General features: G+C 36.6%; 2 protein-coding genes across 2 annotated transcripts; both read right to left on the minus strand.

Annotated features, from left to right (window-relative positions):
- Positions 1–20468: 20468 nt before the first annotated feature.
- Positions 20469–60700, minus strand: COPB1 (COPI coat complex subunit beta 1). The gene is made up of 22 exons (XM_045557583.1): positions 60597–60700; positions 59719–59868; positions 53285–53514; positions 52704–52873; positions 50770–50884; positions 48207–48299; positions 46102–46239; positions 43298–43417; positions 41761–41868; positions 41531–41677; positions 40650–40795; positions 39001–39097; positions 37650–37810; positions 36650–36770; positions 28833–29060; positions 28492–28671; positions 25735–25879; positions 24605–24724; positions 23199–23344; positions 22515–22604; positions 21275–21430; positions 20469–20859 (listed from the first exon to the last, which is right to left on the minus strand). Exons 2-22 carry the CDS (start codon positions 59807–59809, stop codon positions 20800–20802), a joined length of 2862 nt encoding a protein of 953 aa, XP_045413539.1. The 5' UTR covers positions 59810–59868; positions 60597–60700; the 3' UTR covers positions 20469–20799.
- A 3949-nt stretch (positions 60701–64649) lies between these two features.
- Positions 64650–77487, minus strand: PSMA1 (proteasome 20S subunit alpha 1). The gene is made up of 10 exons (XM_045557584.1): positions 77294–77487; positions 75253–75297; positions 74403–74504; positions 74179–74282; positions 71551–71639; positions 70776–70846; positions 70532–70661; positions 69277–69356; positions 66692–66802; positions 64650–65022 (listed from the first exon to the last, which is right to left on the minus strand). Exons 1-10 carry the CDS (start codon positions 77294–77296, stop codon positions 64966–64968), a joined length of 792 nt encoding a protein of 263 aa, XP_045413540.1. The 5' UTR covers positions 77297–77487; the 3' UTR covers positions 64650–64965.
- Between the last annotated feature and the right edge of the window lie 27703 nt (positions 77488–105190).

Consider the following 105190-nt stretch of genomic DNA (forward strand, 5'->3'; position numbering starts at 1 on the left):
TGGAGGAGAGAACTTCACAAAAGAAAAATATAAAGCATAGCAGTATATGGTCTGATAGAGGCTCTTTGGCATGCAGGACAGTGGCTAACTCAGCAGGCAAACCAGAGCTTCCTGCCATTTACAGATGGCATGAAGATAGGAGTATGCCAAAAACTGAGAAGAGCTCTTGATTGAGAAGAGAAACCACAACGTAGAACCCACAGAGCCATTGCCTTACTGTCATTCAAGCTTAAAGGAGACAAACCTACATACAGGGTTTAGCATAGTGATAGTGAGAACTTCCTTGTGTGTATCAACAGCCTGGAGATGAAATTTCCAAGAAGGCATAAAATAGAGACTGCACATTGGTTTTATTTTTTAAATTATAAAATACATGCTTATTGTAAAAAAAAAATGTATACAGTACAGAAGATGGTAAATACAAACCTTCTCCCTGCCAATCCCACTCTTCAGAGATACATAACGTGAACAGTTTCTTGTATTGCTTCTATACACTTTCGCTTTATTTAATGTTTCTCTAATTAACATATATACAGATTTTTTAACAGAAAGTCATATAACCTACAAAGCTCATAACAAAAAACAATAATCCCTTGCCCTGCCTCTCCTTCCCCATTCTCCCAAGTTACTTTCCTCAAAGGGCACCATGTTAGACTCTTTTAGCTGTTTCTTCTGGCACTTAGAGATCTGCTTTTCCTAAATAATATGCTGTTAATGCTACTTTTTGATTAATCAATTTCAGACATAGTATAGTGACTTCTTTTTATGGTAGATCAGGATTTAGCTCTCTGGCACTCCCATCCCTCTGCTGCTTCTCCCCTCGCTTCTGCTCCCTTCTGCTTCTTCTCCCCAATAGAATATTATAATTTTTGACTAAACCAGTATTCAGTGTTCATGTTATTATATCTATGCAAATACTATTTACACATATTTATTTGTTATACTATTATAAGTATACCAAAATTATATTTCTTTTCCTACTTTTGCTTTTCCTAAAGTTAGTAATTGCCTTGGTTTTTCACCTGCTTAATTTTCTTTGAAATTATTACCTGTAGCTAATTCTTCTGATACCTTGCAATAATCGTTTACTACAGTTTTTCTCATGGTCAGTTACATCAGGTAATCTGTCAGTTCTAATTTTTCTCTTGAAGACACCACCTCCAGAGACCTTCATTTTCTTTTCTGAATTGTTTGCACTCCAGCCTTCCTGCTCAGCTGTCTTCCTGGCACTTTTCTTCCCTGTCATCCTGGGAATTCTTTTTTGCTTTTATCTGAGTTAGAGTCCCTGTTGCCTAGAATTTGTATCTTCCTGTTTCTCAGTTTTACCCTTTGGGATATCACATATTCCAGTAGCTTTGTCAGTTTTAACCTGACAATAGTCCTCAGTGCACCACACTTGGATCACTTTACTTTTATCAGGCCTGATTATACTCTACATCTGGTGCAAAGCTGTGATTCTAGGATCCTTGGATCTCTACTCATTGTCATTCTTCAGATGCTCTTTATCTCTTTCCTTGTTGGATCTTCTGTTTTCTTGGTTCTCTACCATATTTTGCTGAGAACAGGTAAATTTTAGACATTGCATGTCTCAAAATTTCTTCATTCTATCTTCACAACTGTTTATAGTTTGGCAAGATATATCATTCTTAAAAACTATTTGCCTACAGAAATTTTAAGACATTGCTTCAATCCCTTCTTGCTTCCAATGTTGTTGTTAAGAATCCTGAAGACATTCTGATTCCTGATTATATATAAACTATTGTTTCTTTATGAAAGATTTTAGACTCTTCTCACTGCCCTTGGTACTCTGAAATTACACAATGGTGTTCTGATTTCACCAAGTGCCAAGGTATGTATTTATTTTCATTCAACGTGCTGGGCACTCTGGGCCCTTTCAGTCTGAAAAAAATTTGACCTTCAGTGCTGGGAAATTTTCTTGAATTATTTCTTTGATGATTTCCTTGCCTCAGTTTCTCCTGTCCTTTCTGAAATTCTTATCATTTGGGTGCTGGAACTAGGGACTGGTCCTTCAATTTTCATATCTTTTCTCTTCCAACTTTCATCTCTTTGAATTTCCCCCATACTTTCTGGGAGATCTCCTTAACTTTAATTTCCAACCTTCCCATTGAGTTTTTCATTTCTGCTATGATGATTTTAACATCCAAGGGCCCTCTTTTGTTCTCAAAATGTTCCTTTATTTAAAAAATAGCACCAAAATATCTTCTCTTATCTCTTTGAGCATATCAATGATGGTGATTTAGAATTTTTCTTGCATTATCTTCGTTTCCTCCAAGTTACTTGTATCTGCTTTTTTCTTTGTTTTGGTCTTTATTTTTCGTATTAGAGGTTTTACTCAGAAGTTTATTAATCTTCAACTATCTGCTCTTGTTTAAGAAGGGATATCAAAAAATCGATTGAAATCTTTGAGCAAGTAGGTAAGGCTTGTTGATTTGGCTATTCATGATGGGATGATCTGACTAGGCCATTGTCAGGGAACCCCCAATGTCAGCATGTTCTATTTGTTTCCAATTTGACTGAACAGATCCTCCAGAAAATGTTTTAATTATCTGTCTGGAAGATAAATGCCTGGATGCTTGCATACTGGGAACCAGGAAGGGAGGAAGAGCTGGGAGGTCTCTGCATTCATCCTCAGTAGATGTACACTTACTACTCCACAACTGTGCCTGGTAGCCCTTACTCTAGGGACATTTTTTATTTCTTTAATGTTTCCCAGAATATAAACCTTCAATCTTCTGCTGGAATGGGGTAGTAGGAACAGTTACTCAGGGGAATAAAGCAGGGAGGAGACTCTTATAATCTGTTTCTTAGCAGTGTTTAAAAGATTTTCCTAAATTTAGTTCTCACTTCCTTTGTCCTCAGTTCCTGGGCTTTTCTAGGATTCTGTAGTATAGATCAGGCTGGTTTTCTGCTTTTCCCTCTCCATGTATATGACTCAATTTCTTGGATCTGCTAAGTCAGTTACTATTTGTCCATCTGCTGTCCAGATTCCAAAATTTTATTGCTACTGCTTTTTTTCCTTTTCTCCCTGTCCTTGTGGATCTCTGTTTCTCTAAGTCACTTCACTATGGTTTTAATGGGCTTTCAGGAGGGAGAAAAACAAGATGTGTGCATTCAATTCACCATCTTTAACTGAAAGCTCTTGAGCACTTTATATATATATGTTAATTCATGGATACAACTCTGAAGGTTGGGATTATTGTTCCCATTTTATATGTTAGAGGGGAAGTAACTTATCCAAGATCACAAAGCCTGTACAAATTTAGGTGTGTCTGAACACTTTCTATTTCTCTACAAAAATACACATCACAAGTTGCAAACTGGGCCGGGCATGGTAGCTCACGCCTGTAATCCTAGCACTCTGGGAGGCCGAGGCAGGAGTATAGCTCGAGGTCAGGAGTTCAAGACCAGCCTGAGTAAGCCCTGTCTCTACTAAAAAATAGAAAGAAATTAACCAGACAACTAAAAAATATATAGAAAAAATTAGCTGGGCATGGTGGTACATGCCTGTAGTCCCAGCTACTCGGGAGGCTAAAGCTGGAGGATCGCTTGAGCCCAGGAGTTTGAGTTTGCTGTGAGCTAGGCTGACGCCAAGGCACTCTAGCCCGTGCAACAGAGTGAGACTCTGTCTCAAAAAAAAAAAAAGAAGTTGCAAACTGGAAACCTGCAAGCAGACACAGTCTATAGAGATTTTTGTTTGGCCTCCAGAGGGTTTTTTGACTCAAGAAATTTCACATAAAAATCAAGTGTTTGGCTTTCCTTGAAAAATCCAAAGATCTGGCAGCCCTGGACTTGCATTCTTACAGGACAAAATCAGTTGGAATGGAGTTGCCTCTGCTCCCTTTAAATATATAAGACCCCCTTTCTAGTTTGCCACTATCCCCAGCATGTCGTATGGTCTTACACCTGCCTGCAACACTGTCATCTATCTGGTCCCTGTTTTCATTTGCTCAGGATAAAAATTTTTAATTAAGAAAATGATTCTTACTATATAAACCATTCCAGACCTTGCTTTTTTGACTTAATTGTAGTAAGCACCTATTGAGTTTATCTGCCTCTCTTAATGTGCAAATGGATCAGATATATAAGCAAAGCCCTCCTGTATTAGGCTGTGCTATCTTGTCCATTTCCCCTCACCCAGAGATGACTGATCCAGGAGCGGGCCTCTAAACCAAGCCATGCCAATGAAATACTCTCTCCTGGGAATTTGAAACTTAGAATATAGAGGCTCTGAAGCTAGGAGTCACTGGAGTTGAATCCTATTAACAGCACCATTCTAGAGAGAAGTCCTGCAAGCTCTTACTACCAGAGTCCCTAGAGTTGTCCTCATTCCTTCCCTACCAAGTCTTGGTTATTCAATAATTCATTAGATTCTATGAACTACCCCAGTATCCTTTCAGTAAATTCTTTACACTCACACTTTTTTCCTTTGCTTAAGCCAGAGTTGTGTGTTATTTCTTGTGAACCCTCTTCCCCCTTTCCCTTTCACCACAATTTAAGAACATTTTCATCATTCCAAAAAGAAAAATTATACCCATTAATAGTGACTTCCTATTTCCCCTCAACACCCCCAGTCCTAGGCAACCACTGGTCTAATTTCTGCCTCTATAGATCTGCCTATTCTGGACCTTTCATATAAATGGACTCACACGATATGTGGTCTTTTGTGAATAACTTCTTTCACTTAGCATAATATTTTCAAGGTTCATCCAACTTGTACCATGCTTCAGGAATTCCTTTCTTTTTATTGCCAAATAATATTCCATTGTATGGATATCCACATTTTGTTTATCCGTGTTGATGGACATTTAGGTTGTTTTGCTTTTTGGGTATTATGAATATCTCTATGAACACTCATGTACCAGTTTTTGTGTGCATGTGTTTTCATTTCTCTTGGCTTTATACCTAGGAGTAGAATCACTGGGTCATACGGTGACTCTATGTTTAACTTTTTGAGCAACTGCCAGACTGTTGTCCAAAGCAGCAACACCATTTTATAGTCCTACCATCAATGTATGAGGGTTCCAGTTTCTCCACATCCTCATCCACACCTGTTGAACACAGCTGTCTTTTTGATTATAGTCATCATAGTGGGTGTGAAGTGGTATCTCACTGTGGTTTTAATTCGCATTTCCCTCATGTCTAATGCATCTTTTCATGAGCTTACTGGCCATTTGTGTATCTGTTTTGGATAAATGTCTTTTCAGATCCTTTGCTGATTTTTTAATTGGGTTGTCTTTTCATTATTGAGTTGTAAGAGTTCTTCATTTATCCTGGATACAAGTCCCTCATTAGATACATGATTTGCAAATATTTTCTTGCATTCTGTGGCTTGCCTTTTCACTTTCTTACTTTCTTGGTGGTGACATTTGAAGTGTAAAAGTTGTTATGATGAAATCCAATTTATCTATTTTTTGTGACCATTAATATTTTTATGTAAACTCCTCTAAATATCTTCTGTGTATTTTAACAAATATAAGATGATGTAAGTATATCTCATTGCTTTATTTAATTAAACTGTGAACAATTTTCATGACTGTACATTATCATTATTGTCTTCATAGAGTATATTGCATAAATTTGTCATAATCTGTTTAAGTGGTCACCTAGAGATGGACATTTAGTTTATTCCCAATATTTTGCTATTATAAGCATCCTTATACAAGCATTTTTGCTGACATCTAAATTATTTGACAGGAGAAACCAGGACTGAGGCATGTGACAGATGCAGGGAACAGTATGAGGAAAGTCAGAGGAGGAAGGGCTCGTCAAGCCCATATTGCGTAAAATGTAAGCTGTGTAAAAAATAGTAAGAGATAAACCTGGAAAGATAGGTGGTGGCTAAATTGAGGAGGGCCTCAAATGTCAGTTTAATAAGCTTAGATTTGAAAGTTATATAAGTCCTTTAAGAGGGGGCTCAATTTGATAAAAACCATCCAATTCCTCTTTGAGAAAAAGTTCTGTTTACCTCCAAAACCCATGTTTTAAAGAAGTAGGAAAAAAAATCAAGAGAGGCTAATGTCATAGCAGCAAAAGGAGGAAGAAACATCAAGAAGAGACTAGCCAACTGGGTACAGAAAAATAAAAATTGTAGTTGATTTAATAAATTAATACCAATGGAGAGGAAGAAACTGAAGGCTAAATATTATGTCAGAAATTACGTTATTCTTTTTTTAAAAAAAGTGCATGGGAGGCAAGGAAGTAGCGACAACAAATATATTAGTTAGGCTAGGCTATGTTGCAGTGACAACTCCCAAATTTCAGTGACTTAATACAACAAAAGTTTGTTTCTTTCTTATATTCTATGTGTTATGGGAGGTTGGACAGAACTACTCTATGGAGTCACTGAGGAGCTCAGAGTGATGGAGGTTCCTTTATCTTGAAGTTACAACTTCTGGAAGACAAAACTCCCTTCACAATTAGTTCAGCAAGTGAAGAGATCACGGGAGGGTCACATGCCAGCTATTCTGTGCTTTGGTCCAGGGTGAGATACTAGTCACCTATGCCTGCCTAACTGCAAAGTCCTGGGAAACGTGGGGAGCAGATAGAATATCTGGTGAGCACCAACCACTACCTCTGACATAGGGAAAGCAGACTATATAAAATTTGTTATAAAGGGAAGGAGAGAGAAGGTAGTAGCTAGGGTGACAGGAGGTGAATGGATTTTGATTTTTGTTTTTCTAATTTGAATAGAATTGAGTGTGTTTAGAGGAGAGGGAATGGTTCAACAATGGAGCGTGGTGTTGGTCTTGGAGAAAGTGGAAGGAAGAATGGTGAGCCTTAGAAAGGAGATCTGACCCTGTTTCTCTGAGACTGGCAGGCAGGAAGTGAGGGAAGCATAGTTAGCTAAGTTTGTGGTTGTGAAGACAGGAAATTCAAGAAGTTTACACCTGATATTTTTAATTTCCTAAGAAGTAGGAAGCAAGTCGATTGCCAAAAGTGGTAGTAGCAGTGGTGTGGTGGGGAAGGAACCAGAAGTCGGTTATGGGCCTTCAGGAGTTTGGTGAAGATTCTCAAATCTATCTCCACTAAGCCATAAGCCTTCAAATGGACAACTACAATAGCTTCTTATTTGGTTTACTTATCTCCATTAAACCTTTTAACGCACTACAAACGTGATGACCTTTTTTAAAAGACAGGGCATATCAGATCATGCCATCATCTGCATAAAACCTTACACTTGTTCAAAATCCTGAAAATGACCCAAAGATCTGGTTCACGTTGTCTTCTCAACCCTGCCCTCAACCATTCATGTACTCTCACGTGGTCCCTTTTCATTTCCTTCCTCCTTTATGCCTCAAGGCCTTCACAGATACTCTTCCCTCCACCTGGAGAGCCCTTCCATTCCACCCCCACTCCCTTCCCTTAGGCCTCAGATTAAATGTTAGTTTCTCAGAGAGGCCTTCCCTGACCCTTCAGACTAGGTTAGGTCTTCCTATTGTATGCTCTTGGAGTTTTTTCCTTGGTCATGCTTCACAATTGTTAATTATAGTTGATGCTTGAACATGGATTTGAACTAGACGGGTCCATTTATACATGGATTTTCTTCCATCTCTGCCACCCCTGAGAGAGCAAGACCAACCTCTCCTCTTCCTCTCCCTCCTCAGCCCACTCAGTGTGAAGTCAGTGAGGATGAAGACCTTTGTGACAATCCACTTCCACTTAATGAATAGTAAATGTATTTTCTCTTCCTTATAATTTTCTTAATAACATTTTTTCTTTAGCTTACTTTATTGTAAGAATATAGTCTATAATACATATAACACACAAAATATGTTTTAATCAACTGTTTATGTTATCAGTAAGGTCAACAGTAGGGTATTAGTAATTAAGTTTTTGCAGAGTCATGTTATACAAATGTATGGGTCAGCACCCCTAACTCCCATGTTGTACAAAAGTCAACTGTATATGTTTGTATATAGTGGACAAGGACTTTCTCCTCCACTAGACCCTAAGTCTATGAAGGTAGGCACTGTGTCTATCTGTTTTGTCTACTGTTACGTGTTTAACATGTAGCACATTGCCTGGCATGTAACAGATGACAAATAAATACTTGTCAAATGAATAAATTATTAACTAATCCATACCTAGTATGAAGAGATGACCAGAGCTGCAATACCTATGATAGCCCAGTTGAGGATAGAGACCATAGAATTGCTGCAGAGTCAATTTGCACAGTTATACTCAGCAACCCAAGTATGGGGGTGGAGAAGGCAGATAGTTGGACTGATGCAAAGTTGAGACATTTCAGAATGAGTGTGGCAGAAAGACAATAATGCTGGCCTTCATGCTCCACTATAATAAGGTCTAGGCAGAAAAGGGGAGGAAGGGAAATATTGAGGGGCGTGATAGACTTGGGAGAAAACAGTGAGGCCAAAGACCTGGTAGTCTCCAGGATATCAAGGAACATGAATGGTGGGAGTAAAAGAATAGGAGAGCTAGGGAGCCAGGAGGTGACAGACAGTAAGAGATTTAGTATACCAGACCTTAAGGTCTCTAAGGTGGAGCAGGGCCAGGTCTTAAGAAGGTCCAGGATATAACTAGGAAAAGAATGGGTGGGGTGACTGTGAGGTGGGGGTTACTGTTGCCTACAATAAGGACTTAAGAGAGTAGGATGTTAAGTGGCTCCACATGGTGAAGTTACCTGGGTGACAGCAAGATCTTAAGTGGAAAAGACTGTGTCCCAGGTACCAAAATCTTTAGAGACTGAGGTGGTCAGAAGATGACCCCTGCAAAGACAGCAGAGAGGATGGTATGAGCCTCAAACACAGGCCCTCCCATCATTCCTTTCATTCTTGGATCAGTCATTCAAAAATCAAAGTCCCAGGACAGACAGTCCAATGGGCTGAGCTGGATGGCGTAAGCCTCAAAGGAGAAGTAAATTTTGCATGTGGTAGTAGTGTAGTGGTAGGTTAGTCAGTGGAGAATGACAAGACTGCCAGTGGAGCCTGCAATGGTATATGGAACATGTAAAAATAGGCAGCTTCTAGTCAAGAAACTGGAAAAAGATAACAAGGGAGGTGTGGCCTCCCGTGGAAGGAGCCAAGTTTCCATTAAGTAGGAGGTAGAGAAAATATTCCTCCATGAACTTAAACAAAGTTTGTAGAAGGGATGTTTGTCTATCTGCTTATTTTTCGATGGATCAAGGATTGTTCTAGCAGTAAAAGTAATAACATGTAACAGAGAAAGGATAGGCCCTGGCCAGAGGTCAGGGTTCGATTTCTAGCTCTATCACTTACTAGCTAAGCAAATTTAGCCAATTACTTCACTTCATTGAGCTCAGTTTTCCCTTCTGTGAAATAATAAAATAGTAATTGGGTTACCATGAGGATCAAATGAGACAATGGGTGCAAAACTGCATTAAAGTGCTGTCCACATGTGTTGTTGTTAGTATTATTGCACGGTGAGTTCATGGTAGCATTTGAACCAAAGTTCTTAATTCCTGACCCTCAGTTTAGAACAGTCCTGGGAGGAAGGTAGGGCAAATACTAGCTCCCTTTTATAGGTGGGGAAACAAAGATAGGTTCATTTATTAAAGAAACATTCACTGAGTGTTACCCTTTTATCAGTAACTGAGCAGAACAAGGGGACAGTATAATGAATCAAACATAATCCATAACTCTGGAGTTCACAGTCCAGTGGAGAGACAAAGTAACATGCTAAGTTGTGCTACGTGGTATACTGATGGAACAGAGGGCTGTGTGAACACAGAAAAAGGACAATTCAGAGCCTAAGAAAATTTAGCATGGAAATTCCATGTGAGCTGGGCCATGAAGATTAAGCCAGAGAAGGGAGAGGTATTCCATTCCCAGTAGTTAGTGATGGAGACACAATTAGAAGCCAGGGCCACAGACTTGCAGTTAGCTGCTGCTTCCCCAGTGCTCTTTGGCCAAAAGGAAAAGAAGCATCTTTGATCCTGCATGGGAGCTTATTCTCTTTGCTTTTGCTGCTGCTGCTGTGGGAACACCATCACTCTTGCTTAGTCTCTTTGGAATTTGCTGTCAACAGCTTACTGTCAGGGTACAAATGCACAGCTCAGATCCCCCAGATATAAGGCATCATGCTTCAGTTCCTGCCTCTAGTCTCTTCCCAATTATCTGATTATGCTTGTTACTGGCTGGCTGCCATGCCTTATCTGGAAATCAGTGAGAGGCTGGGGGGTCAACTGTGAGCAGCTCTCCCAGGAAACCAGCAGGGTTTTAAGGGAATTGTGACTTGTCACACATACCGTGATTGTTCTACACCTGGATGAGGATGCTGGAAGAATGAGGGTGCTAATGCCACACAGTTTCCTTGGAGAAAAATCATATCTTATCTGGTTCCTTTCTTCTTCAACCTCTTAGGTTCACAAACTCTGGCTGTTCCCTTCATACTTTTCCAAAGGGCACTGGTGGAGACCCAGTAACCAACCTCATTCCTAAGAACTTGGTCACCCAGGGCTAGGCCCTTATTCCTATTTAATACCCAACAATAATAATAGCCATGGTATATCCATTTTATAAATGAAGAAACTGAACTTCAGAGAGGGTAATAGGTGAGTGGCTCAGGGTGGGGGGCCTTCGTGGAGGGGCACCAGGACATGAGACAGGAATAGCCTACGGCAAGGGAAGGACTGCCTGTCTGTGTCTGGCTGCACAGCATCCATTTTCCCCTAATAGTGCCCTCATTTCTGTATACATGATGTGCAGTCTTGCTGGCAGTGGACATCCAGATGCCTATCGTCTGCTGTGATTATGGAAAGGCTACAGAGTTCTGACCTGTAAAGTTAAGGGAAATAGCAGAAGTTATCTCCCTGCTGAGACTAGCAGAGTGCCCGTAGCCTGTACTACACGCTTAGCAAATGTCATTTCTGCTCAGCATTCTCTGTTACTTACTGTGTGGCATTAGGCAAGTCAATTAACATTTTCTTTGCCTCAGAAATGATGTGTGTAAAATTACCAGCATTCCTAATATGCATCAAGTGCTTAGTGGTAACTGCTATGATTGTCATAATTATTCTTTTGTCCCCCAAACAGTGAATGGTTTGAATCAATTGTGGTGTATCATCAGCATGACAGAAACTATTTAAAGTAATGTGGAAGCAGACATTGACTTATTGAAATAGAACTGGTTTATATTATTGAATATAAAGGTCATATTATGATCGTACTTTGATTAAAATATGTACATAAATGAATATATGCCTGAAATGGTATATCTCAAAATATTAACCATATTTATGATTTGTAATTTTATTTTTGCTTTTCTTCATTTTCTATCTTCAGTGAACAGACATTACTTAGTAGTTACTAATTTTTAAGTTAAAAATGGCCATCACTTAGTGGAGAACCAAGGCTTGATTTCAGCTAGGGGCAAATTAAGGGAGTAGGACAAGGCAGCCGGGTTCCATGCAATAGGGATAAAGTCAGAACAGCAGGTCACATCAGACTTCTGGATGGCACACTTTTGGTTTAAGGGGAAGTCCTAGGCAGTGGCTACATACAGAATCCAACCCTCCAGGGGAGGTGGGGGTCCAGAGCTCAGAGAATAACTTTTATCTGTCCCCTGCCTACCTTTCCTACTGCATTTTCTACCTCTTTATTCCTGTCATAAAAAAGAAAAAAAAAAAATCCCAGCGATTCTATTCCTCAAATATGCCAAACTCATTTTCACCTCAGGTCCTGATAACTGCCTTCTGTCCTGACAACCTTTTCTAAGTTACCCTTCCTATCTACGAGCCACTGTCTACACCATTAGCCTATTTATTTCCTTCCTAGCACTCATCTACTCTGAAAATATCTTATTTGGTGGTTGTCACAAGAATGTAAGCTCATGAGTGCAAAGATTTTTTTTCTTTTTTTAAAATTTTTCTTTTCTTTTATAATCATATAATTTCTTTCTATTTTTAGTAGAGATGGAGTCTCGCTCTTGCTCAGGCTGGTCTCAAACTCCTGACCTCGAGCAATCCTCCCGCCTCGGCCTTCCAGAGTGCTAGGATTACAGGCGTGAGCCACCTCGCCCAGCCCCAAATATTTTGTCTTATTCATCATATACATACTGTGACATGAATAGTGCTTGCATAAAGTAGGAGCTCAATTAAAAACATCAAATTAATGCAAAATCAGGCAATAAAAATCTTAAGCAGGGAAATTGAGGCAGAAATCTAACTATGCTATTGAGACCCAGGAGTGTGGAGGATTGGCAATTACGAGTTCACCTTTTGGGGTTGGATTCCAAGTCAGGAACATAAGAAAATAAGTAACATTTCAACAGTCTTTTTCCTTTCCAAAAAGCAGTTATCACATCCAAAAAAATGGTGATAACATTTTCAGAGGAATATGACACAGTCTATATGTATGAGCTTATTGGAAGTCTGGGCTAAATGAGTAACTTCCTGAATGATGTGAAAAGTGATGAGGCTTGTGGCAGTCTGGAAAAACTTGACACAAATTGTGCATTAAAGCAATTCCATGGAATGTTTTAAAGTTAAATGGCCAGTCAATCTAAAAGATTTTGGCTTGAAGTTATTAACAGTTGAGTACTTCTTATACATAGCAAAATCCCTGGCATAACTCACTTTTTCTGAGACACAAGGAAGCAGATAACTCTAAAAGTTCTATGCCAAACCTTCTATAAACAAGTAGGAAAAATGAAGGGGACAGGGAAGAGGGAACAATTGAGACTAACTTTTATTCAACACCTTTTACATCGCACATACTAACAAGCCATGCCTTTCTCATTTAATAACCCCATAAGGCAGACATTATTTATTTCCATTTTTCAGACCAAAAAAATAAGGCTGAAACAGATTGACTTGCCCAAGATCACAGTTAATAAATTACAGAGGAAAATCTAATTCCAGGTTTACTTGACTCTAGAGCCTGCACCCTTTCTCTCTATCACATTTGCCTCCTGGCATTCCTGGAAATTCCCTTGATGATATGTATTGCTCATCCTTAAAAAAAAAAAAAAATAAGGCAATGATATGGCCTAAAAAGGAAGCAGGAAGTAATAAGAAAAACTAAGTAACCCACAAACTATTAGATTAAATCACATAAAATTGCAAATATCTGACATTTTAACACATAGAAGAGGCAATTTCATAGTCTTCAACCTCATGGTATTAGTTCTGTGGACTAATGTTGTCACTATGACAACACTATTAATAACTACACCATTGGCCATTTGTACACACCTTTGTAGATTACATTTCATTGTCATTTCAGTAAGCCTTTAAGACAGGAAGGGGTTTTATCTATGAGGAAGGTAGATGTGGAAGCCCTACCCATTTATCAGAGCAGCATTTGCCTTTAGAGAAACCTGTAACGTTTTAAAAGGTTCCTACCTGTTCCCCACTCCCTGCCCTTACATGTCCCATTTTCCACATCATGTTCTATCAAAATCACTCTGGACTTTGACTTCTACAATAGGCTCCTAACTGGTCTCCCACACTTCTCTAAAGGTTTTTTCTAAATGTAAATGTATTGCTTATCTGCTTTATAATCCTTAGTAATTCTTCACTCCCAGCAAGATAAAGTTCAAATGCCTCAGCCTGTCTTTCACACTCTGACCCTGGGTTTCCCTGGGCTTCCGTCTCTAGCCTCATTGGCTGTCACTGCATCCCAACAAATCCTGTGTTGAGTAGAACCCACCTCTCTGTTCCATGTACCTCTCTGACTGGAATGGCTTTACCACCCCTTTTCCCCATCCTTTATCTAACATGAGCGGCAAATTTATAATTTTCAAGGTTTAGACAAGTGTCATCTCTTTAAGAAACCATGCCTGACTTTCTTCTGATAGCCACCAGTTTTCTGTGCTCACACAGCAGTTGATACATTTTTCTATTTTAAGACTTAGTTAGAGGCCGGCGCGGTGGCTCACGCCTGTAATCCTAGCACTCTGGGAGGCCGAGGCGGGTGGATCACTCGAGGTCAGGAGTTCAAGACCAGCCTTCAGCAAGAGCGAGACCCCGTCTCTACTAAAAAAAAATAGAAAGAAAATTATCTAGCCAACTAAAATATATATAGAAAAAATTAGCCGGGCATGGTGGCGCATGCCTGTAGTCCCAGCTACTCGGGAGGCTGAGGCAGTAGGATCCCTTAAGCCCAGGAGTGCTGTGAGCTAGGCTGACGCCACGGCACTCACTCTAGCCAGGGCAACAAAGCAACACTCTGTCTCAAAAAAAAAAAAAAAAGAGTTAGGCCGGGCGCGGTGGCTCACATCTGTAATCCTAGCACTCTGGAAGGCCGAGGCGGGTGGATTGCTCAAGGTCAGGAGTTTGAGACCAGCCTGAGCAAGAGCGAGACCCCATCTCTACTAAAAAAATAGAAAGAAATTATCTGGCCAACTAAAATATCTATAGAAAAATAGCCGGGCATGGTGGCGCATGCCTGTAGTCCCAGCTACTCGGGAGTAGGATCCCTTAAGCCCAGGAGTGCTGTGAGCTAGGCTGACGCCACGGCACTCACTCTAGCCAGGGCAACAAAGTGACACTCTGTCTCAAAAAAAAAAAAAAACAAAAAACAAAGACTTAGTTAAATTAGTGCCCTTATTAGATGTTTCTGTGCCCTTAAAATTTTCACTAGGGCTATATCTTACTCTTAGTAACTTCAGGACCTAAGTGTAGCATACAGCAGGTATCATCAGAACACAAGATTCCTACTAAGTCCCCATCTTACACATTAGGTTGGGGAATGAGGGAAAAATCTTATAGGTTGAATGTCAGAGACCAAGGCACACTTTTTCTAGGGCTTTTCCAGAGTTCTTTACATTGAAGGGATAAGCCCAGGACTACCTCAACTCCGATTTATACTTCCATTACGAAGGCTTATTTCATAAGAGTAAATAGTGCCCATGAGCACATGATCTATATGAATTATGCATGAGAACATTTGGACTTTTTAAGTTATATTTCACACAAACATCTAGGCCAGTGGTAAAACACCTAGAAATCAAGCTGTCCTTTGCTATCACCATGAAATACTGACATATTTCATTCAGTTTGATGAACAAGGAATAATTTACTAGCAGAAAATATATGTATGCAATAGAAAAACCACCAGGAGCACACATGGCCACAAAGACAAACTGTTAGACCAAGGACATTCAGCTAGCCAAATATTCCCACAATGCTTCTTTGGTACTTTTAAAATTAGGTAGCAGGTATTGAAGTGTTAAAAACATTTATAGAGAAGAAACATAAAATTGACAAAATTCATTCTACCAAATTGTGTTTTTTTGGACTTGGGAAAAATACCACCACTATCCAATTTTAGCTATGGGAACACATTGGTCTAGCTTGTAGAATACTAGCATTCTAGCAGAGAGGGTATGAAAACCACACTCTTAGCCTGATAGAAAACAGTCATACCTTTACTCAAAGCAAGAAATCACTTAAAAAAAAAAAGTATGACCTTAAACAACTTTGTAGAAATATAAAATTTTGATTACAATTTCTTAAATTCACTTTTTTGTTGTTGGGCTTTAAGAAATGGTTAACAGAGGTCAGTAATTTTCCCAGACTCCTTGAGCCAGATGGGCATCTTCCCCACACCCTGGCTGGTGAAACTGTGTGGTAGGAGTCAGTCCCCACCCTCTTACAAGGGAACGCAGTGCTTACTCACAAGGGGATGTCAGCTCTTGGGTGTCCAGAAAAGGCTGAGGTTTCAGCTGTTTTGAAGCCCAAGAGATCAAGATCACAGATCTAAAAATCCTAAGAGCTGGAATCAGGGACTCCAGCCAATAAAATATCTTAGTCACACCCAGTAATAGGGTGAGTATGATGGGTGGAGTAGAAAGCATTTATTTCAAGATGTACTAGTGTTATAATTGATGTGATGCTTAAATTTTCTATTTACTTGGAGAGACAAGCAATACATCTGTAACATATCTTGACTTATCTTAATGTAGGAGACATACATTCTTACAGAGTGTTCTTTTTTCTCACCTAACATTATTTCATAGGCACATGCCCACAGTGTGATTTAGTCTACAACTCTGTCATCTTCATAGCTACATGCTTCATTCACTTGGTCACTCAACAAATATTCATTGAGCATCTACTATCTACTAGGTACTGTGGTACACATTGTAGACATGTGACACCATTTGCTTGTCAATACTCATTTTGGGGCATCTTGATAATTTTTAATTTTTATCATTAAAAATATTAAAATCTTTGGACTTGTTCTTTTTTCAGTATGTCTCTTAAAAATAGTATTAGCAGGGAAGAGTCTGACCAGTGGAAGGATTGTATGGTTACTATTGTATGTGGTCAAGATTAAAGCACAGGCTTTAATTTTAAAATTATACGTGAAATTTACAGTTAGGTTATTGCAGTAGATCAGGTTAAAGAAGAGTGTAAACTGGGTCAATGGCACTGGGAGTGGGGAAAAAAAGATTAGAAAAATACTGAGGAAGGGAGAACAGGGGACTTGGTATCTGATGAAACAGGGCTAAGGGTAGATAGAGTTAAGGATGACCTCTAGGTTTCTAGCATAAATGGCCAGAGAACACAGTAGAGGAACAAGTTTAGAGAGTAAGGCAAATTCCACTCATAATGTTGATTTTGAGGTGCCTGTGGGTAACATCCAGGTAGAGATATCCCAATTGATTATAAAGTTTGTTGAAGAGGTAGCTGTAAAAACACGAGGCTTTTTAGTATGGATTTTCTTTTTTTTTTAGCAACAAACCCAGGAGGTCAGCTAACTGAATTATTTCATTCATTTCATTTCATAAGGAGACAGGCCCAGACAGATATATCTATTTTCAGAAAGCTACTTAGAGAATTGGGAATAGATTTAGGAGGACTCATTCAGAGCTGTTTCAGTCCATCATGCTGCATTCCATTCGTGTATCTTGTTGGTTTTACAGTTATTCTAGAATGCACAGTGTAAAATTTTCTCACAATCATACAATTATATATGGAGCCCCAGATAAAAGGCACAAATCCCACTTGCATTCTTTTGTCACCATACAACTGACTTCTCAATCAAAGAGATCCTGCCATTGCTAGATGGAGAAAATAAAGAGGAAGTGGTCAGATTATTAGAATGACTTTTGATCACAGTGAGCAACCCTAAATATCACATTGTTACTATAACCTAGCTACACATATCTTTGTGCTCAGTTTTGAAAGAACCAGTCATTTGACTGTCATCCTGAAAGCAAATAAAGCTAGTATGTTCATCATAGACAATATATCACATGAAGAACATGGGTTGTGACAATCATGTTTAGCTAAGGTAACAACAGTTAATAGGAAAAAGCACCAAGAGCTTACTAAAAAATTACACAAGTATTTACAAAGTCAAGGGCCAATGACACTTTAATTAAAGAATTCTCAAGAAATGAAGTGTCTTTTAAGTAAGTTACTAGTGTTAAGAATAAAAACATTCAAGTAGAGTATAAAATGAAGACCTAAATTCTGAGGGAGGTATAAAGAAAGTGAGACTAGGTTTCAGTCTTCTCTGCAAGGTAAGGAAGGTGCATGGGGGAAGAAATGGAATGAACACTTACAGATGAGGATCTATGTGCCAAATATTCATAATAAATACATTGTATCATTTCATTTTCATTATCAACTCTATAAAGTAGACATTATAAGCACCTTCCAAATGAGGAAACCGAGGGACAAAGAGATTCAGGCAGTGGTGCCAATGTGTGACTAGTTGCAAGGGCTTTAGTGTCAGGTATGCTGACATTATATCTAAGTTCATCCCTTACTATTAAGCCTTGAACAAGTAACTTAAGACTGTAAACATCATCTGTAAATGATGGCATTAGTAGTGTTTGCCTAAGAAGGTCATTGTGAGCACTGTATGTGTCATGGAAAAGCACTCAGTGTTATGCCTGGCACAAGTTAGCTATTTACCATTGTCTGAGACCATACAGCAAGTAAGTAGCAGATACAATCCTACATTTTCCTAATTCTAATCTGAATTTCTGCACTGTACCTGGCTACTTCTTTGGGGTCCTGAGATCCTGAGGGTAGAAAATGGAGCTCAGGGAGGGGGACAGATAACATTGATAGTGTACTAAGAATCTGGGAGACAGAAGTAAGGCAGCAAGCTGCCATGCCTAACCCTGCTTTGAGGACACATTCAGAACTGTTAAGACAAAAGACAAACTATAATTTTAAACTCAATCTTGATTTAAGAGAAAGACTATAAATTATTAGCTGACTAGACCATTCATCAATGTGGAAGGCACAAGTCACCAGTAAAACTACTTACTTTATTCAATACAGAGCACAGATATTTCACGTTTGATATTGAGTTTCTATAGACACTATTATATATTTTGGTTCTCTTACCTTTTCAGATATCCTGAGTTTTTTCTCCTATATCATTTCTAAATCATGTAGAAAAGTTTCTGACAGGTAGCAAAATATCACTATCTTGACATCTGAAATTGTTTTTATTAGAAGAAAAAGCAAGATAATTATTCTAGTAGCAAGGTAAGTAAACTTAATATATCTATCTGACAACTGTTTAACTTTCTTCTCTTTATTTATGAATTACCTTGCTAATAGAAACATTACCTTGCTTTTTCTTCTTATAAAAACTTTAAATGCCAACCACTTCTAATCGCAAAATGAAAATAACTGCATAGAGCTCCCTCTAGTGTCATGACATTAGTGAAATATAAGGGCCATTTAATTCTCTCACAAGATTTACAGGTTTATTCATTCAATATATTATTATATTGATGTTATATTATATTGGTGTTAGATAATGTATGTTTATTCTCTTATCAGACATCATAGTCCTAATTATATGGTGTCTTCTAATGTGAGCAGCTACTACTTTTGAATGTCTATCCAAATAGGGCATAGCGTAAACAGCTTCTCTAAACAATGTGCTGCTATCCAATTCAGTTCACATGTACGTTATATGCATAAAGCTGATGAAATGCTAATGAAGTAAACAGCTTAATGTATCTGACAACTGTTTTAACTTCTCTTTCTTCTCTTTACTTATGAATTTAAGAAAATGGCAATGTAAGGAGATCTGATTCTAACAACAATGGCCTGAATACGTTAGGCAGGCAACTTTCTGAGTATCAATAGAGATATACATACATTCCAGGACATACAGAGGCATGATTCCTTAAAATTTTAAATGTGATACTGGAAGACTGTGATTACAAGACTTATATCAGTAAAATGCTAAGTCACTTTTCCTGTCCTATATATTGACAATAGGTGTTCCATGAAAAAAGGAATCCTGGCCAAGATTAGGATATGCTGGGTTAAACCAAACTAATCTGACATCTCAGAATCTTTAGTATGCTAATGTGCATTGTGAATATCCCAGTACAGGACAGTATGCAGCTTTTTCCAAACTTACTTTAGTATAGAATACTTTTTCTCTCAGAATATCTAATGACATTTAAGGAAGCTAATGTTTAACAGAACAGAGTTTGGAAAATGATCTAATCCAAATAAAGTTGCAACTGCTTGCATCACAGATCTCTACCCCCTCACTCATATCATCAAACTAACCCCTTTCCTGCATTCCCAATTCCCATTTGGTAGCCACTGGCTTTGCTTTGAGATCTTCGTGCTGTGGAATTTCAAGTGCTCTGTAATCTTCCGGGCTTTTTTAAAAAAAGCAAGTGGCTTCAAAGTTTATGACATCATACAAAGTCATACCAATCTCCTTACACCCCAAACAAATCATTCCATTCTCACTGAAATAGGAGATGTGCTTTCACTCTTTCACAGACCTTACCTATGGACTCGCAGGGAATGTAGCCTGAAGCCTTGGTGGAAGACAAAGTGTAAGAGTTTAAGTTTAGACTTGGCTCAATCATCCTTAGTGAAGGCAAGGGCCAAAAGGATAACACAATCAGACTTTGGGAAACTTAGCTCAGAAATGCATTTGGAATTATATTAGGAGGTAATGGTGCCCAGCCCTAGTGTAAAGTGAGGAAAAGGGGTAAGTGAGACATGGAGGCAATATAGATAAATAGGACAGCTTTTTAAATCCTCTATAGTTGAATCCTCCCAGTACCAGCTTCAGTAATTGGCTAGAACCAATTTAATTCCTGCCAAACCTAAAACACCCAAAGCTATCTATGAATGATTAAAAAATCTATTTTGGATTATCTACTTTCATTATGATTCAGGATAATGAAGACAGTATGTCTACTTCAGTCAGGGTTCAGTCATAATACTCCTTTAAACTGAAAATAGATCTGTTTTCTCAAGTTATTCTGGTATCATCTCCCTGGGGCTAAATTTCAGAGACAATCCCTTCAGAACACGATAAGGAATTTTTAGAGATAGTAACATTGGAATATTAAATAAGTAAAAAACAATAATCAAGTAAATCAAGGCCTGTCTTATTTTGTATCATTGAGTTTATAAATTCTCTTAATAAAGGTGCACATATTTATAACTCAAAGAGTAATTTATATTTAAAATAGAAATCTATAACCCAACAAAAAGAAATCCATTACTACATAACTAAAATTATGTAATTATTCATTTATTTATAAAATAACAAAAATTTACGAATAGATCTGTTTATTGTACTGTGAAAATGATCTTGGTACATGTGAGAAACATTATATACTTCGAGGACAGCGTTCAGAACTGTTAAAGACAAAAGACAAACTGTAATTTTAAACTTAATCTTGATTTAAGGGAAAGGCTATAAATTATTGGCTGGAATGCATTCAGCATGAACTCAAATTCTATATAACATATAAGCATGAAAGAGTACAAAAGATGTTGGAGTCCAATAAGCCCATACCTAAATTTCAACTGTAAAGCTTCAAGGACTTTTTGTTTATTCTTTATATACTAGTTTTCTTCTGTGACAAGTTTATTTTATCTCCAAGACTTAAGGCCATTCCCTGTGAAGAAGAAAGAAGATGTTTATAATTACTGAAACTATGTGTGACCAGTAGGTTTTTCAATTAATTAAGTCCCAATTCAATGACACCACACCAACAAAACCAAAGACGTATAAAACAGACTCACTAAAACTTAGTCACTAGATTTGTTATCTCGGTTTTCAAAAAATTCCAGAGAACCCATTTCACAAACACCCCACAAGATTCAATCTGGTTTTAAGAAAATATTTCAGAATGACGGGCCCAAAAGGTGAGCAATTTTAACGAAGCAACAGTTACATTTCTATTCAGAGAATACTATCATATGTATATGTATCTGATGCTCAAAAGGCACTACCTATAGAAATAAGAAAGAAAGAAATTCTTTCTCCCTTTGTTCAGTCCAGAAATACGCTCAAAGAAAAAGAACTGTTACCTGACTCTTCGCACGAATTCTTATGTGGCCAGTAACAGCGGCATCTGGTCCCTGGTGAATTGGCTTCTCAATGCTGACATTTGCAAGTGCATCTTCTCCAAATATGGAACGAGCATAAAGGTTGGCTGCCATAAAGCCACAGTAACCAGAAAGGGCCTGGAAGGAATTTTTGACAAATTCAACACTTTACTAGAGAACAACATATAGGCAAAACCAAACAGCATAGGTGAATTATCACTTAAAATACTACTTATTTGGTAGTGGTTACATGACTATATAAATTTATCAAAACTCATAGAACTATACATGTAAAAAGTCTGAATTTTTCTGTATAGTACTTTATAACTCAATAAACCTGATATTAAAGAACTAGCACATATTCCAATTTGTATTTATTTATTCTATTTACTTCTTGACTACCTCCTACACAAGAACAGAAACTCCATGAAGGAAGAGATTATTTTTGTTGGACTCAGTATATTTGTTGAATAAACTAATACATAAGTTAAATCTACTTGTCTGGCAGCAGACATTCTTATATTGATAAAAGAAATTTGATTCATTACAGAAGTTTTATAAAGAAAAAAATTTCTGGCCGGGCGCAGTGGCTAACGCCTGTAATCCTAGCGCTTTGGGAGGCTGAGGCGGGAAGATCACTTGGCCTCAGGGGTTTGAGGCTGCAGTGAACTACGATGATGCCACTGCACTCTACCTGGGGCAACAGAGCGAGACTGTCTCAAAAATAAATAAATACATAAATAAATAAATTAATTTAAAAGAATTCCTTAGAGCTCCAGCTTCAAATTTCTTTCTTTCTACTTTTTTTCTCCATATATACACAAACACAGCAGGAAGTCATAGTATACTAACAATTTTGTATTTGAGCAGATATATTCTGACTTATAATCAGAGACGACAGAAGATGTCATGGACATTTTCTAATCCAGTATCACAAATATTTTGGAATAAGCCTCTAGCTGAAAGGAGAAAAAGACTGAAAGAAACGCAAAAACTATTCAATTGGGTCACTGTACTAGGAACAAGTAGGATGGTACATTCTAATAGTAAGAGGTAAGCAGACTAATACATTCTATGGAATATCTTCTTTCAGCTACACTAGAATGACACAGCTTTTCCCATGTTGAATAACAACAAAAATATGATAAAAGAAATACAGAAAAGCCAGGAATCTACTATACTACTCTCTATCAGATTTAAGAATTTTTCAGTCAAACTTTACCTTCTCTGGAGTGAGGCATTTCATGTTGGTTGATTTTAATATGTGCTGTAAATAGTCATTTAAATCAATCATATTGGTGTTAACTGTTACCTGTAGAGAGGGAGAAAAAAAGTCAAAGATATCATAAATCTTACAAAGAGAAAGTTGTAAATCACTAGTATTTCACATTTGACCTCCTTCCAACATTTAGGTGGCAGACTAGGCAACAAGAAAGTAAATAACATCTTCTACAAAATCCAACAAGCTGCAGGTTGGTATCAGTACTTTCAGATACAGACAACTTCACAGAAGATTAACATGAAGCATATAGAATATTTCTAATAAAAATCAAAGCTCAAAGGAACAAACTTCCTCAGCAGGGCATGGATTTTGCAAAGCCTCTTTTGGATACTAGATTCAATGGTAAATTATCGTTCATATATAGAAGGGATGGAATATTGTCTACAATGTCTTAATCAATCAGATTAATTATACAATGGCTACTCTAATCAATTTACAACAGCACATTACCAGACTATTTGCATGATTTTCAGTTAAGGCTAATTTGCAAGAACAGATACTGAAATACTGTTCACTTTTCATGTCTGATACTTTTTTAATGGGATTAATTTTATCAAAGAATTCTTTAACACTGGCCCAAAGGAAGAAAGATAAAGAGTACAAGAAAATATCCTAAAGACTAACTTTGTTTTCCCATTCAAATTCAGCCCACATCTGACGGAATTCAGCATCAGTGCAAGTTGCAGGCTGGATATAGTCCATGATGTCAATGTGGATATCACTGAGGACCACACAATTTCTGTCACTTGCTGCTCCAGAGACATCATAAACTGAAATATACATATACAAAATATACATATATTATGTCTCTCGTAAATTTGTTCTTTTCCTCTATATTTCCTATTTTGGTGATTAATATAAACAACAACCCAATTAACCCAATCCAGAAATCCAAGGGTTACTCTAGCCACGTCCTCTTCAATCAGTAACCATATCCTTAACATCTATTATATCCACCCCTTCTCTCTACTCCAACCACGACCGCACTGGCTCCAGCCCTCTATCTTCTCTCACTTGGGCTTCTCCTATAGCCTACTAGTTAATCTTCCTACTTCTTCCAATCAATCTTCTATAGTGCTTTCACAGAAATATTTAATCATGTAACTCATTTATAATTCCTCCATGTTTTCCCTTTCCACAGATAAAAGTCTGAAATGTTAGCATGAAAAGTAAAATATGGCTCCTACTAACCTTCCTAACTTCATTTTTCTCCTACCACCACCCTCCAACCCACTCTAAACTCCAAGTATGTCCAACTACTTGTATTTGTTTCAACTGTCTACTTGTCTATCATTAGAATACTTAACATATCTTTTAAAACCCTACTCAAACATTATTAACTCCTCCATGAAGCCTTTCCTAACCTTATCCCCCAATTCCTCACTGCTCTGAGAATGGACCAAATTCCTTCATGGACTCTCACCTTACCCAGTATGTTTTTTTCATGGCTTTTACCATTATGTATTGCTCATATCTGTTTTACGTATCTGATTTCCCTTACTGGACTCTAAGTTATCTCTTGTTCCTCACCACTGTAGCCCTATCTCTATGACACAAATTGCTATAAAATATGCTTATTGACTAAATGCCTCTATACAAGCTAATCTTTAGGTTTGAAATACCCTTGTGTGTCTGGCAATAAATGCCTATATGAAGTTTTCAGATTCAGTTCAAATGTTCTCTGTCAATATACTCTCTTCCTCTATAAAGCCTTCTACACTATGGGAATTTTTTTCCTTATCTCAAAGTGTACAGTATATAAACTAAACCTTATCACATTGTACTGTAATTATTTATTTCCTTATCTATTTCTTCCATTTGCCTGACAGTTTCTTGAGGACAATGACCCCCATATGGATCAGTTCTGTATATCCAGAACATAGTACCATGCTTGGTACCAAAAAAAGTGCTCCATAAATGTTGAATGAATGGATTTAGGTCCTGTCCTCAAACAATGTCCATAGCTACTCCCCATAGAAATTCTTTAATAAAAACACCCAAACATCACATGCCATAACATACTACCTTACCTATATTACCAAAAATTATTCCATTTTCTGTTGATGCTACTTTGACATTAGCTTTAATATTTGCAAAATCATGAGGAGCAAGAGTCAAAGGAGATGGCTTTTCCACAAGCTTCAGATCCCCTGAAAAAAAAAAAAAAAACAATTTGGGCATGGTTAAAAATACATATATTAACCATAAAATCTTAAAATGTATGCAGCTTAATAGTTTCTAGGAAAATAAGGAACACGAGAAGAGTATGATTCAAATATTATGGGGGTAAAGAAATCATTTAACGCTCTTATTATTCACATCAACAAGCACATTTTCTTTTAAAAGGTAATAGGCATCTCAGAATAATTTTATATTTAATTTGTGTATGTGTGAGGGGAAGGCAGTACTTTGAGGCTACCATTTTATTTCAATGAATGAATATAAACTTCTCAAAAAGCTTAGTTCTTAAACTATATACTCCATTACAAAGAAAGAAAATAATCTGCAAAAAGACTTGTAAATTCTTAAGACACATAGTTCTTTATATAGCCATCAAGCCATGCTTAAGAAGACAAGGCAAAATTATGTCTTCCCTTGATATCTTGAAGTCCCTTAACTCTTACTTAAGCCACATGAAATTTGATGGGGGCACTGTATTGTTCCTATATACAATTTACATTTTCCAACTTCAAAACCAGACGTGGAAGTGGTTAGAGTTGGACTCATGTGTCTTTATTAAGAAGAAAAAAGACATCTCCAGTTGTTAAATGTGATGATACATTACTTTGGCCACACATGGCCAAAGATTCAGGAAATACCTAGTTTGTACTTAGGCAATTAAAAATTTCACTAAGTGAGCTACGTGGTAAATCTGTAACTTAAACTGCTCTTATTATATCTAGAAAAACTGACATTTGCTAGATCAAACCATTGAATGAATCCATCTGAATGTGCCCAGAGCATAAGAAGGTCACTATGACAGATGTTCAGAAAACTAGAATTGAAGGAGACTAAATATTAAATATAAAACTAAGCTTTGATTCAAAATGTCAAAAAGGGCTCAAAAGAATTCTTGTATTGAAACGTGTACCTCCTTTAATAATCTGTCATAAATATCAGCTGTGTAATAATATCTTTCCTTTATGGTAAATTTCCTCACCTAGAGTAGCTAACTCTAATGTGCAGTTCTGCAAAGTATCACTGGTTTGGTTCACAACAAGTACATCCAGGACAATATCATACTGGTTGACATGAACATAAGCTTCTGCATATACAGGATCTGAGAAACCTGTCAACTGGGTGACCTGTCAAAACAAAAATAAAGACATATCAAATGACTGACATGATTTAACCAAACATGCTAGTTAAATGATTAAGTCTGGTAGGCTAACAGACATGTTTAGATTAGAAAAGTCATTTTGAGATAGGTACAATAAAATTGTTTTGTAATGCAGAAATGGACATTAAAACTGAGACATTGGAAATAATATAGAGTTAAAAAAAAAAGTTATTCAAACAACACTGAATTTAAAACTCTAGGGGGACCAAGGCAGGAGGATTTCTTGAGGCCAGGAGTTCAAGACCAGCCTGGGCCACACAGCAAGACCCCCATCTCTACTGAACATTTTAAAAAATTACCTAGGTATGGTGGCATGTGCCTATAGTCCTAGCTACTTGGGAGCCTGAGGCAGGAGGACTGCTTGAGCCCAGGACTTCGAGGTTACTGTGAGCTATGATTGCACCACTGTATTCTAGCCTGGGTGACAGAGCAAGACCCTGTCTCTTAAATGAATGAATAAATGAATGATGATGATGACATCCAGGTATCTATTTGCTTTTAAGTTCAGTAGCTCAGTATAAGGTATGTTATATATGTTGATTTTAAGCTTAAGTAGTTTAATAGTAGAAAGATGTTAAATATGTTTAGCAAATACATTAAACATTACCCTAATTTAGCAAGTAGAATACATTTGGATACATTTTCAGTTAAATCCCTAAGTATGTAAACTTACTATTTGCTCTCCAAAACTCAGGATCCAAATAAAAACTTGATCATGTGGTAGTCCCTGCTGCTCAAGCTCAGGAACCAAATAGATCATATAGCAAGAAATGCTTGAAATCCCACAAAGGTAAGATTTTAAATGCTCCCCCCAAATTTAAAAACATCCAAAGTATAGCACTTTAAAAATATAATATTGTCATCAAAAGCATAGGCAACAAAAGAAAAAACTGAATAACTGGACTACATTAAAATCAAAAGTTTTTGATTTCAATCAAAGGACATTTATCAACAGTGAAAAGGCAACCCACAGAATGGGAAAAATATTTACAAATCATGTACCTAATAAGGGAGTTAATATTCAGGATATCAAGAACTCCTAACATTCAAACAAACAAACAAAAAAAACAATTAAAAAATGGGCAAAGGACTTGAAAAGACATTTCTGCAAAGAAGACATATAAATAGCCAATAAACACATGAAAAGACATTCAACATTACTAACATTAGGGAAATGCAAATCAAAACCACAACGAGATACTATTTCACACACCCATTAGGATGACTACTATGAAAAAAACAGAAAATAACAACTGTTGACAAGGATATGGAGAAATTGGAACCCTTGTCCACTGCTGGTGAGAATGTCAAACAGTGTAGCCACTATAGAAAACAATATGAAGGTTCCTCAAAAAAATTAAAAGTAGACTTATCATAGGACCCAGCAATTCTGCTTTTGGTATATACTCAAAAGAACTGAAAGCAGGGACTTGAACAGATATTTGTACATCCATGTTCATAGCAGCATTATTCATAATAACCAAAAGGTGAAAGGATAAATGGATCAACACAATGTGGTATATGATTACAATGGAATATTATTTAGCCTTAAAAAGAAAGGCAGTTCCGACACACGGTACAACATGGATGAACCTTGAAAATACTATACTAAGTGAAAAAAGCCAGTTACAAAAGGACAAATACTGTATGATCCCACTTATAAGAGATAGAGTGGTCAAAATCATAGAGACAGAAAGTAGAATAGTGATTGACAGGCGCTGGGGGAAGTGGGAATGGGAGTTACTGCTTAATGGGTATAGAGTTTCAGTTTTGCAAGGTAAAAAAAGTCCTGGAGATGGTTGCACAATAATGTAAATTTAATTAATGTCAAAGAACTGTACACTTAAAAATGGTTAAAATGATAAATCCTATGTAATTTTGACCACGATTCAGAAAGATAAATTAGAAAAATTTATAAATGTAATATATTCATTCTCAATTTTAAGGGAGAGAAATTGTTTTAGTAGTTCCAATATTGCTACTATCTTATCTTGAACAACAAAATCAATGTGAGACTGTTTACTCATCTAATCAATGAGGGATTACACCAGATCACTGCTTTTAAAATTTATATATTTGAAAAAGTAGAATTGTTTTCCCAATAAAATCCTATATGGAACTCAATACATTAAGTCTATAATAGTGGAGTTGCTTTGTTTAAAAGTAGCAGGGAACAAGAGAAGCTGAGGTCAAGGTATGGGAAAAGGCCAGAGCCCTGGCTGTTCAGCTTCCCTTTAAAAATCTTAATTTAAGGGGTAGGAAAAAAAAGAAAAAAAAAAAAATCTTAATTAACCTCTAAGGATCCCTACCCCCTTTATTTTTCAGTCTATGATTCCACACACAACGGGATCAAGCTATAAAGTCATTTAATGGATTTACAGTACTACATAGATGTAAAGTACTTCAACAGCTTGAGTTTAAATCGAGGTTTAATGGGTCAATCATAGTGACCTGATGAAAACTGATGTTATATAACTAGTCATTTTGCTTTTAAAAAACAGGACCAGCAAATTCCTGATTACTATTTTCTTAAACAGCTAATTTAAATAATTTACAGTGTAGCCGACATTTTGTTACCTTGTTAAGTTTAGATGCTAGGGGATCTGCTGCCTCTTTCCTCTGTGTGTTACCCATTGCTGCCAGCAAACTCAGCTGAAACTGATCTTCTTTGCAGTTCATTTCATTCTTAGCAGTTAGTTGCATGAAAGAAATGGGGTCATCAGGCTGTACTGTCACATTCCTCTTTTCAGATTCTTTCTGTGTTGAGAAAACAAAACTTAAGTCTCTCTTTAATACGGACAGAAAGATAGCTTTTTATAGGCCTTTAATAGGGATTGCTCTCACATATGAAACTGAAAAATCAACAAGATAAAAAAAACCCACAAAACACTTTTATAGCCTCATCATATATACCTCACCTTTTGGGATAATTTCTCTTCTTCGAGTTTAGCAGATAACATGTGAGAAAGGGACTGTCTGCACTCCTTGTTGAAAATATCATTCATTAAAGGTGAACATTCAGATAAGACCTTGAGGCACAGGGAAATTCGATCTACATCATCATCAGTAATTGGCTTCTTAGGAAGAGAGGATTTTCCCAAATGAAGGATAGTAGCCATGAGCAACATAGCCTCAGCAACAAACGACTAGAAAAGTAGAGAAATGAGTTATTTATATTGCCATGATTCTCCAACTGCAATAATGTTCCTTTACTATAACTCACAATCCAAGAAATATACCCAACTTTTTACTTCACCTGAATAAGATTTCAAATCCTTTAGATTTTATCTCCAAAATATCTCTTTTGCAACCTCTCCTTCCTTTCTAAGACTTAAGACCTCCTTAACCCTCAACTAGAAGATAGCAATGGCTTTTTAACTGTTTTCCCTTGCTCTAGTCTTTCCCTCTAACTCCTCACATGCTAATGCTATCCTTTTTACTCCCTACTACAGACAAGTTAAAAAGATTGATACTTTACCAACTGTTAACATTTGCCATATTTGCTTTCCTATTCTCCTATATATGTACTTATTTTTGGCTGAACATATGAAAGTAAGAGTCCTCACCTCATAAATACTTCAGCATTCATCTCCTAAGACTCAGGACAGATTCTCATAAAACCACAATATCATTTTCTTACCTGAGAAATTAACAATTCCACAATATATCTACTATATTCTGAATTCAAATAAATCTTCCTAAATTGTCTCAAAATGTTTTAATTTTATTTTTTAAATCCAGGATCAGCTCCACACATTTCATTTGGCTATTGTTCTCTTTAGTCTCTTTTAATCTAGACCAGTTCCCTGCCTTTTTGTTTTTAATCACATTGGCTTTTTAAAAGAACCCAGGCCAGTTGTTTTATTTCTTTTTTTCCCCTTTCTTTTTTTTTTAAAACTCACTGAGCTAGACAGTTGTTTTATAGAATATCCTACACTTCTGACTAGAATATTAGATCAGTAATTTTTGTATTTCTAATTGTAATACAGCAGGAAGTTCATGTCAGGTTGTTCCTAATGATGCTTATGCTAAGTGTGATCACCTACTGCTATTATCTTAATTTTTATACTCCATCAATCATTTCACTCTCCCTGTAAATACCTATAATGATTTCCCCTCAGCCTCTATACTGAAGTCCATATTACTTAGCCTGCTATTCAAAATCTTCCACAAGTGAATTCCAACTTACTTTTTTGGTCTCACGTAGCAATATCCTGACACATATGCTCTATGCCCTTGCCAAAATGCCTTTGGCTGAGTACTGATCTGCACACATGCATGAAAAACTACTGAAGGGCTGGGGAAGTACCAATAGTAAAAGTAAGTGTAATAATCCTCCAAGCTTGGATATTGTTGCCAGAAGGAGAGGAACGAGGAGGAGACAGAAAAATATATCTGAAGAAATAATGGCTGAAAAATTTCCAAATTGATGGAAATTATAAACCCACAGACACAAAAAGCTCAATAAACCACAAGCAAAGGAAACATGAAGAAAACCACACCAAGGCATATCCTAATCAAAATGCTGAAACTCAGTGGAAAGGAGAAAATCTAAAACCAATCAGAGAAAAAAAGAACACATTCCACACAGAGGCACAAGAATGACAGACTTCTCATCAGAAAGCCAGAAGACAATGAATGGAGCTGTATCTCTACAGTACTGAAAGAAAAATATCTGTTAACTTAGAATTATATACCCACAAAGATATCTTTCAAAAGTGTAGGAAAAATAAAGACTTTCCAGACAAAAATCAAGAGAATTCATTGCCAACAAATCTACAAGAAAAGTTAAAGCAAATTCTTTAGGCAAAATATACCAGAGACAAAGTAAGTTCTACACAAAGAAATACAGAGTGCTGAAAATGGCATAAATGAAGGGCTGCCAGTGAGGTAATCAACAGCCAAACGTCCTCCTTTGTATCAAACACAGCAAACTTTTTCAACTAGGTATGTTATGAGAAATCTGGCTCTTTCCAACAGATAACAGTAAATAATCTCCCAACTACCAGAAGTGAAGCAACTGCTCCATGAGAGGAAATCAAATTGGACTTTGAGACGAAAAATGCTAGAGACTTTTAAAAAGCATAATTCAAAGAAGATTACACTTTGACCAGACCTGAATGAATAAATAATGGTCCACAAAGAGTTACAAAATAAATTACTACTCATAAATCAAAATCAATTGATAAGAGATAATATATGTTACCTGACTCTCTAAATTTCACTTATGGCTTTTTTTAATGACAGAGCTAAAAAAAAAAAAAAAAAAAAAGCCTTTGAAAATCCCTAATCTAACATCAAAGTGCCTAACTATGAGAATGGTAAATGAACCATGGACTATTATGCAGCTATCAAATATTATGATTATGACTAAGAAGGGTTTATAGTAACATAGCAAATATTAAGTGAAACTGCACTATTGTAAAACATAAAATGATCACTACTAAGGAAAAAAGTGTTTCACAGATAAAAGCAAACTTAAAACTTTTTAAGGGAAGGAAAGATTTCTGTTATTATATCTGATAATATGATTCTTTCTTTGATGTTTCTAACTCCACCACAATAATAACAAGATTTGTACTTCAGTGCTGTAAACATTATGCGGTTTTTTGGTTCATAGTTTTTATATCACTCCTTATTTATTTTAGTAATATCAGAAATGAAATGAAGAAAAATAAAATAATTAGCTGGGTGTGGTGGCACACGCCTGTAGTCCCAGCTATGTGGGAGGCTGAGGCAGGAGGATCACTTGAGCCCAAGAGCTAGAGGTTTGCAGTGAGCTATGATGATGCCACTGTACTCTACGTACTCCAGCCTGAGTGACAGAGTAAGACCCTGTCTCAAATAAATAAATAAAATAAAATAAAAACATTCAAAATTCTAGGATGTAGAGATTTTTTAAAATGAAGGCAAAAAAAGACTTTCACGCAAATGAAAGCTGAGAGAATTCTTTACCAGCAAACCTGCATTATAAGAATGATCAAGTTGTTTAGGCAGAAAGAAAATATCAGATGGAAATGTGAGGTGTGCAGGGGAGGAATGGTGCCACGGCCAGGGGCAGGCACCATGACTCTTGTGAGGACCTAGCACTCTTTGGCAGGTCAGACCTACGCAGGGCCCCTCAACCAGCCAGAACTGTAGCAGGAGGAGGAAATCCATCCATCTAGCAGGTGGCAGATGTCCTGCAGTACCTCCAGAAGGTCTCTGGAGACATCTTTAGCAGGTCCTGTCTCTGGACAGAAGCAACCTAAAACGAAGCTTCATATCCTTCCTGGGTGCCCACCCCATGCCTCACATGGGGACCTTTTCTCCCATTCAGTGTGAAGTATTTGCCTGATTCAGGTTCCTCTCAGGGTCTAAGTCACCCCACCACCACCCCTGGCTGGATGTCAGACCTGGAGTCTCTTTCTCCCTCACCATGCCATCTCCTCTTGACCTGTACCAGTTGGAAGTCTGCCTCTCGTGGAAGCCCTCCCCAACCACCAGGGGCTGGGGGGAGTGGGGGAGGCACTGCCGCCAGTTGGACTTGGTGTAAATACCATATCCTCTTGACTTTTATGCCTCTTCCCTGCCCACTGACACCTCAATCTGCCCTAAACCTGTCCAGAATGTCGCTGTAACCAATGGACGACACACTGAGGGCCTCAGGGCTCACTATGGAGCAGAACACCCCAGCTCAAATCTGGTTCCCCCATTTGCCTGCTCTGTACTTGGGCAAGTTACTTAACTTCTCTAAATCTCGATGCTCTCATTTGCAAAACTGCTGTGATAATAACGGTATTTTCCTCATAGGCTTGTTGTAAAGATTAAATGAATTAAACATGCAAATGAATTAAATAGAGCCACTTAGTGAGCATTCGGAAAAAAAATCTGAATTTATACAAAGAAATGAAGAGCATCGTAAGTCGTAAGTATGCAGGTAAATATAAGACTTTTTCTCATGCAAGAAAACTTTAAAAGATAATCAACTATAATAGATGAATGGATAAATAAAATACACATACACACATATATGTACAATGGAATATTATTTACCCTTAAAAGCAATTAAATCCTGACATATAAAACATAGATGAACCTTGATGAAGGTGTGCTAAGTGAAATAAGTCAGACACGAAAGGATCAATATTGTATAATTCTACTTATATCAAGTACTGAGAATAGGCAAATCCATACAGACAGAAAGTGTAAAACAGGTTACCAGAGGCTGTGAGGAGGAAGGAATATGGAGTTATTGTTTATTTGGTACAAAATTTCAGTTTGAGATGATGAAAAAGCACTGGAGATGAATGGCAGTGATGGCTGCACACAGTGTGAATGTAATTAATGCCATGGAACTGTACTCTTAAAAATGATTAAAATGATAAATTTTGTTATGTATATTTTACCACAATAAAAAACTTTTTAAAACACCCAGGAAGGTATTGAATTTTGCCCTGCTCCCAACTCTCAACTTCTTACACCTGGCTAAGCATGTCTCCTCCCCACCTCAGTCAAAACACTAAAAAAGATAAGAAACCAAAAAAAAGCTAAGAAAGAAAAGGAAAATGACTATTTAAAACAAAAATAACAAAAATGTACCATAGGGCTTATATTATAACATGACATGTAGATGTAAACATGACAACAACAGCACAAAAGATGGAGTGGGGGTTGGAGAGAACGGAAATACAATTGTCCCCCCATGGGATGGTTCCAGGACCCCCCTTGGATACCCAAATCCATGGATGCTCAACTCCTTTATATAAAATGGCACAGTATATACATATAACCTACATACACCTTCCCATATGCTTTAAATCATCCCTAGATTACTTATAATATCTAATGGCAGATATAGGCATACCCCCGAAGACATTGTGAGTTAGGTTCTAGGGCACTGCAATAAAGCAAATATTCCAATAACGTGAGTCACACGAATTTTTTTGGTTTCCTGGTGCTTATAAAAGCTACAGTTACACTATACTGCAGTCTATTAAGTGTTCAATAACATTGTCTAAAAAAACAATGTACATGCCTTTATTATAATAAGAAACACTTTATTGCTTAAAAATGCTAACTGTCATCTGAGCCTTCAGCAAGTTGTAATCTTTTTGGTGGCAGAGAGCCTTGCCTCCATGCTGATGGCTGCTGACTGATCGGGGTGGTGGTTGCTGAAGGCTTGGGCTGTGGCAATTTCGGAAAACAACAATGAAGTCTGCCACATCAAATGATTCTTCCTTACATGAAAGATTTCACTGTAGCATGCAATGCTGTTTAATAGCATTTTACCCACAGTAGAACTTCTTTCAAAATTGGAGTCAACCCTCCCAAACCTGGCTGCTGCTTTATTGACTATGTTTATGAAATATTTCAAATCCTGGAGATATCATTTCAACAAGGTTCACAGCATCTTCACCAGGAGTAGATTTCATCTCAAGAAACTACTTTCTCTGCTCACCCATAAGAAGCAACTCCTCCTCTGTTCAAGTTTTATCATGGGATTGTAGCATTCAGTCACACCTTCAGGATCCACTTCTAATTCTAGTGCTCTTGCTAGTTCTTCCACATTTGCAGTTACTTCCTCCACCTAAGTCTTAAACCCCTCAAAGTCATCCATAAGGGTTAGAATCAACTTCTTCCAAACTCTTGTTAATGTTAACATTTTGACCTTCTACCATGAATGACAAATATTCTTAATGGCATCTAGAATCTCTTCCAGAGGGTTTTCAATTTACTTTGCCCAGATCTTCAAGGAATCACTGACCATGACAGTTACAGCCTTATGAAATGTACTTCTGAAACAGTGAGTCTTGAAAGTTGAAATCACTTCTTGATCCATGGACTGCAGAATGGATGCTGCGTGAGCAGGCATGAAAACAATATTAATCTCCTTGTACATCTTCCTCAGAGCTGTTGGGTGACCAGGTGCATTGCCAATGACCAGTGATATTTTGAAAGGAAACTTTTTTTATGAGTAGTAAGTCTCAACAGTGGGCTTAAAATATTTGGTAAACCATACTACAAATAAATGTGCTGTCATCTAGACTTTTCTTGTTCCATTTCCAGAGCATAGGTAAAGTAGATCTAGCAAAATCCTTAAGGAGCCTGGGATTTTCAGAATGGGAGATGAGCATTGGCTTCAGCTTAAAAGTCACCAGCTACATTAGACCCTAGCAAGAGAGTCAGCCTGCTCTTTGAAGCCAGGCACTGACTTCTCTTTCTAGCTATGAAAATCCTACGTGGCATCATCTTCCAATAGAAGGCTATTTTGTCTCCATTGAAAACCTGTTATTTAGTGTAACCACCTTCATCAATTATCTTAGCTAGATCTTCTGGATAACTTGCTGTAGCTTCTCCATCAGCACCTCCCTGCTTCACCTTGCACCTTCAGGTTACAAAGATGGCTTCTTTCCTTAAACATCATGAACTAACCTCTACTAGTTTCAAACTTTTCTTCTGCAGCTTCCTCACCTCTCTTAGCATTCATAAAATTAAAGAGAATTACGGACTGGCTCTGGATTAGGCTTTGGTTTAAGGGAATGTTATAGCTGGTTTCATCTTCTATCCACATCACTAAAACATTCTCCGTTATGAGCAGTAAGGCTATTTTGCTTTCTTATCATTTGTTCCCTGGAGTGGCACTTTCAATTTCCTTCAAGAACTTTTCCTCTGCATTCACAACTTGGCTAACCATTTGGCACAACAGGCTAGCTTTTGGCCTATCTCGGCTTTTGACCTGTCTACCTCACTAAGCCTTAGTCATTTCTAGCTTTTGATTTAAAGTGAAAGATTTGCAACTCCTCCTTTCACTAGAACATTTAGAGGCCACTGCAGGATTATTAATTGGCCCAATTTCAATACTGTTGTTTCTCAGGGAATAAGGAGGCCCGAGGAGAGGGAGAGAGACAGGGGAACAGCCAGTTGGTGGGGTGGTCAGAACACAGACATTTATTGCTTAAGTTTACCGTCTTATATGGACACAGTTCATTGCTGTGCCCCAAAACAATCACAAGAGTAACATCAAGGATTACTGATCATAGATCACCACAACAGATATAATAATGAGGAAAAAGTTTAAAATATTTCAAGAATTACCAATATCTGACATAGAGACAGGAAGTGAGTACATGCTGATGCAAAAACAGTGCAGACAGACTTGCAGACTTTACAAATTAAAGGTTGTCACAAACCTTCAATTTGTGAAAAATGCAATATCTGCGAAGTGCAGTAAAACAAGGTATGCCTCTAAACACTATGTAAATAGTTGCTATACTGTATTGTTTTTTAATTTGTATTATTTTTTAGTGTTGTTTGTTATTTATTTTTTAATATTTTCAATCCATAGTTGGTTGAATGAGCATACAGTCAGAATGGTCAGAAACTATGATGAAGGTATGAGCTATAAATAGGAATAATTTAAGAGAGATTCTGGGATAAAGCAGACAACGACTGACTGGATGAAGATGCTGGAGAGAGAAGGGCATTTTCCTCACTGGTCCTTGACTAATCTTTGCAAACAGAATGGACTTCATAAGCCCTTATATTCCTCCACTGGACCAATCACATGATATTATTGTATTACTTTGTGAATTTTATAGTAATATTATATTACTGTATCCATTTCCCCTATTAAACCATAAGCTCCTTCATGACAGGAACTTTAGCATTACCTTTTGTGTCCCTTACCATTCAATGCACAAAGTGGCCACTCAATATTTAATTGTTGGATACATGTAGAAAAAAATGAACTTACATTTTGCTTTTTCTTCTCCTGAACCAAAGCTATGTAGCGCAATGCAATCTTGGTCAGAGTTGTGGCAAGGGAGGCAGCAACAAAGAAATCTCCATCCAGAAGGAATCCTCTCAGGGGAGGTCTGCAAAGCAATCAAGGAAAAGGAAAACCCACCAACTTCTTAAACACACAGCTTTTGGAGAAGTGATTCAAAAAAGCCTATTAAATACTTTTACTGACCCCCATCAGTCATGACGACTTCAGTTAGCTCCCTCTTTAGCTCTCAGAAGGAAAAAGGAAAATAAAAAGAATACAAGACTTAAAACTTATCTTCAAATAATGTAAGAGCCAACTGAATATGGAAAGAGAAGATAATTAAGAGTGTATGTATTGGAGCTAATGGGCTACACTCAAATTACAACTTATCTATTCATGTATTAGGTAAGTTATAAACCTCTCTAAGTCTTAAATTTCTCTTCTGTAAAATGGAGATACTATATTCTATCTCAAAGGGCTATAGTTGTCAAAACTATATGAAACAAATTACTTAGCACAATGCCTAGTATACAGTAAGTATTCAATAAAGTTTTAGGGTTAAATTTCATCATCTTCACCATAAAAATGGAGAGCAAATAAAGGAAGAAAATCAAAATTTTAATCCAACAATTAGAAATTTAAAAATTTCAAAATATGTTTCTAGATGCTAATAGCCAACAAAACTCAAATATCATCAGTTACTTACACTTAGCATTTTGTATGTGAGTAAAATAATTTTAGTTTAAACAGAACACAATTATTTTGATGAAAATAGTTGGAAGGGACAGAGCATTGAAACCATCAATGTAATTTCTGAGGGGAAACACTTAAACATCTTTCTCCTTTCAAGTACCTTAAATGACAAAGATTTTCATTTTGGTCACAAAAGCAAACTGATAAGTGAAAAGAAGTCATTTGACTGTTTTATACACATGAGTAATAATAAAAGCAATAGAGCTGGCAGAGGACAGGTGCCATAAATTACCTGTCTTCCTCTTTCTTGGTAGGTCTAGAACTGCTAAGGGCACTCTGAGTTGCATAGGTACCCATTTCAGTAACCAATTTCTGAACTGGCCCCACAGTTATTTCTTCTTCAGGTTTTAATTCACCAGCTTCTTTCTTTATTTCTGACTCTACAATTGGAATCTAAAAGTCAATTGGAAACATCAATTTAGTAATAATATCAATAGCAAGCAAAATTATATTTAAATATTCGATCATATATTCAATCTATAAAGAAGGCATTTCCTTGATGGGATTTTTGGAACCTGGAACTCTGCTTTCAATTTTCTTTCCTTCCCAGGATAATATAGTGGGAAGAACAGGGATTCTGGAGTTGGATGTTCTTGGGTTTGAATTCTTACTCCACCATTTATTAGTTGTATGGTTCTGGGCAAGTTAATTAAACCACTTTCAGCTGCAGTTTCTTAATCTGTTAAATGGAAGTCTTAATTCTTTCCACACAGGTTACTTACTAGAAAAATAAACAGGATAGTGTCTAACATACAGTAGATGTTCACCAAGCCTTATTCCTCTTCTCCATCCCTTCCCTTGAAGTATTAACCTGAAACAGCACTCATCCTTCTAAAATGAAATAAATCTGACTTATTTAAAATAACTTCATCAACTGCCTTTTGAATTAACCAAATGGCTACTATGTATTTATTCCTTTATACCAGTCTATCATCTAATTTAAGAGCTGTAAGAGTTTTTAATCATTACCTATTTCAATTCCTTTATTCCTCTATAGTTGAAAATACTGATACTCAGTCAGGTTAAGGAACTTATATTCAAGGTCCCAGAACTAATTATTGGCAGAGCCAAGACTAGAACCCAGGTCTCCTGACAAGTAGTCCAATGTACTTTCTTCTCTTTTTTTAACTAATCAGCCAAATTTAAGATTCATGTACTTTCTATTCTACCATAATGTCATTTGGATGAAGAATACTGCCAGTTTTAGTACATAAATATTCTAAAGTCAGACTTCTTCCGAGACATTCTTCCTTTAGAATACATAGGCTAAAGCAGAATTTTACATGCTTTCTTTTTTTTTCAAGCACAGAATATTTTGTTCAAACAAAATCTTACCCAGAAGGGTAAATAATATAAATAAAACAAGAGGCGTTATGGCTCAACAGGGGGTGGGGGAGGGGGCTCCCCTAATTTTCCACAGCTCCTGAGTCTTAATTATCTGGGTAATTAAAATATACTTTTCAGTGTTCTTTAGCCCAGACACTACTAAATAAAAACACAAAAGCAAATCACGACTTAAAAGTCAGATTTTGCTAATGTAAAAAACCACCATATAAACTAGGATTTACTAAAGTAAAACATACCTCCCCAAGGGACCTGCGGACTTCAGTCATCACACTCTGAATGTCTTCCTTGGTACTACAGTATTCTCCCAGGATCCATAATGCTCCTCGGTAAATTCTAGGACAAGAATACAATGAACAGGTATCACACGATGGGGGGAAAATAAAGAATACAAGATCTGAATCATGAACCTGGCAAATCTTGAAGCAGAGATCTTTCTTTGTGAATTTATGCTCAAGAAAGAAAACAAGATTCTGAAGTTCTACAGGACTGTGGATAACCATTTCAGAAAGAATATATCAAACACTAAGTTTTGATTCTCTCCAGAGATCACAAGGATTAAAATGAAAATAATTGTTCTTCTTCTTATTATTAGGAAGATTCTAAAACTGGTAAACCCAGGAATGGTAAAAATAAAATACCATATGTTTCCCAGAAAAGTATTCATTTAGTGTAGAGGTAAGGTAAATTTGGATTTATCACTTACTACTATGAAATAATTATTTTAATGTAAAAATTTATTTTTTTGGTAGTCATTGAAAAGAAGAGGCAAGGTGCTGAACTTAGAACAACGGATACAGACGTGCAAGGTCTCAGTAAAACAAAAAACAACTTAAATTTTTATTCTTTACTTCCATTTAAATAAAGAAAGCAACAATTCTCTAGTTTAAAATGTTAAACTGAAGGGCGGGTGTGGTGGCTCACGCCTGTAATCCTAGCACTCTGGAAGGCCGAGTGGATCGTTTGAGTTCAGGAGTTCGAGACCACCCTGAGCAAGAGTGAGACACTGTCTCTACTAAAAAAAAAAAATAGAAAGAAATTAGCTGGACAACTAAAAATATATAGAAAAAAATTAGCTGGGCTTGGTGGCACATGTCTGTAGTCCCAGCTACTCGGGAGGCTGAGGCAGTAGGATCACTTGAGCCCAGGAGTTTGAGGTTGCTGTGAGCTAGGCTGACACCACGGCACTCTAGCCCAGGCAACAGAGTGAGACTCTGTCTCAAAAAAAAAAAAAAAAAATTATCGAAATTGAACCTCTAAAAGATAATGGCTATCAAAAAACCAAATCCTTGATATATAATTTTTTTCCTCACATAAGAAGCAAATCTTGCTTAGTTCCATAAATATCAATATATTTTCACACCATATAAACAATTTTATAGGGTCCTTTCCTTCCTATCTAAGCAGACACACTGCAAGTCTATTATAGTCTATCCATCAGCTGCTTTAAATGAAGCAAAATTTGAATGCAACAATCCTTTCTTATTAGCAAAGGCTCTCTGAAGGGAAACATGTTAGATCTAGGTTGTGTTTTCAACTTTTCACTTCAATAAATGTGAAAGGGAGATGTAAATAATAATGACATCCACAAAGTGATGCCATTTAAAAATATGCTCTTTAGTCATTTTAAGATTCACAATGTTTTAGAGGAAATCAGACTAGAGAAATCTACCCAAACCTCTACTAAAAATTTTTTTCTGCCCACAGATTATGGATTAGCTGAGTGTGGGCGTGCGGTGATGTTTGTTGTCATGCTTGATTTGTCTTATTTTGGCTTGTCTTAAGTCATTTCTTCATTATATTAGTATTTTCTACCAACTGATCCTTTAAAGATAGAAACCGATAAAATGTTTACTTGACCTTATATTCAAATGTATTTTAAACCTACTTGACAGATTTAATGGCATGAAAGACTTCAAGCATCTTCTCAACAATAAGCATTCTCAGGTTATCAAAGCGCTGAATGGCTTCACGAACAAATTCCAAGACATCGGCAGCTGCTGCTTCATTATTGTCACTGAGAAATTCCATTAACTTATGGAAAAAAAAGAGAAATAGAACTAACAATTACATAATTTTCAGAAAAAAGTTATCTAAGACAAGAAATAAATATATTTATAAAGAATGTAATTCTTAATAATTTTCAAGTACATAAAAAATGTAATTGAGAGATTTAAGTACTATTACGTAAACAGTCACAATGGCTTTTCCCTTTATTATAAAACTCACTATAAGAGAGAAGCTAGAGATCCAAAACTCAAAATAAATTCATTGGATACTCCTAAGTTATAACTAAAAGCAAAATCATTTTAGAGAAAATCAGAGCTCAAAGGCAAACTTCAAATTATAATAACATAACTCATTTATCTGATAGTGAAAGCAAAATATTCTAGGTTTGTGAATTTTTCCTACGATTCCTTTAACTTTAAGAGCTAAAACTATCTGAAATAAATTATCTACTTACCTTACTGAATGATATATATAGACAACATAATTTTATGTTAGATAATTGTAACAAACATCAATTAATAATATGCACAGCTATTTTTTGTCACTATGTTTTTTTTTGTTGCTTTGATTAAGATATAAGAGAAAGAAGTCAGAGTCTTTAGTCTTCTGAGCTTAGGGATGGAAATAAAGATCCCTCTGACCATGAGATTTAGTGGTTCTAGACAGTTCAGATTTCTGGAGTTTAACTGTTAAATAACTAGAATTAAAAAAAAAATTCTTTTAAAGAATTTCAAAATTAAAGTCATCAGAATTACATACCACAGGAATAACATTTGCAGCCATATCCGGAAATCGGACAGAACAGGAATGCAATGTTCGCACAAGGAGTTGTCTGTATTTGTCAGTATCTTCATGCTCAGACACATTATTTGTTTTTATCACTTCCTTCTTCAGGACAATAACCAGCTATAGAACAAAGTAAAAATAAGTGAGAATTACATCATATTTGGCCTCACAGCTTACAAAGTGCTGTCAGAGTTTTGTTTTACCTCTTCAACATTCCTAGAAGAGACAAGATCCAGTGCTAACTGCAGAGTTTTCTTGCGTACTTCTAAGTCTGGTGTGCTCAATACTCTTAGGATGTCCATAACCAGATCCTAAAAAAGAACAAAAAAATCAAGAATTAACAATAATCTTTCTGGTCATAAGAAGAAAATCTTTACTTCAAAATGGCAGGCTCTGTCCATTATCATCTTAACAATAAAATCATTAGTGGTAGAATGACGAGATATTTTGGGTCTCCTGATACCATGCAATATGAAGTAATATATATGACATAACATATATGACACATTTAAACTGAAAATGTTTATTTTCACTCTATTGCGCTTTAGATCCAACTTACAGTTCATAGAAAATAACAGCAATCCCCAGAACTAAATGACACCACAAGAAAGTAACAACACATTCAGGAGAGACATTTTACAGGGCAATGGATCTAGTCTCTTCGACAAGTCAGTGTCATGAAAAAAAATACTGTTCAAAATTAAGAGATGAAAAGGACGTAACAACTAGATATAATGTATGGTCAAGAACTAGACAAACCAAACAAAAAGGGTGTTTTTGCGATAACTGGGAAAATCTGAATCTGGACTTGGTATTAGATAATACTAAGAAATTATTAATAATTCTGTTAAGTGTGATAATATTTGGCTATGTAGGAAAAAGTAATATTCCAAAAATGCATACTTTAAAAAATCTACAGCAGTTAAACGTTTTAAAATATAATAAAACTCTAATTTATAAATGATTTTATTTCTTTAAAACTTTGTTTTTCAAAAATTCCAAACTAATAAAAAAGTTCTACGAGTGAACTCTGTATACCTACATTAACCAATTGTTAATATTTTGCCACATTTGCTTTATCATGCTCTACTGCTAAACATTTTAGTGTACATCTCCCAAGGATAAAGATAACTCTCACAGCAACACCCAGACCTTTCCCAGACATGATAATAATAATCACATTAAAATTATCAAATTCAGAGAATATTGATCAATGCTATTAATAACTAACATACAGACTATATTCACATTTCCCAAACTGTCCCAATAATGACTTTTATAGCAATTTGTTGTTGTTGTTGATCTGATCTAAGATCAGCATTGCATTTAGCTGTCATGGGGCTTTATTTTTATAATCATCATCATTCTCATGGCTTAAATAGGTATGCTGATAATTTTCTAGAATCTGATCATTTTTTATTCTACATCAATTGGTATAATTATTTTCTATGAAATGTAAATTATATTCAAATTAAAATGAATACATCACTATTGCTAATAGTATAGTACAAATATAAAAGATACAAGAGAGAATATTAATTAATTTTAGAAATTTTTTTTTTTACAGCAAACATAATACCCGAAAAGGGTATGGTGATTCAAGTATTACACTTTAAAGAACCAAATTTAAATTGCCAAGTCTGACTCCAGTATTTAAGTTAACCAAATGGCAAGGCTTGGGAATAATCTAAATTTGAAAAATATTTTATTTAGGATCTCTCTCTTTCAGATAACACTCACCTGTAGTACTCGTTCATGGGCAGGATGCTCTTTTAATTCTATCAAGCGATCCAAAACTATGAGCTTTACATTATTGTCACTCTCCTTAATAATTAAATCAATGTAACACTGAGCAGCAGCCTATATAAAAAAAGGAATACATTTTTAGAAGTCATTCATCTATTATAAACTTAGAATCTGAAAATAAGAAAAAAAATTCCCCACGAAGCCAAAATATACTCCTTAATCCCTGCTCTAGAGGTTATGCATTTTGTTCAGAGGAAATGTGTCCCTCTATTCCCTAAATATTAACAAACCTTGTTATTTTTCAAGCTTACAAAAGATTAGAAGCATTACAAATTAAAAGAATGGAAAGGGGCTGCTACAGACAAAAATACTTATTAACAGCCAAAAATTAAGGTTTGAAACTAAAGAGCAAGGCAGAAAAAAGCAGGTAGAGGATCCCCAAAAATATAGCTATTAAGTCTTTTCTGCTTAAGGGCAAAATCTAACTCATTGCATTACACTATAGAAAAAACAAGACTATAAACACCTTAAGTCATTAATATATTTTATTATATATTTAAAACAATTATTAATAAAGACAAAAAATGTATAAAATATTTTAGAATGATAAAGTTTAAAAGCAAAGGACAAAGGAACAAATTTGAAAGAGCACTCAATAGCTAAAGCCGGAACAATTTGACCAACATAATAAATAATGATAATATTGGATTATGATTAATAGAATAAAATATCCATGCTGATACAAAGAGAGAAAAAAGGAAAGAAGGAAAGAAAGGGAGGGAAGAGAAAGGACAGCTCTTCCTTGCATAAGAATTCCAGTTAGTAAGTACAGAAGGAGGGAAATAGAAAATCACCATTAGAATACCAGAGTAATAATTGTTGCAGAGAAAATCTACCGATAGATGCTAAAATAAGTAGGTGTGAATTCAAGGTACAACATAGTCTGAAAGTATTTCCCCCAAAATATTTATTGATTACAATGGGAGAAATCATAACAATGAAATCTGGCAGATACCACCTTCACTGACTGATCAAGGTTAACGTCACCAGTAATAAAATATACACAGACATCATGTACTCCTTGATATCATAAACTGAGGACACATCACTTCTGTTGTACTATCTTCAAAAATGTATAACCTCAATCTAACTATGAAAAAACATCAGACTATGAATTGAGGCATATTTTACAAACAAACTGACCAGTATTCTTCAAATGTGTTAAGGTCATGAAAAAAAGAAAGACCGAGGAACTATTACAGATTGGAGGAGATGAAGATACAACAACCAAATGCAATGTGGGATCCTAGATTGGATCCTGGAACAGAAAAAGGATATCAGTGGAAAACTGGCAAAATGTGAATAAAGCCCATAGTTTAGTTAACGATTCTGTTCCAACATTAGTTTCTTAGTTTTTGACAATTATATTATACAATGGTTATGCAACATGTGAACATTTTGCATAGCAGGATGAACAGTATATGAGAATTTTGTCCTATTCTTACAATTTTTCTGTTAAGTTTAAAATTATTTCAAAACAAAAAATTAAAAAAATCTTAAATATCGGTGGGTAAAGTAGTATATTCTCTCATATATATAATCTGGCTTTCTGGAAAAATTGATTCTCTGAATATATTGGAGGTTCCTGATATAGTATTGATAAAGATGAGAAATAATATTCTATTATTGAAAATACTTACTGGAACTTTTTAGGATCTATCATTTAGGATCCAAGGCTCATATTCCCAGATCCAGTTTTTAATGTAAATAAAATATGGAGAGAGATCTTAAAATACTAGTATTGTTTTCCAGAAACTAGAGACACAGTTGATCCTCAAAAAAGGCAGGAGTCAGGGCATTGACCCCCTGCATGGTCAAAGATCCATGTATAACTTTTGACTCCCCCAAAACTTAATTACTGATAGGATACTGTTGACCTGAAGCCTTACCAATAACATATACAGTTGATAAAAACATGTTTTGTGTATAAACTATATACTGTATTCTTAAAGTAAGCTAGAGAAAGAAAATGTTATTAAGAAGATCATACGGGGGCGGGCGCGGTGGCTCTCGCCTGTAATCCTAGCCCTCTGGGAGGCCGAGGCGGGTGGATCGCTCGAGGTCAGGAGTTCGAGACCAGCCTGAGTGAGACCTCGTCTCTACTAAAAATAGAAATAAATTATTTTGACAACTAAAAATATATATAGAAAAAATTAGCTGGGCATGGTGGCGCATGCCTGTAGTCCCAGCTACTTGGGAGGCTGAGGCAGTAGGATCGCTTGAGCCCAGGAGTTTGAGGTTGCTGTGAGCTAGGCTGACGCCACGGCACTCACTCTAGCCCAGGCAACAAAGTGAGACTCTGTCTCAAAAAAAAAAAAAAAACAAACAAAGAAGATCATATGGAAGAGAAAATATATTTACTATTCATTAAGAGGAAATGGATCATCATAAAGGTCTTCATCCTCATCTTCACACTGAGCAGGCTGAGGAGGAAGAGGAAGAGGAGGGGTTGGTCTTGCTATCTCAGGGGTGGCAGAAACAGAAATCCTGCACAGTTGGAACCCATGTTGTTCAAGGGCCAACTGTACTGTTATTCTCTTTCTCTATATGTATGTATATGAAAGCAGAAAGGAAAAAAGAAGGAAAGGTGGACTATGTAAGGAATGAAAAACTTTTATAAAATTTGTAATTGTTCTCTCTATGCCATGTAACCACAAAGTGAATTGCAATGTCACTAAATCATGAGTTATAAGAATGTATCATCTAATCTGGACCCCAAAGAGACATGCAATAAGTACCTTGATTGCAGTTGGTGCACTTGAGAGTGTCACTAATGTCCCAGCAGCTTCGTATTTTACAGCAGGGCTAGATGACTGTAATAAGTTATAGATGCAGCGAATGAAACGAGCTCTTTCTGATGGATTAGCATGACAGACCTGGAGAAGAAAACATTTAGATTTAAACTGATGTCAGGGACACTTGCTTTCAAATAGAATTTTTTCATGGACGTCAGCTGAAGGGATGCTAGTTTTCTTAACTTGAAAGCTAATAATAGTCTTACAAAAAATTTATGAAAATGTTGGCCAACATAGGGTGAGACACTATGATACAACACTGATAATTTTAGAAACAAACAACTTTATTTCAAATTATTGTTACAGCTACTCTTCCATTTATTCATTCTATCATAATTTATATTTTTATTGCTTCATAAAAGATTTTCAGATAGCTTATAGTCAAAGATATGCATACTATATACAAACAAAAAAGAAAACGTACAATAACAAAAGCAAGGACACATTAACCCAGAGCACTAATATGGATACTTTAATAGGATATTAAGTTTGGTCCTAAATTTTTATTCTGGATGCCATATCAAAAAGGAAAACATGATGGATGATATAAATCTACATGGCTGATAAAAGGAAAATACCAGTTCTTCAAGCAAGAAAAATAACACTTTTTTCTGAAGTATTACTTCCTATTATATGGGACAACATTCAATATTGGAGAGGAAACTAAATTAAATGTCTGTCCCGTTCTAAATGCATCCAAGTACCTTTACTTGTGAAACAAAATGTCCCGCTTTTTTTTCTCTTTTGAAGTTAGCATTCACATTAGATTTTCCTAAAATACATATAGTCAAATCTCTATTACTTGGGCATGACTTAAAAAGCTATTCCCTCTTACTATAACCTGGACCCTACTAATAAAAGTTGTCACTAGATAGCAGAGAACTCCTATTTTGAGAACCTCAGTGATATCCCCTAAACCATACATGTGAATTAGAAGTAACTATATGTTTACAGTCTTGGTTTCATCTTAAATGGCAATTCCAAATGATTGGTACTCTGTGTTGAGAGGAGCCCCTTTCCTACAGAAGCAAAGACAGCTATAAGCAGCAGTGTCTGCCATGATACATTTTGTCCATATCATTCTTTCTTTCTTTCTATCTACCTATTTATTTATTTATTTATTTTTTAACAGACAGGGCCTCACTCTGTTGCCCAGGCTGATCCTCCCACCCCAGCCTCCCGAGTAGCTGGGACTAGGACTACAGGCACATGTTACCACACTCAGCTAACGTTTTTGCAGGGTCGGGGGGCGTGTCTTTCTATAGCTCTCTCTGTTGACCAAGCTGGTCCTGAACTCCTTCACTCAAGTGATACTCCCATGTAGGCCTCCCAAAGTGCTGGGATTATAGGTGTGAGCCACCACATCTGGCCCATATCATTCTGTTTAATAAAGCTATTCCTGATCTATACTTCTGTTGACTTCTAATGACATCAATAGCAAAGTTGGATCTTACTGCAACTTTTATTTTATCAGAACATTAAGAAGTAATGAACTCTCAAAAGATATATCAAATTAAACTGTGGCCAATTAAGTACTTGATTTTAAATTTTTAGCTGGCTTTAGGCTTCTTGTCAATGGCCTGCAATGTCATGTTAATATATTTTAAGTTTCTCTATTCTCTTCTGCAAACAGGGAACATAAAAAGCATTTAGGCTTTTAGGTTTGTTTTTAGATTTCCAAAGTAGTCTGTAAAATCTTGAATTTTATTCCAAAGGCTAATTCATAATCTATTCAGTGACTGGGCAGTTCACAATGATTTCTTTGCAGCTGTACTGGCTCAAGCCATGAATTTTTATAGAATTGCTTACAGAGGTTTAGAAAGGATGAAAGCAAGTACTCGACTTATAAAACACAACAAACCAAAGGAAAAAGAAAAAGAAAAAAAGCTTTAATAGGCCACACTATAAAATATTTCTACTATTGAAAAATATATTATCCTAGCAATTAAGTAGCATGCCAGCATACCTTGTCTTAAACTGCGGAATTTACTTTGTGCTAACCAAAAGCAGATCCATAAACTTTAACCATCATAGATTATTATTCTTACCTTATAAATTAGTTCAACAATAACCAACTGCAGAATGTCTCCAAATGTTTGAACTTGATCAATGCAAGTACTTAGGTAATCCAAAGCTCGATCCTAAAATAAAAATGTGTTTATCATACTCCAGTCAATACAAGGACTTAATGCAACTTAAAAAAAAAACCACATACATTACAACCAAATATGAAATAAATGAGAAAATCAGGGCAAAGAGAAACTAACTGGAGAAAAAAATGAAGAAACCAAGAATGAAGAAGTTAACATGAAGTGTAAGACATAAAGTCAAATATATTTTCTAAGAATGAGTCACAAATCTGGGGTCTGATTTTCTAGCAGCTACATCAAAGAGAAAAACAGAGTTATATGATACATGATTCAGGGTATCCATACAATCAAAACAAGCCAGCTACTGGGGAGTACAGTCATTCCTAAAAGAAAAATCTATGGGTCCTTATATTTTGGACACTGTGATATAGAGAACTATGGCCTCAAGAGTGTCTCTCCAGTAAAAATATCAGTAAATTTTATTGAACTATTTCTGATTATATACCTTAATATAGGTAAACAGCATGATACCAAAAGCACAGGTCAGTAAAACCTATTCTCCAAGAGGATAAAACATAGTGGCCCATATAAGTTGCTTTCCCATAATCTTATTTAGGAAGATAAAATGACAGTATCTAGTATGATCTCACACTGATCAGGATGGCCATTATCAAAATATCAGAAAATAACAAGTGTTGGCAAGGATGCGGAGAAATTGGAACCTTTGTGCACTGCTGGTGAAAATGTACACTGGTACAGGTGCTATGGAAAACATATGGCAGTTACACAAAAAATTAAAAATAGAATTGCCATATGATCCAGCAATTCCACTTCTGGGTATATGCCCAAAAGAACTGAAAGCAGGGTCTTGAACAGATATTTGTGCACTTATGTTCACAGCAGCATTATTTGCAATAGCTAAAAGCAACCCAAGTGTCCATCAATGGATGAATGAATAAACAAAATGCGGTATATATTTATAATGGAATATTATTCAGCCTTAAAAAGGAATGCCGATAATACATGGTACAACATGGGTGAACCTTGAAGACGTTACGCTAAGTGAAATAAGCGAAGTCACAAAAGGACAAACACTGTCTAAGTACAGTAAAAAATCAGAGACAGAAAGTAGAATGGTGGTTTGCCAGGGACTGGTGGGAATGGGGAGTTATTGTTTAATAGGTATAGAGTTTCAGTTTTACAATATGAAAAAAGTTATGGAGAAGGATGATGGTGATGGTTCTACATTATGAATGTATTTAATACCATTGAACTGTAGACTTACAAATGGTTAAGATGGTAAATTTTACATTATGTATATTTTACCACAATAAAAAAAATGGGGAAAATAAAACCAATTAAAGAAAGATACAAAAAAAAAAGTCTAGATTTCAGAGGAATGGATGGATTCTATCAGTCTTCAAACATTATTTCCCACATTTTTATGATAAATAATAGCAAAATTTCAAGATTAGATGCCATCAAGGTGTGCAGAGTAACTACTAACCAAAAGCAGATCCATATACTTTAACCACCAGCAGAGCTAGATACAGAGTTGACACTGACTTATGAAATATGAAGAGGCTAATAAGGATACACATCTACATACAGCATAATACCAAAAGCACAAGTCAGTAAAACCAGCTCTACAAGAGAATAAAACATAGTGGCCCATATAAGCTGCTTTCTAATAATCTTATTTAAGAAGATGAAATGACAGTATCTAATATGATCTCACACCAATTAGGATGGCTACTATCAAAATATCAGAAAACAAGTGTGTACTCTCATTAGGGTACCCTACTTCCACAGATATGGTTAAGGGTGGAGACCCTATGCAAAGGTACTATTTTTCTCTATTAGATAATCTTATTTATTTATTTGTTTTTTGTTTTTGAGGCAGAGTCTTGCTCTATAGCCCTGGTTAGAGTGCAGTGGTGTCATTGTAGCTCATTGCAACCTCAAACTCCTAGGCTCAAGTGACCCTCTTGCCCCAGCCTCCTGGATAGCTGAGACTACAGGCACACACCACCACGCCTGGCTAATTTTTCTATTTTTAGTAGAGATGGGGTCTTGCTCTTGCTGAGGCTGGTCTCAAACTCCCAGCTCAAGCAATTCTCCCACCTTGGCCTCCCAGAATGCTAGGATTATAGGAGTGAGCCACCATGCCCAGCCCAGATAATTTTAGATCTATCCCAACATAAAGAAAAACAGGCAATCAAAGCCCCAAAGTAAAGTACCATAGAATATAGCCATAATAATTTCAATTTTTAAAAGCTATAAGGTGGTGGTTATAAAATGCTTCTTCTATGTTTACTTAAAAAGAAAGAACACATACATAAGTAAAATTTTGGAGAAGGGTCAAAGAAAAAAGGTATTTTTATACAAATTAAATCCAAAAATCTAAAAAAATCAAAATATACAAACCATGTACGCTATAAACAAAATAATCAAAAATATGATTAGGCTTATATAATTCATTTAAATACAGTCATAAAGTATTTTTTAAAAAGTACTTCACCTGATCTGCATGAATTAGCATCATAAATGCATTCCTTTTGCAACTGGCATCTTTCTCATTCACCAGAAAATCATGTATCAGTTCAGGGGCATCAGGTATAAGATGTTCAAAATTTCTTTAAATAAAACAGATAACATCCATATTTAATAAAAATCTTTCATATTTTAGTAACACTCCGGATAACACCAAAATTAAACTTAATCAAACCTTATAACACAAATGATTATTTTGCTTTTTGAAACTTTAAATCAATTAGAATTGGGAGAATGAACCACAAGGTTACACCTTCATCTATTAAGTTATCAAATTATATATTTCTAGTTCAAATCAGAAAAAGCTGATTTATTCAACACGCTATCTATTAACTGATGTCTCTAATAATTGTCTTTCAGACACTTTAGGAATATAATATCAATACATTAAGAATTAACAGAGGAAAAAAATATAGTTCTTTTAATTTTATTAGTTATGTACTACATTTACTAACTTATTTACTTACTTATTTTTCATTTTGGAAATTTAAAAATATTTGTAGTACAGAGAATAATGAACACTAGCTGAATAAAAACAATCACCTAACTTCAGTAAGAATTAATTCATGGCCAGTTCTGTTTTACTTATACACTTGCCCACTTACTCTCCTTTCATATTATTTTGAAGCAAATCCTAGAAAACTATTACTTCTGTGAATGTATCAGTATGCTTCCCTAAAATTAAGGACTTTTTACTTTTAAAACCAATCATAATTCCATTATCACACCTTAAAAATAATTCTTTAATATCATATAGCCAGTGTTCAAATTTCCAACTGTCTTATAATTAAATGTCATAATTTTTGTGTGTATACTATTGTTTAAATTCTGAAATTTGTGTAGTCTGTATGGTAACATTCAAAGAACTCAACTGTATTATTAACCAGAATACCACTTTCCTTGACAGATAAAATCTAATAGTAAGACAACTCTGAAATTATTTCTCAATCAAGAAATAAAGTACAAAGATGCTTATAAAAATTACATTCTACTTCTAAATGATTGACACCAGTGATTATAAAAACCAAGCAGGATAGCTTTATCTAACTGGTTCTTTAAATTGTTTTTTTTTTTTTTGAGACAGAGTCTCACTCTCTTGCCCGGGCTAGAGTGCTGTGGCGTCAGCCTAGCTCACAGCAACCTCACACTCCTGGGCTCAAGGGATCCTCCTGCCTCAGCCTCCCGAGTAGCTGGGACTACAGGCATGCACCACCATGCCCGGCTAATTTTTTCTATATATGTTTTTAGTTGGCCAGATGATTTCTTTCTATTTTTTAGTAGAGACGGGGTCTTGCTCTTGCTCAGGCTGGTCTCGAACGATCCACCCGCCTCGGCCTCCCAGAGTGCTAGGATTACAGGCGTGAGCCACCACGCCCGGCCCCTTTAAATTGTTTTTAAAGTCCAAAATCTTTAGCAAGAACATGTGCAATCAGTTCAGAATTGTATCCCTTGTCATTAAAAAAAGTTCCCTCTTCAAAGCCTTGGTAACAAAAGACAAAATCCATATTCCACAAAAAGAGAATGCTAAAATAAGGTGAAAAACTCAAAGACTATAGGGTCTAAGCAAGTAAATAAATAAAGTGGGCTGGATTAATACAGTTGAGAATGAACTGTATTTAAAGGGGGCTATTGTCATTCAATTTCAGCAGCCTGCACCTATGAAGAAAGTAGGGCCAGTATTGCCAAATCTTTTGACTTTTTAATGTTGACAACTTAACAATAAGGAAAAAATAACTTGCTGGCCAAACAAAATATATCTGCAAGCTATATACAGTCTACAAGCAACCACTTTGGAACCGCTAGTCTAAAAGACTAAATAGTTCTTACAGAACTAAGCCAAGGGAGCATCTCAAAGACTATATAGTTCTTACAGAACTAAGCCAAAGGAGTGTCTTTAATTACCTATAGATAGTATAGATGGCCAAAACAGCATTTCTTCTAACATAGCTGTGTCGATGCTCCAAACAAGCACGGATGGCTGGCATTAAAGGTTCGAGCAATTCTGCTTCTTTTAATTTGCAAAGAAAACGAAGAGTAGATCCTCGAATGAATTCATTAGGATGTTGAAGATCCTGATATAAAAATTTAAATATCAAACATGGAGTCTCAGCTTTTCACAAAAAAATTTTTTAAATGCAAAACTTTATGATGGAAAAAGATCAAATTAATTTTGTGCAAAAAACATATATGATCAATTTCCATCAGATTCCTGTTGATCAAAGCAATTTTTACCTACCTCATCAATGTCTTATACGTGTGTCACTGTTTATTAATAACACATATACATAAATTACATAGACAATGTCTGAAAAAAGTAACAATAAAATTTTTACAATAACTCTTTACAATTTCAATTCCAAATATCTATAATTTACATCTAATTGAAGACTTAAACTTTGAAAATTAAAACAAAGCCCATTTCATCAATTTTATAATTATTTAAAATCAAAGCAATATTCAGCAATAATTATTACTTGGCTTACCTTTCTGTATGCATCACATACAAGAATCATTTCATGTAAAAGTCTCCCATCTGGAGTTGTTTTAGGGACAATTTCCCAAAATACCAGTAGTAATTTTTTGATGGTATGATCCTGAAGAGGTAGCACAAAACGAATGATGGTCATCAGAAGTCCAGGAAGCTTTTCACCATTCAGAATCATAATGATTACTTTCTTCAAAGCTTCAGTCTTTGACTTCACATCTCCTTTTTCTGATTCAAAAAATTTTTAAAAAGGGACAATTATTTTGAAAGAAAATTCCTCATATAATTTTAAAAGCAATTAACAAAATAAAATATACTTTTTCACTCTATTATCAACAATGGTAATAAAGGTACAAACTCAAGCGACAAAGGTTCTCCATGTCACTCTGACACAAACAAGCTGTATGTCTTTGCACAAGTCATTTATCTCTGAACCTTAGATTCTTTACATATAATATGAAAGGGAGAGGATTAGATTTCTGGTCCCTAACCAATTGAGTTAATGTAGACTTCATGAATCTATAGGCATACTAAGTAATCATGTGTTTCAAACACATCTGTAGCTATTTTTCTAAAATATAAATAGATGCTCTTAAGATAAATACTTCTGAATTCAAAATAGCTTTTAGCTATTTTGTGTGCATTTTCTCCAAGTTACAACCAATAAAATGGGGGGGACAACCACTATAATGAGGACGGCAACTACTATTGGGACAGTAGGGCAACTATGTGACCTTTTTTTAATATTAGAAGAGGGACCCCATATTCAAAAAGATTGGGAACTAAAGGAATGGATTAATTCCAAAATCTCATATTTCTACAGGCTTTAAAACTTTAGAATCTTTCTTAAAATATCATCTGAAAAACTGGAAGAAAATTAAAATGTTCTAGGTTAGCAGTCATTGTTTAGAATTAAGGATGACATGTTCAAGATAAAATGCTAGTTTACTATTACTAAAAAACATGCAATACAAGTATTTTATGCAAAACAATTTAGAATTTCACACCATTTTCTTTGTATACTGAAGAATTTACAGTACTAAAAACCTTATGGATCCAAAATTCAAAGGCAGAAGTATGAGACAAGCACAATGCTACTACAACTGTTTAGATCATAAAAATAAATAAATATCTGGGGGAGGGGAGGACAAAGAAGGATGACAAGTCTTCAATAATCTCAGGACTATCTGGGGGAAAAGAATACAACTAATGGGTAGAAGTTACCAGAAACCACATTTGGGTCTAACTATGAGAAATAAATTTATAACAATTAGAATTAGGCTACTAAATAAAGGGTTCCCTGTTGTCAAAGAGACAGAGACTATGCATGACCATTTGGTAGAGTTAAGCTTCAGAAGATTTATATTAAGTACGTAAAAAGTCATTTCAAGCCCCCAAACTCTATATATTACTAGGTTAGTGTGGTATTTTTGTGTATTGCAGAAGAGAATATCCTTAAGTATTTTGACTGAGAATACAGTGAGTTATTGACAAATTCACCCCGTGAGAGTCAATATTTCTGTTTATGACAAACTTCTTATGCATCTTTCAAAGGTTTCTATCTCCTCTCACATATAGAAAAAATAACTGATTTGTACCATATCAATAAATAAATAGATATAAATGAAGTGAGTGCTATATTGAATCAAGAAACAAACGTTAAAGGATGCGTGAGTGTCCATCTGGGCAAACTTTCAGTTTTTACGTCTATGAGGATAACAAAAACAAAGCATCAGCAGAAATGACAGTAGCTGACAGCAATAACTACAAAAATAAGCCAGATTAGGCATAGTTCTAAGTAGCTAAAGTTGTATTCACTAAGCCTAAACAGGTTTTCCTCTACTTGTTCTAAAGCTCCCGTTCTGAACTTTAAAAAAACAAGGTTTTTTTGTCCCTTCCTGATCTGTTTGATAGTGTAAAGGACACAAAGTCCAAAAGGCATAAAATTGTATCACTATAATCCGATGGCTTCTTTTGCTCTAGTTTTTGACTGTTTTTCACAAATTAGTAAATTTCTAAAAGTTCAGCAGGATAGAACTCGACTTGTAACAAAAATTTAAAAAGTTTTTAACCCAAAAAGTAAAAGATCTCTATAATGAAAACTATAAGACACTGATGATGAAAGAAGTTAAAGAGGACACACAAAAAAATGAAAAGATATCCTATGCTCATGGATTGGAAGAATCAATATTATTAAAATGTTCATACTACCCAAAGCAATCTACAGATTTAATGCAATCTCCATCAAAATACCAATGACATTCTTCACAGAAACAGAAAAAATAAAATTTATATGGAACCACAAAAAACCTAGCATAGCCAAAGCCAACCTGAGCAAAAAGAACATAACGAGAGAAATCATATTACCTGACTTCAAATTATACTACAGAGCTGTAGTAACCAAAACAGCATGGTACTGGCATAAAAACAGACACACAGACCAATGGAACAGAATAGAGAATCCAGAAATAAATCCACACATCAGTGGTGAACTTATCTTTGACAAAGGTGCCAACAATATACGGTGGGGAAAGGACAGCCTTTGCGATAAATGGTGCTGGGAAAACAGGGTATCTATATGCAGAAGAATGAAACTAGATCCTTATCTCTCACCATATATAAAAGTTAAGTCAAAATGGATTTAAAAACTTGAATCTAAGACCTGAAACTATGAAACTACTAAAAGAAAACTTTGGGGAAATGCTTCAGGAACTTTGGTCTGCACAATGACTTCTTGAGTAATATCCCCAAGCACAGGCAACCAAAGCAAAATTGGATAAATGGGACCACATCAAGCTAAAAAGCTTCTGCATAGCAAAGGAAACAATCAACAAAGTGAAGAGTCAACCCACAGAATGGGAGAAAATATTTACAAACTACCCATTTGACAAAGGGACTAACAGCTAGAATATATAAGGAGCTCCAACAGCTCAATAAGAAAAAATCAAATCATCTGATTAAAAAATGGGCAAAGGATCTGAATAGACATTTCTCAAAAGACAAATGGCCAACATGTATATGAAATGCTAAACATCATTGGTCATCAGAGAAATGCAAATCAAAACTATAATGAGATATCATCTCATCCCAGTTAAAATGGCTTTTATCAAAAAGACAGGCAATAATGAATGTTGGTAAGGATGTGGAGAAAGGGGAACCCTTGTATACTGTTGATGGGAAAGTAAATGAGTGCAACCACTATGGAGAATGGTATAGAAGCTCCTCAAAAAACTAAAAATAGAACTACCATATGACCCAGCAATCCCACTGCTGACATATATCCAAAAGAGAGGAATTCAGTATATTGAAAAGATATCTGCATTCCCATGTTTACTGTAGCACTATTCACAATAGCCAGGATTTGGTATCAACCTGAGTGTACATCAATGGATGAGTAAAGAAATTGTGGTACATGTACACAAGGGAATATTGAATAGCCACAAAAAAGAATGAAATCCTACCATTTGCAACATGGATGGAACTGGAGAACATTACGTTATGTGAAATAAGCCAAGCACAGAAAGATAAATCCTACATGTTCTCACTCATATGTGGGAGCTAAATATTAAAAACAATTGATCTCATGGAGACAGAGAATAGTGTAGTTACAAGAGGCTGCAAAGGGTGGTGGGGAAGGGGGATAAATTGGGGATGGTTAACAGGTGCAAAAATATAGTTAGATAATCAGATAGAATGAACAACAGTTGATAGCCCAACAAAGTGACTACAATCAACACTAAGGGTATGCTTTAAAATAACAGAATAGAATTGGAATGTTCCTAACACAAAGAAATGATAAATGCTTGAGGTGACAGATACCCCAATTACCCTGATTTGATTCACACTGTATGCCTGTATCAAATCCTCACATGTACCCTATAAAGATATATAACTAATATGTACCCATAATAATTTTAAAAAAGGCCAGGCACGGTGGCTCATGCCTATAATCCTAGCATTCTGGGAGACCAAGGAAGGACTGCTTGAGGCTAGGAGCTCCAGACCACCCTGAGCAAGAGTGAGAACCTGTCTCTGCCAAAAATAGAAAACGTTAGCAGGCATGGTGGCATGCACCTTTAGTCCCAGTCACTTGGGAGGCTGAGGCAGTAGGATCACTTGAGCCCAGGAGTTTGAGGATGCAGTGAGCTATGATGATGGTACTGCACTCTAGCCCAGGCAACAGAGTAAGACTCTGTCTCAAAAAAAAAAAAAAAAACAAAGTTTAAAAAGTTTTACAAGTTTAATAGCAAATATATGAAAAAGTCTATACCATTTATATTTTAAGCCCCCCACCACTACAATCTCCATTTAATCTAACAATTCAAACTGAGGTGAAGGATGTTTCTCTCCGAATTTTCAAAATTTCCAGAATATTTTCCTTCTATGAACACTATCAAAAATATGGAAAATTTCAAATATCAATTTAATTCACCAAAGTATACTATCTCCTACTCCAGAGATGCACAGTCATCAGAGTTCAGATCCAGTGATTAAAGATAAAGGGAATAGTTAAAGCAACAGTATTTAACCAAACAAAAACTTACTTGTTATTCAAAATTGGAAATTCTAACTTTTTTCTCATCTTAACTCCTCTTAAAAGCAAAACTGGAGACTACTGATTGGAAGAGAGAGCTAAGGCAGCTGCAATTAAGACATAGGTATTGTTCAATTAAAGGCAGGTTTTGTTCTTTACCTTCCTATCTGTAACCTTAAGCATTTGGGGGATCTAATAATGAAAATCTTTAAGTAGAAAAAAACAATAACAAGTATATTCACTAACCTGCACTTCATTCAACTATCTTACATGAATATTAAAAAAGAGAACTATATATGGCTTTTATACATAGTGGTATCAGTTTAAATGTCATAAAAGAGGATTTCTTTTCCCTTCGCTAAAAATAGACCTCAACAGAAACCTAATATCTAAAATCAGGAGGTGTTCCATAACTGCTGATTAAGAGGTGGGAATAGGCAATTAAAACATTGTCTCTTTTCAAACTGTAAACTATCTTCTAAAAGACACTGCATTCACTTAATATTTTAAGTACATTTTCAGTCTGCTTGAAATAGTATTTATAAGTTTAAGTTTTCATTTATTTTTAGTTCAATTAAACAAGTATCATTACTCTGTAGAGTGAATCATTAAAAAAAATTTTTTTTCTCGACACAATCACTCACAAAAAGGAGACACCATATACATTTTTTAAGTTCAGAAATGTAGTTCTTGTTCTCTTATTTGCAAAAATGCTTTAAAAATGAAAAGTTGGGGCCGGGTGCGGTGGCTCACGCCTGTAATCCTAGCACTCTGGGAGGCCGAGGCGGGTGGATTGCTCGAGGTCAGGAGTTTGAGACCAGCCTCAGCGAGAGCAAGACCCCGCCTCCACTAAAAAATAGAAAGAAATTATCTGGCCAACTAAAATATATATACAGAAAAAAATTAGCCGGGCATGGTGGCGCATGCCTGTAGTCCCAGCTACTGGGGAGGCTGAGGCAGTAGGATCGCTTAAGCCCAGGAGTTTGAGGTTTCTGTGAGCTAGGCTGACACCACGGCACTCACTCTAGCCTGGGCAACACAGCGAGACTCTGTCTCAAAAAAAAAAAAAAAAAAAAGTTGGGCTGGGCGCAGTGGCTCATGCCTGTAATCCTAGCACTCAGGGAGGCTGAGGTGGGAGGACTGCTTGAGCTCAGGAGTCGGAGACCAGCCTGAGCAAGACTAAGACCCAATCTTACTAAAAATAGAAAAGTTAGCTGGGTGTCCTGGCATGCACTTATAGCCCCAGCTACTCAAGAGGCTGAGGCAAGAGGATTGCTTGAGCTCCAGGAGTATGAGGTTGCAGTGAGCTATGATGATGTCACTGCACTCTATCCAAGGCAACAGAACTAGACTCTGTCTCAAAAAAAAGAAAAAAAAAAAAAAAGAAAAATTAAACCTTTCTAGAAATAAATGTTTATTCCAGTGTTGACTTCATTTCTTTGGGTGGGAAACCCAAAGAACAAAGTTCTTTTGGTTTTACAGGCTAAGTAACATGAGTTTAAGTGTGCAATGGAATTAAGACGTTCCAATATACATTCTCAACCTGCTACATACAGAAAATTGCAAGCTACATTTAATACATTGAACAGCACAAGCAATTATGTTATTTTGAGGACTAACAACTGAACTATTACATTTCTTTGGCTTTTCTTCATTTCTTTAGCTTTATGAAGCTAAACTGAGATGTTCTATTTTCAAAAGTCAGTATTAAAAGTCTAACGTTAAGAAGTTTTCATTTTTTTGAAAATAAGGCAAAGGTCTATTTAGGAGATTCCAGAAAAACATATTTAGACAAAACTTAAGCATTTCTAACTATAAAGGAATATGAAATGTAAATGAAGTTTTTATTTTCACTTTTTCTTTTTCCATTTTATTCTCAAAATATTATCAAAATTTACCTAGATCATTTTTTAGGCTAATTTCAGACGGTGGTTCTGAATCCATTGGCACGTTAATTAACGTATAGCACACGTTCTCGGCAGCCGTCATGGTTCCCGGTTATAACCAACCCTCCACACAAGATTTAAGGATGATAGATGCCAGAAAATCTAGAAAAATAGATACAGAGATTGCATTACAAGTTTTTTTTTTAAAACCACAAAGCAGTAACTATAATGATATCTTAAAAGCATCAGAAGGGGTGGGTCAATCTATAGTGTGTTCCCATAAAAATAAATTCTAATAGAAAACATACTTGTCAGCCCCAGCCTAAGGTATGTTAACTCTCACTCCACTATTCACCTTCCCCGCCCAGGGTTTGAGAATGTTGTACAGCAGAATTAAGGCCCACCAAACAGTGACAGTCCCCCAGCCCCACCCGCAATATTATGGAATAGTGATTTTTAACATAACACACACAATCTGAACTTTTAAAGTTAAAAGACCCCGTGCGTGAATACTCTGCCAAAACCTCACAGCGCTTTACTGCGGTCATCACTCGGTCCCGACTCTAGGTCTAAAGCTCCCTTAACCCGGGCGCCGCAGCCCTACCTCGCCCCACCCGTTTCCCCACCTCCTGTCTCCAGCAAAGCAGGCCCCGGCCTGAAAGGGCAAGCCCCGGGGTCTTGGGAGGGAGAAGACCCCTGGCCAGGACGCAGGCCGAGCTGGGGCGTCCGGTCTAGAGCTTCCCAGCCCCCCGCCCCCACCCGTCCCCTTTGCCAGGCCCAGACGCGAGCGGCCTAGTCGCTCCCTTCCGCTTCGTCCCGCTAGAGCGCCAGTTCCTCCGATTCTGCCTGACCCACCGCGCCTCCAACACTGGGGGCTTGTGGCCCGCTACCTGCTCCGAGGGGCAGCGGTTGGGGCAACCGCAGAACCCTTTACTCCAGCTCCAACCCGCGGCAGCAGCAGCAGCGGCAGCGCAGAATCCTCGGCTGACGTGGAAAGGGGTGGGGAGACGAACGTAGCCACAGCCACCTAGCGCCTACGGCGCCTCAGAGAGGACACTCCTTCTCCGTCCAGCAGTTGCGCTCTGAGACTATGTCCCATTTTCTTCGTCTTCTCTAGTCACGATTGGTGCAGAGCAGAGTGAAAACAAGTATCTTATGGTTTTCCCTGTACAAGCCAAACGCTGAGTTTAGCGCTGTGGCCATTTAAACGCCATTTGGAATTTCTTTCTTCTTCCAGGAACTAAAATAGTCAAGGAGAGGAAGTGCTTGGAGAGAGGGAAAACATTTTTACAGGGCTGTGTAGTCTCCTGGAAGAGAGCTCTGGACTTGGAGCTGGAAGCCTAGGAGACTCTTTTCTTGTGTACCCACTAGTAAACTGGGCAAGTAACTAGTACTATTGAGAAAGTAATTTTAGTTCTTTTGATAATGGCCACTAGATTATATTAAGATCCATTTCAGTTCTTAACCTCTCTAGTAGTCTGATTCTGCCTCTCCGCGGTAGGGTTGGAGTTGATTGAACATCAAAAGTCACATTGGTATAATTTCTGCTTTTTAGTAATGGCCTCTTTCTTCATCCTTTCTGAACACCAAGATCTTTAAAAAATTTTATGCACAAAGGGAGACAATCACTGTTTTAACGGATTTTACCTATTTCCTAATACCTAATTGTTACAGCTGTACTCAGCCATAATACCTTCAATTTTGTCCATTTGAGGTTCCGTATGCTCCTGCTCCAGCGTACCCTACCGTCCCCGCCAAAGGAAAAGGTTTTCTGGTAAGTTATCAATAACAAAACATTTGAAAGCTTAAGCAAAATACCGTGGATACAAAGAGGTCTGACAACCTACCCTTATTAACAGGTTCACCTCAGGGAGATAAAACACAAACAGTATCTTGTCCATCTAGAATCCAACTATTTTGTGATTTCTCCTTTTTAGAACCATCAAGAAAAATATACATTCTTTGTGCATCCAAAAATATATCACATAGGCCATGTGTTTAACGCTTTAAGAGTGCCCCTCTGATCCTGTGCATTCATTAAAAAAAAAAAAATTTAGCTTGAGATAAAGTAGAGTGACATGAATACAGAGATCTCATATACCCTTCACCCAGTTTCTCCCAATGGTACCATCTTTCATAATTACAGTACAATATGAAATTCAGGAAATTTAATAGATACAATTGAATTTACCCATCCTTAGTCATATTTCACCAGTTGTGTATTTAGTTCTAGACAATTTTATCATAGATTTGTGTGATCACCAACACAGCCAAGATACACAACAGTTCCATAACAAGAATCCCACCTTTTATAGCCACATCCACTTCCTTCCCTAGCCCTGGCAACCACTAATCTGTTCTCTATTTTATCATTTCAATGTTATATTAATGGAATGATACAATGCAATCTCTGAGATTGGCATTTTTTACTCAACATAATTCCCTTGATATCAGTCCAAGATGTGTGCACAAGTTTGTTGCTTTTCTGTGTATTCATTTTTAACATGGAATTTTCACAAATGTAGTTATCTGGTTTCCAAGTCCGCTTGACTTATCAAGAAGTGACAATCAGCAAGAAATGAGGCCAGATTTCATGGAGATAAGAGAGAAAGACAGTTACCAGAGGCTAGGGAAGCTGGGGTTGGGGGAGATAAAGTGGGGTTGGTGTAAAAATATAGTTAGATAGAATAATACTTGATAGCACAACAAAGTGACTATAATCAACAGTAAGTTAGGGTATACTTTAAAATAACTAAGAGTGGAATTGGAATGTTCCTAACACAAAGAAATGTTAAATGCCTGAGGTGATAGATACCCCAATTACCCTGATTTGATTCACATTGTATGCATCTGTCAAAACATCACAGGTACCCTGTAAAGATATATTATGGGCCTGGCGCGGTGGCTCACACCTGTAATCCTAGCCCTCTGGGAGGCTGAGGCGGGTGGATCGTTTGAGCTCAGGAGTTCGAGACCAGCCTGAGCAAGAGTGAGACCCTGTCTCTACTAAAAATAGAAAGAAATTATCTGGTCAACTAAAATATATATAGAAAAAATTAGCCGGGCATGGTGGCGCATGCCTGTAGTCCCAGCTACCCGGGAGGCTGAGGCAGGAGGATCGCTTAAGCCCAGGAGTTTGAGGTTGCTGTGAGCTAGGCTGACGCCACGGCACTCACTCTAGCCCGGGCAACAAAGTGAGACTCTGTCTCAAAAAAAAAAAAAAATTTCATAAAAATTTAGGTGTCTAGGAAATCAAGGCCTAGAGAAAAGGGACTTGCCCCAAATCATGTAATGGTCAAACACTAAATGAGCTAGGACTAGAACCCAAATCCTGTCATCTACCATACTGCCTTTTATTTTTAACCATGTCAGTTCTCCAGAGCTGCACATATAGATGCTCAATAAATTCTAAGTGAATTAAGTATTATCTTTATATCAAAGTGATAGGTTTTATGTGACATTATAGGAATTTTACTGTTTACAATTGTTCAACAGTCTAAATGGAATAAATGAATGTAACAGATTAAACATGAAAATGTATCACAATGAACTCTGTACATATAGTAGGGTTAAGTCTTATGGGGGTGGGGAAGTATTTTAAATTCTAAAGTCAGAGTGTAAGACTAAAATCACATTTTGGAAAAACTGACCCCAAAGTACCATACAGATCACTATTTTTTTTCCAACTAAGTACAAGCTAACAAGTGGTTTGCATTTGGAAACAGGTGAAAAAAGATGATACACACATACATAATCTTTAAACAACAGAATCACTCAGCAAAGACAGGCTCACCCAATGAAAGGAACAGGGGAAGAGAGACCTGCCTAAGCAAAAAGCAGATTGCGAAATTTCCCAGTTATGCTCCCATCCCAAACTATATACCCATTGAGAGTGAAGGCAGATGGGAAGAGTCCCTGTGTTCACTGTTTTATATGTGTGAAAGTTACATGTGCTTGATGCAACTCCATCATAGGTCAAATAGCCACACAGTACTCATGTCCAGCTCCCAAGTTTAAATGGCAGATTCTTGGGGCTACTTCTGGAGTACAGACTGACACCTCACACATTCTAGTACTTAGAAAACGAAATTTCTCTCAACAAGGCTGCCAGTTTCTTTTACCACTCACCAAGAGATTTAAACCTAAGACTTTTTAAGATTTGGGAAACTTGGAGAAAAAAATTAAACTAACATTTTATAAATTTTAGAGTGTACAAGGTGTTATCACATACATTCTCCAAGTTTTCCTTAAATAGGGCCAAGTAACTCACCCAAAGCCAATAGCAGCTAATTAGAATTAAGTCTAAAATCAGGGTTACTATCTATAAATGAATTTCTCTTTAGAAAAATGCACTATCTCAGAAAATAAAATAACCCCTCTAGGCTTTAAAATAGCAATAAAATTTTGTATTATTTTTTTTAAATCAGATTTCCTGTAATTTCATTTTGTGTGGTCTGATAAAAATTGTTCTGCAATATCTAAATATACCTCTCATGGGAATAATGGAAGGTAGCCTAAAGATTATGCTGGAGTAAGGTTGGGGAGGATACAAGGTTTGAGATTACAATATATATATTTTTTTTTTGCAAAAGTTCTCTACAGAAATAAGAGCTACAACTACTGCCATCTGCTGGCTGGAAAGAAAAACATTCATATGATAATAATGTTGCTATTAATACCTTTGTTGGGAAGTGCTGGTTTCTTAGGTTTTAATCAGAATTTCCACAGTTGAACCCTGAAATTTGTATTCTGAACCAGATCTCCATGGATTCTCATGTAGCCACTCCATATACTGGAGAATTGTTATAAGGCCGTGTTAGTAAGAGGTATATATTCCTCCATCACTAAAAATAAAGCAATTTAATTTGGCAAATATGGCAAATAACCAGTTATAATCCCAGACTACTTACAGTTGAAGCTCTTAAAAAACAAAAACCCAGTACACTAGGAGGTGAAATAATTTTATTTCACAGTTGTCTTTAAAACCACAAAGACACTATTTTCTTCATATAAAAACAGTAGTACAGATAGATACCTATACTTTCTAGAAAATGATTACATAGACCCTTTCAAAGAAAAATGTACCCCATTATATGGCGTCAGTGAGGCTGCTTGGAAACAACTCACATATGAACTGATTCCTAAAACATACCATTCCACAACTCTGCAACTTTTGGTTCAAAGTATAGATTACTGTCATCAGTACGTGTTCCTGCATTCTTACATATTTGATAATGCACATATAGAGTGGTTTATCACTTAATGTTCCATTGGTTCATCAGCCTTTTCTGCAGGTTCATCAGCAGGTTGAGCAGGCTTAAGAGGGAAAGAAAAAAGAAAATATGTAAAATAAACACTTTATCAACATACACTTCTAATCACAAATATTATATTATTAAAAAATTAATGAAAAAAGGGGTTAGGAGATAAGATATTTTGGACACTCTATTTTAGTTCATTGTCCTGTTAATAATTTCCAAACAAAGGTTTTGTTTTCTTAAAAAAATATAGTTGATCCTTGCACAACATGGGTTTGAACTGCATGGGTCCACTTACAGGCAGATTTTTTTCAATAAATATATTGGAGATTTGTGACAATTTGAAAAAACTAGACAAACCATGTAGCCTAGAAATATCAAAAAAATTAAGAAAAAGGTATGTCATGATACATAATTTTATGTAGATAAAATATATATGTAATATATATAATATAAAAATATAATATATGTAGATACTAGTCTATGTATTAATTGTTTATGTTATTGAAGTAAGGCTTCCAGTCAACAGTAGGCTATTAGAAGCTTTGGGGGAGTTAAAACTTATACATGGATTTTTGACAGCACAGGGGGTCAGTGCCCCCAGTCTGCATGTTGTTCAAGGGTAATTGTATATATAATTTCAGTTCTGAAAACCTACACATTTTTGAACAATTCTATCATTATACTTTACCTTGCTCAATAGCAAAAGCCTTCCTTATATTATCACTACCACAGCTAAAATACAATCACCACTTCTTAGACATTCTTTTCCCCTTTACCACCAATAAAACAGCAAAGATACAATCAAACAAACAAACCAGCTGTGTTTACGGCACTCCACGGCATCCTTCCCAACAGTGCTAGTTCTTACCAATAGTAGTTTAAATACTGTAAATCTTGCTCCCCCCAATAGTACCAACAATAACCTTTTCAATTTGAAAAAACTCATCCTGTAGAAGAAATTTCTGTACTACTTTTTAATTTGCAATTACATAGCTATCAAATAAACATCCCTAAATAGCAAATGGGTATTCTACACATCTAGCAAAAAGACCCATATTTAACATGAGATTCACCAAATACTTCTTGATGCTTTTCTTACTATTTGTGAAGAGCCATCTTAGTGTTCAATCTATGCTGGCCCTGTGACTTGCTTTAACTGAAAGAATGTGTAAAAGTAATGCTGTGCCAGGCCTTGGTCTCAGCCTTAAGAATGTCTTTCACTTCTGACTTTTGCAAGCCCTGAGTTGCCACCTTGCTAGAGAGACCCTGCTGTAGAAAAGGCTCTGAGACTCCATGGACAGAGGCTCCGTCATCCTAGCAGAGGTCCCAGCCTTCTAGCAGCTCCTCTAAAACACATAGAAGGTGTGAGTAAAGTCATCTTGGATGTTCCAGTCCCACCCCACATCTAACTGCAATGTTTGAGACACCCCAAGTGAGACCACCAAAAGAGCCATGTAGCTGAGCCTCAGTCACCCACAGAATTGTGAGACACGTTTGTTGTTTGAACCCATAGGTTTTGAGGTAACTTATTACAATAACCCAATAATCAACTCTTTTCCCTTTTTGTGTAATGGAAATCACTACCCCTCAGTATTTTACTTTACTAAGTTCTTAATTTTCCTACTGTGATAATAAAGACAAAAATGATAGATTTACACACACAGTAGTGGTAGAAACAGCAGCTTATGATAGTACTAAAGCCTTTTATGTTATTAGTTAGATACCTGTGCCTTTCTCTGCGGTCTTTCTTCAAGACCTTCCAGGAATGGAGACACATCATCATCATCATAGATTGTAAACTCCAAGTCTTTGCCAACAATTCCAATGGAAACATTCTGAGGGGGAAAAAAAGGTAAAAATAAAAAATCAAAAATTTAGGTTGGAAAAATGCATATGAAAAAATACTAGCTGAAAGCAGCAGAATAAGAACTTAAATAGCACTAGATAAGCCTTTAAAAACTACTTATGTGTGGGGAAAAAAGGGAGAACGAAACTAGAAGACACCTATCATTTGCAGATTTAATATTCACTTTTGATTATGAGTAACCCCAAAGGTCTATGTCATGTAGAAACACTGTTTAAAAAAGATCATGCAGGCTATAAAGTCTTCATATAGATATTAAATAATCATCTAATCGCTGTAACAAAATGGCTTTATAATGCTGACTAATCTCACTTTATTTAATGATCATTAACCTCAAGTAGGCCTTAGTGGTTCCTGGATCATTCTATACCACTTCCTACGTCATTTGATCTCCTTTTCTCTTCCACAACTCCTTCTAACATGCTCCATTGTCCTTGTAGCTGAAAACCTTGTTCTTATTTCACTGAGAATCCACTCTTTCCTATATCTATGTCCCTAGATTCTCTTCTGTTACTATGAATGAATAGTCCAATTTCCTCTCTAAGGCCAATCCTTCCACCTCAGATAAAGGACATTGTGCTAGCAGTCTTTCTCACATTTCTCCTATGTAAATGCTTCCCTTTACACTGCATTATTCTCTTAATCATGTAGCAAAATGATGTAATTTCTTCCATCTTAAAAAATAAAGCAACAAAAACCCCTCACTACATCCTCTTCCAGCTACCACTTCATTTCTCTGGACCCTCAACAGAAAATCTCTACTAAAGAGCTATCTCCAGTTCTATTCTCATTCTTTCTTGATACCATTCCTATCAGGCTTTTGCCCCACCATTTGGTTAAGATTGTCTTGTCAAGTCCTCCATGACATCATTGTAATCTAATGGTTAATTCTCAATCCACATCTTCCTTGATCTACTAGCAGGTTTTCATTCCCTCATCCTTGAAAGTTTCCCTTCATTTGTTTTCAAGGATGCCTCATTCCCCAAGTTTCCCACCTACCTCTTTGGCCAACTTTCTAAGTCTCTTTTGCTGATACCTACTAATTTCCCAATTAAAAAAACTTGGCCCAGTCCTCCAAACCACTTGTCTAACTATTTGATTCCTTTCGGAATCTCATCCAGTCCAGACTCCAAAGGCCATTTCTACATAAATACTCCAAAATTCTAAAATCTAGGCTGGACCATTGTCCATGGAATTCCAAGGAGTGCCAATAACTGCTTACTCTATGTCACCAATTGGCCAAATAACAGGCATTTTAAATTCTGGAAGTTCAAAACCAACTACCTGATCTTCCTCCCTAACCCCTACTCCAAAACCTTCTACCTATCTTATCCATTTCAGTAAATCACAAATCTTTCCTTCTAGTTAATTAGGCCAAAAACCCTGGAGACACCCTCCACCCACCCACCCATCACACCCTACAACAGATTTGTGAACAAACCTTTTTGGCTCTAATTTCAAAAGATATCCAAAACTGAACCACTTCTCATCATCTCTAACTCTAACACTGCTCCAATCACCATCATTTCTCATTCCAATTACTGTAATAGCCTTGAAACTATTTCCACTCTTGCCCCACTATAATCTGTTGTCAAAATGCCAACCAGAGTGACTCTCTTAAAACCTAAACCAAATCATGTTATTCCTTTGCTCAAATTCATTAACAACGCACTCAGAGTAAAATACAAAGTACCCGCAATGGCTCATACACAATCTGGCCTCCATTACCTCTCTGGTTTCTTTCCTTCCCCTCTTCCCTTTGTTGACCCCCAATACTTGCCTCCTTGCCTTGAATACTAAGAACTTCTGACCTTAGAGCCTTTGCATGTGTATTCCCTAGAATAATCTTGCTGTAGACATCTGCATGGCTCACACATCTTCTTTAGATCTTTTCCTCAAATTTCACTTTCTTGGTGAGGCCATCCTTGACCATCCTGTTTTAGATTACACCTGCCACACTACCTACCTACATCCCCATTGGTTACTTTCTCCTCTTAACCTGTTTTATTTTTTACATAGCATTTATTACCTTCTAATATACTATATAATTTACTTACAGGTATATTGTATCTCCCCCCATTACAATGTATGTTCCATGAAGGTCAAGATGTTTGTTGTGTTTACTATATTCTCAATGCCTAGAAAGTGCCCACACATGGTAGGTGCTCATTATATACATTTTTGTTAACTAAATTAACAATACAAAGGTATGCCTATCTGCTGAAAAAAAATGGACACTCTATATGAGACTTATTGGTTTTATTGCTTTACACCAAAATGAAATGTTTAAAAAATGACATTTCAAAATCAGATTCCCTAGTGAATAGCTTAAAGGGAGAGAATGAGCCAAAAATAACCATATCCTACTCCTCTATTATTTACATTTATGTAACAAAGGATTAAACTGTAATGTTAATATCTGTAATTGGAAAACATGATATTTACCTTTGTAGTTAGGTCCTGCTCTGCAGGAAGTGTCTCTCTTAGGGCACGCAGACCATGTTTAACCAGTTCATTTAAATTGCCTATACATAACAAATTAACAATTATTTCTCATTTTCACTGTCATGCTAGGCTTCTTTTATTTATCAAGTCTACAGTATGAAACTGTGGTTTTAGTTACACACTAAACTTATGTCAATAAAAATAGACAAAAGTTGGCCGGGCGCGGTGGCTCACGCCTGTAATCCTAGCCCTCTGGGAGGCCGAGGAGGGTGGATCGCTCAAGGTCAGGAGTTCGAGACCAGCCTGAGCGAGACCCCGTCTCTACTAAAAATAGAAATAAATTATCTGGACAACTAAAAATATATATAGAAAAAATTAGCCGGGCATCGTGGCGCATGCCTGTAGTCCCAGCTACCCAGGAGGCTGAGGCAGTAGAATCCCTTAAGCCCAGGAGTCTGAGGTTGCTGTGAGCTAGGCTGATGCCACGGCACTCACTCTAGCCCGGGCAACAAAGTGAGACTGTGTCTCAAAAAAAAAAAAAATTGACAAAAGTTTATTGGCTGGAATCTCCCCTTCCTAGAGTTAAACTAGTATTATCCTACAACAGTCTGCTTTGAGTAATATTAATAAGACAATCATTTTCTCTACATTCACTGAACCCCAAATATTTTCTCCATAAAATGCTATAATGTCACAAGAAAACAGAGTAAGATGACAAAGAAAAATGTAAAAGACCTGATACTAATCCTCCTTCCAATGTGAAGCAAAGCATTTGAAAACCTGCCCTATCATCACATCTTGTATCTTTTATGTTCCCCTTTTCCACAGCTACATTGCCTTTTTACTTGTTGTTTACAGACTACTTAATGAAGAAATGTCTATGTGGCTTAAAATAAGAACACAAGCACAGAAAACTAAAAGTTATAAGCAGAACTTATAATTAACAACTAATACAGTGGTCCTCCACTTTGGCTGAGACAAACTTCAGACCAAGTAAATCAAGAATTTTCAAGGTTGGGGATACACTTATATTTTGAAAGAGTTCTGTTGGTGATTGAAACTACTATGGTAACGAGAAGGAGTAAAAACTAGTAAGTGACAGAAACAATAAACACTTCATGGGCTTTATTTTTTAAAACAACTCTTCTGTAAGGCTGATAGTTTTCTTCATTTAGGATACCATGTTTATTCACTATATAAAGATTGAAGGAGGCAAAAAAACAAACCAAAGAAACAACAACAAAGCATCACTTACACTCCATAAATTCAGACATATGTCTCTCCAAGTAAGTACGAGCTGATTGGGAACGGGCTCCAATGGACATAGCTCGGCAGTCGAAGTAGTTAGCAGATGGACAGGTTTGGAAAATGTGAGGACCCATATCCTACAAACAGAAAAAAAATACATCACATAATTCTTGACTTTGATTAAGCTAAAAATTAAAAAAATTTCTAGTTTTTAAAAATCATGAAAATATAATAATACTCTATGAACTTACATCATAACCAGCAATAAGCAGCCCAACACCATACGGTCTCCGGCCATATCGTTGTGTTGGTATCTGGGTCTCTTAACCTGGTTAAAGAATTTGTTCTAACAAGGAATAAAGTACAATCTTTATTTTCAAATTAAATATTATTAACAAAGGTCTCTGGTTGCTTCCTTGTTATCTAATCTACCAGAGGAAAAAGAAAATAAAATAGGACAGAATTTCCTTGGCCTAATATTACAAAATGTTTGACTTTCCACCAAACCCAAGAATGAGTGCTAGCAAAATCATCTCATCCCATGTAGAACCTCATTTGTCTTGGATATAAGTGGTCTAGGACTTTTGGGGACATCTACAACCAACAAGAAATTTTAAATCTCTTCTAAAAATGATGCATGAATAATTTTCCTGAAATTGGGCTTATCTATTCCTGGAAAATATTAATTGCTTATAAGGGCTAATGAAAGAGTAACCCAATTCCTTAAAGTTATTACAGCCTGGCTGGGCATGGTGGCTCACACCTGTACTCCCAGCACTTTGGAAGGCTAAGGCAAGAAGGCTGCTTGAGGCCAGACATTCAAGACCAGCCTGGGCAACAAAGTCTCTACCAAAAATTAAAAAATTAGCTGGGCATGGTGATGTGTATGCCTGTAGTCCCAGCTACTCAAGAGGATTGTTTGAGCCCAGGAGTTTGAGGTCGCAAAAAAAAAAAGTTTTCATAATTTTACTTAATATCAAAACCCTTTTAAATTCATACCCATAAATGCTAACATAAAAAGGATACTGCTTCCGATTAGAGAGACAAGACGAGACACAGGAAGTGGTCTGTCAAATACAAATCTGGAATCCAAACACTCCTGGCGCATAAAATTACTAAAAAAGAAGCAAGAAAAATTAGTAATTTCAACAGACAGCTATTCTAATATAAATAAAGAAGTTTGATTTCACTTTGCTTTCTTCCAAACATTTACATGGATTACATCTATATAACGAAATCAGAAAGGTAAGAAAGACAAGGCCATAAAGATGTATTTTTGTGCCAAACTCTGGGGCCACATGAGGTTTGTAAAAAAGACTAAAACATTCCATAGCTCTAGAAAATCTTCATCTCAGAGCACTTATAGAATAGAGAAGAGAAGGCTGAGCAAGGGGAAAAGAGCAATCTCTCTTCTCTTATCCTTTCTACTGTCAGCAAGTTTGTCTTAACTCTAGGTTTTGAACCAGCAAAAAGTGTACCTACTCTGTTTTTTTTTCCTCTTGAAAACAGACTAAAATTTCCCCAATAAAGCAAGTGCAAGAAATAGAATCTATAGCAGAGGACATCTTTACATGTTCTTCCCAATGTTACTTCTATTCGTAAGCAGCACTCTAGAGGAGATACTGTACACTAACTGCAGAGTCTCACTGTTAAATCTGATAAAATCAAGCAAGGTTAACATTGGGAAAAAGACAATCATGTCTATTAAAGAGAATAAACAAGAAATGAATATGTTCCATTCTTTCCATATTTCTTTGTCCACTATATGTGTATGCCACATCTAATGATCAAATGCTGCCAGTAGGAACCAAACTATTTCTTCAGGACTTTTACTTAAGTCCATTTCCCAAGGCTAATAACGCACTGCCCAATATGGCAAGCAATACTCACATGTGGCTACTGAGCCCTTGAAAAGTAGCTAGACTGAAATGAGATGTACTGTAAGTACAAAGTACACACCAAATTTCAAAGATTTAGTACCTGCCAAAATGTACAACACCTCATTAATACAGGTTTTATATTGAATACATGTTGGAAAGTTAATATTATAGATTGGGTTAAATAAAAGTTTGAAAATATAACACATTTTATGTTTTTAAGAGTAGACAGAAACCCATAACGCCATCACTATATTGCTGACTTAAGAGAGCAATGGACTGGGTCGATAAATTGAAAATCTTAAACAATGGCACTACTATCTCCTTTCTTTTTGAGACAGAGTCTGGCTCTGTCGCCTGGGCTAGAGTGCCCTGGCATGAGCCTAACTCACAGCAACCTAAAACTCCTTGGCTTAAGCGATTTTTTTGCCTCAGCCTCCCAAGTAGCTGGACTACAGGCGTGCACCACCACGCCTGGCTAATTTTTTTTTTTCTACTTTTAGTTGCTTAGCTAATTTTTTTCTATTTTTAGGAGAGATGGGGTCTCACTCTTGCTCAGGCTGGTCTCAAACTCCTGACCTCAAGCGATCCTCCTGCCTCGGCCTCCTAGAGTGCTAGGATTACAGATGTGAGCCACTGTGCCTGGCCCTACTATCTCCTTTAGTGTTTATGTTCTTTCTTACCTAATCACAAAACAAATTTAAGAATTAATTTGGGCTATCTTCCACCTCCAACACACATACATACTATCTGAAAACACTGTGTTAAGTGCCCTATAGGTTAGGCTATTTAACTATAACCTTGAAACAGAAAATACCAAAAAAATTGAGTATTTAAGTAATTAGCCCAATCTCCGATACTAAGTTGTGAAGGTGAGAACTCAATCTGTGTAATTTCAGAGTCCCACCTCTTCCTTTATATTTTGCCTCTCAATCAGAAATAATCTCTATGTCCTCTGGACTCCCACAGAAATTTACCAGTTATTCTATACTTTCTACCTTGTATTTTAGATAAACTAGATTTTAAGTTCCTTTAAGACAAGATCCATGTCTGAGTCACCTTTATATACCTTGCAGCATCTAGTATTGAGCATTGCAAAAAATAAATGTCTAATAAATACTGATGATGTATAAAGAAAGCAAATGTGGTTCAGCTTATCCTTAGAAACCAGACAGAAGTATCAAGCTCTTCTTAGACATAACATGGTTTCAAACAGTATACACTGCATTAACAAGTATGATGTTATTCAGTGACTTCTCAAAAGTGTTACTATTAAGGCTGGGTGAGGTGGCTCATGCCTGTAGTCCCAGCTCTTTAGGAGGCTGAGGTGGGAGGATCGCTTGAGGCCAGGAGTTGGAGACCAGCCTACAAACAAAGTAAGACCCCATCTCTACAGAAAATGAAAAAATTAGCCAGGCATGTTGGTGTGTGCCTATAGTCCCAGCTACTTGAGAGGCTGAGGTGGGAGGATGGCTTAGGCCCAGGAATTCAAGGTTACAGTGAGCTATGATCATGCTACCGCACTCTAGCCTGGGCAACAGAGTGAGACCTTGTCTCAAAAAAAAAAAAAGTTTAACTCTATACATTACTATGACAAGGATCAAGAAATGGAATATTTAGCAACTAACCCAAACCCACTTTCAGGTACTCACAATCTTTAATTTATAAGCATTCTGGCAGACAACTTCCTAAAATATCTTATCTGGATCTTTTCTAGAAAAGTAATCAATTATGAGTCAAAAGGGATGTTTCTTTTGTTTTTCATGATCATACTTACCACAACAGTCTAGCATCAGCAGTAAGCCCCGCAATTGAGATACCAATATGGTTGTCAACGTGGAGAATCTTTTTCTGATGAGCTGCAAGCTCAGACTGTGCCCTCTAAATAGAGACATTATAAGACATAAAAATAAGTTTATAACTTTATTGTCTATATGGTGAAATTTACATTTGGTAGTTCTGTTTTTTAAAAGAGAAAGATATATATATTGCTTTACTTACTTTCAAAGCTACCAACACTGCATGGGTTTTTGACTTCAGACCAACTGTGGCTGAACCTTGTTTAACAGCTTCCATTGCATATTCAATTTGATGAATCCTGCCCTAAAGAGAAAAAAACAACACATCTTAGAGTCATCTTAGAAGACCCTTTTATAAATTAAAAATTAATTTAGAGTTCCCAGCTTCAGGTGAGTATAGTCAAATCTCAAATATTTTTTAAAACCAGGAAACCTTTTTAAAGTAAGTTTTAGTGTGTCTATTTAAGGCATACAACATGATGTTTTAAGATATATACACATATATATATATATTAAAATGGTCACTATAATGGAAGAAGCAAACATATCTATCACTTGACATAGTTACCCATTTCTCCCCTCTGTGGCAAGAGCAGGTATAATCTACTCATTTAGCAAAAATTCTGAATGCTATATACTACCTATATTATTAACTAAAGTACTCATGCCGTACGTTAGATCTTTGTACTTGTTCATCCCACATATTTGCTACTTTGTATCCTCTGACCTACATCTCCTCATTTCTACCTCTCCCCTGCCACTCCCACCCTGGTAACCACTATTTTATTCTCTACATATTTGACCTTTGTTTTATAAAAATTCCATATGTAAGTGAGAGCAGGCAATATTTTTCTTTCTGTTTCTGGTTTATTTCACTTAGTCTAATGTCCTCTAGGTCCATTAGGAAACTCATTTTAATTACAAATTTAATTTCCAGGAATGTCTAAAATAATTGTATTCCCTTTTCTCCCAGGCTAGGATCTTATGAATTTCTAAACATATTGCAGCCACAAAAAGCCACTTCATAAAAATGATATAAAACATTATTTTACCTGAGGACTCCAAACAGTAACATCATTGTCATACTGGTTGCGAAACTGAAAGTAAAAGAAAAAAAGACCTATTAACACAAAAACATTACAAATCCCAACTCTTAATATTCTTTAAGAAATGCACTAGTACCTTACCCCTATCAGAATGGCCATTATTAAAAAATCAAAAACCAATAAATGTTGGCATGGATGCAGTGAAAAAGGAATACTTATACACTGTTGGTGGAACTGTAAATTAGTATAGCCTCAATAGAAAACAGTATGGAGATTGCTCAAAGAACTAAAAGTAAACCTACCATTCAATCCAGCAATCCCACTGTTGGGTATCTACCCAAAGGAAAAGAAATCATAAAATTATCAAAAAGACACTTGCACCTGAATGTTTATTGCACCAGAATTCAAAATTACAAAGATATGGAATCAACCTAAGTGCTCGTCAACTGATGAGAGAATAATGTGGCATATATACACCATGGAGTACTACTCAGCCATAAAAAGAAATAAAATAATGTCTTTTGCAGCAACTTGGATGGAACTGTAGACCATTATCCTAAGTATCTCATGAATGAAAAAACAAATACCACATGTTCTCCTAAGAGCATATGTGATCATAAAGTGGCGTAATAGACATTGAAAAGGAACAATGGAGGAGGAGGGGAGGGGGATGAGGAATAAAAATCTAGCTATTGGGTACAATGTACACTATTCTGGCAACGGGCACACTAAAAGCCCTGATTTCAGCATTATATAACTCATCCATGTAACAAAAACACTTGTATTCCCTTAATATTTTGGGGGCAAAAAAAAAATGTGCTTCCATGTGTTTCTATTCAATGTGAAAACAACACTGTTAATCCAATCTCACTAAAAGATCACTACTATACTCAGTTGTCAATTCTACATTTACCATGAGCTGGTAGGGAGGAAGAAGCAGACTTAAATGGGTCCTATCTTTCCAACTTCCTATTCTGCTACCCTCCATAGCACCTCCTTTGGACTCAGCCAACTCCTCAAGGTCATAATCAAGTTTCCTTCCTATTTTCTTATGCTATTCCCTTTTACCAGGCCCTAATAAAAGGTCAAAAGCCTCCCTTTTTTTAAAATTAGCTCAAATGTTTATCTCTTGAAGTCTCCTCCTTTCCAAATCCCTCCAACACATACTCTCATAGTTCTTTATCTAAATGTCCCTTTCTATCTCTGTATTATGATTAGGGATTTGTCTGATTTATCTTTGAACCCTCAGTGTACTTGTACCTGTACAAGCGCTTTGTGTGTTTTAACATTTATATTGAATGAATAAAACCAAAACACCCTCAGGAAGTAAAGAGGTGCATACAAATAGCTACACCGATATAACCATTACTGCTATAATGACAGTATTAAAACTAATCTATCCGTACTTGGGAGAATAATCATGAGGGTGAGACTGAGTGCTGGCATGGCAAACATAGGACTGGAAGCCCAGAGTCCTATATTGTAACCTCGATTCCATCGCTTCCCCTCTCAGCCTCGGTTTACTTATCTGTAACCAGGCGACTGGACAAAGTCATTGAAAAGGGCCTTTTCTAATTGAGCTCTCGGGGAGAGGGAAATCAGACAAACCCACCAGGAAAATGGACTCTGGAACACAAACCCTGGGGTTAAGTCCGCACTAGCGGTATAAGTAGGCCTTCAAGTTAATTCCCTATTTTCTGCTCTCCCATACAAAACACGAGGGGCCACGCTGGACCTCTCAGAATCTCCTCCAATGAAGGAACCTGAGAGGCGAACTCGGCTAGTTGGCCGACGAAGAAGTGTCCCAGGTCCCGTAGAAAGCGAAACTAAGTGGCGGTGGAAATGCCGCACCGACTACCCACTGTCCCTCGCCGGGACAGGCCGGAGATGCTGAATCACTGCCGGAGACCTTCCGTCGGCTGAGCCTCTCAAGCCCCGGGGCCCCGTGGCCCCGGACCACGCTAGGGATGGCAAGAGAGGTGGCCTGCCATCCCCCAATCATTGGACCTATGCCCTAAACCTTTCAGGGATTCGGGATCCAACGTACCATGGTTTCGGCGCGGGCCTGGCTACAGCCTCCAGCAAAGATACGAATCACGGAGCGCCGCCGAAACTATTGCTCGGCGGTCTACAGAGAAGTCTGCGGGGCTTTGACGGCGGCGGCGCAGGGTAGTGCAGTCTATTCCAGAGATATCGATAGGCTTCCAACTCTTCCCCGCCCTCGAAACTCCCAGCCCATTCGGGGGTGGGCGTGGCTTCGGAAGATAGGCACTGAGGTGGGCGGGAAACCCTGGACGGCTAGTGCCAGCAGCGAGCTGTAGGGCCGCCCCTATCACGTCGCCCTTCGTGGATTCTCAGCAAAGTTTCGTGTGTGTTGCAGATTCCCTCCAGTTTCTCACCCCCCCGGCGGGCTGCACCTGAAATCGCTGGAGACGACAGCTGTAACTCCGGGTGATCCAGGCTCAACCTCTCATTCACTGTCCACAGAGATTTGGGGTCTTGTGTGACTGAGAAGAACGAGGCTGCAGAAAAGGCCACAAAATAATGGGCCGTTTGTGTGTGCCAGCCACACCCTTCCTCGAGTATCTTGTGTGTGCATGCTTTTCTTTCTACTTTGGAATCCTCTTCCTTACTCCCTGGAGATCTCATCTTTCAAGGTTCTGTTGTCATGGATCACACATTTTTATTATTACAGGTTTCCTCCATCAGACTTCGAACTCCATGTAGGCACTTTCTGTACCCTCAACACCGAGCATAATACCTGACAGATTAGATCACTGAGAAAAAATGGACATTTTCTTCCAAATTACATAAATCCCCAAATGAAATAGTTTAAGACAGCTCTGCAAACAGCTGCCAACCTAACATCTACTGACTACTCATTTTCTTTATAAAGAAGAAAGGATGAGTACGTAGACTCTAGTAAGAGCTGAAAGGGTCCTTAAGGATCTGAGCTTTGCTGGTGAAGTAACAGACTCAGATCACTTAATAGACTGTTTTCTCGTTTCTCCAGTACCTAGCACAATGCCTGGCACATATTAAGTGCTTACTGTTGCTGAATGAATAATGAATGTTGAATAATTAATGCTTATTTAAAAATTGTTATATAGTACATAAACATTTTGACAATTCTTTTCCATAGTCTTTTTCTCACTAGTCACATGCCTCACACAAAAGTATAATAAACATATAATTAAAAAAATAAGATATACACTTAAAAAGTTATGGCCATCTTATTATATCCATAAGTAATGGTTTATGTTATTTTCAATTTTTGCATAGCATTCCATTGTGTAGAAATACAATAATTTACCTGATTATTGGTGAGCAATTATTTCCAAGTTTTTGCTATTATGAAAATACTATAATGAATATTCTTGTACATGCAACACCTTTTGTGGACTTTTCTGATTACCTCCTTATGAGGAATTCATAGAAGTAGAATTGTGGGGTCAAAGGAAACCACTTTTACAATTATGGTAAATATGGCTAAATTGCAAAAAAATTATATTGATTTATATTCTACAGTGCCTGAGAGTCAGCTTTCTTTATACTCTCACCAACATTGGATATTGTAAGTACTTTGTACCTTTATCAAGTTGATAGGCAGAAAAAGAAGCAAACCTCTTTAATTTTATTTGTATTTCTTGATTATTAGTAAAAAATATTTTTATGTGTTTCTTGGCTGTTTATGTTACTTTAGTGAATTGTCACTTCATTCCTTTCCTCAGTTTATTATTGTGTTAATCATTTTCTCATTGACTTGTAGGAATTCCCTGCAATTAGGGATGGTAACCTCTTATTACTTTATTGCTTTTATAGAAGGAGTCTTTTGCATACAAAGAAAAGGAACCCACTGAATCTAGCTCAAGTAAAAGCTGGGGTGGGGTGCAGATACAGAAAATATATAATGGAATCACAAACATCCAAGGATATGAATTTTTGACTTTTTTTATTTACTGAGGTATTTCTAGTACCTGCAACAAAGCCTGGCATATAGTAAGGACTCACTAAACATTTGTTGAATGAATGAATGAGTGAATGAATGATAGATCTATCACGCCAAACCTGTTCTTTTTATTATTACTTCCAAAGCAAATAGCTGGGGCTTTGTGATCTATCCTTCATTCACAGTAATTGGCTGGACTCTTCAGCCAATTGTCCAAATGTTTATGTTTGTCAAAGCTCCACTTATAGACCAAGAGAAGGGACATTTGGTTGGCCTTTTTTGCCAAAACTGAAGGACCTAAACGACTTTCAGCTCCTCTCTGCATATTTTGGTGATTTGGCTCCAGAAGCATCTTGATAATTAATTAAGCAGGCACTGAAAAATTGATCAATAAAGATATTTTGTAGGAAGACTGGGTCAGCAAACATAGCATTAGTTCTCTAAAGGTCATGGATAAGTTATGTCAGGCTTTTTAAAATAATCAAATAAAAGTAAATTCTAAATAAAAACCAAGTTGAAATTGGTTTTCATGGACATGTAAATCTCATTGTGTCATTATGTTTAGCAACTGTAACTGGTGCATTGAACAATTGAGTTATTATATAGGGTACAATTTGCAAATACTTAATCCCCCACATGTTAAAACACAACTGGTAGAGTTAATTATTCTAAGCTCCTTGAACATGGTAGGTACAAATCTCATACTCTTCTGGTCACTCAAGTACAAAGAGTCAACTAGTCAATTAAACAGCCTTATATCAGTAATTAATATGTCCAGTATAATAATAAAAAATTTAAGGGTGAAGCTTCTTGCTTCCCTTAGCTTGAAACTGCTATGACAAAGGGGGATATGGCTGACTACCTTTCTATGTCCCTGTCTAAAATTTCTCTCCTTATGGCCCCTGCCATCACCACCACCAACTAGATTGCCTTCCTTCTCTCAAGTTGAAACAGAGAAAGGGACAAGAAAGTTCTTGACTTGGCTACTATTGTTCTGTGATTAAGAGTGGTACTCTTTGAGCTTGGCAGGTGTTTACAGTTGACACTTGTTATTTTATGGGTTCTTTGAAAACGCCTCCATTCTCACCTTACCCCATTGAAAAAATACTGGTAATCTCCCAATCGGGTAAATATATCTCACCTGGCTATCCAGCTCAATGTTAATTGCCAGAATCTGTGGGTACACCGCCAATCTCTTTCAGTTGAAGTCTCCTCATCCTTCCATGTGACCCTCCTTCAGTAGCTCATGTCTGATCCAAATAAACATCTGCAACACCTGCTGTGACTCTGAGAGTGCAGACATTGACCAAATTTAAAACTCATCTTTGCAGTTAGTCAAAATTTCCTGCTTTCTAGATTCTGCTAGAATGTTAGCTCCATGAAGACAGGGATATTTTGTCTATTTTGTTCACTCACTGCTATATTTGCCTGTGCCTAGCATAGTGCCTATACCTAAAAAGTGCTATATAAATAATGAATGAATTCCTCAGGTACTAGTAGTCTGCTGTGATCCTCAAACCCCCAGCTAGAGGGGTCCATATATCAAAGTTTCATTAAAGCCTCTTTCCCTAGGTACGAGGTGAGGAAAAAGCAATGTCCACTTACAGCACACCAAAAACCCTCAAAATCTTCTAAACTCCAACCTTTTTCTGAGATAGAAGTAGGACAGTTAAGGAGCACCCCCCTTTTTTTTTTTTGCAATTTCTACTTTTTATGGTTTTCTCCTTTACTGTAGAATATGAGAGTAGTTGGCATTTTACTTTCTTAGAGCCTCAGCCAAAACTGAGAATCCCATTTTAACATCCAACTGCACACATATGATACTTAATTGCACTTATTTACATGTTGTCCCCATATGTTAAATCATAAGCCACTGGAGGACAGGGACTGTGTAATATTTCCCTTTGTACATACATCAAATGTGTCACACAAACTAGGTGCTCAATAAAGTTTAGTTAAAAGAGTGGATGAATAAAAAGTACTTTAGTATTAATAGTAGTAGCAATAATTCCAAATATATTACATAGTACCAAAGATTGAAGGATAAAACTTTATGTTTCCAGTTCTAGTACTCTTCTAGTAGAAGTTTTTATATTTGGAAATATTTATAGCAAAATTTTGGAATTGCTTACACTTTAACGTCACTGTGCTAGATATTCTCTGTTGTCCCAGTAGATCTACTTTATGCTTTATGGATTACATCAGCAAGATTCCTTCCTCTCTAGCTTCTGGTTGGGCTCAGCCAATAGAAGACACTAGTAGATCAGAAGGGAACAAGAGAAAGATATCAGAATATTTATTACCTTCCCTCCCTCCATGTTGGCCACAGGTTGGCAGTGGTACCACATCGTTCCTTGCTGTTTCCCTGTCCACGTTCTGAGTATGATTATACTCTCTTTAGTGACCCCTTTTGAGTGTTCAAGACCCTGACTGATACAATGTAAAAATTTTACAGGGCACAGGAGATATACAGTACTTTTTTATGTGAAAAAAACTTGTTTTCTTGAGGTTGAGTTTATATTATACTTTTAGGAATGTTAATATCAGTAGATAGGAAACAGCTGGAAAACAGAACCTAAGTTTATTATATATATGCCCTCCCCTGTTTTCTACTTGCTTAAATATATAGGGGGGAAAACCAGCTTATAGTTAGTTTTATAATTTTTTTCTGATTAAAAAAGGAATAGATATTTATGATTTTTAAAAAAATACAGTATGATAAATTCTTATAATCTACTAGGTAGAGAAAATCACTTAAAATTTTAATGAATTTTGTTCTTCTAATAATATTCATGCAGGGAAGGGAGAAAAATTATCCTGAGAATATATTTTCCAATATGTATAATGTTCATACACATTTTCTGTGTGTTCATCTACATATTGTGAAGGTGACTCTCATTCCTTAGAAACAAATATGATGGGCCAGGCAAGGTGGCTTACGCCTGTAATCCTAGCACTCTGGGAAGCCAAGGTGGGTGGATCATTTGAGCTCAGGAGTTCGAGACCAGCCTGAGCAAGAGCAAGACTCCATCTCTACAAAAAATAGAATGAAATTAGCTGGACAACTAAAAATATGTAGAAAAGATGAGCCGGGCATGATGGCACATGCCTGTAGTCCCAGCTACTCGGGAGGTTGAGGTGGTAGGATTGCTTGAGCCCAGGAGTTTGAGGTTGCTGTGAGCTAAGCTGATGCCACGGCACTCTAGCCAGAACAACACAGCGAGACTCTGCCTCAAAAAAGAAAGAAAGAAAGAAATATACTGTATTTCTTTAGATCAGCTTGAATCTAACCCTAAGCTCCCATCTTGCCATGCTGGTGGGAAATTTCATTGCCATCTTCCCTTCAGATCTGGTGACTGATATTTCTTTACTGCACTTGGCACTCAAGAATCTGGAATCAAGTGAGTGAACTTGGCAGTCCCTGCACCCAGGTTTAGCCTCCCAAAGTACCCCATGTGGCCTTTCTCTTTGAGGTTTTGTCACCACCCTGGGCTTTGTCACAGATCAAGATGGGAGTCTTAGATATTCACTCAGCCTACAGGCTTCAGTCTTCTAAACTTTGAGAACTCTTTTTTCCACCTCACCCTTCTCATTTCAAGAGTCAGGGAGAGCTTATGTTGTCTCCAAGCAGCTTTTGCTTTTTGCCTTACGAAAATCTGAATTCTAGATACCTGCTTGAATAAGGGCAAGGGGCAGTGGGATAAAAGAACACATAGAATTAATATATCAACAAAATAAACTGCCACAAAAATTCTGTATTGAATTGTATGTGATTTTTTTAAACCTGCTTCTCTATGTAAAAATTATACCACAAACATTTCTTCATGACACAGCATGCTTTTAAATATGTGTATACCTAAAAGGTATTCTATCATATAAATGTTTCATAATTTATTTTACCTATATGTGATAGCCTTTAGATAGCTCATTCTAAATTAGTCTTGTCTATACCCACTCCCACGTTTTTCTTTTTCTTTTCTTGTTTTTTTAACTGGTTATTTAGAAGCTAAGGTTCTCTTCTGGTAACAGCTACTTGGTACAGAACAAACTGGAATTAATGGACATAATTGGGAAGAATAACAATTTAGAATTATATCTAAACTGTATAATATAATTTCCTCCCTCAAAATGTGTGACCAAAAGAGAGGCCTGTACAAAAGCCAGTGGCATATTTGAGTTGTTTAGAAATACCTTTTCCAGAAATTAAGCAATTATTACAGAACGTCATCTACGTAGTTGAGTAATGAGTGTTACATATCCATGAGAAAATTTTGGCTTGCTCTTATTATAATTTTTTTTATTCTAAGAAATCCTGGAATAACTAATGATGGTATTTAAATTGGAGAAGTAGTATTGCTTTTGTGTCCTATTTGTCCTACAAAATACTCTTACTGATCAATTTCACAACTACTGGTTAAGAACCAGGGTGTATCCTGAACCAAATCTCCCTATCATGCTTGGAGGAGCTGAAAGCCAATAAAACCCCAAGAGACTAAATATCTCTTCTGTTGGTCTACAAGTGAGGTTTTTATGTAAGAGCCACTCTGAAGAGTCTAGCCAACCACCTTCAGCTACCTATATGTGCGTAGTAGCTAATGATAAAAAGGATGAGTTTTTGAGTCAGACATTTCTCATTCATTCAACAAATATTTATTAATCATCTTATTGTATGCCAAGCATTATTACTAAGATGCTGGTAATAACTCAGTAAACAAAACATAAAAATTCCTGAGAGGAAGAATGGTATGGGATGAAATCAGAGAAGAAATAAGATGAGGGTTACATTAAGGGACATAAGGTCTTTAGGCCATAATAAAGACTTTGACTCTAAGTGACATATAAAGTTACTAGAAGATTTTGAATAGAGGAATGTCATGCCTGATATTTTTAAAAGATCATCCTGACACTTGTGTTGAGAACAGATTATAAGGGGCCAAACATGCTAACAGGATCAAGGCTGTTGCAATTATCCAAGTAAGATATGACAATGGCTTGGACCAGAGTTGTAATGGTAGGAAGTAGTTGGATTTTGAATGTATTTTGAAGGCAGAGCCAGCAGTACTTTGCTAATGAATTGGATATAGGTATGTAAGAGAAACAGAGAATTCAAAATGACTCCAACATTTTTGGCTTGAGCAAATGGAAAAATGGAGTTGCAATGAACTGAGATGAAGGAAACACAGGAGGAGCAGGTTTAGGGGAAAAGATGATGAATATAGTTTTGTACATTTCAAGTTTGGGATGTCTATTAGACATTTAAGTGGAGATACGGTGTAGTTGATTGTCATATTAGTTGGAGTTCAGTGGAGAGATCGAGGTGGGAGATCCAATATTCAGAGTCATCATCATAAAGAAGTTATTTAGAGCAACAAAACTGAAATGAGAATAGATAGAAAAGAGTTCCAAGGATTGAATGCTGGGCACTCCACTATTAAGACAGAACCATATTTGTATTTGAGCTTAGCTACTTATAAGCTCTGAGAGCTTTGTTGACATATTTCACCTCTCTGAACCTTGCTTTGTTGTTGAAATGTATACAATGGAGATAATATTGGCTGGTATCTTCTATGATTATTGTGATGATTAAGTGAATTTCATTTAAGGTGATTAGTCCACTGCCTGGTACATGGCAAATACTCAGTGTATATTAGCTGTTATTATTACTTTTAGAACCAGCATTTGTCTTCCAAAATGTTGCTGGCATCCTAGTAATAATATACTCATATAATCAGTATAGTAGTAATGCCAATGGTTTATCTAGATAGAGAGTGGCAAACTAGAAGTATACAGAGATACCTCCCCATATCTAGTCTCTTAAATAAGTTATACTTTTAGTAAAAAACCTTCTTTTTTAAAATCTGATAGTGTTTGAAGTCCTCCTAAATACTGAATTATGTTTTAGTCTCTCTTGACAATTTTTAGTTATTTTTATTTAGCTGCCAAGATCTATAAAGCACAATAATAAAGAATCTCTTTTAATACTTTAACATTTAGGATGACTGCTACAAAAATAAAAGCATAGTTGTTGGAGTTTGAAATAAGGACATTTTTAACAAATTTGAGTAATAATTTGGTCTGGAAATTATTTCATCTGTTATAAAAATGTCTTCTCATTTAAAAAATAAATCTCCTCTTATTGTGCTAGCACAGTAAAATATATTCTGATCTTATTTTTATAGAAATTTATCCTGAGATTATTTGGGAAACTACTTTCTATATTAAAAACAGATATTTCTTCCTCTAATGGGCCAAAGCCAGCATTTTTTAGTTTCGGGGAGGCTTCAGAATTTCTTTTCCTTTGGCCTGTTGCTGGAGTGACAAGGGTAACAAAAGAATAGAGACATTTTATGATGGAAAGAGTATTCTTATAAATAAGCCAAACAGTTTCATATATTTCTTTCCTCAAGACAAGAGAGAAATAAATCAGTCCTTAGTCTACCAGTAGGCTTAATAATTCCTAAGATATTGTTCACAATAAAAGTAATGTGCCCTTTAAAACAAATGTTTTCTAGAATTTCAGCCCCAACTAAATGTGCAATCCCCTTCTCTGCTGCTAGGTGGCAATTAATGCCTTGCACAGAAAAAAACTCCTCCTCCCCGACCCCACCTCCCTCACCCAGAAAGATACGTGCATTTTCTCTTTCTCAAGGTAAGAATTCTCTTAAGGATAATATTCTTTTTTTCCTGTTTTGTTTTGTCCGAGTGAATTTACATTCACCCTTTCCTTTAATTGTTAAGAATAGCAATACAAATCAAACATAAACTGCTATAGCTAAGGAAGAATAGATCATATCTTTTACAGAGGGTGGTTTCCAAACAGAGTGTATGTATGTTCATGAGTGATATAGAGTAGGAAGTTGCTATAATTTCCCTGCAGGGTTTTTTGTTTGTTTGTTTCTTCAATTTCACTAAAGAAAAATTTCCTGTAAAAGGAATTACAACTGGCCCATGCTAACACTGTGCCTAATGCAATTAATTATAAATGTAATATAATTAAATATAAAACAAAAATGGAGAAGGAAAATAATTTTAAAGGCCTAAAGGCAATTTCAATGTGGCAAAATTGCTTTTTCAAGTGAACTTTAGGAAAAACAATAAAATAATTCTTCATAAGAGTAACAGAGGGGTACAACATAAAAAAATAATTTTTTTTGTTGTTCAGGCAACGTATCTGTTATGCCAGGAAAACCTATGCAGATTTATTCTTAGCAAAATTATTTGAAGACTACACATAGTTTCTATGTATTTATAAGTCTAGTGAATCTGGTATACATTCCTTTCTAAGTATGTTTAACTATGTATACAGTGCTGTCTCCAACCTTCTTTACCCAAAAGAATATGTGTAGTGGATGTTTGTTTTATATATAAAAATTCAAATACCAAATGCCTGTTCAAAGAAGATTCTCAGTTTGGGTCTTAAACCAAAGACTCTCCCCAGGCTGTACTCACAGAAGTCTAACACCAAAAGAAAAAGCTGCTTCTGGCATTCTAGGCCTTCCCTGCATCCAGATGGCCTGTCTGTAGCCTAGCCAGAACCAAACCCTTCCTGCTGCCTTTTCAGCTAGCCTTGGATGGCAGCCCTAGGCTACACCAGCTTCCATACCCCTTTAACTCCTGAATGTCCAAGATTTTTAAGAAGAGGTGGGACTTTCAATGTGAATTTGGTTGAAAGGGTAAGTCAAGTTTTAAACTTGAAATTTGGTTAATAAAATATTTATTCACATCATCCCCCCGCCAAAGGCTTCCTCCCACAGTAGCTCAGTCAGCCAATTGGCATCAGAGGAAGCACCGTTTGGAAGGGAGTGTGTGTGGGCAGCTTGCAGGTGAGGACAGGGCTGCCAAGGCAGACCATGCGGTTTGTCCTGTGCCTACACCCAATACCTGACTTGTACCTTTCCAGAGCATTTGTGTATACACACAGCAGTCCTGCTGTTTGGGGTGTGGGTAATTTCAAAAAGTATTTTTTAAAATAACTTGTTGACAAGACTTACATTCAGCAAATAAGAATATGTAATGGCAGATATAAAATGACCAAGCGTGGATTTAAGCGGGAACTTCTCTGAAGTAGTTGTGCCAGGAAGACAAATCTACTCTATGTTTTAAAAGTACCCTTGGAAATCTTTCTAGCAGCAGTCATTGTTTTCATTTGGGGTTTCAAAGGTTGGTTGGTTTGTGTGTGGGAATTTCACCAAAAGGTAATACACAAAGCAAACTCTACACTTGAAGGCAGCACTTCCCTATGGCTTTGCTTTTCTCCACATAGACATTATTTACTGATTTGCAAGGGTGCTTCTCAGTTGGCCGGAATAGATATTTTCGGACAAAACCTATGACTGTATGTCACTTTCCTTCTTATTTTTGAATATCATTTCTTAGTCCTGTGCTCACTGTTATTTTTAATTATTATTATTATGCCTGTTGCCAAGCTATTCCACTTTACACCGAGTTGATTAGAGACCTGAGAAATACAGGCCAACATAAATAAAGTCCTGGTTTCTAGATCAGACTACATGAACAAAGAAAAAAAAAACCTACAAAAGTGCTAGCTTTTAAAGAGCTCTAAAAGGAAAAAAAGAAAGAAACTTTAAAAAGGAAAAAAAAAATACCCAAAGGAAACTAGAGTTGTAAAGGACAGAGCTTAAAAACAGGACCCATGAGAGGAAGAATTAAAGGATAAAAAACCATATAGTGCTAAGATAAAAAGGAAGTATATAAAAGTGAGAATAAAAATAGAGCCGGTATAGCTACTGATTTTACAGCATTTAGCCTGGAGTGCTGGATGGCTACTCTAAGCCGCCAACCTCTCTCAGCAGCTAACATAAAAGGGGCCCTCTGGCACAAGCTTCCCATTTGTGGCTTCAGAACTGAAACGCTTCCCTTGACCCTCTCTACCCGTCCAGCTCTGTTCAGATCTTCACTCCCTTGTTTTCAGCTTCCCTGCTTGCTTCTCTGCTTTTGCCTGGCCGACAAATGCACAAAGTTGCCTTCTGTGGATGACCCTGTCTTCTTGCAACTAAGATGATGAAGATTGGAACTCTCCATCCAGCTACGTTGTCCCAGGCCACCCCCGGGAACATTCCTCCCAGCTGGACCCAGCCCTCAAGATTCTTACCTCTGAAAAACAGTGGACTAGACAGGCATTTAGGAAAGATTATGTCCTCAGGAGAGATACAATATTGCTTATGGTTCAATGCACACTTCCAGAAAATAAGCTGAGAGCACCTAAATGTAGAAAGATCAAAACAACAGACATAAATGTCTGTTTTTCAGTTTGACACATACTACCTTACTAATGACTGATACTTGACAGATTGCAGTTGGGTTTTCACAGAACAATAAAACACTACTCCAACCAGAAAGGAAATGTGAGAAGAACATTCATGAAAACAAAAAAGGAACATGTGGAGTTGGATGTCAACTTTTCCTCTAAGAAAATCTAAAGAAAAGCCCAAATAAAGAGGAAGATTGTTTCAGAATAAGTTATCTAATGTTTGTTTACTGCTCTTTTGAAAAATGTACACTTTATTTTTGTGAAAAGAATTTTACTTCCTCTTTCATTTTGGGGTAGGGAGCAGAAATTTGGGAGTACCAGTCTGATGTTTTAGTACAAAAGAAAAAAATTACTGTCATGAAAAATGTTAGGAATTTATACATCACAATAGTTTTCTCCCCTAATTAAAATGATGTATTTTTCTCTACTTTCCCCATTGCCATGAGTGTGTGTGTATGTGTGTGTGTGTGTGTATGTGTGTGTATATATATATATATACACACACACACACACATATATATATATATATATATATATAAAAGGCTTCCTTGCATAAAATCCTTTCACCAAATTTCACAACTCTAGTCCTATGCTAATAAGAAGTCTTTATTTAGCTTCAGTCTTTGCAAATAAGCCTGTAAGTTTCTGACACAGCAAATACCAGTTTGGTCCTCTCTGTCCTCTGTCCCTTGACCTCCTGCTGAAACCTGGCTCAATCTGTTTCACCTAAAAGGTGAAACTAGACCCTATTTCTACAGAGCATTTTTGTCTTTGTGCAGGGGCCCACAGAACTGTGGGGAGCTCCGCTCCGGTCCAGGAAGGAGAAAGAGATTGGCTGCCATCCAGTTCAGTTGGCTCAAGAGAAGTTCAGCTTCCTTGTCCTCTCACAGACAGTCCCTTCCGTGCTGACCTTTAACTAACTGGCAGGGCTTTAAAGGTACGACCCTGATTCCTCACTGCCCACATGCTTCTTCTCCACGTTTTTGGTACCTTTTGAAAGGAGGAAAAAAGCCTGAGAAACAGATGCTAGGGAGAGAAAAGTACAACTCCTGACTTTGGAGCCTCTTAGGATTTTTTTCCCCTCCTTGTTAAGGGAGTGGGACTGTTAATTTAAAAAGATATCAGGGCCAGCCGTGGTGGCTCATGCTTGTCATCCTAGCACTCTGGGAGACTGAGGTGGGAGGATCACTTGAGACCAGCAGTTTGAGACCAGCCTGAGCAAGAGGGAGACCCCATCTCTACAAAAAATAGAAAAATTAGCCAGGCGTCGTGGCATGTGCCTGTCATCCCAGTTATTCCAGAGGCTGAGACAGGAGGATCACTTGAGCTCAGGAGTTTGAGGTTGCTGTGAGCAATGATGATGCCACTGCACTCTAGCCCGGTGACAGAGCAAGACCCTGTCTCTAAATAAATAAATAAATAAATAAAAGGATGTCAACACATGGCATGAAAAATTTGCAAACACATGGCGAATTTAGCATCAGGGTAGATATTTAATAAACATCAGAAGAATATGTTAACCTTTCTACAAATATCCCATAGTCTTTTTAAAACTTCATATTTAATGGAACTTTTGCAAAAGTACATTTTGCCTTCTTTTTATAATTATCATTATCAATATTTCCATTGTGTAGGAATAGATTCCAAGAAAAACTGCAGTGTATATAGACCATGATTAAGTAACATATAGAATTTGGTACTAAAGCTTTTATTAATAAAATGCAAATTATTTATCTCATTATTTAATCAATTTTGTAAAAGACCTAACTGATCTATATTTTAAACCCTCCATACCATGGTTAAAAATTTTTAGAAAGTAAATAATAAGGAATAGCAATTGTAAAATTGTAAAAGTGCCTTTGCAATTGTAAAAGTAAAGATTTGATTGTATTTTCCTAATTTTTGTTCCCTTCTGATGACTTCAGTGATGGTAGCTCAGCTGCATGCTTGGCATCTTTCCTGCTATTTTGTACAAACAATCCATTCCCTCATCTGGAGGTGTTTATAACTCATTCATCTTGCCCACTCTATTTACCTTCCAGAAGCTGGCATTCAGCTATAACGAGGGAAAGAAAACACACCAACGTTCCAGTTTGTTGGCAACTTGTTGAAGGCAATTGACTGCTTTTCAATAGAAAGCATTTCCTTCCCCTATTGTGTCACCTCTACCCCCTAAAACACTTCACAAAGCTCTGGCTGAGCCTTGCCAGACAATGGCTTCCTTTGGAAGAAAAGTAAGTTAGAAGCAGCTGGTGTCACAGACCTGACGTGTTTTCTTAATAAAAGTGTCATTGCTCTCTACCCACAAGGCCTGCACAGCAAATGGTACTACAGAGCTGGAACGGACTTCCCAACACAATCCTATCTAAATGAATTTTACAAGGGAGGAGACTCAGACCCAGAGACATAAGGGTGTATCGTCCGAGTTCTAGGGTGAGATTTCTTTACTCTTTCTGTGCCATGGTCCACCCTTTGTAGGGTGGTAAAGCCTATGGATTCTCTCTCAGAATAATGTTTTTGAGACCATAAAATAAAGTTCTTGAAGCTGGATCTCTTCCTTACACCATATAAAAAAACTAACTCAAAATGGATCATAGACCTAAATTTAAGAGCCAAAACTATTCAATTCTTAGAAGAAAACATGGGAGTAAATCTTATGACTGTGGATTAGGCAGTGGCTTCTTTTGTCTTTTTAAAGATAGCTTTATTGAAATATAATTAATATACCATAAAATTTATCCATTTAAAGTATATACAATTCAATGGTTTTTACCATATTTACAGAGTTGTGTAACCATCACCATGATCTAATTTTAGAACCTAGGGGCCAGACAAGGTGGCTCATGCTTGTAATCCCAGCACTTTGGGAGGCCAAGGTGGGAGGATTGCTTGAGGGTAGAAGTTCAAGACCAGCCTGGGCAATATAGCAAGACCCCATCTCTACAAAAAATTAAAAAATTAGCCAGGCATGGTGGTGTGTGCCTGTAGTTCTAGCTACTCAGGAGACTGAGGCCATTGTTGTATTCTAGCCTGAGCGACAGAGCAAGATCTTGTCTGGGCAAATTAAAAAAAAAAAAAAAAAAGAACCTGGCCAGTTTTTGGATTTTTTTAAATAATAAGGAGGATTTATTGGCTTGTGTAGAGAGAAGGTCAAATAACACCGCGGTCTGGATTTTTCTCAGTCTGTCGATTTTTCTGCCATTTTGGCTATTTTTATAATAAAAAACAGCTTTATTGAGATTAGCTCATATACAGTAAGTCCTCATTTAATATCATCAGTAGCTTCTTGGAAACTGCAACTTTAAGCGAAAACTACATACAGCAGGTCCTTGAATACCTTCACTTAGTTCAACATTATTTCCTTATAACAATGAGAAAAAAAAATTGGTTTTGTTATATAGCATTTCATTTAAAATCATAGTTTGCAGAAACCTGTTGGTAGCCTCAGTAAGTGAGGACTTACTGTACTATATAATTCACTCTTGTAAAGTGTACTATTCAATAGTTTTTGGTATATTTGCAGAGTTGTACAACCATGACCTAGGCAATAACTTCTTAGATGTGCCTATAAAAGCTCAAATGACAAAAGAAAAAAATAATAAATTGTACTACCTCAAAATTTAAAACTTTTGTGCTACAAATAGTACCATCAGGAAGGTGGAAAGGCAGCCCACAGAATGGGAACAAATATTTGTAAATCATATATCTGATAAGGATTTATATCCAGAATATATCAAGAATGCTTACAGCTCAAAAATAAAAAGACAAACAGCCCAATTAAAGAATGGGCAAAGGTTTTGAACAGATATTTCTCTGAAAGTAATATATAAATGGCCAATAAGCTCATGGGCAGACACTCAACATCATTAGCCTTTAGGGAAATGCAAACCAAAATCACAATGAGATACCACTTTATACTTACTAAGATGGCTATAATAAAAAAGACACATAATAACAAAGGTTGGAGAAAATATTGAGAAATTGGAACCCTCAAACACTGCTGGTGGTAATGTAAAATGGTACAATCACTTTGGAAAACAGTCTGGCAGTTCCTCAAAAGTTTAACTGTGGAGTTACCATATGACCCAGCAATTCCACTCCTAGGTGTAAACCCAAGAGAAATAAAAATATACATCCACAGAAAAAATGTACATGAATGTCAATACCAGCATTATTCATAACAGCTAAAAAGTGGAAACAACCTAAATGTCCATTAACATTGATAAACAAAATATGGCATATCCATAAAATGGATTATTATTTGGCAGTAAAAAGAACTGAAGTCCTGAAGGCCTAGAGGGGGGAGGGGAGGGAAGGGAGTGACTACTGATGGGTATAGGTTTCACTTTGTGGGGATGAAAAATGTTCTAAACCGAGATTGTTGTGAAGGTTGCATAATTCTGTAAATATATTACAGCCAGTGAATTATACACTTTAAATGGGTTAATTATATATGACATGTCTCAATAAAGATGTTTTAAAAAATAGGATACATAAGAATCCAAAGGAAACCAATTCAATTGAAATGCAGGTATCAGAATGTTAAAAACAAATCTGTGATATAGTAACACACGTGCTTCTTTATTAACACATTAAATTATATGATATAGCAGTAGATCCCTTAACTACCAAAATTTCAAAGTAGTGATTAGTGTATGTGATACTTTTTAGATATCTGCAATAAATGTAAAAACAATGTGACTTCCATTGGTGAAAGTCATAAGTACTGCTAATATTCTGTGACTTCTTGTCTACATTAATCATTGAAGGATCATGTGCCAATCTAAGCCTACAAATGGGAGGAGGTAAAAGATAGGGCAGAAGTTGGGCGAGACCCTGAAGGAATTGCAAATTTCAGTTAGAAGTCAGGAAAGATAATGATATAATTTTGTCTTCCTTCCAAGTTCATGGACACCCTGAATTCTGTCTATACATTCCTTGAGGGCCCATCAATCCTAGGTTAAAAACTTCCTTAGAGAGTTAGTAAGAGAACGAGTTTAAAATTCACGCCTCCTGACTCTTAGTCCAGGGCTCTTTCTACCTGATTCTGCCCTTTTCTCTCTTTTTTTAGTAAAGGGGATTAGGTGGAAGAGAATGAGTTTTATTTAAACTGCTATACTGCGTCAGTTTTAAAAAGAGAGGGAAGGCCAGGGTGCAGTGGCTCACGCCTGCAATCTGGGAGGCCAAGGCAGGAGGATCACTTGAGCTCAGGAGTTTGAGCCCAGCTTGAGCAAGAGCAAGACCCATCTCTACTAAAAATAGAAAAATTAGCTAGGTGCAGTGGCATGCACCTGTAGTCCCAACTACTCAGGAGGCTGAGGCAGGGGGATCACTTGAGCCCAGGAGTTTGAGGTTACAGTGAACTATGATGACACCACTGCACTCTAGCTGGTACAACAGAGCAAGACTCTGTCTCAAATAAAATAAAATAAAATAAAATAAAATAACTGCTAAATAAAAAGAGAAGGGCAAGAGGGTTGCTTGTGTGAGAGTTTCTGAAGAAAAGAGGAATTTTACTATGACCCTCCCCTTTCCTTCTTCACTGCCCCCCTAACCACCCCCACCCATACAACCCATATACAGCATCACCACCAAATAATGTCATCACGTTTTTCCCTTTCACCAGAAGACATTAATTTAGAGAAATAACTGGTGTTCAGAGCTCTATCAGAAATGTGGATTTGGAAATTTCCTCAGAGGGAATATTTTCTAGAATTTGCCTTTGTATGCCTGGCAAGGCAAAAAAGCTGCCTACAGAGATTGAGTCAGTTGAAGATAGGGTGGGGTAACCAAGCTCAAACCACTGATTTTGGATTTTGCAGAAATTCGGCATTCTTTGATTTAGAGGGGAGCTTACCAGAGTATGCCCTATGATAAAGCTTTACATAGTCAAATGCTAATAGACTTGTGGTCACTAAGAATAGAGGAAAACAGAAACAATCAAGTTGTGTTTGTCATATTCAAATGACAACAACTATCAGATAATTACAATATGAACACATAAATAGAGTAAAATAATATCTTAAAATAAGAATAGAATGTGTGGCAGGAATCCACCATTAATTTGAAAGCTGGGGCAAGGGAGTTTCTGGGTCCTTCTCTGAACTTTACCTTCTTTCCAAATCACCTTCACTAAGTAATATGGTACAGCTTGTGAGGGTAGTAGAACCTGGACTGTGGTTTGGAATTGGGCATTGGTTTAGAATTGGTGGTCACTTCAGTGCTGGAACTTGGAGAAACCTTTTTAAATGATCATATTTTCTGAATTTAGAAAAAGACAGGTTTTGACTATGTGATTTTGATTTCTTTCTGTCATCAAAAATTCTTTGGGCAGTATACTTTGTATACCAAAACACTAGACTCAAAAGGACAGAATATTTAAAATTGGCCCTCTGTGGAAAATACGGGTTAAATAGTCATCATAGTTTTAGATTTCAGAGGAAGTGTCCCAGATAAAGGGAATTGGGAGTGCAGGAAAAATGGATAGGAACTGGAGAAGGTCCTGAACAAGATCATTAGTCAGGATGCTAGGCCAAAGCAAGGTCTTTTTTTTTTTTTTTTTTTTTTTTAAGGCTGGTCAAGTGAAGCAGTGTTAGTGGAGAAGGAACAAAGGAATCTGTAACTGGTTGTGATCAATTAGTTGTAAACACCACTGCACTCAGACCAACCGAAAGCAAGGTCTTGAGGTCAGAACCCAGTTGTCAAGATCCAGAGATCCAGATATACATTCTGGGCAGGGATCATGGCAGGCATCAGTCAGAACCAATAGGCAAAAGGCAACCAGAGGAGCTCGAAGACCGTGGGCGACCAAGGTAGGTAGCCAAACATCCAGGGCCATACTCCAGCTCTGCAAGGATTGATGGAGAGGGACAGAGCAGGCAAGACAGCAGACATGAGGCTTGGTGAGAAAATAGCTGCTGCCTCAGGTCTCAAGATTTTGTGTTTCTGATTGGGACAGAACTTCATCCCTACTGGCTAACCTGAACCTGCAAATGGGAGGAGCAGGGAGATAGAGCAGAGGTCAGAGAGTAAAGGAGGAGATTTAGATGGAGTATTAGCTGCTTCTGGTGGGCAAGATCCTGAAAGATCTCTCTGTCTCTCTCTCTCTCTATATATATATATATGTATATAAATATATATATATCTACACACAGTTGTATATACAGATAAGAATGATAGCAACAATAATAATAGCTGATGTTTATATAGCTCTTATGTGTTATTGTTGTCAGCACTTTACACATATTAGTTTATTTAATCTTTATAACACACCTACTAGTAGTACTATTATTATGTTCTCTATGCAGAAGAGGAAATTGAGGCACAGAAAAGTGAAGTGATTTGCCCAATGTCATATAACTAGTGAGTGGTAGAGGTGGGATTTCAAGGTAGGCAATGACTTCAGTCCTAGTCACTAATCCATAGACTTCTTGGTATGTGCGTATGTGTGTGTGTTGTGTATATAACTGTACACACAGGTGTGTGCATGTATATACATATCTTATGTACATATGTATGTGTATATACACATATATGTATAGATACAGTGGTGTGCTAGAGCCTGCTTGTACTGTGCACAAGAGTCAAACATGCATGTTTCTTCCCAACTCCACATTCAGTGACATCATATCAATAGCTTGAAAGTGGCCATACTGGGAATATTTACAGCATGGAAATAGGCAAAGGCAATAAATCAGGACTTAATTTTTTTGAAAGGTTGACTTACCAGCACACATTGGGTGTATATATCACAGATACACATATCATATGGACAGACATGTAACTAAAAACATAAATAAATTTACATAATAAGCCACAAATAAATTAAAAATATATCTTTTATTGACTGTGTAATAAGTTTATTTTGACCTACTTTTCCTTACACCTAGCCTATGCTGGTAAAAAGATCAAATAAAGAGATTTTTTTACGAGATACTTGTTATAAAATGTTAAACTAAAATTCAGTATAGAAAAAAATGCCTTGATACTGCTCTGTGGGTAACACTTTATGATAGCTCCTTATCAGTCCTAAATCTGCTAAATGAAAAGTACTGATTTTTGAAAAAAGCCCAGACGTTTGCTATTACTGTTTGTTTTTCAGTTAGACTCATGATAGAGTGAGTAGTGGAAAAGATACATTGCAATGTCTATTTATGGCTTTTTGATGAAATGTGCCTAGGGGTTACTATAAATTTTAATATGAAACTTATTGCCTGGGATCTACACAACTTTTTTTGTTGAACTTGATAAAATCTTCCGGATGCGGATTAACTTCCTTTGCTCAATATTTATTATTGTTCCATCCGCAATGAAATGGGAATTGTAAGCATTCTGGTAAGTGGGTTGAAAGGCTTCTAAATCTCACTCTAGTCTCTCGGAATGAGTCCCATTACGTGCAGTAATCTGATTTTGTAATTTCCTGCAATGAAAACCAAATCTCAAGAGACAATCTTACCACCTCATACAACACAGCAGTAGTAAGCAGCTCTCCCTGTGCCTACTGGATCCTTCTGGCCAAATAAGTGTCACAAAGTGTGCTCAAGGCCAGACCTCTGCCTGGGGCAATGAGAAGGTGAACAGATTCCGTCCTGATGCTCCAACTGCAAGAAATGAAGTCAGTAGGTAGCAATACATCAGACCGGATATTTGTTATCTTAGTAAGACAAAACATGTTAACTCTTTTCAGCCTCATCTCTCCTAATGCCTTGGTGTTCTGTATTTAACAAAACATATCTTGGGTGAAATGGTCATCTGAACAGATTCTGAGCACAGTCATTATTTGTAATCATGCTGAGAGGCAATGGAGACCATATGACTGGCCTCTGGGGCTATGACTGCATCTCTTCATCTCAAAGGACAGAGCTGAGCACAACTAGCTTATTATTATTATTTCAAGTTTACATAAATAAGAAAGGGTCGTTATGCATGAGTTAGAGGCAAGCAAAGCTCAAAGTAAATATATTCATGTATTTCATAAACATTCATGTGTTTCATAAATAGTCAAGGAATCAAATCAAAGTAAAACAGCACAACTTGATAGAAACGTTAAGCTAACTTTTACTCCCAAACCAGTTGAAATGAGCTTTAAAAAACTTCATTTTCTCATATACTGCCTTTGGAATCCTAAAACTGTAGTGGAATTACTTCAGAAGCCCTAACATGCTACAGCAAATCTATTTATCTTGATAGATAAAGCTATTACAAAATCATCTATGAGGCCAGTTAGCTGGTATTTTTCCTGGCTTTATTGGACGTAATGAATCGAGTAAGATTGGGAAGATCTCATTAGTAATGATGGGTACCCTACTTGTGCCATTTTAAGAAAACTGGAGAAGAAATAAAAAGATTGAAAAGAGAAATAAGGCAAGCGAAAGGAAACTACAGACTACAAGGTGATTAAATGGAGTTTGAGGGTGGGAGATCCGTCTAAGTTTTGTTCTTGCTGCTGTGGGTAATGAAACTTTTAAACTTTTTATGAGAAAAATAACCTTATAATTTATTATTAATATTAATTATATTTTCTTATTCTCCTTTTATAAAATAGAAAATAGGATAATTCTTTATGTACACATATATATGCAAGGAATTACTATAAAGATTGCATTTAAGAACTTTGCAAATTTGTATTATAGCATAATACTTTCATTAGGATGCCCATTATTTCTCTGCAAAGAGTGAGAGAAAATGTCATCCACTTGCCTGACCTATACTAGCTTATTGATATATCTAAAGTTTAGGTATCTTAACACAGCACACAGCCCAAAGAACTTTCATTCGAAGACCACTGGACACTGAATAGTGTGAACTCAACACTTATAAAGCTGACTTTAGTATCATTAATATTGGATCATTTGTATCCAGCAGATTTCACTATCATTATATACGCTGCAATTAACTAGTCTTCAATGATTGTTATGATGTAATTTTTTGATGTATAATTATTCTAAAATTATTTAAGATAGTTCCTTTGTTTGGATGCTCCTGGTATTTAGAATCCTTAGATTAAAGATCTTCTAATATAGTTTGTTTTATATATACATTATCAGGATGTAGCAGGTACAAGGAAGCTAACATGAGGAAAAAGAAATTATATGGCTCTTTGAGAGTTCAGATTTAAAGGCCTTATGTAATTGATTGAAATAAATCTACACAATATTATCCTGAAGAGACATAAATCCTAGGCCAGCAGGATGGAAGGGGTGGTGAGTTGTTGAAGCATTGAAAAAGGACAGTCTGTAGGACAAATATTGGTAGTATTTATCCAAGTGCCCTCCAGGGAGAGAAAGTCCCAGCCAAATGCCTCTGAATATTGCAGCTCCACTGATAAGGACATTCTTAACGTAAGCATGGATTCAGGGCATCATAGCCAGTGAACTTTCAGTGTTTCCAACTCCCTTAGCATGACGTGAGTATCCCTGTTGTGGGATTAATACATCAAGCTATAATAATGTGATCCCTTTAAGTGGTGAACTATTTTAATACCCCTGGTTCTGATTCCATGCATACCAAGCAACAGCCTAAGTAGGATCACGAACGTCTACTTTAAAGAGAGGAGAATGGGCTAGCCATGTGGATGTGACCTGTTGCTGTGACATTCATTGTAAACTAATAAAATGGCTTTTCTAATTTGATAGAGTTTGGGCAGAATGATTTGTTAAAATATTAATTTTATTTTATCCTCCCTATATTTTTCTCTTCCCCATATTTCAGAAGGTAGTGAGGCTTTATAACTCCTTACCATGAGGATTTTGGCAGGACAAAAAGTAGAAGCAGCTTCAAGGTAGTGGTTTTTCCCAACTCTGGAAAAGCTAATCTGATTGACGAGATATTGTTGGGTGTCTTGGAGGTTTAGGAGAGAAAGGGTCTTAGAGAGACAAGAAGCTTCTCTGGGAATATCCCTGAGGGTGGGGATGGGGTTGAGATGTCAGAGCACAGAAAGGTGGCAAGACCTTAGAGATGAATGGCTGCATGGAGTGCCCAGGAAGGCTGGATCCTAAGCACTGAAAGTTCCTGAGTCCCAAGCATCAAAAAGCCACAGTCATCATTCCTGGAAGTACCCTTTAGACTATAGCAGTAGATCTCTGGACAGTGACCAGAACAACAGTGCCTTGGCAAAGAATTACTTGAGTTGAATTTCCCTGCAGCTTGTATGATGAGGGTTTTGAATTCAAAGTAAGTTGATTTAAAGAATGGAAAGAAACTTGACTTTTCTTGCACATCTGAAATTGCAAGTGAGATTGTCACACAGAGTAAATCAGTCTTGTCAGCTCAGTTAATATGATCCATGCTCAGTTTTCTGGGAAATTAGGTTTTTGAAACTGAAAACCTAAGGGCCAGACAATTGGTCTATGGTAATAAGTGCTATTCTGTAAGGACCCTTGGAATTATGCTATTAATACTTGCCTTCTTGAAACAGTGAGCACCTGCATGAGTATCCTCTGCACACCCCTCTTTGCTTTCACTATGTTTTGCAAGAAGCACTATTTTTAAATGAATTTCTACAGTTTCTATCAACACCTCAAATGTTTAAATTATCAATTTATACAATATATAAGGAGTTTGTTATATAAAGGTAAACTTTAATTCCCTAATTAATGGGGTTTTATTTTAGAGATTACTTAACATTTTTCATAACATATTTTTAAAACCTTTTTGTTTTGAAATAATAATAGATTTACAGGAAATTGCAAACATAGTACAGAAAGGTCCTGTGTACCCTTTATCCAGTTTCCCCTGATGGTAGCATCTTACATAACTACAGTACAGTATCAAATCCAGGAAATTCATATTGATACAATCCATTGAATTTATTCAGATTTCATCAGTTTTACATGCACTCATGTGTGTGTATGGTTCTATGCAATTTCATCACGTGTAGTAGATTCATGTCAAAATAATCACAATCAAGATACAGAATTGTTTTATTGTCACAAAGAGCCCTCGTGCTGCCTTTCTGTGGTCACACCTATCCTCCCTCCTATGTCTAGCACCACTAATCTCTTCTCCATCGCTATAATTTTGTCATTTTGAGAATGTTAGATAAATGGAATCATGTGATATCAAACCTTTTAAGATTGGCTTTTTTCCCCCTCAGCATAATTCTCTTGAGATCCATCCAAGTTGTTACATGTGTCAATAGTTTTGTTTTGTGACAGAGTCTCACTCTGTTGCCGGGGCTAGAGTACTGTGGCATCAGCCTAGCTCACAGCAACCTCCAACTCCAGGGCTCAAGCAATCCTTCTGCCTCAGCCTCCTGAGTAGCTAGGACTGCAGGCATGTGCCACCATGCCTAATTTTTTCTATTTTAGTTGTCTGGCTAATTCCTTTCTATTCTTAGTATAGATGGGGTCTCGCTCTTGCTGAGGCTGGTCTCAAACTCCTTGCTGAGGCTGGTCTCGAACTCCTTACCTCAAGTGACCCTCCCTCCTCAGCCTCCCCGAGTGCTAGGATTACAAGTGTGAGCCACCACATCCGGCAACAGTTTGTTTGTTTTTATTGCTGAGTAGTACTCCATGATATAAATACACCATAGTTTGTTTAACCATTCACCCATTGAAGGACATTTGGGTTGTTTCCAATTTTAGGCTATTACAAATAAAGCTACAGTGAACATTCTTGTACATGTTTTTGTGTGGACATAAATTTTCATTTCTCTGAGTAAATGTCTGGGATTATGTTAGCTGGGTCGTGTGTGGTAAGTATATATTTAGACTTTTAAGAAATTGCCAAATTATTTTTTGCTCAGTGGCTACCATTTTACATCACTACCAGCAATATATGAAAGAGTCAGTTTTCTCCACCAGCATTTGGCATTGTCACTATTTTAGCCATTTTAATAGGTATATAATGATATCTCATCATGGTTTTAATTTGCCTCTCCCTAATGGCTAATGATGTTGAACATATTTTTATTTGCTTATTACCATCTGTATATCCTCTTTGCAGAAATGTCATTCATATCTTTTGTCCATTTTCTAATTGGATTGTTTCGTTACTATTGATTTTTGATAGTTCTTTATGGTCCTTTGACAGGTGTTTGGTTTACAATATTTTCTGCAATACTTTTTCATTTGCAAACACTTTCTCTCAGTCTGTCTTGTCTTTTCATCCTCTTAACAGGATTTTTTGCAGAACAAAAGTTTTTAAGTTTGATGAAGTCCAATTTATTGATTTTTCTCTTAAGAATCATGCTGTGGGTGCCATATTGAAGAACTCTTCACCTAGCCCTAGGTCCTAAAAATCGCCTTTGTTTTTGTCTAAAAATTTTGTAGTTTGACATTTCACATTTAAATCTATTATACATTTTGAGTTAATTTTTGTAGAAGGTGTGAGGTTTAGCTTGAAGTTCATTGTTTTCCTGTAGATATCCAACTGCTCTAGCATCCTTTGTTACAATCTTTCCTCCATTGAATTGTTTTTGCACCATATTTGAAAATCAGTTGGCCATACCTGTGTGATCTATTTCTCTACTCTATTTCATTGATCCATGTACCTGTCCCTCCACCAATAGCACACTGTTTTCTTTAGTGTAGTCTTAACATGTAAGATCCATTTAATAAAAAACATGTCTCTGGATAATGGATACCTTTTTTCTTTTTTAGTGCTTATATAAGCCAGGAATTGTCCTAAGTGCTTCACATGCTTGAATTCATTTAATCTTCACAAAATTCTATGAGATGGTAATATTCAGACCCATTTTATAGATGAGAAAACTGAGTGCAGAGTAGTTAAGTAACTTGCTTGAGAGATTTGCAGCCCAGGCCCACACTCTAACCACTGTATGTTATTGTCTCTCTGAAGTGAAAAGATTGTATCTCCTCACAGAATTGCTTTTACTAGACTCTGCATTGGTGTTTTGCCATCGACCTACGTTGAAAGACATGATAAGACACAGCTTTGTGAAACTCATTTGTTGCATTTACTGTTGGTAAGTTGATGAGGATGTGGTTCACTACGTCACATGGTGTCCTCTTTAGGAAGATAGATAGGAAAACTGTCTCTCAGATCTCTATACCAGGAATAGACATATTTCTCCTGAGTAAGTGGTTTGTTTTTATCTCTTGGACATGGTGAAATAATTACATTTCCCACTTAGTGCTGGCTGCTAAAAAGCTCAGAACCAAAATTTTCAGCCTATCTTTAGCAATAATGTGTACTGGACCTAGAATGACTTCTGACTTCATCTCAATTTTTTCTACCCTAATTTTCTCTTCGCCTTTATTTCCTCTCTAATCTACTTTTTTTTCTTTTTTTCTTTAGTCTTTTTTTTCTTTTTTTTTGAGACAGAGTCTCGCTATGTCACCCCAGACCAGAGTACAGTGGCGTCATCATAGCCCACTGCAACCTCAAATTCCTGGGCTCAAGTGATCCTCCTGCCTCGGCCTCCCAGAGTGCTAGGATTACAGTCGTGAGCCACCACACCCAGCCTGCTTTAGTCTTTTTAAAAATAAAAATTTGCAAGCACATCATATAAAAAGTCAAATACAAGGCTTTGAACAACAACAAAACAAAATGGCAGTCACTTTTCCCACTCCTCCCTACCTCTCTGATTTCTGCTCCACACAGCCAACTATATTCACATCTTTAAGCCGTTTCTTCTGGTGCTTATACTTTTTTTCTCTTGATTTTTCAGTTTTGGATATTATCTTTTGATTTCCTATTATGGAGGTTAGGATCTAGCTTTCTTACACCACCCTCTAGAACGTACACCCTTCACCTCTCCCCATCTTCCCCATTGTCAGTGTTTACATTATTAGGCCTATGAAAATATTGTTCACAGATGGACTACTTGTTCACTTCATATCTGATATAATCATTTTGTTTTCCCTTAGGTTAATAATTATCTTTTTAAAACATCAATTTCCATGAAGTAATCACGAATTTCTCCCCAAGCCCTCTAACAGAATTATAAATCTCTTGCTCTATCAGTTTTGTTTTCTCACAGACTTCTCTGCTGGGTGTCATCTTGGAGCCCTTCATTGTCAAGCTCTGGTCTGGACTGGTTGCTCTCTAGGCCAGCTGCCCAGCTGTCTGAGACTTCCCTTTTTCGTCATTTTGGGAATTCCTTCTGCATCCCTTTTTTGCTGGATCTTCTGTTTTCCTAGATCTCATATTTTCCTCTTGGTTTACTCACTGGGTTTGGTGGAACACATCCTACAATAGCTTCCTGAGAAAAAGTTCATGGAAGGTAAATTCTTCTGAGACTTAACATGTCTGAAAATGTTTTTAATTTAGCATCACACTTGAATGACAGTCTGAGTATAGGCTTCTAGGTTGGAAATAATATTACCTCAGAATTCTAAGGGCATTACTTCTTTGTCTTCTAGCTTGCCATGTTGCTATTGATGAGTTTGACATTAATACATCCTGTGGGACTTGAAGAGTTTGTTTTTTTTTTTTCCTCTTTTAAAAGTTTTGAGATTTTCTTTTTCTGAAGTTTCATGATAATGTACCTTAGCACTGGGTCTTTTTTCCTCTGCTATGCAGAATGAACTCAACACAATGGGCCCTTTCAATCTGAAAACACATTGTTGTCAGTTTTGAGAAATTATCATGTATACTCTTATTTTAGTAATTCCCTCTTCTTCATTTTCTTTGCTCACTCTTTCTAGAACTCCTGATTCACTTGTTGGATCACTTGAACTGATCTTCTAGTTTTCTTATCTTTCTTGTTTTTATGGGAGATTTTCTTAACTTTATCTTCCAATTTTTCTACTAAATTTTAAGATTTCTGCTATCATATTTTTATTTTCTAAAAGTTCTTTCTGGTTCTCTGAGTATTCCCCCCCACACACACTCCTACCTCATTTTTGTTTTGCCTTGTTTTAAATGACATCTGTTCTTGTTTTATGGATGCAATATTTTCTTTTACTTTTCTAAGGATGTTAATTATAGTTTTTGAACTTTTCTTCTATTTCTCCCTTGGAACTCTGTTTATATTTTACACTAGTAACTTTTCATAAATGGCTATCTATTCATATTTAATAGTGAGGCACTTAAGTACTCCCTGTGAATGGGCAGAGCTTATTGACTGTTGTACTTGGCAGTTGTGTTACAGTCCTTTTATGGAGGGAGGGACTTCCAAATGTTATTATTTGAGGTTTTTTTAGACTGATCAGTTTACCCATCAGAGAAATTCTTTTGCATGGGGGTTTAGAAACCTAGTTTCCAGCCTTCTGGGAGCTTACCAGGGGTAAGGGCACTGGAGGGGTGAGCGATCTCAGTCTTCAGTCAGCAGATTTCCATTTAATCCCCCTGTTTTCAGTGTGCCTGGCATACCAAGCCTGGAGTGTTTGACCCAGACTTTCAAGAGAATAAAACTCCAGGCTTCTTCCAGGGTGGTAGAACAGTAGTCATTTGGCTATGCTATGCTGGGAAGAAGATCTGGGGATCTAACTGGTCATTATAAAGACTTTCAAACAATCTCTTTCCACTCACACCCCACACTTCTTCAGAGGCACCCAGTACCTCCAATTTCAGAGTTTTCCAGAGGTCTCTGGAGCTGTTTATCTTACTTCTTTTAGCTTTCTCTGATTTGTACTGGTATGAGTGAACATGAATCCTGATTCAGGAGCAAAACAAAAGTTTGAAGTCAAAGTCAGAGAAATAGTGCTCGTAGTCAGATACAAATGACCAAAAACAAGAAAGTCTCTGCAAATAGAGGAATAACCATATTAAAAGTCACAATCTTTGTCTACCTTCTCTCTATTTGTCTCAGTTTGAAA

Source organism: Lemur catta, chromosome 7 (assembly GCF_020740605.2).
Source record: "Lemur catta isolate mLemCat1 chromosome 7, mLemCat1.pri, whole genome shotgun sequence".
Taxonomy (NCBI): Eukaryota; Metazoa; Chordata; class Mammalia; order Primates; family Lemuridae; genus Lemur; species Lemur catta.

Bases quoted from the DNA above. Each gene is read 5' to 3' on its own strand.
- COPB1 (XM_045557583.1), bottom strand. From the start codon at position 59,809: ATGACGGCTGCCGAGAACGTGTGCTATACGTTAATTAACGTGCCAATG. The intron at 50,885-52,703 runs GTAATTAAAGAC...TTTTATTTAAAG, and splicing joins GCCATCTATACTATCTATAG to AAATTTTGAACATCTTATAC. The intron at 43,418-46,101 runs GTACTTATTGCA...TTTTTTATATAG, and splicing joins GTGCACCAACTGCAATCAAG to GCTGCTGCTCAGTGTTACAT.
- PSMA1 (XM_045557584.1), bottom strand. The intron at 71,640-74,178 runs GTAAGTATGATC...CTTCTTTTTTAG, and splicing joins GCTGATGCTAGACTGTTGTG to TAATTTTATGCGCCAGGAGT. The intron at 66,803-69,276 runs GTAAATATCATG...TTTCCCCCTCAG, and splicing joins AGCAGGACCTAACTACAAAG to AATGTTTCCATTGGAATTGT.